This window comes from Arvicola amphibius, chromosome 2, assembly GCF_903992535.2.
Source record: "Arvicola amphibius chromosome 2, mArvAmp1.2, whole genome shotgun sequence".
NCBI classification, from domain to species: domain Eukaryota; kingdom Metazoa; phylum Chordata; class Mammalia; order Rodentia; family Cricetidae; genus Arvicola; species Arvicola amphibius.
The window spans coordinates 123,352,769-123,496,947 of NC_052048.2; the positions used below are offsets into that span (position 1 = coordinate 123,352,769).

The following is a 144,179-nucleotide window of genomic DNA, read 5'->3' on the forward strand; positions in this document are numbered from 1 at the left end:
TTCTTTCTTTCTTTCTTTCTTTCTTTCTTTCTTTCTTTCTTTCTTTCTTTTTTCTTTTCTTTTCTTTTTTTTTTTGCAATAAAAGGAATAGCAGAGGATGCCCCCTCGACCTAGAGATTTCTCATCACATGATCTGATAATGCCCATGTAATTTTTTAAACATTTATTTAAACCACTCCTACCACCTCAAGACAAAAAGAAAAAAGAAACATATGGAAGATTACATAGTTCTAATGAGAAATAAAAACAAATGTCTCAGAAAAGCTCAATTCAAACCTGTCATGACAGCTGTCTTCTGGATATAAACGGCTGTCAAATTGTGAACTCTTCAGCACACGCCAAAGAGTGCGGCATTTGAACTCAACCTTGAACTCGATGACTAGCTTTTTAACAGGAAGATTTTGAAGCATTTAAACCACCAATGGCAAAGAATAGTAATAATGCATGTATTTCTCCCAGCCCTACCCAAGCTCTGCCCCCTTCTTATGCCCCAACAAGAGGGGCAATGCTGGCAGATAGTCCCAAGATTCAGTAAGACGGCCAACTGTCTGCCCCGAACTCAGTTCCGAGGCTGTGAGTTGAACTCTGTACAAATATTCTTGACGATCCTGGGGACGAATTTGTAGAGGTTGTCAAACTCATCCACAAAGAAGGAGTGGTCCCTGGCAGGGTGAGTGGCAATCACCTCCAGCTCGTCCTGAGCAGCCCACGCAATGCCTATTGCATATGTGATCACCCCTGTGGACACAGGACACAAAGACGGGTGAAACAACATTCTGAGCAAAGGGACAGCAATGACTATTTTCCCCTCTGGATTCCCCAAATCAGAAATATGCCAAAGAAAACAAACGAGAGAACCCCAGTGAAGCTCTGATTTCTAGAAATAAGCTAAGTGTGACTATTCGTTCAACAGCAATGTGAACATCACTCTATACAACAGCAACAAAAGTCATATAGCTGTTGTCTTTAGAGCTTATAGTCTTTTGTCCCTGTTTGAGCATAGGGCCTTTTGCAGATCTAATGAGGAAATAAGTGGCAATGGGGTCATGCTGGAAGAGAATGCGCTCCTAATTCAATACCACTAGGTCCTTAAAGGAGGAGGGAGAGATGGAGACCGACACAGATAGTGAGTGTCAATAGACAGAGGTCAGACTGAGCAACCCAAAAGACTGAGAAAGGGTAAGGATGATGCTACCAAGAGTCTCAGAGAGCATGCTCTTCCTGATGACCTGATACCGGGCATCTCAGCTACAGAATGGAGCAAAGAGAAATGACTGCTTCGCTACAGGTTTGCGCTGGTTCCCGTTTTTCTTCTCTCTATTGTCTAGGATGCAAGGAGCCAGCTGTGGGTTTTATAGTGTTGTCAAAGAGCAGCAAGAACAGTTTTGCTGTTTGTTGGCCTTTGACTAAAGACAGAAAGACTTTATGCAGTCAAAACTACAGTGGCATTTCAGATGTATTTTAATAAATAAAGTTTTCATGAAGATCAGGGAATAAACAGCCCCACTGGTCAGCCTTATACACCAGGAAGCAGTACACACACCTTTAATCCCAGCAGCCACACTAGTTGCCACAGAAACTGGGCGGTGCATGCCTTTAATACCAGTGGTGCATGCCTTTAATCCCAGAACTAGAGAGGAATATAAAATGGGAGGAGACAGCTCTCAACCTCAGTCTCATTCTGAGATTCCAGGAGGCAGGATCACCATTTTCAGACTGAGGTCGAGGTAAAAGCCAGCGGCTGGCTATTTTGCTTTTCCGACCTTCAGGCTGAGCCCCAATTTCTCTGAGCTTTTATTAATTGTGCTTCCAACAAACTATACAACAGCAATAGAAGCTGGGCTTTCTAGACCCAGGGCCACTGTTTTGGGGGAAATTTCCACCAGCAACACGGTCAGATGGTCACCCTGGCTGGACTTGGTACTCCAGGGGACATAGTCCTTATTGCATTTTCATATTGAATCTCAGAGTTGAGCACTAAGACAGGAAACCATGTCATTAAAGCCCTTAACAGAGGTCTGTAACTCCAGTTCTGGAGTATATAGCGCCATCTTCTGGTCTCCAAGGGCACGGCACGCACATGGTGTACAGACACACATGCAGACAAAACATCCATTCATATAAAATAATACATAAATAATTTATAAAAGTATATAGAATATTCTAGAAGGCAACTCAATTACACATAGGTGTAGAACAACAAAGCCAACCGTGGTACAGAGTTCTGTGCCCTTGCTTAGGTCTCTAGCGATTGCTAACCACTCACTCCGTTTCCTTTGTTTTGTCTGTTAGTGTTTTGAGACAAGGTTTCACTATGCAGCCTTGACTGGTTCAGAACTTGCAATGCAGGCTAGGCTGGCCTTGACTCACAGAGGTCTGCCTCTGGAGTGCTGGGATGTGTGAGCCACCATGTCTGGCTCTTGGTTTACCTCCATTACTTGAGGCTTCATTCAAGCCTACTCTAATTTCACAGCATCTCTCAGAACAAGAACGTTATGTCCATGGACTGTGCAGGAGATGTTTCCATGCAATTGATTCTTGTAAATTTTATAAGAGATTTTGTTCATCTGCCATGTTTTTAAAACCTTTTTTGGCTTCTTAAGGTTTTAAATTATTTGTTTTTTTTTTATTAGTGTGGGTATGCATGGGCACACATGTGACCCAGCTCATGTGTGTGCCACACCCTGAGCATGTGGGCGAAGGAGTCAGTTCTCTCCTTCCACCTTTATATAGGTTTGGGGGATCGAATGCATGACCAGGCTTGCACTGTAAGTGTTTTTACCCACTGAGCCTCACGAAATTTTTAATATATTTTGAATCAAGATTTCCCCCAAAGGACCAAGATCTGGTTAACTGTCATTGCCAAAATAGTATTTTGCCTCTAGGTATGGTAGCATGTCCTAATAATTTTAGCACTTGGGAGGCTGAGATAGGAGGATTTTGTGTTTGAGGCCAGCCTGAATATATATATATATATATATATATATATATATATATATATATATATATATATATATCTCCCAGAAAAAAATCAAAGCAAAAATGAATAGCAACCTGCAACATTACATTTCTTTAAAAGCATCATTATTCTGTAAAATGTACAAACATGATTTGGAGTTAATAAAGTTAGAAGTTTGTAATCTTTCAGAGAACAGAATCAAATCCTGCCCCTCCTCCCTGCTGCTTTATGCCCATGTAGAAGGAGTTTTAGGCCACAGGATATAAAAGAAAGGGTTACTATTCCATTGCCTGCAGGCTTTGGGTTTTCAAGGATACTTGAGGAACCAATAGGCTGACTGCATTTGAGTCTGTGTCCCCCCCCCCTTCTCAGAGATGCCTACACTGTTCTCTCCCTAACACTCTCCTCATGATCATGAACATTTACATAAATAAATAAATAAATAAATAAATAAATAAATAAATAAATAAATGTTTGTGTACACATGCATGTGAAGTGACCATAGAGATCGGAAGAAGGTGTCAAATACCCTTCAACTGGAATTTCAGGTGGGTGTGGGCCACCATGTGGTGCTGGGAACTGAGACCGGGTCCTCTGCAAGAGCAGCAAAAGCTAACCACTGGGCTGCCTCTCCAGCTCCCTGTTCACATTTCCTTAAGCCATAGACAGAGCCAATGCATAAAAAGACAGTTCCTCCCTGTGCATCAAGGACACTGGTCCTCTACCCCTCCAGAAACGCTGCTGCGCCCACGCTTATAGCAGGGGTGCTCACCCTTCCGGTAGGCAGCCATGGCCGGGATCCGCACATCATCGTAGGACCTGCCGTCAGTGATAAGGATCATTATCTTCCTCTTGTTGGGTTTGGACTTCTTGAAGAGTTGTTCGAGGGCATACTGGATGGCAGCCCCTGTGCTGGTGCCCCCACTCCAGTACCCCACACTCTTGATGGCACTGAGGATGTCGTTTTTGCTGCTATACTTGTCGAACCCAAATTCCAGCCGCTGCTCGTAGGTGTACTGCACGGCCCCAATGCGCGTGTCGGTGTCTGAAATCTCAAACTCCTTGCTGAGGTTGGCCACGAACTGCAGAACAGTTCGGAAGTTGCTGGTCCCCACGCTACTCGAGCCATCAATGACAAAGCCGATGTCGGCAGAGTTTAAACAGGTCTTGCTGCAGGCCAGGCGGTCTGTATCACAGATCCGCTTCACCAGGGGCTGCACGGTCTTGTGAAGGCTGAGCCAGCTCTGCACGTTGAAGGAGTAGAAGCCATTCGTTCTGCACACCGCCTGGAAGGCAGAAAGGAAAGATGTGGTCCAGGTCAGGGGTCAAGTCCTTCAGCCTGCCACCATTAATCTTCACTACCAGGCAGGTTTTACAGTCATACTTCCCATGTTTGACTTTAGAGTACACTTTATTCCAGTTTTCTGTCTGAGTACTACTGAGGTCAAGACCCCTCCAGTAACATCTGGGCTCACTCCAGTCCTTTTTGCTGGGTCCTTACCTTAGTGGAAAACGGTGGGATGAGCAAACTCATAGGGAGATGTGCATTGTTGACTTTAGATTCATATTTATGCCTCTGCTGGCTCCTCAACTCATTTGTACTGGAAACCAGCCAGAAGTGGGGTGTTTATGGGTACCAGCCATCACAGGGGAGGACTAAAGAAAGCTTTTGTTCTGATACACAAACAGAGATGTTCCCAGCCCTGTACCCCGAGGGAGGGGATTCACAGTTGCTAAGTGGCCACATGGGTTGGAGTCACATGACACTCCTACAGTGTGGGACGATGTGGGACCCCCTCATCATGAAACAAAGAGCCAGCTGTGCAGGGACATCCTTGAGTCCCTGAGATTGGAGCATCGGTTTTATCTGTCATTAAACTCAATCTCTGCCTGCCACACAACCCTGCCTCCAGGCAGATGAGTGTTTATTTGTCTGTGCCCAAGCGTATTCCTGAAAAAAAATGGAAGGGAACGGCAAATAAAGCCTGAGCTGGGTAGTGGAGTCCATCTGGACTGAACCTCCACCTGGCGATAGATGAAGAAAATGACTGAGCCCCACATTGGAGCACCGGACTGAGCTCCCAAGGTCCTGATGAAGAGCAGAAGGAGAGAGAACATGAGAAAGAAAGTCAGGACCATGAGGGGTGCATTCACCCATGGAGATGGTGGGACAGAACTAACAGGAGATCACCAACTCCAGCTGGAAAGGGACTGATGGAACATGAGACTAAACTGGACTCTCTGAATGTGGCCGACGGTGGAGGCTGACTGAGAAGCCAAGGACAATGGCGCTATGATTCTTCTGCATGGACGGGCTCTGTGGGAGCCTTCTCAGCTTGGTTGATCACCTTCCTGGACCTGGGGGGAGTTGGGAGGACCTTGGTCTTAACATAGAGTAGGGAACCTTGATGGCTCCTTGGCCTGGAGAGGGAGGGAGGGAGGGTATGGGTGGAGGGGAGAGGAGGGAAGGGGGAGGAGAAGGAGAGGAGATGGAAATTTTAAAATATAAAAACAAACAAACAAAAAAAAAAAACAAAAAAAGAGCCTGAGCTGGTTGGTTAGTATGTTCTTAGAAATGACGAGGCTTGTGTCCTGAGAGTGGTCATCAATCCTCGAGCCTACAGACCTCTGGGGATCTGGCGGGGTCCGACGTCATGACTACAAATGAACTGGTATTAATGACAGAATTATTTTAAGCAAGAAATAACTAAAAGTTTTCCTAGAAAATATTTTCTTATTGTTGTATAAAAACAGAAATGGGGTTCATGAAACTTTCCACAGGCTAGGCACATGAATGCTGGGACAGAGCCGAGGGCTGGCTCGCGTGTGGAGAGGAGGAATCCCACGAGACAGCCGGTGGGAAATCATGGCAGGAGACAATGGTGGTGCTGGCTGTGGAGGGGAAAGGTTTTAGCGGGGACACAGTGTGTATATGTGGAGGTCACAGCAGGCATGGCCAGGAAGGGAGGTTGGGGCATTATTCCAGGGCACCTCAGCAGCAATAAGTGATGGCGAAAGACTCGGAGCAAGGACCCCAGACAGGCAAGATGTTTCGGAGTAAACTGGGGAAACTCAAAAGGGGAATGGACCAGTGATGCGGTGTTATCTGAGGCTTGGGAGCTGGTTTAGGACTGGAAATAGCAGAGGGTGAGAGCTGTGGTGTGGGTATCAAGGCGTAATTCTGGGATGCCAAGGCCCTGGAGCAACTGTGGGGCCACCCAAGAGAATCACAGGAACATGACCATTCTAATCTGGGAAGTGTAGACATCCTTTGCTTTCTTTATCCGATGGATTCGGTTGTACTATCAAGCTTGCGCTTGCGTGTGTACGTGCGCGCGTGTGTGCGCGTGGGCATGTGAAGTCTACCTGGCGGTCTGGTTGGGCTCCCCCGGCACCGTGAGAGGAGCAAGGGGACGTTTTAAGTGAGACCCTGAGGACGTTGCTCTTGACCTCTGCTCGCAAGCTTCTGAGTACGCAGTGTGAGTAAATGTTGGCTTTGAAAAGACAATTCCCGTTCCTCTGTGGGACGTCCCACTCCTTACTCATGGGTTTCATGCCCATTTGAAGGCTCTAGCAAACAGTTCTGAGGTCATCAGAGCTTTTCAGAGTGCAGAGGCTCCTGCCCTTGAGTGGGCCCCGGGGCAGTTTTGTACCTTGCTGGCAAAGTTGGGCTCCGTCACATAGTGCTTCTCCCTTTCCGCAGCCCCCTCGACAGTGATGAAGAAGATATTGATCCCGGACTCTCTCGCAACTCGCGATTCCTCTTCCACTTTGTCTGTGGGCCAGCCGTCCACCATGACCACAGCCACATTGGGAGCGCTGCCCCTGTTCCCATTTGCTTTGGAAAAGAAGTTCTTGGTTACAGAGGAGATGGCTCGGCCTGGAAAAAAAAGGAAAATTTGTGCTTGGAGTGATTGTGGTAACTACAAAAATAGGAACAGAGCACAGCAGCACAAAGAGGGCTAGGAGACAAGCTCACTCCCGCTTCAGCTGTTTGTCTTTTCTTCTTCCTCCTTTCTGTCTGTCTGTCTATCATCTATCTATCTATCTATCTATCTATCTATCTATCTATCTATCATCTATCTATCTATGTATGTGAGACAGGATTTCTCTGAGTAGCCCTATCTGTCCTAGAACTCTCTCTGTAGACCAGGCTGGCCTTGAACTCACAGAGATCCTCCTGTCCTGCCTCTCGAATTCTGGGATTAAAGACATATGCCACTACCGTCTGGCTGTTTCTTCTTTTTATACATTAAAAAGGAAATCAGTTTATTTTTAGGTGTCCTGTGCAGCAGCAGGTCAGCTCCTTCCCAATGTTGTACAGTTTCTCCTTAGCTTCACTTCAAAACCCAGAGCTTCTAACTGTCTCCCGTTAGAAAAGAGAAAGTTTTAGGGTCTAGCAAGCGGGGGGGAGGGGGGGGGGGCAGACTTCCATGAGGTCAAAGGGCCCCTTTTCTGCCTTGGAGGAATAACAGTATTAGACTCTTACAGGCCCCTAAATAGTCCCTGTTGTGAATGAGAACACGGGGTGGGAGGGGTCAATTTGGAGTGACATTAGCCTCATCCTGGCCTCTTCAGCTGAGTGCCACAATCGTGAGGAGTGATGGAGTCTGTGGCATGCTTTTCTCATGTGTGTATTTCACACTGGGCCATTTTCAACTAATCCAACCCACTTTCCCTGCTTTCCAGAATTTTCCTAGTTTTATCATGGAAAGCCATAGGTCCTTCTGTGTATATTGATTGATACGGCTGGCTGATTTTGAGTTAACGAGGCTGCACATAGCATATAGCATAGCTCTCAACTTAGATCCTATGAATTGTCTGTGTGTGTGTTCCCCAAAGGGAGTCTTTGTGTGTATGAATATATAAAAGGCCACAGTTGCTAGGAGATTCCCAAACGGGTTCTCGTTTCAGTAACAGTCGCCTTGTTTAGACTCTAGAGTCAACACAGTTGTACTCGGTGCTCTCCTGGGTTTGCTCAGCATCCTGGCTCCCCTAGATTAAAGTCTTACCTGTCAATTGAAAGCAACAGGTGGTTGCATCCCAAACTGCTGGAGAAATGCCTTAGACTACCCTTGTGAACTGGCTGCAGAGACCCGCCATAAAGGAAAGCCATGGCTTTTGAGAATTTGAGGTGTAAAGTGCCCAAGAGTCCCTTCCAGCATAATATTAAGCACCCATAGCCAAGTGCATGAGTTGTAAGATGCCATAAGATCTCTGACTCAATCCAGTCTTAAATATGGTGGCCTAAGTGGACCAGTGCTCAACACACATTCTCTCCATCTAGAAACGAGAGGCTGAAACCTGAAAACTACATTACCCATAGTCCCTTGGGCCTGTACTTCTGGCTTCATCTTAGTTCCCCAAGTTGATTCCCTTGAAGGAGGTTTAGGAAATGAAAGGGAGGCAGAGGCTGTGACTTGGGGAAATTGTGGTATATTTGGCTTCTTGGTGCTGTGTTTGGTTGGCAGCTTTGATGGTGTTGAGGAGGGAGGGTGGAACTTGCTTGTATGTGTGTGTGTGCATGTGTGTGTGTGTGTGTGTGTGTGTGTGTGTGTATGTGAATGGGGAGTGTAGGGTATGGTACTAGTGCTGTGAGCTGTGCATACAGCTCCCTCGTCATGGCTGCATTCTGGTTGCAGCAGGTTCATGAAAAGTCCTTGTTGTCAGAATTTGAGAACAGCTTTCCCAACACTGGAAGAAGGAGTGGCTCCCTTACTGTCCCTTGCTCTGCACAGCACCTTGAGAAGTCATTCCCAATGCCTGAACTACACTGTGCCTCTTCAGCCCTTCCTATGCTCCTCTATGAACCAACCCCTACGGGCCTCAGTCATTCCTGGATTTCTGGATGATGCAGAGGCAGACTAAGAACATAATGCTCTCTGCAAATGTCTACCACTGGGTTAGGACGCCTCTGTGACATCATCAGGAATTGAGAGCCTTGCTAGGTTTTCTCATTGGAATTTTGATTGTATAAGCAATAAGTTGAACACAAATATGCAGTCTCCTCTGTCAGGCTTATGATGCAGATAGTGTGGCTCTGCAGACAAGGGTTCAGTGACCCAGCTAGTGGCTTTTTAGCATTGCACTGCTGTGAAGGATTCTGCATATGCCTGGTCACTAGAGAGATATGAGAGGGAGGGAACTCATTATCCAGACTTTATAATTCCGAGGATGCTCTGTGGATGTTAGTTCTGCTTGCTGTTTTTCTCCATGCTCCATAAAGTTATGCCACTGTAGTTGGCATCTGACTTCCCTTGGCCTTAAATGGGTGGAAGTTTCCCTAAAGTAGAACTGGCCTTCCCTGCAGCCTTCGAGGATGGTTGGTGTAAACGCCCCCCCCCCTTCCCCCCAGTCTCCTCTGGTTGAACAGGTACAGTGGAACTTCTGCAGCTGCCCCATGGAGAGCTAGGCTTGGACTTCAAGAGCCATTTGCTCCTCTGAAGGTTCAGATGCCACAGAGAACTCATCTTCAGACACAGGACTTGCCTCTCTTGGCATAGTCACCATTACAACAACTGTGATGGGAACAAGGCCCCTGAAGGAACCTCCCGAGTGGAATAGTGACAGACCTCGTGCTAACTGGTTGGTATTTATAGGCCAATTATGACATGGTCATCACAGCTGTCCTATTAGTCCCGAGAAATGTGGCTGCAAACCAAAGAAGCAAGGGACCCTGAGGCACCAGTGTCTGACCATCCCTGCACCCGAATCCATGGTGACACTTTGGGAAAGATACAGAGGCTGCGTGTCATTTCTTGATGGATTATTCTTTCCCTCCTCCTCCAGTATAGAATATTATAAGACAACCACATAGAAGGCGTACCATGGTAACAAGGTAGAATTACCCAAATCTGGGTCACATACCTACATTAGAAAGGCCTCCTCTCTGGGTAATTTTCTCTATAGCTGTCTTCAGATCTTGAGAATTCATGTGAGTTTTGAGGTTAAACTGGGTAGCGGGGTTGTCTCTAAAGAGAACAAGAAAAAAAAGTTAGCTAGAAAGTTATTCCCTTTGGAAGAAAGCAGAAATCATGGCTGATGCCTTCGTGTACGAATAAAATGGTTGCTGTGGCAAAGCCTGAGGCTGTGTTCATGAAGTGTTCCTCGGCGGACAAGGTGATGATGACACAGGGAGGTGGGGTCCTCCACAGGGATCATAGGGACAGCAGGCAGCTTGGGACAGGGACGGAAGGTTTGAGTTCTGTTTTTGACTGTGCCATGTCATAGCTGTGATATCTTTTTGTTTCTTCTCAGAGCACAGAGGAAAGTCCTCTTTAGTTTATCTCCTCAGTAATGAATTTCCTTTTCTTTAATTGATTTTCTTTGACACCATCTTACATGTACATTTGTACATAATGTATTCTGACCATCTGCCCTCCTCTGCCCCCTCTTATTTTCTTCCTATTCTTCTCGCTTCTACCCACATCCCCTGTCCGATCTTTACTAGTTAATCTCCCAGATTTATGACTTTTGGTTTGGTTTTGTGATCCTTTTGGGCTTAACTAGGGCCACTGTATGACCATTGGATTGAAATGTCTATGAGCCTGGTGGGGTCATCAGGGAGTATACAACTCAAGACAATGATTTCTCCACTCACAAAAATCTTTCAATCTAGCTGTGTAATCTTGAGGAATCAATTAACTTTGGGGCTGGAGGGTTCAGCTTTTTCAGAGGTAAAAGCATCATTTTCAGAGGTAAAAGCATCATCATAACATACCATACGCAACCCCATAACACAACAATCGCATTGCTACTGAAGTCCAGTGGGGTTCCACCATAGGGAGGTAGCAGTGAGCTCTCAGTGTCTCTAGATTGCCCAGATCCTCTGCAATAAGCGTGTCAGACGTTAGACCCTCCATGGGTGACCAGAGACCTGCTAGCCATGCCCTGGGTGCCCCCAATGCTGAAACCAATTAGGAATAGTGGTGCCAGGAAGACCATTGCATCTGTCTCTTCTTGTGACTCCTGCAAGTAGGTGACATGACTGAAATCTCATCAGAAGGTTAATGACATCTCGAGACAGCTGGAGCCGGAAGGAGGAAGGAGATGGAATTGGGACCCTTCTCTAGAGACTAACACACACGTGTGGGAGGGCGATGAGAACAGGCTTGAAACTGTCAAGCAGGGGCTGTGGAGGAGTGCCAGAAGGGTTAAGTTTCTTCCAGGTGTGTGCACACCCTCAGTCAGGGTGCAGCAAGGATGTGAAATGAGATCAGATCTGTGGTGGCCCTGACACTCAACCACAGGCAGGGCAGAACTCCAGGACGGCACCTCCTGTACAGCCACACAAGGCTGCATGCTTCAGAGGAGCCCTCGCTTGGCTCAAGGATGAACTCTCAGTTTTTGAACAGGGGAGCCAGTACTTACAGAACTGGTGCGGGCTGTGGGACCGAGTCCCAAAGAGGTGGGGAATCTTTTAAAAAGCCTTTCCATGGGGCTGGAAAGATGTCTCAGTGGTTAAGAGCACTGCCTACTCTTCCAGAGGTCCTGAGTTCAATTCCCAGCAACCACAAACTAGTTCACAGCCATCTGTAATGAGATCTGGTACCCTCATCTGGCCTGCAATCATACTTGTAGGCAGAACACTATATATACAACAAACAAACAAACAAAAAGCCTTTCCACAAATAACAAGCCCAGCACTGAGCAGCTGCTTGGGTAAAGTGCCTGGAAGTGCCTTCTTGGCTTGTCCTTGAAACCCCAGTGTGGCCCACAGGGAACGAGCCATTAGGACTTCAGACTGGTAGAGGCCTCCTCTCCTTTCTTCCTACTCCTTTACCTTCCCTATTCCCAGCCTTCCTCCACGGCTCAGGCCAATCTCAGCTATGCCCAGAAAGTGTGCTTATCTAAGTGGCTGGTGACAGCAGCCTGAAGGGCCCCCTGTCTTCACAGCCGTCCAGGAAGGGCTGTTTTTGCCTCCAGCTGCTGGCCTCAAGCCCTGTACTTATTCACAAAACCCCCGTGTTCCCATTCCTCACGTCCCAGCAGTTCTTCTGGCCTTAACTTTATTCTTGGTTCTATTATAAAATTCTATTAGCTGTGGTAGTGCCAGCAGTAGCATCTGCCAGAGGGCTCTTTCTTCTGTTCTAACTTGGCCTGGAAGACTGTGCTGTTCAAAAAATCCTCAGGGGCTCTGAATGTAGGGTAAAGAATGTGCTTAGCAGGTGCAAGACCCGGGGTTCGAGCCACAGCATTAGAGTTAGCTCATGCCTGGGTAGCATGTATTAGCTCATGCCTGGGTAGCATGTGTCAGCTTGTGTGTGGGTAGCATGTGTCAGCTCGTGCCTGAGTAGCATGTGTCAGCTCGTGCCTGGGTAGCATGTATTAGCTCTTGCCTGGGTAGCATGTGTCAGCTTGTGTGTGGGTAGCATGTGTTTGCTCGTGCCTGAGTAGCATGTGTCAGCTCGTGCCTGGGTAGCATGTGTTAGCTCGTGCCTGGGTAGCATGTGTCAGCTTGTGCCTGGGTAGCATGTGTTAGCTCGTGCCTGGGTAGCATGTGTCAGCTCGTGCCTAGGTAGCATGTGTTTGCTCGTGCCTGGGTAGTATGTGTTAACTTGTGCCTGGTTAGCATGTGTCAGCTCATGCCTGTGTAGCATGTGTTAGCTCATGCCTTGGTAGCATGTGTCAGCTTGTGCCTGGTTAGCAAGTGCCAGCTCATGCCTGGTTAGCATGTGTCAGCTCGTGCCTGGTTAGCATGTGTTAGGCTCTGGGTTCAATCCCCAACGTTAAGAATGAATGGAGATAAATGAATGAAGAATGAATGAATGAATGAATGAATGAATTAGTGAGTGAATCAAGTTCCTTGCTGTGATTTGGATATTGTTTTAAGTCCACGTGTTGGAAGTTTAGTCCCTGGGAGTGGAAGTGGTAAGAGAGCTGAGGTCACTGGGGGAGCAGCACTGGGAAGGGATGGTGGTGACAATGGTGGGAGCCTTGAGCGTCTGTGAGTCATCGCAAGCGTGAGGCTGACCTGCTCTCTGGCATGCTGACTGGCAATGTGATGCCCCACTGGCATGTACTGCTATAGCCTTCCAAGAGATCCAGAAGACCTGAGTTGATGTTGGTACCCTGCCCTTGAACCCCAGAACTGTGAGATCTTTTTCTCAAAGATGAGCTGTGTTATCAGGCTAAGAAAAATGCCAAATGGTACACCCAGTCAGACCATCTCCTATCTGAATTCTGGCTATTTCCATCCTTTTTGTTTTTTGGGTTATTTTTTGGGGGGTGTCTCTGTGTAACAGCCCTAGGTGTCCTGGAACTAGCTCTTGTAGACCTGGCTGGCCTTGTACTCACAGAGATCTGCCTGCCTCTACCTCCAGAGTGTTGGGATTAAAGGCGTGTGCCACCACCACCTGGCTCCTTTCCATCCTTTCTATTCCCAGCTTTGGCCTTTGATCTTTTTACTGAATGACTAAGATTCTGTTTGGATCTGGACTGTCTCTCAAAGGTTCCTGTGTTGAGATTGACTCTCATTCATGGTGTTGGTGTGGGATTTCCCTCTGTACACTGTGAATATGATTGGTTAATTAATAAAGATAACTGCATTGGCCTGTTGATAGGGCAGAACTTAGCTAGGCAGAGAAACTAAACTGAATGCTGGGAGAAAGAAGGAGGAGTTAGGGAGAAGCTATGTAGCCCTTCTGGAGACAGATGCCCAAAATTTTACCTGGTAAACCACAGCTACATCGTGATACACAGATTAATAGAAATGGGTTAAATTAAAATGTCAGAGTTAGCCAATAAGAAGTAGTGCTATTGGGCCAAGCAGTGTATATTTATATACATATATATTTAAATACTATAGTTTCTGTGTGATTATTTTGGTTCTGGGCAGCCGGGACGAACAAGCAGTGTCCCCCCCCCCCCCCGCCCCTTGCCAACATGGTGTTATGAGGAGGTAGTGAAAATATGAGGTGGGAGGAGCTAGGCTACTGGGGGGCGTGCCTTTGAAGCAAGTGTGACACTAGAATGTCACACTAAAGTAGCTAAAAATGTGGAACGTTTTCTCATGGGTCTGTGATGTGACTTAAATTTCCTTGACTTTTGGTCTCACAGCAATGCATGAGCCTGCTGTTTCTCTCCTCTGTGGTGGAGTCACACTGCTATACAGCACTATGGCAGCTCTAATTGTTGACTTGTACTGCTATAGCCTTCCAAGAGATCCAGCAGACCTGAGTTGATGCTGGTGCCCTGCCCTTGAACCCCAGAACTGTGAGATCTTTTTCTCAAAGATGAGCTGTGTTATCAGGCTAAGAAAAATGCCAAATGGTACACCCAGTCAGACCATCTCCTATCTGAATTCTGGCTATTTCCATCCTTTTTGTCTTTTGGGTTATTTTTTGGACAACCTGGAAAGAGAACCTCGGTGAAGGACTGTCTAGATCATCTTGGTTACGGGCATGTCTGTTTGGTATTATTCTGGCTGCTTTAGTTGGTGAGGGAAGGCACAGCCTAAAAGTGGACGGCACCATTCCCTGATTTGGAGCGCTGGACCATGTAAGAGTAGGGAAGGTTAGCTGAGTAGGAGGCGTTCATTCATCTGTTCTCTCTCCCTGAATTCTCGCCTTGACTTCTCCTCAATATTGTGCTAAACCCACCCTGCACCTGCCGGCATTCCGTCATACATATACACATCATACGCAAATGCGTCTTCAGAGGCATGTACTCCAGCCAGTCATACACTTGATAAAAGGCGCTTTTCATTTTATTTAATATCATTTCTTTAAAAATATTGCCTCGTTAACTAGACTGTGGAGTCCTGAGGAGGAGAAACTCTATTGCATACATTTGTTATCTTAGTGGATTAAAAGGCTGGACTGGAGACCTCTGAAACCCTTCCCAACGGCTGAATCAATGATAATTATGATTATGGGCAAAGGCATGGAACTCGTCCATTAAGGGTTTCCCAGAAAAATGTAATCAAATCACTTAGCTGAAACTTACATGAATAATCTTTTCCAATGGCACAGGGCAGACAAGTTTAGTACATGGTAAATATGCTTACAAAATTTCATTCTGAGTGCATTAGGGGGAGGGGTGTGTTGTTAACCTGCAAGCTATGGCTACACTTAGGACAATGCATAGGAGGGTGTAGTGTATTTATCCCTTTCCAGGGTGCATGGGTTGTCTGCCTGACACGGTCACCGGTTATTCTTAGACGGGGCTCCCAGGGTTTCGATGCTGCTTTTCTGGAGTAGTTAATGTGTTGGGGGCATGGTCTTCAGAGTGGTGGTGTTGACATGTCAGGTTCTGCAGGATAGGTAGGTGGCCCACTCGACCCTAGCAGAGGGTAATTAAGTGGTGGGAGAAGCATCTTTGGAAGGAATTAACGTGGGCCTTTAGGGACTGGATCAGTTCCCACAAGAATGGGTTGTTATGAGGATCCTGACACCTCCCCATAGTTCTTCAAAATTTGTCCCATTTGTACCTCTGCCCTCCTGCTGCAGGAAATCCTTCAGCCAGTAGCCTTTAGGTTACCCGCCCACTTGGGCGTGGCCTCTTATACTATAAAAGCCGATGTAAAGTGCGTGCTCTCTCTCTTCCGGCTGCTGGATTCAGTTACTTTTCTACGTTCCAGTAGAGGACTGTGATCTGCGAGTCTACCCCTAAATAAATAACCCTTTATTGTACTCAGTTCTGAGCTAGCGTGGGATTTCTTTTTAGTGTCGGTCATCACCATCCTTTCTGCAACTCCTGCCCTGAGTTAACACCCTCCATGAGCTCCACATTGAAGTTAGGCAAAAGCTAGTGATACATTCAAACCCCTGGAAATGTGAGCTAAATAAAATTATCTTCCTTATAAGTTAACAACCATCGGGTACTTTGTAATAGAAACAGAAACAGGAGCAGACAGAATCCATTTAAATAAAGTTTAAAAGATAATGCCCCTAATAGTTTTGTGTAGGCAATCTTTGAATTTCTAATTTTATTACAAGTTCTCATTAAACGAAGCCACATTTTCTGGCTCAGAAAATTAGAGATTTACTTTCAAAATGAGAGAAAAATAATAAAATTTGTACTTTAAGGGCAAAACATGTAATTGTTCTACATTTGGAAGAACTAGGCTTAATGCAAAATGAGTGATTCAGAGCTAGCAAGGTTGCTGTGCATAGAAGGGGTTAATTTGCAAGCCTGCAAATGGCTCCTGGGAGAGGGTTTGGGAGCAAGAACACCTGTCAGAGGTGAGAAGAGGTGGTTTCTGAAGGATTTGGGTCAGGGGCAGGTAGGTTTATAACAGATTGTCCACATCTCCTTGGTGGTAAAACTCACTAAGGGCTTTTGTTAAACCATGTTGGTTACTTGATATCTTCCAGAAGAAAATCAAACATTGGCCTGGGAGTTTCTATAATAAAGAATCTATTGATTCCTTCTCAAGGAGATTTAGGAAGCCCTGGAGTTTGGAGGATTTTTGCCAATGCCCTAACCCTGCTGTTCTGTTGGTGTCTCAGAGTCTACTGGTCTACCTCCCGATACTTTCAACAAATGGATGAGCCTCTCAAAATAATGTTATGCCAGTAGAGAAATATTAGCTAATCACATTTCCTTCAGCAAGAATCTTTGAAAATGGTTTTCTCTAATCAGGCAGTGTCTGAAGTTTACTATACAATAATCTATATTTAGTCATCTAATTTTCATTGTGGGTTGAAATGGACAGGGTGTGAACTTGGCCACTGAAAGGACGCATGCCTACGAGATCAGGAGGAGGTCCTAGGGAACATGCTGGTGGCTGCAGGGGACGTGGCAGATTTGCCCCTTGAGGGCTCTTATTGAAAATGATGCTGGCTCCAGCCTCTCAACAGCTCTGGGCTTCAATGGAGCGGCTTCTGCCAGCCTGGCTGGAAGTGGCCCGCTCCAACCTGCTGAGGGACTTCGTGCAACAAACCTTACAAGTGGTCACTGGTTTTTTAATTTCCTAGCAGCAGAAGAGGGGAAATAGGCTCTTCCAGAATTGAACTTTTAGATGAGTTTTTATGTAATTAATAGCAGTAATTCCCAAAGAGTAGCAAATAGACCTGTCTCGACCACTTTCTGCTGGAGGAAATGGGACATTCCAATTAATGACCCTGGAGTCCCTACAGAAGCAACCGGCACACGAGATGTTAGTCTGTAACCACACTGGGGGGCCTCTCTCGGTGAGTGGTGGGATGTTGAGGCAGCTAAAACAAGCTCTTGTCACATTGAGTCATGTTAAAAATGCAGATCTGCTGCTGGAAAACCAGCATAAGGTCTGAGGTCATGCATTTCTAACCTCCTAGGGCAGTGGATGCCAGCCTTCCTAATGCTGTGACCCTTTACTCTGGTTCATCATGTGGTGGTGGCCCTCAATCGTAAAATTATTTTATCTCTACTTCATAGCTGTAATTTTGCTACTGTTATGAGTTGACCGACAGGCTGAGAACTGTCCTGTGATGCTGTGGTGATGCCGTGGATCTTTCTTCACGTAGCAGCGTCTTAGTGAATGATTTAAAATTCCAGACGATCCTCAACGAGGTTTCCAGAGGCAAGGAAGGGAGGAGAATAAATAAGTCTACATAACGGGAATTGCAGCAGCTATGTCTCAGTGGTTGAGAGTGTGTATTGATCTTGCAGAGGTCCCAAGTTCGGTTCCAGTGTTCATGCCCAGCAGCTCATAACCATCTGTAACTCCAGCTCCATGAGGATCTGACACCCTCTGCTCTCCATGGATAACTGTCCTCACGCACCCCCACATAAACACACGCACACACATAGTTAGAAATAAAGCTAAGTCTTCAAAGGAAGAAATCTAGAAAGGGAAGAGAAAGTCTGAGAGGGGCATAGTACGGAGCTCCACAGCCCTGTCTAGGTCACTGAGAAGGAGGCATGAGCCGCACATGAGGGCAACATAGGCCCATGGGAATAGTCATGCCTTCTCTCTGCAGGTGTATGAAGAACTACTGAGAAGCTGGGGATCCAGGGTTCCACATGCAGGAAGTGGTTCACTGAACTGATGTTTGATTTGGGCATCAGGAGTTTTAAGGACTCCCTAAATGGTTCTGATGTGCGCACCAAGATGGTTGTCTGCTTTCAGGAGGAAGGGTGATCTGAGAGGATCCCCCACAAGCCCAGCCAATGTGAGATAGGACTTCATGGGTAATCACTGGTGAAGCCAAGTGTGTTTGTTTTGTACGTACCTCAAGAGAACCACACAGGAAGGTATATTAGGATTAGCTAAAGGAACAGAATTGATTGGGTGAATGTATATTATATATACTCTAGTATATATGCTATATAATCATTTTATATCATATATATCCTATAAACTATATTGTAAACTAAATATAGTATATATACGAAACCATATATATTTTTTCAAGACAGAGTTTCTCAGTCTGGAACTCACTCTGTAGACCAGGCTGGCTTTAAACTCATAGAGATCCACCTGCCTCTGCCTCCCGAGTGCTAGGATTGAAGGCGTGTGCCACCACTGCCCAGCCACTATATATATATTTATACTACATAAATATATATAGTATATGTATATACTATATAAGGGCCAGTCTAATAAATCCCCTTTTAATATATAATATAAAATATATGAAAATAATATACAAAACAAGGTACATGTATATAGTATATAATATATGCTATACAGTATTCAATTATATAATTATATACGATTATGTTATATACAATTATCATATACTATTATTATACACCATAACACATGATATAATGATACATATACAATATATTGCATATACTATATATTATATATCATGTGCCATACATTATATATCATGTATTGCACACACACAGAGATGTATGGGATTTATCAGACTGGCTCAGGTAGTCCACAATGGCTGTCTCTAAACCACATTAGGACTACTGAAACACTCAGCCTCATGGACCCAACAAACATCAGATTCTCAGTCTTTCCATCTTCAGACAGCCTCCTCTGCCCTCAAAGCAGCAATAGGCATCTCTGCTCTTCCAGGCCGTGTCCTTTCGGTGGACAACAGCTGGAAAGGCTTCTGGCTTTCACAGACTTGTTAGTAGACAGGCCAGCAAGGTGACCATCTCTGATCGTGTCAGCGGGGTCCTTTTGGTTTACACACTTCAGACATTTGCATGTGGACAGCGGTGAGGGCCTTTATTCTGCGGCAGGTGCGATGCAGTCTTTGCTTCCTCCCTGCATTCTGACTGTCCACAGATAGGTGGCGCCACTGATCCACAGACGGCTCCAGCTTGCCTGCTGCTTCACTGTCTGTGACTGGACGTCTCCAAGGCGGCACGATGATAAAGGAGGTGTGGCCCACTTCACACCCCATCAAAGTGGTGACTGCCGTAAACCTCAGGGCAAAGGCACATTTATTTTTAAATGAAGAAAACTAGCGTTTTGCTGTATTCCAAAGCCATTTTTTTTTTCTATTTTGAGGCACTAGTGTTGGCAATGAAGTCCTAGTGAACATGCATAATTCCTTTCCATTGACGGGACTGAAATGAACAATTATCAGAAGTCTAGGGATCGGGTAGCTCCCTGTGGATGTAAACTGAGCTACAAAGCAGGCTTCCTGCTGTTTGCAGTCACCCTGCCTGTTGGGTTTCATCTATAGCAATTAGCTCTGACGGGGCTTTCCTCGGCTAGTGCGCCCCTTGGTATTAAGTTCAATCACATTTCTGTCAAGTTGTATAATTTTAATTTTAGAATGCACGTGCAAGTCAGGGCCTTGACCCTTGACCTTGGGTTCCAGCACTGAGTCTCTGCCTTTGGGCTGGTGGGAAGCATCAGTCATGAATAGTTTCCCTGGTGGATGAGCAAGTCTCCCTTTGAAGTCTATTTTGTTTGACATTTGGAGGATTATCCCGTCTGATATTTGCCCTCTTCCCATGGTTGCGCATTTAGTGGGTGTTCTTAGGAAAGCCATGTGGGATTTCTGAGTCTGCATCAAATGCCACCTGTCCTAGTGGAGGCCTGGGAGGATGACTGTGGGAGGAATGTCATGGTTGCTGACAGGATGTCACAGTCGTGGGTTATGAACTCTGCAGGCAGAGAAGAGGGAAGAGAGAACATGCTAGTGCGGTGGAGGGCCAGACCTTCTGTCAGCTGGGACCACAGGAAAGAAGGCGGCCAGTGCCAGGTGAAACAGTGGAGAAGCAGAAAGCGAGAGGCTGGGAGAGGGTGCTGCTCTCCAAGAGGAGAATGTACTGAGAGAGAGAGAGAGAGAGAGAGAGAGAGAGAGAGAGAGAGAGAGAGAGAGAGAGAGAGAGAGAGAGAGAGAGAGGAGGGGTGGAGGGAGAGGGAAGGAGAGAGCAGAGCAAAAGCAGTTACGTGTCAGTTTTGTGAGCGCACCACAACCAATGGTTCACTTCGCTAGGGCTACCTGTGGGTCTGCTCTTGGTCCCCAAGGAAACTTTCAGTTAGGACTCCCAAGGAATCAAACATGTTGCGTTTCACAGATTTATACATTCAGGGCTTTTACTTCTTATACTTCCCCTTACTACTTGGCATAAGTCTTTGAAGTTCTTAATTTAATTTTTTGCAGAGTCTAAATCTAAAAGTCTGAATTCTGAGTCCACTGTCCTGAGGAACTCCTCCAAGGGAGCTGCGTGGAGCGGCAACAGTGGACATGGAGGTGGGAGCCTGAGAGGTGGAGACACTGTCACTCGGTTTCCTCAGGTCCTTCTCAACCTCCACCCCCTCCTCTGCAGCTGTTCTTGACGGGGTAGGCATTTCTTAGGGAAAGCCTGGAGATCTCAAGGCACTATGGCAAGGCAAAACCAGGAGCCTTTAGGCTCCATGATTCCAAGATAAAGGGATGATTTTAGCTGTGTGTGAGCAGAGAGTGGGGCAGTTACTTTTACCTGAGGGATCCATAGTAAAACACATGGCAAATGTCTGGGTGTGCTTTGACAGGGCGTGTTCCCAGAGAACGGTTTGTGGGGATGAACTGACTTAGGGAGACCCAGCCAGGGTGTGTTATTGGTTGGGCAGGATGGGATTGGGATGGAATGAAAAAGCAGAGAAAGAGGTGGCAGGATTTCTGGATATTTAGTAAAGATGCTCGCTGTGCAACCTAGGATTTGGTCCCTAGGGCCACGTCGGAAGAATCGAAGACCAACTCTTGCAAGCTGTCTTTTGACTTCCACCCACGTGCCGCAGCATGTGTGTGCCTGCATCTTCTTTCTCTCTTTCACACACACAAATCACAAATAAATAAAGTCTTCGAGCAGGAGGGGCTGATGTCTACTCTTTCATGAGGTGCATTTTTTCTGCTGTTGCTATTGTCTGTGGATGCCAGCTTCTTCCATGTTTGCCTGTGGACTCGGACCAGCAGCTCTCTGGGAGGCTCAAGCGTTTGGCCTCGATGGAGTCTCTATCATTGGTTTCTCTTGCTCTCAGGCTGCAGCTTCTTGACTGGAGCAGTAACCAAATTCTTTGGCTCTTCAGCATGCAGACAGCTTCTGTGGGACTATCTAGGCTCTAATTGTGTAAGCCAATCAAATAAACCGAGTCAGACAATCCTATTTCCTGCTGGTTCTGTTCCTCACACAGAAGGCAATTGGATCTGGTGAGAATCCCCAGGCTGTGAGTGGAATCAGATTCCCCAGTGGACGAGCTTTTCCCTTTTCAAAGTCACCCCCCCCCAGTCTGTCCAGTCTCCTAGCCACTCCCTTTCTCTGTCTGCACTAACGCTACTTAGTGATGAAGAATTGAAGAGATATGGGAGGTGGGATCATTGTGCACCTGCAATCAAGAGCAATTTCAGCTGGATAACGTGACCCCTTCAACCCTGTCAGGACGCCCTCCATTTTATTTGCTTGCTCTCAGTCCACAGCAGTTGTACAGCCCTGGCAGCCCTTCATTTCATCATGGATCACAGCTAATAGGGTCTCGGGACTGCAAGCAAGAAGCAGCAGCTTGCTGGCCCGCTAGCCCAGCGTTCATTTATTGGCTATCTTCTGAGGCAGCCGTTGAATTATACAATGCTAGGGCTGGCAGAGCCCTAATAAATCATCCGCTGACCCCATATTTTACAGGTGTCGGCATTTACGCGGAGAGGTTAAGTGCTTGCGTAAGGTCCTCCAGCGAGGCTAAGGTCAGAATTCAGATCCCCTGTCAGCCAGCTCACCATGCTCTCCTCCGCACCCTGCTATGGGCAAGGCGAAGATGACAGATTAGTTTATATGGGCATTAAAATGGAAAGATAGACACACATTTGCCCTAAATGCTTTAAATTAAATAATAAGCACCCCAGATGGAGAAAAGGCAGGCACCGGGCAGTGTTTAGAGAGTGAAATTGGAAAGCAAGAATATAAACGCTTTCTTCCAAATGATGATCGTGTTCGGGAAACACAGGAGAACGTTGCGGGAGGGGCTGTGTTTCTTTGCTTTGTGTTACTATATCATAGTGCTACAGACTGGGTGTCTTATTAGGAAAATAATTTTATTTCTTGTGTTTCTGAAAGACCCCATTTAGTGTTCTGCCCTCCCATAGCAGACGGTGCGAGGCAGGAGCAAGGGCATGGAGGGCCAGAGGCATTTTCATAACAAAACCACCTTCTTGATAATTAATGTGGTCCCTTGATTATGATGCGAGTCCATTGCTAAGCACCCTGGCTGTCCCCACCTCCCACCACTTTGGCTCTGAGAGTGAAGCTGCCAACTCATAACTCTGGGGCCACATTCGCGCCTCAGCAGGGGGAAGGAACTTTTATGGATTTTGCTTCACTGCTACATTTATTATTTAATTCTCCTTTTTATCAACACACAGCATCTGGGGCCATTCTTCTTTTTTTTCCCTTGACCTACTCGTATCACACCGGAAACCCAGGTACGCCCAGCTTTTGTACCCAGCTATTGTTGACGCAAGACAACACAGCAAGCTTTGACTCCTCCCGTAAAACTGACTAGACCATCTGGCACTAAATACTGGTATTGGCTCTTCGTAGGAAGGCTGGCCCTGCGCTTGCTGTCTTCAAAAGTAACATAGGAGAGAAAATGGGGTGATGTTTTGAGAACAAGAGAACAATAACCAAAAAGCCACTTTTTTTGTTTTGCTGTTGTTGGTTTTTTTCCCCCTGATTTCAAGTCAAAACCTCACAAGGTGACAGGACACTGATTGTTGACTTAGCAGCAACTGATTATCTCTGACTGATCCGACTTGCAGGTGCCAGTTAGCCAAGCTCCTAACTTCTCCCTGACAGAAACAGAAGACGGGAATAAATGTATTAGACTTGAGTTCTAAAAATGTACTTGTTATAAGTTATTTGGAAAAGATAGAATTTTCACTTATTTTTCTAGTAACTCAGAGAAGAACCTGCTAACACCTCCATATGATGTCCGTAACTAATGTGCTGCCCCAGGTCACCCCTGGGCTGCTTGCCAGCTAGGGAACGTATGGAGATATTGGAATGTTGGAATGCTCATAATTTTCAGAAGGAATGGCCACGCAGTCAGCGGAGCTTTGAAGCAAGAAAGCTGAACTCTGTGTTTCTTTTCAGTTCTGAGGGCGAGACAATAGGCATGTGTGAAAGAAGTGCCTCATGGGTATGCAAAGCCCCTGTGGATAGCATGATCATGACCTTGCCCCTCATAGCTGTGTGAAATGTGCTTACAAATAGGAAATTTATGCCTGCTTTTTCTTTTGATGATGATCAGCCATATATCTGTAATCTGTTGTAAGGAGGACCCCATCCATACCTAAACTAAGATTGAGCTATTATTCCAAATTCAGAGAAAAGAAGGTTGAGTTTGAAATGTTGCTATGGCCCCTTAAATCTTACCCTTAACGAAATAATTAGACGGATGGGGCCAGTAGTCTCAGCGTTCAAGACTGGTGGAGCCCCTCTCTCTACTACGGAACTCTCTGTCCCCCGGTGGACAGTGTAGCAGCCCACGGTTGCTGGTGTCTTACCTTCAGGTAAGTGTCGCCTAGGTCGCAGCCCCTCAGACAAAGGTTTTCACAGTCAGGGCTAAAAGGGTACTGAGATTTCGTTGTCTAGAGATAGAGAGACTGGTGGTAGTGTAACTAGATTATTTGTTACTTGCACCCAACACTCTTGATTCCTACAAATAGTACTCTCTACGTCAACTATGAGTGCAAATGGCATTTACTCCCAAGCATGTACTACTAGCCTTTTCTTCCCTTTGGGAAAGCTCATATTTCATCAATGGCGGATGGATCGCTTCCGTTGTTGGTTTTTAAATTACATTTGCATTAGCGAAGAGAATGAATGAGAGCTTCAGGACACAGTGATAATTGTGGTTGAAGTTAGCTGTGCAGTGCCACCAGAGAACCGGGCTCAGAGCATTAGCTGCACTTACCCGTACTGAACAACACCCACGAGAGGACCAGCAGGGCCAACGTCAAGAGCCTGGACAACGTCCGCTAAGAACTGCTTCTGGATCTGGAAGCGGCGCTTGCCGATATTGGTGCTCCCATCAATTAAGAATGCCAAGTCAACTCTGCAGTCTGCGGGATGGAAAAAGATGCTGTGATTCTGTTTGGGTCTGAGGGCTTCTATCTAGGCATTTTCGCTCTGTGTATTCCCACCCAAGGCTTGCGGGGCTCCCTTCTAGGCATCTTGTGGCTTTTGTTCACTACAAGCGCAGAGAATCCACTGAGGAGAAAGTGAAAAGAGGTAGAAGAGGTGCCAACTCCATTTCCCGAGGACCAGGGTCCTGGATCTTGTTCTTGTGTCTGCACCTGCTTTAAAATTCTACGGCTCAGTCACCACTGTAGACTTCAGAAGCCAGTAACACCCAACGTTACTTGGGAAGAACCTCAAGATGGATTCTCAGGCTCAGACCACTGAAGTGCAAATGCCCAGAAGCCATGGGAAAGGCTCAGTGGGTAAGGGCGTTGCTGAGCATGCATGAAGAACTGAGTTGGGATCCCCAGCATCCAATCAAAAGCTGGATGTGGCTGTGTATATGTGGATGTGGCCTGTGCTGCATGGGATAGAGCTAGGAGGATCCTGGAGCCTGCCAGGCAGCCATTCTAGGCAAAACAGCAATCCCTAGGCTCAGTGAGAGACCCTGTCTTCCTCTCTAAGGGAACGAGGTGGAGAACAACAGAGCAGGTACATGGCATCATGCACATGGGTGAGGGTGCCTACACATACATGTGTGCTTAATCCCCCATCCCTCACGTGCATGCCCACACAAGCAAGGAAGTACAGACTCGGAGATGTGAGAATTTGCCATGACCAAGTGTCAAGAACTTGTGGTCTTTTATTCTCACCCTTTGTCAAAATATGTGGGGTGTGAAAGAACCCACAAGGCAAGAATGGAAGGGTGGGGCAGGAATTATAGAATTAGAAATAGATAGAATGTTTCTCACTTCTCTAGAAGAAACAGTGGAAGAAATTATCCACATACATTTGTAAAACAGTTTTATGACTTTGTTGAATCCCTCCCCGTTTCTATTGTGAAAGAGTGGGGTAGATGTTCAGGGATAGAATGTCTGACCTTCTCAAATTAACCAGTGTTCCCTTGTCCCCTGGGGTTGGGGTCTAAGAAAAACAGAGTTTGCCTGAATCCCCAGGCACAATAAAACTGTATATACATTTTGTTTCCATATATATATACATATATATGTATATATATATGAATGATACATGATACATATATTCGAAGTATTTATGTTATACATATTCACTGTTATCAATTAAATTATAGTTTATATAAACTTATAATTATGAATTAAATTATATATAATATATTATGAATATATAATATGCATTAAACCATATACATTCATATGTAAAGCAAATATATAGCTTAATTCATAGTTACCAACACCAAGAGACTAATAATAACTAATAACAAAGCAAAATAATTACAAGAATATACTATATTCAAAATTTAGGATTATTTATTTCTGGAACTTTCTATTTAATATCTTCAGATCGCGGCTGACGACGGCTAATCGAAACTGCGGAAAAGGAAGACGTGCTGTTTAAGATGGTTGTGAGAAAGGCGGCAGGGATGATGGGGCTGTAGGCTAGTTTCAGCTTCCAGTGCTAATCGGGCTAACAAACCACTATTTGTTACCCTCTGCCGTGGTGCTGACCCAGTATGATAAAACTAACAGTTCATTGCTGAGCTGAGGACCTTATTGGGAATCCATATAGACTTAAGATTAATAAAAAATGAGGAATGAATTATTGAATGATTGCATTTGGGGAGACAAGAGTATTTTTGAGAAAACACTTTTACAGAGAACCTGAAGAATAAAGAATTTTGATCTGGAGCATCGGAGAACACCTGAGGGCCAGCACCCCCTTGTGGTTGGGGGAGAAACTGCGCAGACAAGCCTGCTTGTTTCTAAAGGCCGCCGTGTTCTCTTTAAGGGACGCATGGTTTCTTTGGGGCTGGCGTTGCTTGCCCTCCACTAACAAAGGCGCCATAGACAAGAAGAGACTGTTGAAAATACCAAGTGCTTGTGAGCTAACAAAGTTGGAGGCAACACTGAATAGAAATAGTGATGAGTGAAGATGCAGAATTGGTGGATGGAGAAAAGTTGAATTGGAGAACGCGCTGAAGTAGCTGCTGAAACCAGAGGAGGTCTTGAGGCGACCAGAGGGATGCTTGTCTCCCTCTGCTCCATCTATCTGTGTAGCAAATCTCAGCCTTTTGCCCCAAGTGCCTTCTAGTCTTCCCTATCCAGCTGGCTTTCTCCCAAGTTGCCTATATTCCAAGCAAAACCCTGAGATAAAGATGGAAGGAAACAAAGAAATCCAACCAAATGTGGTTTAAAGACTTCGCTAAAGACAGGGGTGAAACAGAAGACAGGCTGAATTGCTATAATGTCACTCCCAAATGGCCAACGGGTGTTTTTCTAGGTCTTGCCTTGCAATGTGAATTACTGCCAGCAGGTGGCAGTGATGTTCTTCAGGGCTTTCGGTCCACTAACACAGTTTTCAGGAAACACGGATGGACTCCTGGGATCCACTCAGAGGTACAGAATCCGTTTTGCCTTTAAAGAGGACCCTCGAGTTTGAGAAGCACTCCAGAACAAAGGTTTTCCTCCAAGACACCAGCAGATTAGTTCAATATCGCCTTTTAAGATAGAGGAAAACCGATTCTAGGAAGGAATAACGGGGTTTCCCCGGTTCACTTATTTTCAACGAAAACAGTACACGGATTTGGTAGCATCTGTTTGGTTCCTCAAGGACAGTTCTTACTCATTTCTTACATCTTGAACTATGTTCAGGAACAGCATGTTCATTTTTACAGCAAGCAATTTGCCCACTTAGATCTCTTGGACCTCTGGCCTGACTGCTGCTGGCTGATGCAGATGTCACCTATGTTAGGTCTCCCAGGATTTTTTTAATTATTTAATCCTCTCTGGGACCAAACACAAGGCCTTACTGTACATCCTAGGAAATCACTCTATTACTGAAGCAAAAGCCCCTGCCTCCAAACTCACAGGATGTCTTAGTGGCTACTCTTCTACCTCAAGGTATATGCAGGATAAGACCCAGCAGGCTTCTTCTATGGAAACGACAGCATGCTGATGTGAAGATGACATCAGTACTAACGGGTAGAGTCGTGTAACGAGGTGCTCAGCATTAGGGTCTTATCTATGGTCACAGGCAAGGTTCAGGGTGAGGGAGGAAGGTCAGATGTAGTGTGTACGGGAATTAATTTTTCTTAATTCTGCAGTACAGTTCTGCGTGGTACAATTCTATAGATGAACTCATGTTTGGTGCTATACAATACGTATACTATAAGGTCCATATTTTGTAACTTTGGATAATATCAGAGCCACGCACAAGTCACAGGTGCTTATGCAGTTCCCACAAAACCGTCTGCGAGCCACAAGTAGCTTTGGCTCAGGATTCAGTAGGCTTGGCGTGCGGGCTCTGCCTCTACATTTGTTCCAAGTTCCCACGGCAACTTGCTGATACTCTTGGTCCTCTGACCTTACTGCAGTAGCAAGTCTAGTAAGAGACTGATGCAATAGGCAGTAGGCAAGAGATGGGCATCGTTAGTCTAAAACATACCACGGGCATTTCTTACAGCAGAGTTGGGACAGATGCTGTGGCAACCACTTAAGGGGATTTACAAGTGCTTTCTTTTGCTGTGTTGGAAGATAGGACCCTCCCTGTGTTTCTTCTTTCCTTAGCCCCTCCTTTGTGGTATTCCTGGGTGTCTTCTCCCCTGCCTAGTGTCGTTCATCATATCTGGGTCCTCTTTAGTTCATCTACATCACATTTATTGCCCCACAGTGTAGTCCTTGCTTTGAGTCAGAGTTAATCTCCCAGCTCTGAACTTTTTAAAAAAAATTCTGAAGCATTTTAATATCCACTTAACATTCCTTTTCTTTTCAATGTGATGAAGAATGACACACGCTGTCACCTGTATCCAACTAGGAATCTCTGACTGAGGCTGTCCCTTCCCACCTAAGCCTCAGATCTTGCTATTGGACTGAATCTCTCACAGCAAATGACAGACAGACAGTCTCCTGTCCCCAAACCTGCTTCCCCCTGCGTTCTTCAACACAGTGCCATCTATCCAGATGCACGAGTCTCTTTTTAAATTTAAATAACATCTATGTGTTTACTTAGTGTGGGAGGCAGGGGGAGGGGAGCACACACACAACTGTTGGGAGTTGCCTTTTGCTTTCCACCGTGGATAGAGCCCAGGTCATTAGGCTTAGCAGAAGGTGCCTTTACCAGCTAAGTTGCCTGCAGATGCCATTTCTAACCGTCTTACCCCACTCCAGCCCTCGAGTCCTGCTGATGTCATTTTTAACTGTCTTACTCCACTTCAGTCCTATAGATTCTTCCTTTCCTATATCTCTTGTATCTGCCTATTTCTCTCATTTCTGGTTCTAGCTCCAAGCTCTAGCTTCCCTTACCTCCGCGATACCCCTACCCCTGCCGACCAGCCTGGCAATTCTTTTCATCCGCCTCGCTCCCCAACCCCTTCCCATTCTTCACCCTGTTGCCATAGTGACATTAGAAAGGACTCAGTCCTCTTCCCCCTCATGCAGATACTTTAAATCCTTCAGAAGCTCTCCATTCTCTTTAGAACAGCGACAGAAGATAGGGGATAAATAGATCTGTGGTAGGAGAGAAGTCGGTCCCAGTGGAAGGGAGTAGGTAGGGGAGAGAGCGCTAATCAGATGCTAAAACCATCCGGCTTCCTAGCTGCCAGCTAACTCACTTGGATCTCCCTGGGGCGCTGGCTCCGAAGACTGTGTGCTGAGCTCTTCCTTGGGCACAGATCCTGGAAAGAGAAGTTAAAGTTGTTGTGACTTCCAAGTATAGGAACACCTGGCCTTACCCCAGAGAAGGGGACAGAGTGAACATTCATAGCAGCCTTGGCTCATAGCAACCTCTTTTCCCTCCTGGCCCCATCCTGGGAAAAGTAAGTCCCGACAGCCTGCTGAAGAGTATTCTGTTGGACGCTCAGAGGACCTTGATCTGCTCTCGTTTGAACTCGTTCTATCTAAGTCCTGGTTTATTTATGTGAAAACATCACAGGCATGCCGGGGTACATTATTATCTCTAAAATTCTGAAACCGTGGAGGTCAGGAAATGAGTTTGACTCGTTCAGACCCCTACTACGCTCAGCGCATGTAGGTCCTTGGCCAAATTTTGGTGATACAGGCGCTAAGCAAAGGTGAGTTAGACAGTGCAGGGCGATCTAGAAAAGGTAGTGTGTGCCAGAGCGGAGCACAACTGGAATGGAAGAGCGGAGCAGACAGGGCTCGCCCCTAGCCCTCTAAGGCTAGGGCCAGAGGTACAGGATGCTTGGAAAGGCCATGTGGACGTGGGGCTTCAGCTGGGCAGGGTGGGCTGTCTGCTGAGGGCTATGGACGCAGAGCGCGACGATAAGCCACGGACACAGTCAGTGTGCATTCTGTTGGGACAGCTGCGACCACTGGGTTTCTCAGAGGCAGTGAATACGTGCAGGAAGCACGTCTCCCTGTTTTCAGCATGCCTGGCAGTTCTGGAAATTTCTGGCAGTGGAGGCAGGTGTGAGGTTCTGTCCTCCTTGCTTTTGTTGCTGTAGTGAGAATCCTCCTCCTCCTCCTCTTCCTCCTCCTCCTTTTTTTTCAGTTTGCAAAGCACATGACTTCATCTTCCCCCCAAAGGTCAGCCAGCTTGCCCCACTTCCTCACACCATTGGAAAGTTTGTTTCGGGTGCTCAAAAGTGTTTCTCAGCCAGAAGCCTCCCAGGGACACATCTCAAATATCTACATTGTGTGGGGAGTGGAGGAGGAGCAAGTTCAGAGGCTTGACCTTTCTAACCCTGTCTCCCCTTGCCAGAAAAATCTTGCTTCCTCCCAAGAACAGGAACGCTTTGTTAGAGGGTCAAGCATTTAATGTGGTAAACATACATCACATACACACACACACACACACACACACACACACACACACACACACACACATCCACTGATGAGAATGAAAAACCTCAGATCATTTTCTTTTAACTTTTTTGTTTGTTTGTTTGTTTGTTTTGTAGACAAGGTCCCACTACGGAGCCTTGGCTGGCCTGGAGCTCACTATGTAGACCATCCTGGCCTCAGACTCACAAGAGATTCACCTGCCTCAGCCTCCTGAGCACTGGGACTGAAGGTGTGCACCACCACCAGGCAGCCCTCCTGAACACCACTTTCAAAGGAGACTGAGTTAGGGAACGACTGTGCACGCTGCCGGAAGAAATGAGGGTCTAAACCCATCTCACTGGGAGCTCATTTCCGCCAGCCTTTGCCTTCCTGTTTCCTCTCTCCCCTTTGAAGAACCAGTGTGGCCCCGCGCATCCCTTGGAAAGTCTGAATGGGCCCAAACCAGGACCTGAAGGTCCCAGGAGGAAGCTTTGAAACAGCCAGGCCACCTGAGCCACCAATCGGACTGTTAGGCCATCCTCATTCTCCAGGGCTGAGCATCTCCATCTGGACAGGCTCGAGAGGCCAAATGGATACTTTCCTGAATCTAAAACGATTGGCCCAGGCTTCCACAGGTCCGTCTCCCCTGAATTTCCAGAAAAAGAAATAAAGTTATTAGAACTGATCCAGGATACGGTCTCAAGGGAAGTGCCAGGATGTTCAGTCTCCCAGGCGGAGAGTCCAACCGTGGAAGACGGGATCAGGATTTTGGAGGAAGCAGTATGAAATCCTTGTGGTGTTCCTTCTACGCGGAGCTCTTAAAACCAAAGATGTGTGCTTCATCCCCTCTCCACCGAGGGACACAGGACTAAAAGGAATCCCCAACTCCCCAAAAGCTCATCCAGTCAAAAACACCCCAACATCTTTCTGTATAGTCCCTGCTGCGTTAGTGGCCAGTTGGTGCTTCGATACTTCTAGATATACCGAGAACATGGAATGGCTTTCTTTGTTAGGCATCTGAAGTATTCTGAGTTAAAACTTTTCCCCACGTTTCCAGTCATCTATCCATCTTTCCACCCACTGATTCACCCATACTTATTAATCATTCAATATGAACCCAATACCATTCAAATTACACCTGTTCCACCTGCTTGGCTTATTTTCCAAACTGGCCTCCTCTGCCAGTTTCTGAGTTTCCTCTCCTTTCACGTCTCAGTCAGAGCAAAGAAACATGGTGCTTGGGTTCTAGTGCACGAACACGCTGTGAAGTAGAAAGGGTGGTGGAGAGGGGGGGATTTTTATCCAATACGCTCTGTTCTTATTTGGGAAATCTGTAAGGTTAGGAGGGGCACAGACACAGTGCAGGCATGTTGGGAAGCCTCACAACACAAAAATGGATTATTTCTCTATCTGCCCCCTGCCCCAGCCTCATGCCCTTCCCAGAGGTCTTGAGGGCACAAGCAGTTTTTGTCCTCTAAAGGCTGTCTCTTTTGCTGAGGTTGGACCTACTAAGTCACTCAAGCAATGTGGTATCATTTTCATGTAACGAGGCCAGGGAATTTTTAAAACAAGTTAAACTTTTGTGTATGTCCTTGAGTGGTAAGACCTAGGTTAACCTGGTGCAGGCATCACTGGTTCTGAGTGAGTCAGAAGCACCCTCTCCGAGCTTTAGCTAGGTTGGGTGGGGTTGCTGCCACCACCAAGACCGTCATAACGATCTTTAAATAGCTACTCTACCCTTATTACTCCAGTGCCACCTTCTGGTTAAAATCAGCACTGCACTACTTTCCTTTCTAAAAAGATACTGGTCGCTTCTCTGTCCCCCCCCCCCCAAGTTCTTACAATGCCATTTTATTTTAAGTATTAAAATTTCCCTCAGCATGAGAGCTAGAATGCTGAATATATTATGGCTTTTGTGACCCCAGGTTCTTAATTTTGTCCCTAAAGCCTGTCCATCAATGCCACTCTAGTCTTGCTTGGGACAAATCTGAACAAAATTCCCATTCATTTAATAGCCAGGGCCTGAAAAATATTTGGACAGCTGAGACTTGGTGTGCTTTGGACTTGGCGGTAGTGAGAAGTAAATGTGTCAAAGGACATTTGTGTTCAGGTGTCAGAAAGGGACAGGGTGGCCCAGGAAGAAAGAAGTCAGAAGACCATCCCTCAGAGGCTTCCAAGAAGAGACAGGGCATGCCCCACTCACTGTGTCCACAGTTCACCTACAGCCTTCTCCTGTGACGTCATGAGGAATTATCCTGGACTGACTCCCACAGGAGTCCCTTTGAAGAGTGGAAGGCTCTCAACAAAGCATACAGTCTCTCTGAAGAGTGTAAGGTTCTCCACAAAATGGGAAATTATTTTGATGACAGTATTTGGTTGGCCATCCCACAGAGTTAGATCTAAGGGAAGTATTCTATTCTGAGTGAATTCCAGTAGGAAGAACACTCAGGAACTGTTCATATTTACCCAGAGTTTGCTCAATGGTAGTCAGAACCACTTAGAAAGTACTAGTTAATATTGAGCCTAAATTAGGTACACCTATGACCCCATTTTGCACATGAGAAAACTGGAACACACACACACACACACACACACAAGTTTGCCTTGGTTGAACTTTGAGCCCCGGTCAGTAGGCTCCTGAGACTGAGTTTTAATCTTTCTTTATACACTCATCTATCTATCCATCCATCCATCCATCCATCCAACTATACATATATCTATCTATCTATCTATCTATCTATCTATCTATCTATCTATCTATCTATCTATCTATTAATCCATCCACCCACCCATCCATCCATTCAACCTTCCACACATCAATCTATCCATCCATCCATCCACCCACCCATCCATCCATCCAACTATCCAAACATCCATAGACCAGTCCATCTATCCATCCATCCATCCATCCATCCATCCACCCACCCATCCATCCATACAACTATCCAAACATCCATAGATCAGTCCATCTATCCATCCATCCATCCATCCACCCAACTATACATCTATCTATCTATCTATCTATCTATCTATCTATCTATCTATCTATCTATCTATCCATCCACCCACCCATCCATTCAACCTTCCACACATCAACCCATTCATCAATCCATCCATCCATCCATCCATCCATCCATCCATCCATCCATCCATCTATCCAAACATCCATAGATCAGTCCATCCATCCATCCATCCATCCATCCATCCATCCATTCATCCACCCACCCATCCATCCATCTATCCAAACATCCACACATCAGTCCACGCATCCATCCATCCATCCATGCATCCATCCATGCATCCATGCATGCATCCATCCATCCATCCAAACATCCACACATCTGATTGCACCACAGAAAAGCTTGGCCCGGCACTGTCATTTGTAAATCCTGCTAATGCGGTTAAGTCATCAAAAAGACCAGGGATAATGATCCTGCTTCTTCGACTCAATGTGGTACTGAGACAGCTTTCAGAGCCTGCTGTTCCCCTGAACATCTGGAAGCCACTAGCGTAGCACCGGAGAGGGAGCTGGAACTTATAGCCATCAGATCTATAAAGCTTTATGGGCCCAAAGCCCAGGTGGCCTGACAGTCCCCAAGTTCCTCCCTCCATTTGAGGAGGAAGTAGAATTTTGGCTGTGAGCAGGCCCCCAGAGCTGGGCAATGCTAGAGGCCTCCTGTCCCCTTTCCTGGTTGTGTGTCCCTAGGGCAAGAGGGCGGCACACTTTCCTCAGGCTTTCTCTTGCTGAACCCACACAGGAAGAGAACAGAGGCCAGCAGCTGTGCCCAAGGCCTTGGCATGCCAGCAGCCTGTTGCAAAGGCACTTTTAGAAACCACTGGGGACATTTGCTAGCCCTGGGCATGAGTTCATGCCAACAAGGCATCCATGGTCCCAGGTTTACAAACGGGATGCCCTCCAATACACACTGAGAGATATTTATTTGGGATCTAGAAACCTTTTTTTTTTTTCATGGAAACACTAATTCCGTGCTTGGGTTTCCAGGCCAGAGAAGCTTATTTGACTCAAACAGAGCCTAAGAAGCCACACTTGATATTCTTACCTGGGTACACATATTCAAGTATGCATAGTCAGGACTCAGGTGACCTGCTTATTCTAGAAGCAACAGAACAGAAGATGCAAGGGACTTGAGTAGTTACAGGCTCAGTAGGACAGGAGTCAGCTGTGAGGCAGAGCTTGCCCTGTTGGGGCCAGCACTATTTTCAAATGAGCAGCGATTCCCAGACACAAGCGTTGTGTTCTGTTCCGGGTGCAATGTTCCACCATGCACTGCCAAGTGACAGAAGGACCCGCTGCAGGAATGGGAGAAATGAATCCCGGAGACAATGAGACGTTAGGTTGAGGTTTGTAGACTTGAAAGTGTCTCTCGAGTTGAAGCTCACTCTGCTCTGGTTACTGAGGACCTCAGAAAGCTTTTGTTTGGGTAGAGAATCATTTGGAAGGGCCTTAGAGCAGATGCATTTCATGCAACTTGTTGTAAATCCAGGATCTAACAGTTTTAGGGCTGAGAAACAGGACAGCTTGCCTGACAAGTGTGAGCCCACTGGAAGTGAGGGGTGGTGGAGACTACCAACCCCAGGTGTATTCACCTGCCTTTATTCGGCATGCCCCCTGCCACCCTACCCCCCGACTCCCATAGGATCTTTTCTGAGATTTCGTGGCTATCCATTTCTGTGAATCTTTCCCAGGCAAGGACATGCTGAGAGTTCTTTCAGGGGAGGGGCGGTTTGAGTGACTCAGGCCAGTTGAGGGAATGATAGCGTTCAAGCTTCCTTTCTGTTGCTAAGCTACAATACTCTGACCAAAAGCAACTCTTGGGAGGAAAGAATTCGCTTATCTTACACTTTCTAGCTATAGACTGTCATAGGGGGAAGTCAGGGTAGAAACTCAAGTGGGAACTTGAAGGCAGAAACCTTGGAAGAATGGTGCTTGCTGGCTTGCTTCTAGCTTCCTTCCGCTTAGCTAGCTGCCCTATAGCTCAGGACTACAAGCCTAGGGAACAGTGCTGCCCATGGTAGGCAGGGACCTCCTACATCAATTAAAAATCAAGACACTCCTCTACAGACGAGCTCACAGGTCATCTGCTCCGGGCACTCCTCCAGTTGAGGGGCTCAGGTGAGTCCAGGCTGGGTCAAGCTGGCAGTTAAAGCTAAGGAGGGTAACAGGTGAGAGGAAAAGAGGTGCAGAAATGGACAGAACGTAGGCTTAAAAGAAAGCTAAAAATGTGAAAGAGACAGGAGAGGAAGTAGAAACCCATGGAACAAAAGAACTGGAAGATGGTTTGGTTAGAAAAGAGGAACGATACCAGATATGTTCAGTAGGACAGAACCTCAGATCAACCCAAAGGTGGTCAGACAGTAAAAAGGGGACGGGAGCCATTGACTGGGAACGTGGCCTTGTTGCCACCACCCCCAATGCGCTGCTGATTCATATGGTACATCTCTGTATTTACAGTTTATCCCAGAGGCCATTCTGAGATTGCATAGGTGGGGACTCTCTGGAGGGGCATAAGATAGTACAAGTCCTTGGGTCTCCAACTTGATAAAAGCCCCCTTTTTGTCTTGTTGAGAGCAGACAAAACAAAGCTATTTCTTGAAGGTCGAAATGACTTGGTATGCCAAACTCTGCTGACCCAGCATTGAAATGGAGAAACCAAGGGTGACCATGGAAGTGCATTCCTAGGATGCATAACTAGAGGCAGCAAGCAGCTTGCCTAGGCTGACCCCTGCTCCTGTAGGCTTCTAGGCATCTTTGGGGACCTATGGGCATTCTACAGGCTCAGCAGATCTACACGCAACCAGCAGCTACTTTCTTCTTTTATTTTGTCCCCTGCTGAGAGTGGCTCTGGTTCAGTTGCTATGATCTGGGTGTGGGGCCCACAGATGTGAGCCTGTCCCACCTAGGGTAAAGGGCAGAGAGTTCTGAGTGTGTTTTTGCTCTTTCAAAGTTGTTGACAACAGGTGTGGCCACAGACAAGCAATCCTGACCTAGGGTCTGGTTAATCAGTATTTGGTGTATAGAGGTAGATCGGCTCCACCTTGCTATTCCTCCTCCTTCAAAGGAGATTGACAGGGTTCTAGGGAGTAGCTGCCTGCAGAATTCTGGGTCTATTCCTTATATCTTGCTAATGAAGTCTGTTGCCTCCCCACTCCCCTTTCGGAGTGAAGTGTTTAAGTGTGTGGAGAATTCACGGTGGCTCAGTATTCACTGAATTTCCCTCCCAACGCTGTCCTGTGTTTCTGCCTTTTATTTCTCTCATATCTCTGTTACTTTTGCTTAATAATCCTAATCCTCACGCTCCCACCCTGGAGCATGCAAATTTCTTTGAGGCTGAACCTCTGCATCTGTGCTTGGCTCCACCATGAAGGGTGGGGACTACAGAGGAGGCAGAAATTTTGGCCACGGGAACAAGAGGAGAAAATGCCCCATGGCTTGGTCAGTTCTGGCTCTGAAGCCAAGACTACAGAGCATACATTGGCAAAGGTGTCTTTGTGCAGTTTACGGAAACCCAGTTCATCCTGATGGGGGGTGGGAGGGATGGGGACTAGATCTTACTCTCTTGTCATGTATCAAACAAAACAGAAGCTGTGGGGCTGACAAAGCGGTTTAATGGTTAGGAGCGCCCATTGTTCTTGAAGAGGAACAGGGTAGGGGTGATTCCATTCAGCTTCTGTGGCAGCATCAAGTCAGCAAAGTCAGCGAAGAGACAGAAGCCCGGATGTTGCAATTCAGAAGCGCATTCCTGGGAGAGAATGCATTTCTCTCCCCGCAAGGACAACACATGTCTCGAAGCAAGAGGCGCTCTGCCCTTTCTTGGGAGATGATAAAGATTTCCCTTGATCTTTGGAATGAGTTTCCCTAAGCAGGAACTCCAGAGAGTATCTGTTTTCAGGCTTCTGAGAGCCTCGTTACTGAATCCTTAGGAATCCCTATCTAAACCTGTACAAAATCGCCTCTGGGAAAGGAAGACCACGCAAAGGCCTGAGTTACTAGCCGTCTTCCTTACTTCCCGTGCAGGTTTCCTCACAGGTTTGGACCTGAGGGCCGGGCATTTTGTTGGGCCAACTGGTTTAAGGCTCTACTTGCTCCAAATCGAAACGGGGAGGACTTGGGCAGTTAGAACCACGCGGAGTAGCAATGAAGACGACGGTGAAGCTCTCCCCTGGACAGGAGCCAGGACTGTGTGGGCTGCTCGTGTAGGCGGTGGGGGACCACAGACCTGAAATCGCAGCTGGACTGGTCAGAGCATGAACAGGAGCCTAGCTGTTCTCATTCTTTCCGTGAGTCAACCTAGCAAGCCTGGACCAAGGTCAGAACCAAGGCAAGGCCCCAGCGCTGTCTGAACCTGCCCTGGAGGAGGCATTGGAATGCAAAATAAATAAATAAATAAATAAATAAATAAATAAATAATAAATAAATAGATCGATAGTTAGGTAGACAGGTAAATAAATAAATGAATAAATAAACAGATAAAGTAGACTGAATTTAGAATGGTGGCTGGACATTCCAAACACTAAATATCCTTGCATTTTATGACTGGCAAAATAAATCCCTCATTCCGAAGGGCCATATTTCTTAAATTTCCTTGTTCTAAAACATAATTCCTCTCAACCGTGCCACTTGTGGGGTGGTTAAAGTAATCCTTCAACAGAAATGTCACCTAGCGTTTAGCAATTTGCCTAAGTTGCGTAAACATGAAGTCGGTACAAACAGCTTTGGCTTTCAGTCGTTTTTTAGAAGCATCCAAAGGGCTAGCCTCGATGACTCCGGGAGAGAGTCACACGGAGCTCAGCGTTCATAGCTTCCTGGGCAGTTTCTCTGAAGGAAGGCTTTCTGGCGAGAGGGGAGCCAGAGAGGTTTGCAAAGAGAAACACAGAGCTCCCTTGGTGACGACAGGTAAAGTTACTGAGGGAAAGAACCACGTTTCATAGGAGGTAATAAGAAGATTCTAGTTTCTTTTAGGTCTAGCCACGGTGGACTTTTTTCTCCTTTTGCTTTTGCTTTGGTTGTGTGACGGAAGCTCAAGGCAGTTTATTATCTGCACGATCCCTAAAAGTGACACAGGCTCTTTGTAAAGAAGTCTTCTCTATATACTGTGCGTGGCGAGGAGCTATCATGTGCTGTTTATCCAGGAGTGGCTGCTCTCTGGGTTTGGTATGTAGAAACACATCCCTCGTTCTGCACACATGTTCTCAAGTACAACACACAAGTGCAGCGCCAGGCCGGGACCCCGTTATAGCTCACTGCTTTGACTGAGCGATCTCCCACAGTCCAGTCTTCTCACGCCAGCCAGTGCCCATGCATATCGGCTTTTCAGTTATTTACTTTTATTAATTTTTATTCATTATGGCATTTTATATATACACAGCATTATATATGTTCCTATTTATTTCCATCCTCCCCATTGTCTTTCCCCAGGCCTCCTTCCCCTCTTGGGGGTGCCTTTCCTGTGTTGTACTCCCAAATAATCCTCTCCATTTTCAGGTCACACATATTCCACCACCCTCATACCCTCTTTCTTCTGTTCTCCTCCACTTTGTTCTTTTAGACCTCTTCTCTCTTAGTCCCTGTTCTACTTGCCCCCCCTCTCTCCACCCCACCCCCACATCTATATTTCACATGTGAGAGAAAACACGGGATGTTTGTCTCTTGCACTCTGCCTTAGCTTAAAGTAGTGATCTCTACTTCCCTCCATTTTTTTTTTTAAAAACGCCATAGCTGCATTTTCTTTACGGCTGAGTAGGAAGCATTCCACTGTGTGCGTGCAGCGCATTTGAGCTGCTGTGTGGCGACTTTACCATACTTCTAATGGCGGGTGAGTAAATCTTCATTTCCCATCACGTGAACACGTCCCACGACCTTTGTTCCCACGCTTGGATAACACTTTCCTTACAACTCTTTCTTGGTGAGTTCTGTCATTTCTCCACAGTTTTGCCCAAACTGTGTATTTCAGTTTGCAGTATGAATTGTGTTTGTTGGGTTTGGGTTTGGTTTTTCAAGACTGAGTTTCTCTGCATAGCCCTGCCTGTCCTGGAACTCACTCTGTGTCTAAGGGAGTGTGCTGGTAGATATTAGTCACCTCTTGCCCCAGTTCCTCCATCTTCTCCCAGTCCTTGTCCAGGACTGGAAGGCAAATGAATGGCCCTGCCATTTTTGTGTCTTGTCACTAGGCGGCGCTCTTCTACCCCTCTGGTCTATCTGTACTGTACATACATTTAACGCTACACAAGCTGTGGCCACTAAAATGCTTCTCAAAGTGAACCTGACTGGGAAGACAACGCTGCAAGCTGCCACTCTACCTGCTACAATGGAGAGAGCCCAGCTGAGCCAGCTGGACCTGTGGCTTGTCTAGCTTTGTAGAACTCTCATCTAAGAATAGCTATGGATCTGGCTCTCTGGGTGGCTTTCTCTGGTGCTGGGTGTGCCTCTCCCATGAAGACAGCCTTATTCTTGTCCCGTGAGAGAAATCCCTGTGCCCCTGGGTCTTGGCTCATTACTCCTAACTCTGGTTTGGTCTTTCCTGATGTCTTGTTTTGTATATTCATGGGTCAGTGAATGGGCCATGATGTGTGTTCGGCACCCGCTTCCTGGGAGTCCTCCCATGCCTAAGCTTGCTTTCATGCGCTGAGAGCGCTCTCGTCTCTTCTGCATCTAAATACATACATAGTTTGTTGTTAGCCTCCCTCTAAGGCAGTGGTTCTCAACCTGTGGGTCGCAACACCCCTGGGGTGGCATACCAGATGCTTGCAATATGATTCCTAACAGTAGCAAAATTGCAATTATGATGTGGCAATGAAATAATTTTATGATTGGGGGTCGCCCCAACATGAGGAATTCTGTTTAAGGGTTGAGAACCACCTAGAGTCTAAGGGGTTGTGTCCTGCCTGAGAGGATGCCTTAGTCTTCAGTGCAGGATGAAGATGACTAACTGTCTGGCCTCAAACACAGGCAGTCCCTATTCCGGCTCCACGTATGCCAGGTGTCCTGCGCGGAAGGGACTGGTTGTGGATCTTTGTGCATTGGGGTGGGATGATCACTGCTATATCCTAGAATGTTATCCAATGACGCATAGTAGACATTCAACAGATATTTCTTAAAAGAATTAGGCTTTGCTTGAACGCCCAGGCACAGCCACTTCTATCAGCTCTCCGTTTAAGTCACACACATACAATAACAAGTGATCTATCTGTCAACACTGTGAGCCGTGTTTTCTTGTTGTTGGCAGAGTATTTCAGCCTGTTTAAACTTAAAAGTAGTTCTTTGTTTACTAAAAATGATTTCATGTAGTTGGGTTAAAATATCATAGCAAATATGCACAGCTATGCTTCAAGAAAGGCACCCATGATGTTGGGAATGGAGCCTGGGGGCATCACTGGCTTACACCGCTAGCCTACTTTATTATATAATCTTATATTAAGTATATTTTATAAAAGGACACAAAGCGGTCTAAATTACTATTAATGGTTATGCTCATAGGCCATCTTCCTGGAGGTCTTATGGAGCAATAGCAAGGGCATGGGCTTCAATCCCTTGATGTTATATGTGTATCACTTAGAGAACTATAGACTCAAATTACAAAGTAACAGTCTCACGCTGAAATAAATTTTTTAAAGAGGGTCATTCATAAAAGTAGATAATGTTTGTCTGGGACAGTGGTTCTCAACCTTCCTAATGCTGCAACCCTTTAATACAGTTCCTCATGGTGTGCTGACCCTCAATTGCAACATTTTTGTTGCTACTTCATAACTGTAGCTTTGCTACTGTTACAAACAGTAATGCAAACATCTGTGCTTTCCCATGGTCTTAGGTGACTCACATGAAAGGGTCATTTGGCTCCCAAAGGGGTCACAACCCATAGGTGGAGAACTGCTGACCAAAAGTCTAAGACCAAAGGGGTAGTGCCTCAGGTTCAGGTTCATAGGAATGGAGTTTTTTTGGGAGCAATGAAAACGTTCTAGAATGTGATTGTCGTGATGGCCATATAACTATGTATATACTATGACCCCGTGAATAAGAGCTTTAGATGGTGGATTGTATGAGATGTGAAGGGTGTCTCAATACAGCTGTTATTTTAAATGGACATCCAAAGCTGCTTTTTTTTTTTTTAACGCATGCAGAACGGCTTTGGCTGGGCCCTGCAGTGGTTAAGAACTCCTTCTCTCCCTACCTGGGCTCCCGTCTTAGCATCTATGGCGCCTGCTGCACAGAGGCTTCTCTCTCCCCAGGGATGCACCCAGCAGTGTGTGAGCTGTGTGGAAGCGGGTGCTGTGTGAGTAAGAAACGGGAATAGTGATGGGCTGGGAAGCTGCTGTCCAAAGCCCCTGTCCCAAAGCCAGGAATAGCAAAGCTTTGCCAGGTTGGGAGTCACTACTTCAGGTCTTTTGAGGAGTTTTCAGCCAAATTGGCATCAAGATTCCCAAGCTGCCCGGAGCAGCCAAGTAAACAAGCCACAAGTCACTGTTGTCTGTTACATAAGAACGGGAGCCCTCTGGGAGAGACGACAGCTGATTCAGGCACTCGAGTGTATTTGAAAGAATGAAGAGCTTGGGATGGAATAAAGAAAAAGCCCTGGTTCCGGGGACTCCTATGAACCCTGGTTACCCAGCACCACAGGCTGCTTCTCTCTTGTTGCTGCTAGGTATCATTGATTTGTGTTACTACTAGTGCAATTAAACAAGACTAGGATGGGGTGCGGAGCGTGTCTGACTTATTTCCAAACTTGCAAAATTATTTTTTTATGATTCTCTGATTTGGGATCTTTAGGTCACAACTTCTCCCATGAGGCACCTATAAAATAGACCATTTACAGTGGGGTCAGTGCCAAGAATATGATAAAGCGTGTGGTATGCTCGGCCCAGGGAGTGCATGGGTGCTGGGCAGCCTGAGGGTTACCATTAGTTACTGACAATGTTAGGAAAGTCCAGAAGCCTCCGATCTTGCCACTTCATGGCTCAGATTTTTACTGATGTGTTTGCTGATGGCAGGAATTCCAGGTGTTGGCACTCAGATTCCTGCTCTGCCTGCTCACCGGTGTGACCTAGGACTTGTTCCTGCTCCCCTTATTCCTTAGTTTACTCACCGCAACAATGGAGTTGCTCAAGTTAGAAGTCATATAGATCTGCCTGGCAGAGCTGCTAGGATCTAGTGAGCTAATCTGTGTCAGTTGATTAGAAAAGGGCCTAGTGCCTTGGAAGTGTACATTCTCCTGCAGGAAATAAAAGGATGAGGAGACAGGTGGCTGGGGAGGGTCCTGCGCATGGCAATAATGACTGACAATTAGGGGAGAGGCTGAAAACGGGGCCTGGGAACTTCCTCCAAGCAGGAAAATGTGTCACCAGACAGGAACTATTCAGATAAACCTTCCAAGATAATAGCGATCCTGTTGCACAATTTCCCATCCCCCCCCCACTCCCACTTTGTCAGGAAACTATTTGATCTGACACAGGTGCTCTTTATCTCAGGGTGGTGAAGATAGATGCCAGTGTAGAAACTCGAGATTGAATTATGTGACAAGCAAGCACATCAGCTATCTGGCTTCCTAGAGGGATTCTTTTGGTTTTATTCCTAATATCTAAAGACTTCTGGGGTGTGGGCCATTTATTCTTCACAGAAACCAACAAAATCCAGCAATGCGATAATGTTGAGAATTAAATCTCCTGTCTTTTTCAGCTGAGCTTTTGGGGGAGCCTTGATCTTATAAAAAAATAATGCTTCGCATACTGTCCTATCTTTGTGGGTATGGCAACAGTAGTCGTGTTTTGAGCCTGAAAGATACAGCCTGCCTCCCACACCTGTGATGGTCTCACTGGCTCCCTAATCCCTAGCTGAAAAGGCCAGGGCTGGCCACTGCACACCAGGTTCCAACCGAGTTGCTCCACTCGGGATATACTGCCTGCCCTTGTAGCGCACAACAATCCATGACCCACCTACTCACCCATCTCCTGGCTCCTGTGTCCCACGGGTTGGGGTCTGGGGCTGCTGGTTACATATTCTGTGAATGGCTTTGATGTGGCTCTGTAGAAGGCCTCAGCTACTGTGATAGCTAGAGTCTGTGTCGGGGTGACAGGTTGTGTGGTTGTCCCTATAATAGACGGGTTCTCATAGGCTTTTGTGGCCTCACCTGTAAGAAAATAGAATTGCATTGGTGCCTACAAAATAGCCTGAAGGATTTAGAAGCCTGTAGGATTTAGGACCAGAAGTCAAATAAATGTTTACTGAACACCACTGGCTTTTAGAAGAGACCCGTACTAGTTATAGTGGAAGGTGGGATCTAGAGAAATTTTAGAGCAACAAGCCAACAAGCAACCAAAGATTAAACAACACACTTGAGTGACAGTTCAAAACCATAGCGATATAGGAAAGACAGAACATGATTAGTTGCTAAATTACTTTGCCAGGCACCGTAAGGAATGGTTTGTCTTGGTTCTTTCTTCTTCCTAACCTCCATTTTTCTTTTTCTCTTCTTCCATTTCTATGGCTTTGCCATCTCAATTGCAATTGGCCTATGGATACATGGTACTTCCAGGGCCTCCGCTATGGCTCACTCTTAGGGAACGCATTTCGGTTTAAGGTGGTTCACAACCAGTCAGCTGACTCCACTTGGCCCCAGACATCTTACCAATAACTGGGATAATGGAGGTAAGTAAATAACAGGGGTCACATGAAGATTTTGGTTGTTTCACATGTTCTTATCCTTTGACAATTTCTTATGTGTATATACTGACTCTTGGGCATTTCCACTTCCCATTACCATCTCCCATCACCTCAAACCCCTTTCTTCCCAACAAGGTCCCTCCAACTTGATGTTTTGAATTTGTTTCACTGAGTTTAATTTGGGTTGCATGTATGAGTATGAGTCGAGGTTATTCCTTTAAGATTTTATTTTTATTCTTAGTCATGTATTTATGTGTGTGTCTGTGTCTATGTGTGGGCTTATGCATTTGAGCGTGGTGTCAGTGAAGGTCACCAGAGGGAGTCAGATCCCTTTGAGCTGGAGTTACAGGTGATGGAGTACGCTCATTGGTTAATAAAGAAACTGCCTTGGCTTTTTGATAGGGCAGGATTTGAATAGGTGGAGTAGATAGAACAGAATGCGGGGAAGAAGGGAAGTTAGTCAAATCGCCATGCCTCTCCTCCCTGAGACAGATGCCATGGAGCCAGCCACCAGGTCAGACATTCTGAATCTTTCCTGGTGAGCCCCCACCTTGTGGTGCTACACAGGTTATCAGAAATGGGTTAATCAAAATGTGAGAATTAGCCAATAAGAGGCTGAAACTAATGGGCCAGGCAGTGTTTAAATGAATACAATTTGTGTGTTTTTATTTTGGGGCATAAGCTAGCCAGATAGCCAGGAGCCAGGCAGCAGGAACGCAGCCCACCACTCCTCACTACATACAGGTAGTAATGAATTGCCCTACATGGGTGCTGGGAATTGAACCCCAGTCCTCTGCAAAAGCACAAGTGCTTTTAACCACTGAACCATCATCTCTCAAGCCCAAGTGGGAAGTCATTTCCAGAAGCATGGAGAGCTGATACAAGGTTCCAATTGCTTCTTGCAAAGCAAGTCTAAGTTTGTTAAAGCTCTAATTGCTCAGAATATCAATGAAAGTTTAGGGAAAGGAGGCTACTCCACACAAGTTGGGGACTATCGTGGGAACCTTGAGCCAGGACTGTAGAGAGACCTAAGAGCCCCCCCCCCACCCCCAGCCCCTTTGCCGGCCCCTCGGCCCTAGGTCTATTGCCTTTGGCTACTGAGCACCCATTGGAGTATTAATTCTCTAACTGGGAATCTTGTGTTCTGGTGTGGTGGCTTAAAGCAACAGAGATTCCTTTGCTTATGCTTCTAGAAGCCAGGATTCCAAAACAAGGACTACGAGTCAGATTTAAGGGATCAGCACAACTGAGCCTCCTCAAGGAAGCCCGAGGATTGAATGTGTTTCTCGCATCAGTCAAGTTCATCTGGATTGGTCTGTGGCTGTCTCTAAAGTTAGCATCCTTGTTTGGTTTCTCTGCCTTGTCTTCATATAACCTCCTTTCATCAGGGTGTGATGTAATTTTCCTCTGCTTTCTCTTTGTGGAGATGTATGTGGTTGTATTTCAGGCCCGCACAGATAATCCATGATAAATATCCAATGTCAAGACCCTTCACCATACTGGCAAAAAGTGCTCCTCTCCCTATAAGGGCGCACTTGGCTTACAGTGATTGGGATATTTAGTATCTTTCTGAGGGGAACTTTTCAGCCCACCGTAGAACCCTGGCTCTAGTATTCATTGTGATTAGGGTTGATGCATTTAGGCACCTGGAAAAGCAGGCCAAGGGGGTAACATGTGAGGTTAAAAGATGCCTCTTCCTCTTCCCAATTTGCTCTTTGATATGGTAGAGCACTATGCATGTCCGGCATCCTTGGAGAACAGTGTTAGAGCTACAGGCCCTGCAGACCAACATTTGGTGGGTGTTCAGACACACTGCCCTACACTGGCACCTGTTCCCTTACACATCCTGACACTGTCACCTTCCGGGGTGAATCACACCACTAATTTGGGAGGGCGGACCAGATGAAAACCAAATCCAGCCCCGGGGTTTGATCCAACCATCCCATCTGCTCTTGTAGACGGGTGGCAGATTCCTCATTTTCATTAACCCTGTTGCTTGCCAATAGTTAGCCATCTTTAAATCGGTCATAAGACCAGGCCAGACGATGGTTAAAGAGCCATGGATGACTTCCGGGTTTCAGCCAGCATCTGCACCACCCGGGGGCAAAGCCAAACCTGCCCAAGCCCAATGTATGACATTTTCTTTCCTTTAAAGGACAGCCATTCATAATAAGTCCTAGAGAAGCGTTTCATTTCTCAAGAGGGATCCTCTGCCATATGCTGTTGCTGGAAGGCTTTGGCGCCTCCTGAGGGAGGTGTGGGCCCAGGATGGCTTTGCTTCATCGGGGGGAGGGGGGCATTGAGTAGAACTGCTTCTGATTTCAGTGAACAAGATCAGGATCCAATGATTCATGTCAAAAGACATATAAATAAACAGGCAGTATATATATATATATATATATATATATATATATATATATATATTTACTCTCAAATAAATTAATTCAGCCATAATGCAGCAAATAAAGCTTTGGCTAGAACATCTTCCCATCATAGGCTTATTCTAGTTTGAAAATCACAATTATCCCTTCCAGTTGGCCAGATCCTAGGCTCCCGATTACCCCAGCTATCTCCGTTTGTCAATATTCCTTTTTAAGAGAGCTAGAGATTAAACGACATGAGGTCAGTGGGTTACTTGGCAGGACCCAGCTGCTTTCAAACACTTGATCAATTTACCCAAGAGTGAAAAAAAAAAGAGATACTCTTCGTCCTATGTGGACCGCGTTACTCATTCCTTGTCGCAGCTGAGAACCATCTTTACCATGAAGGAAGAAAATGCCACTCTTTCGGCCCTAACTTCTCCCAGGCCCTTACTGAATTATACTCTGGGTTCATTTTGAACAACTGGACACAACACCCAGCCAGTTTCAGTGACAGTGTTGTCAGATGGATGGAAATGTAGTCTCCTTCCAAAGGGTCTCACAGACGTGCCTCGGGCTCTCAGTATGTTGCTGATTTGGGTATGGCCACCTTCTCCACAGCTGCAGACAGAGCCCCAGAGCCCCCTGCACTGGCAGGTCAATGGAGTTGAGCAGAGGGAGGGTTACAGATGCCGCCACCTGGAACTGTTTCCCCGAGAGGCTGATTCACTGGATCTCAGATGGGCCATGGAACTTTGAACTAAGAACTGCAGCCCGGGCCAGATTGGGCTCCTAGCCCCACTGTGGCCAGCTTTGGTTCTGAAGCTATCTGAACCTGTCCTTTCTGAGTGGGGCCTGTCATGCCTATATGGCAGGGCTCCTGCCATAATTTGGGTGAAGTGTATAAGTCACCCAGACTGTGCTTGGCACATGTAAAATCCAATAAATGGTAGGAGCTGACATTTCATACTACGTTATGCTTCCCCTCTGCAGGGGACAGCAGTGTGCCTTGGGGGCTGTGACAAGGACAGAAGCCAAGATGCCTACAGGTCTGAGTGCTGGGGAAGATTTGGTTTTCTCAGCACTAACTCATTCTGAGCTTCGGGTCTGCACACCAGGGCAGGAGATCTAAGACCCACTGGTCAACCACTAGCTGTTGGCACCATGGAGGCTTTTTTAAAATAAGCATTCCCAGTGAAGAGGAGTGTTCCGGCGCCACGCGTGGAGGCAGAGGCAAGGTTAGAACTCAAGCGTGGTTGGACCTAAACTCACGCTCTTTGCCCACTAACAGGGAAGGAAGTAGAAGTCTGGCCTTGGTCGCCAAAGCTTACTGTCAGGAGGGACAACAGGTGACAGCAGGTGACAACAGGGCGGATACAGTCAGGGGACGCCTGGGAGGTGATGCCATAAAGCGTAGGGTCTCCTTCCAAGGCAGGGTTTAGTCACCGCCAAAGGGAGGTGAGAGAGTGGTGTCCTGTCCCTCTTTCTCAGTAACAGATTTCCTCAGCCTTCTTAGGCCATGACACCAAGAATGCGCCTCCCCAGTTTTTTTGAGGCATTTCTACAAATCAACACTTAGGTGTTTTTATCCAGCCCAGAGCAAATGGAGGAGGCCTCCGAGTAGCAGCTGCCCACTTTAGGGTGGCTAACTGCCTGGGAGAGGCAGCCTTTACATCGCCAGGGAATATCTGTCCCCAGTGGGAGCCCTGCAAGGCAAATCAGATACTTTCCAGGATGCAAGTGAGATAACTGGCCACTGAAGATGCTGGCTATGCTTTGGGGGGGATCATCCTAGCCAGATTTACCTATTAACTCATTCTTTTAAGAGCCTAGTAAGCATTTTATGCAGTGTGCGGAGACCTGAGCCATAGTTAACCCTGCATCTACCTCTTTTCTGCTTTGTCCAGTTCCTGAAGGAATTTGGTCACGTAGGAAGAGTAGCAATGAGACCGCTCTTTCATGATTATCCCTGCGATTTTTTTAATTAGTAAGAACTCACTCCATGCGGGCATGTCCTTTCAAAGAGACAGAGCGAGACCCCAAGCCTCCGTTTGATACTGGCACACTCGTCATTGACCCAGGATGCACTCAGTGGTGAGGGCACGGGTGACTGAAGAAATGCAACTCTTTGAGATGCTGTTAAGCATGGACAATCTGGAAATAAGGGACAGATAATAACACCTGCTGATACGCTACAGAAGCTTGAGGTGATGTGGTAATGGGCACAAGTGACATCCATGATGGTCGTGCTTTACTGGTGGGACTCTTGGGTACGCCACAGATTTAAATAGAAGTAGGAGGGGGATGTCCCATGGCCCACTTGCACTACTTCAAACTGCCACGAAGGCATAAAGGCAAGTGTGTGGTCAGTGTGGCCCTGGCTGGTGTAGCTAAGGGGGGCTTTGGACAGACCTCTGCCTGGGGCTTTCAGCTCTAATGGATTTCTAAACCTCAAGGCTTACCTGAACCTTCTTCCTGCTCTCTGCCACATCTGTTTCCTGATTTAGCATGATGCAATCTATCAGCCTCTAAGGAACCAGTTACTATCATAGCCTTGGGAAAATTGCTAAACCCTTCTTTGGTCAGCTTTATCTGAAGCAGGGGAAGATAGGGGCGCTCTCTGCCTCAGGCAGTTGTAACCCAGGGCTCTGGCTCAGAGAGAGGACTTGGCTGTTAGGTGTGATAACCAGATGGCTGTGCAGGGACCCTTCTTGTTTTTTCAGGTTATGACTGAGGGTTGAAGCCAGAAGGACCTGAATACTCCTTTCTATAACAAAATATTCGTCCCTGAGCTTCTCAAATCTGTGTTAATCCCAGGTTAATCTGTGTGGTCACTAGACCCAAGTCTCCCTGAGCAGTGAGGGAGAGCAAGGACCAACAAAAGGGAGGGACTGGCAGCCACACTGTGCACTGTGTGAGGGGTCTTCAGGTGAGAGTTCCTTCCTTCCTTCCTGCTGCCTTTCCAAGCCTAAAGAAGAAGCTGCCGGTGGATGGCTTGTCCACGTCCTGCCAGCCTTTCTGAGGCAGAATCTTCACACGCACATCCTGGACCCCTTGCAGAGTTTTGCAGAGACACTAGGGGAGTATTCTGGGAGGCTAGAAGCACAGAGTATAAATAGAGAGGGTCTTGGCATGTGTACTGCACAGTTCGGGCATTACTTGGCACTGGCTACTCTCTCTACCCTTGAGATCTCTAAGGTTATCGGTGCCATTAGCACATCCCTGGCCAAAGGCGCTCAACAGCTCCAGAGAAGGGAAAGGAAGGTGACCTCACTTCAGAGCAACTCAGGCCCCAGGGCAGTCTACAGAGAAGCCCAGAGTTCTGAGCGCAGGGGCTGCTGGTTCCTGGGATGGTATGTTAGGAATGGAGGAAAAGGGTAGGGACTGGACAAGAGTAGACTAGATAAAACAGAACCCAGCTATCTGCACACTTCACCTCTTTGGAAATCACCAGACTGCAGAGGCTGCAGACCCAGATGAAACAGAAACTATTAGGAGGCTCCTGCCACTCTCCTTCCTGTGTCCTCTCCAGAGGAAGACAGGACATATCTCAGATCCCCTCCTTAAGGTATCACCCCACCGTGGTGAACAGGGATGGTTGTGTTCTTGCAACTCATATGCGTCTTGATTGCTTCAGCGATTAAAAGGTCACAGAAGGTGTAGGAGAGGCCGTGACAAGATGAAAGGCAGGCAGCTCCCAATGTGTCTGCGAAGGCTCCTGATACCAGGAGTCTGTACCCGTGGAGGCTAGCAGGAGAAGATCTAGCACAGTGATTGAGAGAGAGGTGTTTGGAGCCAGGCTATCTGAGAGTTTGACTCCCAACTTTGCTCATTCCTTACTATTGGTCAATGAAAATCTACCCAGCTTTTCCGAGCTGTGTTTTCTGCAAACTGTGCATTAGGGCTAAGAACAGGGCATATTGGTAGCAACGTGGGCTGACTAAAAGTTACCAGGGGAAGGTCTTGTCACAGTGCCTTGCGCACAGCAAATATTCAAGAAATGCTAGCTCTTAAAATTCCAGAGCCATGTCCTCCCTACATCCACCAGTAGAATGAGCCAGATCCATCCACCCGCCTTCTTTCTGGAATGCCAGATCCTGTGAGAAAGCCCCTGCCTAAGTGACAAGTCCACGCGCCTCCCACGCCAGCACCACGGAGGGCGCAGGTCTGATTTAGTGCAGAAACCCAGAAAAGGGATTCCTTAGTTTCTGCCATTCCTGTGGAGGCTTGCTCAGGTGAGCCCCGCAGAAGTGCCCTGTGTCCTGATTCAGATCCACCGCTTGTTTGCCTGCTGCTAGTGAGCGGGTCCCATCATTCTCGCTCCTTCCCTTTGCTTTATAGCCAAGCAGAGGCAGCCTCTTCCCTTTTAGTTGCCAGGAAACATTTCTAGGCATAAGATCACATCATCATCTAAAGTAACAGTAATGACATCCAGGACAGTCATTCTGAATGAAAATGACACAGATAAAGAGACATGCTCCAGTCGTGAAAATAACAAAAACCCCTCACTCCCAAACCACAGCTCTCTGATCCTGTTGGTTTTGGTGCCATGTTCCTGGCATTGGTGAAAGCATCTCCAGGGTCAGCGGGGCTTAGCTGGGTAAGATGGTAATTCCCACACCATCTCCTAAAGCACACCATGGCACATTCATGTACTCAGGCACCGTGGGTGAAACAACACGTGACCACTTGCCTGCTTTGCCAGCTGGGGTTTTGGATGACGAGTATGTAAGAGTCGACGGGTAGGTTACACCCTTTTGGGGTTTACTCTCTGCAAAAGAAAAGAAAGAGAAATTTATTTCCGGGGCTGGTTTCTAGATCTTTCCGTGACGATAAATGGATTATCTCTTTCCAATTTGTCTCTCTTGAGCTCAGCAGCATCTGTTGCCCTTGCACCCAGTTGTTGATTCCAAACGGAAAGTCAAGTGGCATTTTGTTCTCCCACAGAGCATTTGTTTTATTAATAACGGAATGGAAGTCATAAAATCTCCATGACTCAGAGCTGCTTAACATTAGCAATTTCTTATTTTTCTCCCGAAGATGTGACATGTAAGCTAACACGTTTTCATCCACGGGGCTTTGGATATTAAGTTACAACAGGAGATGGATGTCCACATAGTCTTCTTTAAGGTCTCGGACTGGCCCTCTGTGGATGGATGGTCACCTCCTGCTTTCACAGGTCCTGGGGGACCCATTGAATTCCCGGGCATCACGGACACCGAGAGCAGCTGTGTATAGGCCCTCCTTGACAACAACCATTGATGGCCACTTGGGGAGAGACGTCAGGTACAAGGCAAGGAGAAAGAGCAGTCTTGTCTGACAAGCACACAACAGAAGCAGGAAAGGAAAGACACTGGGCCATCAGAGCTGGACCAGCAATGATCTGGTAGAGAAGTAAGCAGTCATCAAGCCTGGACGACTGGAATGGGCCCAGAGCCCATTTCCTGTGGAGTCATCTCATTTCCAAGAGATGCCAGACAGTGGGCTCTGTTCTACAATTAAATGGAAAGTGCCAACAGAATTCAGACAGTCTCCCCCACACCTTACAAGTTCATTTGTCTCTGCATAACTGTTAAGGTCCCAGGCCATAAGCAGTGTCTCATGTAGTTATGACATGAGGAAATACCTTTGAAGATTTATTTTATTTGTGTGTGTGTGTGTGTGTGTGTGTGTGTGTGTGTGTGTGCATGCCCGTGTGCGTGTGCATGCTGAGGCCTGAAAAAGGTTTTGGATCTCCTGGAACTGAAGCCACCATAGGCATTTATGAGGCCTTCAGTGTAGGTGTGGGGATCCAAATGCCAGTTCTTTGCAAGAGCGTTAAGGGCTCTTAACCACTGATTCATTTCTCTAGCTCCGTGCAGGAATATCTTAAGGTTTAGGGCCTTGCTACCTATCATTGTCTTCAGTGGGGGGTGGGGTGGTGAACACTTGCTGTCATATTTATATGAAAGCATTAATCTCTCAGTGGTAAGGGGTAGTGTCATTATGGGGAGTGGAGTGAATTAGGTCAGAACACGGCCCAGGAATGTGCCAAGCATCCCATTGACCCAAGAACTGTGAGGTCTCGGAAAGTGCCTGAGCCTAAGAAAACTGGCTTTCTATTTATATTTTACTTTTTCATATCATTTTTATTTTTATGGTCCTGGGGATCAAACCCAGGGCCCTTCGTGTGCTTAGGTAAGTGTTCTACCACCGAACCATACCCCAGCCCTTAGTTTTACTTTTAATTAGCTGCTATAATCTTCAAGACTGGATTTTTTTTCATTAAGAAAATATAAATAATGACACAACCCCTAAAAAGTTACAGGGATGCATTGAAAAATGAAATTCGAAAGTGTTTGGAGCCGCATATGCTCACAAAGAGGCAAAACTTTATTCAGACATTACCTGTAAGTTCCACGCAAAGGCAAACAATCTGGCTCACGGGTGCCTCTTACTTCATCGTATTAAAACTGCCCGGGAGCAGAAGGGGTCATTTCCAAGCCCTCAGCCATGTCCGGGCCTGCTCTGAGCAGACCCTGGTTGAGGCTGCTTCAGACCTCCTGAGGGCCTCCTGGCTATGGGCCACAATGAGTTCACACATAGAGAGGCCTAGGTAGAGAGAGGCCTCTACCTTCTTACTCTTCTTCTTATGATTAAAACTGAGTTGTTCTTAGTGTTTCTGTTCAGAAGACAAGAGAGCATCAGCTCAGCTGTCTGAAATGTGGATCAAAGTACCTACCGAGGGCAGTGGTTAGGGGACCTATGCTGGCCTTGCAAAAGCTGGCACCGTCCGGGGATTATGAGGACCTAAACCGCACACCCTATCTCTCCCCCACAGCTCCCAGATCCCCAAGGCAGATTAATTAAAGAAGCACAGTGACCTATAAAAATTAAAAATAAAAATCCAGAGAAAGGTTACACCTGACCCTTCTGAAGAGGGCTCTGCCACGACTGGCCGTGAACTTGCGATTCACAGGGTGTCCTTAGCAATAGCCTGACAAGACAGTGACCTCCCTAACATCTTTTTTGAAGAGGTCTCCTGGTCACTGTGTAAGCACACGCTTATGATCTTTGGCCACAGTCGTTTTCTGTTAAATGTCACAAGGTGGAATGAGGGAGATGGAAGATGAGATTTATATGGAATAAACTTGTTAAACTGATTTTATTGCGAAAACAAAAAGCCAACAACAACCACCACAAACATCGGTAACACTCAATGCTTCTCCTTTCTAGGAATGTCCTGGACGGCAGGCTGAGTTGTTAGCCTGAATTCTCTCGCTTAGGCGGGCGTTGCTTGGTGCATTCCTATGTGGGGGTTATAGTTCTCTCTTCTCAAGGAGATAGTGACACTGTGTTTGGTCTCTGCCCTGAGTTCTTAGTTATAACTTACTCTGTGGCTGATGGCCTTCCATGATTTGATAAAGAAACCAGGCTCATCTGTATAACTTAACAGGCTCGGGGAAACAGGGGTTGCCCATTTGGAGGAGAATCCTAAAAGGTCTGGGCTTTCTTTTGTCACAATTCTGATGGATGGAGGAAATAAGGGCTGGGACCTGGGGTGCCTAATGGGGATCAGAAAACCACCTTGTCTGGAAGAGCCATGGTATAATGAGACATTTCTCTTTCCATGGGGGAATTTCTCCTTAGGATAATTCCATCACATTCAATCTTGCTGGAGGCCAGGCAGCTTTGAATTAGAATCTAGGTTTAAATTCCTATGGAGCTTCCTAAGAGAAAACAAGGAGGCCGGGTCTTGTGCAAAGAGAGGGTAAGGTGAGCATAGGGTGTTATCTTCTGCTCCAAATCAAATGTGACAGGGCACCAGAACGTGCAGCTTTTACTGGCCAATCTCAGGGGATGTGAGACACAACAATATAATGAAGGTTTGTTGGGTGTGGTGGGTAATAACATATTATATTTAAAAGAGAAAGAGTGAGTCCACAGTCTACATTAAACACAACAGTGCAAGGGTTTAAGGGGAACGCTACTGTGGAAGGAATGACCCAACTAGGAAACATCGTAGTTCTGCAGCTACAGCCTGTCCTGTTTGCGTAGCATCTGAATTTGTGATTCAACTCATCTGCAATTAAAATACTTGGAAACAATTTGCAGCTGTGCTGAACTGCAGGTGGTTGTTTTGTGTCATCCTTTCCTAAACAATAGAGTGGACTAGCTACAGTGCACAGCAACCACATTGTTAGGTGTGGAAGGAATCCGGAGGCTGCACAGCGACGCCAAGAGATAGCCATAGGTTATGCCCAGACCTTTGTACAGAGGGCGCTTGAGCAGCTTGTAGATTTTGGTACCCCGAGGGGATACTGGAGAACCACTGACTAATGTCTTAATTATGAAGCCAGGATGGGCAAGGAGTGTAAAAACTGCTGAGTAAACATTACTGGGGAATAATTTCCTCAAGCTCTTGAAGTATCACCCTGCTTCCTAACTAATTACACACATCATGGCCCTGGAGACGTATATTATACTAGGCAAGCAATCAAACTTGGTATCAGTAACAATGAAAGAAGCTGGCAGTATAACTCTTTGATATGGCCATTGTACTGTGACACCATGAAGATTTGATGATATAACCTATCCTCAAAATATTTGGGGGGCTGGCATGATGGCTCAGTGATTAAGAGCATTTGCTCCTCTTGCAGAGGATCTGGGTTCGGTTCTTAGTACCCGCATGATGGCTCATAACTAGCTGTAACTCCATTTCCAGAAGTTCTGATATTCTTTTCTGGCCTCTGTGGGCAGCAGGCACACACATGGTGCACATATATACATGCAGGCAAAACACTCATATATATAAAGCATAAATATACTGTTAGAAATGTCTATTGAAATTGAATCCAATCACACACACACACACACACACACATACACACACACACAAACAAAAACAAAGACAAAAAAGCGACTGGCCCCATTTTGGGTCCATCCTGTAGGACATACTCCTAGACAACTGGTCTAGACTTCACAGATGTCTTTATTATTCATGATGACAAGATGTGATGTGCGTGGGGGAATTGAAAGAGAACAAAGAGATTTGACAACTAAATGCTAGGTCTAATCTTTGATCATGTTACAGATCACAGAAAGGGAATAAATGATTCTGAGGACGATTTTGAGCACGTGAATAAGAAGTCTTCACCAGTCAGTGGTGCATCAATGTTCCTTTGCAGATGTGGTACCACGATGGTTGCTCAGAAAGCCTTTGCACTGCTAGAGTTGCGTATACGGAGCCGCACTTGGAGATAAAATGTCAAGGACACTCACAACATTTTCCAGAAAACTTATCTTTAAATGGTAGATATGCAAGTAGGCAAAACAAAAAAAGTTAACCATTAAAGAATCTGGGTGAAAGAAAGATGGGCAGTCATTGCGCTCCCTTTCAGTTTTCTGTTAGTTTATTTTCAAAATAAAAGACTGGCTCGAAGGAATAACAAAGATAGGAGAAGCCGTTCATGATGGCTAGGAGAGAGCTGGTTGCCTTTTCACTGTGAAGCTACACTCCAGGAGTGTTGAGAGGGAGGAGGAGAGTCAGAATTTATTATCTGTAAGACTTCCATGACGCTAGAAAGTTGAGCTGCATAGTGAAGCAATTAATTGAACAAAAATTCAAAATAATCTAAAATAAAACTGTGACTCGCTCTTTCTCTCCCATGCTGCCACCTCTCCATCTCCCAGAGAGCTCAAGGAAGAATTTCTAGATATGGGGTTCATTTGGCCCACCTGAAGGACTAGTTTTTTTCTTTAAATAACTCAACTTAATAAATGTGATTCACTTTATGTGAAGTGGGCTTGGATTTGTGGACAGCTATGACGTAGCTAAGATGAGCAACTGCTGCATTATTTCCAGGTTTGACTTTGCAATGATTTATCATGTAAGTATGAATACATAATTATTTCATAATTCTTGTTTTTAGAATGAATGTTTCCTATATTTCTAAAATGAGGTGGGCTATAAGCAAAAACTAAAAAGGAGCTGAAAGACTGCATTTCGTCCTGGTGCCCCAGATTTCGTCAGATGCCTGTATCCTGTCTTCAGGGTGGGACCATACCTGAGATGACGAAGGATTCTCTCCATCTGGGCAGCGATAAAGACTGAACACCATGGGCATAGCTTCCTTTGTACCAGGACTGCCCTGCAACTTTCCGAACAAGTATTTTGCCTCCTGAATTATCCAGCACACCACTATGAAAAGAAAAAAAAAACTTACACATAAGAAGGTACAGAAATACTGCCTGTTAACAGCACAGCAGCCAGTCTCTGTCTTTGCTCCCACGCACGAAAGGTTAAGGGAAAGTTTGCTTCAGCTTGCAGCCCAATTACCAAGATGGTGTTTCCACGCCTGGCCTGGGCACCTGATCTCCAGGTCAAATGTCCTCACCCTCTTGGCTCTTATGACACAGTTCTCTTGTTCCCTAGCTTTCCCATTCTTTCTCTTTGGTTGTGTATTTTCAGTCTTGTCGTCTTAAATTTTTCTTTTAACCTAATTAATTACTTTTTTTTTCTTTTTAGACAAGGTTTTGCTAGGTAAATCTGGCTCACTATGCAGACCAGGTTGACCTCAAACTCAGAGATTTGCCTGCCTCTGCCTCCTGATTGCTGAGATTGAAGGTCTGTGCTAATTCACTTAGCCCTTCTCTTTCCCTGCTCCCTAGTTTTTAATCCTATGGAGCTTCCTTAGAGAGATTCTCTGTTTGTGGAAAACAAAGCTAACAGCATCTCAAATTCCCTTAAGAATTCATCCTCCCAATGGATGATGATGCCTCTTTCTGAAGAGTTTTTCTACTCTCTCAGACTTGGTCCAAGGAAACCACTCCTTCCCTCCTTCCCTCCGTCTCTCTCTCCCTCCTTCCTTTCTCTACTTCTTTGGAGACAAGGTTTCCCTATGTGTCCCAGGCTAGCTTCAAAGTTCATTGTGTAGACCAAGCAGACGTTAAAGTCCCAACCTTCTTGCCTCACCATGCCTGGCTTTCTAGTGACTTTCTGTATTCTTCTTGACTCTGTATTTGCAGGTCTCACTTTGTTGCTCAGGTTGGCTTTGGCTCCTGAACTCAAGTAATTCACCTGCCGCAGACCCCCGAGGACCTGGGACTATGACAGGTGCTACCACATCAAGCTTCCCCCTTGTTCTTTGAAGTAAGACTTTGTGCCGGACTGTTTCTCATTTGACTTTGACATATCCCAGAACGAGTTCAGTCACTTGAAGGAGCAGGATAAAATTATTAATGGTACATGGTTCTTTGAGGGGAAAGGGGAGGAAGAAGGAGAAGAGGAGAAAGAGGGAGGAAGGAGGTAGAAGAAGAGGAAAAAATGAGGAGAAAGAAGGAAAGTAACGGATCTCCCAGGGCTGATAATTGTTCCTTGATTTGTAGGATTTTTACCAGGTTTTATGCCCTGATGTGTAGGGACTGGCATAGCCATCTGCGAGGCAGGAGGCCTACCTCAGGTCCTAACCAGCACCTTTGCAATGTGATTACCTTGCTCTGGAGTCTACCATAGCTCCTCTGGGTATCTGCAAGTTATGGCATATGAATCAAAAGTAGCAGGATTTGCTCCCGTCAACACAGACCCTTCCCTCCAGGAATAAGGTTGCCATTTCCTGTCCTCCCCACTCCACAGTGACTCAACCACTTTCAACACTCCAATTCCCTGTGGCCCTGAAGAAAGCGATAATAGCACTCGACATGTAAAACCCTTAATGGCTCTAAAATCATCTCACACTTGTCTCACTGCCCTTCCCAGCAAACTTCAGAGTCCTGGGGCGGAGGGAACCCTGTTATTTCCTGTTCCATAGAAGCAGGCTGCTCCAATGAATGAGTCACTAAAGGTTTTGTAATCAGCGCATTACAAGAGGGATTTGAAAGCGGGCAGGTCTCGCTGATCTCAAACCCTAAGTTTGTCCCTGTTGGTTGTGGTACGTCTTAGGGTTCAGGAGCACAGACACCTCTGCTTCTAATTCCTTGTTACTTCCTCTAGCCTTTACTGCTCTACCATGGAGTCTGGCTAGCCTCTGCTTGCTGACGCTCTCGCCATCCCATTCACATGGCTTACACTGTGCTGCCGCCTTCACTGGGTCCCCTCATTGCCCATGCCCTTCCTCACAGAGAGCCTGACGCCATCTTGCTTCTGTTGCCATCTTAGACTTTTGTGCTCATAACAAACTTGGTGATTTACCATCACCTCTAAAGATTTCTGGAATTAAGCTTGCTTCTTAAACAAGTGAAAAATAATGAAAAACAAATTTACAAATTATTCTTATGTGTATAAAGATGTTTCGCTTGCATGTATGTATACCACATACCTGCCTGACGCTCACAGAGGCCAAAAAGAGGGCATCAGATACCCTGGAACTGAAGTTACAGGTGTTTGTGAGCCATGCGCTCCTAACCCTTGTTTAGCTGCTGGGAATCAAGCTAGGGTCCTTTGGAAGAGCAGCAAGTACTCAACCGCTGAACTCTCTCTCTCCAGCCCCTGGGAAAAATCCCTGTGGGAAGGATAACATTTTATTTTTCTATGTAAAAAAATGTATCAGTGGTTTGGGGCAGGAAGTTCTTACACCAGCTCTGGGGAACAAGTTGTTAAGCTTTTAGGATTTCGCGACCAAGTTAACTTGACATTGGGGGTTTGAGACCAGCCATCCTAAGAGCAGTCTAGTGAGATCTGTCTGCCTTCTGATGCCTTACTGGAGAATGGGCTGTTAAACATTTATCACCAGCTCACCAGACCTCAGCTCTGCCCAGACATGTGCTTGGCCTTGCCGTTAACCTCAGCTCTGCACAGTTGTGTGCACGGCCTTGACATTCACCTCAGCTCTGCACAGCCGTGTGCCTGGCTTTGACATGCACCTCAGCTCTGCCCAGACATGTGCTTGGCCTTGCCATTCACCTTAACTATGTACAGTTGTGTGCACGGCCTTGACATTCACCTCCTTCCTGACCCTGGTGCCTGAGGTCTGAGATAAACTGAGGCCCGTTCATCAGATAGAAGAGGGAGGATAGACCACTGAATGAAGTGTTGAGTGGGCACTGTACTGAGGATAGGCACACACTCAGAAATCTTCAGGAAGAGGCCTTGCATGGGGAAAATGTTCTCCCCATTGCTCTGTCTCAGGAAGAGCTCTCTTTACCTCTGCCCCTTTACATACATGGGTTAGAACCTGCTAGATGACTCAGTGGGTTTGAAGGTGCTTGCTAGCTGTGAGGAACTCTTTATCCCTTCCCTTCCCTTCCCTTCCCTTCCCTTCCCTTCCCTTCCCTTCCCTTCCCTTCCCTTCCCTTCCCTTCTCTTCCTTCTTTTAAAAAATAATTTATTTAACTTTATTTTATGTGCATTGGTGTAAAGGTATCATATAAGACCCCCTTAAACTGGAGTTACAGACAGGTGTGAGCTGTCATGTGGGTGCTGGGAAGTGAAACCAGAATCTCTGGAAGAATAGCCAGTGCTCTTAACCACTGAGCCATCTCTCCAGTCCCCTCTTGCTTCTTTCTTTCCTTTCTTCCCTCTGTTCTTCCTTCCCTTTCTCCCTCCCTTTCTTCCTTCCTCCCTCCTTCCTACCTTCCCTCCCTCCAGTTCTCTCTCTCTCTCTCTCTCTCTCTCTTTCTCTCTCTGTCTCTCTCAAATCAAAGATAGCCCAGCAAGACTCATGTTTCATGAGCCTTATCTGTCCCCTTGGTGGGAATTAGCCTGTTGTGTCAGGGTGTCAGGGTGAAGTCACACGCGGCCAGTTGGCTGAGTTGCAGTCACAACCCAAGTCAATGACTCCATAAAACGGTCCCTGAGCCACGTGGGCCCTGGTATGTAGCTAGCCCATTTCGGCTTCTGGTTCATCCTTTTTACAGTAAGAATTGACTTGCTGTGACACTGTCACATAGTTTGTGCATTCCTTTGCATGGCATTGGTGTCATTGCTAACACCAGCCTAGCCTGATGACCCAAGATAGAACCCAGAGCCCATGTAAGAAAAAGTTGCATGAAGCAGTGTGCATTTGTAGGACTTCTGTGGAGAGATTGGAGGTGAAGACTGTAGAGGAGACTTCAGAGTAGCTCATGCGCCATCTAGCCTGAATTATGCAGGATGGCAGAAACAAGAGACCCGCTTCAGTAAGGTGGAAGAACAGAGCTCCCCCAAATTGTCTTCTGGGCTCCACGCACAGGACATGCCATGTGTGTGCCTCCCCCATGAATGAATGAGTGAGTGAGTAAGTGAATGAATGAATGAATAGATAGATAAATAAATAAATAAATAAATAATAAAGGGTCCGTTTGAGATGAGCCTGAGCCCAGATATGATGCTTTAATGTGACCAATATACCTTTGTTTTGAAAGAATAAAATAAGCCACTTGTGAGAAAATGGTTGTTCACGATACGATGTATGAATATCAAATCCTTTAATCAAAGCTAACTTGGGTTTCTGAGGCCAGGTCTGTTCTTGGCTGCCTCCTGTTCTGCCTGTGGGAGGGAGACTCTGGCAGGGGAGGAACTGAGCTTCCCTAGAGCACACTCCCTGAGTGGTATGTCTCAAATCTGGCTTCCTGAAAAACAGATTCTCTCTGTTTGTGGAAAACAAAGCTAATAGCATCTGAATTCCTGTTAGTCACTGAAGACTTCTGTTCATCCTCCCAATGGGCAGTGATACCTAAACTTCTGCTACTCTCTCAGACATGGGTCCAAGGAAACTGCAGTGACTTTCGGTTGCTCACAAACAAGCTGCGAGTCTTGTTCTGATCTCATCTGTATTCTTTTCGCTGATTTCTTATGCCCTGCTCTGTACGCTGGGCTTGCAGAGCCCTGCTCCTCCAAACACTTCTCGGTTTCCTCCTTAGGCATTCCTCACAAAGCCTTCTCTGACTATGACTCCTGCAGAGTATACATAGGGCCTCCCTCCCTCACTCACTCCATACACTGGGTGATGCTGGGTCCTGTGGTTCTTATGACGCTCTGGGCTGGAAGTCAGGGACACAGGGACTCTGCTATTCTCTTGCAGCTAGTTAGCAATGACATTAACTTCGCTGTGCCCAAGTTCCTCTTCTGACAAATGGGTGCTAGTATCGAACTGAAATGAAGCTGGAAGGAAAGAGGACCAGGGAAAGGTTACTCGTCATTTAGACGACATCTTTGGTAAGGCCAAATTTACTATATGGTTCTGTTTTGCTTAAAAACAAACAAAAAGCAAAACAAAAAAAGATAAGGGTAAGAGGAAGCCAGAATGTGAAAAAGAAAAAGAAGTCAAAAGAAAGGGAAGGAAGGAAGTGAGGTATCAGCCATTCAGAGCCCAGCAGGAAAGCAAGCAAACAAACAAACAAAAAACCCCTCAAGGCAGGCTCAGCTTCTGTAGCAAATGTCATTGTCGACACAGATACCACAGTGTCTGTGCAGGTATAGACCTTAGAATACTATTGATGCTGGTGGTGTGTGATGGGTGTGCAAATGTATGTAAGAATGCACACAAGCATTCATGTGTGTGTATCAGCATAGGATGCATGAACAAATGTGTGCAGAAATGAATATTATATGAAATACTGGGGGGCATGTATTTGTGTGTTTGTGTGCTTTTATGCGTGTTTATTCCTATATAAGCTTGTTTCCTGCACGAACTTCATTTCTAGAGGGATGCAAACTATTTTCATTACATCTTCTTGAACTAAGTTAGCATTGCTTTTCTGTAATATTCTACAGCTTATCTTCAATGGAGGATTTGTAGTCCTGTTTCCATCTAAACCTTCTTTCCTCCCATTGCTATGTGCAGAGGATAAGCACATCTAGTATGGTCTCCTGGTAATTCTCAAACTGTATCTTATGTGCAGTCTTTTGATGTTTGTTTTGTTTGCTTACTCCAAATCTCATATGGACTAACTAGCTGCCATCAAAGGAGATTCTTAGATCATTCAGCAGAACAACCAATTAGTGTTTGTGCAAATCAAGAAAAGAAAAAAAAAAAGGAAACCAGAAGCCCGAATGATTCAGACGTTATCTAGCATCCAGGCCTTGCATGCAAGGCTGTGCCAGCAGCAGTGAGCAGCTGGGTGGGTCTGGCTTACAATCCCTTACTCTGATGCTCAAGGATGTAGCCTTAGGAGATCCACGCGGGCTGTATTCATCTGATATGTCTTTTCGTGTGGTTTTGATTTTGGAGATAGGGTCTCACGTAGCTCAGGCTGGCCTTAGAGTCTGTGCAACACAGCAGAAAATAACCTGTCCTCCTGATTCTCCAGCCTCACACTCCCAAATGCTGAATTACAGGTGTGCACAGCCACACCTGGCCCTGTCTTTATCTTGAAGATATCCTAACAGCAGCAGACAGAGGGGAATTGCTCTGAAGAGTGTGCAAGTTAGGTTAGCTGGGCAAAGTGTTCGCCATGTGCGGGCTCACTTGATCACCAACGATATTAGACAAACACACATTTCACTGTGTTTGGCTCCCGACATAGGAAAAAGAGGTCTATGGAGTCTGTGAAGGTCACTTTGCCTTTCTTCATTTAAGCTGTGACTGAGTTCAAAGCATGCCATGCCTCTTGTTGTCCCTCAATCCCAAAGTGCTGCTGGACAAATGGAACCACCTGTCACCCTCCTCTGTCCCCAGTCTGTCATCATAGCTCTGGTAGCTTTTCCCCCAAATTCCTGGTCATGCCCCCCCCCATTTCTTTGCACATTGCAGGCAGGAGAAACTGTTATTCAGGGTCAAGAGCTTTCTTTTCTTTGCCATGGTTGTGGAAGAATGCAATTCTTTCTTCCTCACCAAAGGGGGAGGAATACAGTGTTCTATCTGCTTCTATAGCTTATCTCTGTCATCCGCATTCAATTCTCCTTTATCCCCTAATATTTAGCTCCTTATCCACATGTCCATATATTATTGACAGGATTCAGAATACGGTTTTTTTATTTTTGGTCGTGGATATATGCGTAAAAATACACTTAGCAGTGACAGTATAGACTCCGATGTGACGTTCCACAGCTTCTGTTCCAAATGACTGTCCTAACTGTATACATGTTGACTGAATCGTGAAGTTTTGGGGTCTGGTTAATTATGGTGCATGATTTTGTTTTCATTTGCATTTTTTAAAATAAATTATGAAATTTAAAATTAAAGAAAGGCAGGGGAATCAGTCAAATTCTGTAAGAGATGCAGGACCATGCATGGCTTCTCGGACAAATTTCCAAACGGAATGCGGGAGGCTCGTCCAGTTTTGTACATTTTTGCTTGCTAATGACAGCAACCCTGCACCAGAGGGTCCCCGCTAGCTCTTTGATCACGGATTGTTGAGTAGGTCGCAGTCACTCACCTGTGAACCGCGGCGCCACACACGCTGGAGTAAGACGCGTATATGCCAGTCCCATAAACGCGGTATTGGGGGTCCTGGCATCCTGCTGGGCATCTCACTATGAACTCAGAATTGATGATCTTTCCAGCTTTGACATCACAGTTGATCTGCGGTACAGCTGGGAACACAAAATGAGGTCAAAATTACCCCCTTGCTGTGTCAGCTTTTATACAAGGTAACATGTTAGGTCGTAAGTATTCGTTTACTTAGTCTGTGAAAGCCCGAGTCTGAATTGACCCTATATCCATCCCTTCCATATGATGAGGGTAAAGACATAGCGAGGATGTTCCTCAGACCAAAAGAATGATGGCATTCATTGTATTTAATTATGCTAAAAGAAAAAAATAATAAAGGCCAGCTCCTATTCTGGTTTGGACAACCAGTTAACTGAAAATAATTTGGAGAAAAGAGCCACCTCCAGCCATTAGAATGTGATCTGGAATCAATGGAAGGAGGGAACGACTGGTTTTCTCGATGTGCTGTGATTTTCCCAGAGAGAGAAAACTCCTAAAGGAGGCAGGAAAGACATTCCGGGAGACAAACAAGAGGAGTGGGGGTTATAGAGCCAAAGATAACGGAGATAGGGTGGCCTGAGCAGCCAAGAGGGAGAGAAGTAGCTAGGCTGGGTCAGACTCAGAGGATCTGTGAGCCATGTGGAAAGACATGGAAGTTGTTTAGACAGGGAAAGCTATGGTCAAAGGGACCTTTTTGTATGGGTCCTGGAGAATCTCCTTGGCCTAGATGTTGGCTTGCTATAGGACCCATCTTTTGCCTCCAGCAGAGTGAATTCAATCTGGTCTCCTGTGCCTTCCTCTTCATCACAGCTTTAGGAAGGCCTTCTGGATTGGAAAGTTTACTTGAGGATACGCACAAAATGTTTTGCTGGCTATGTCTGAAAAAGGGTTGGATGCTTCTCTGCAAAGATTTTTTTCCCTCAAAATAGAAAGGTCCCCCCAAGTCACAGCTTTGTAAATTGTGGGTTATACAGGTCTGTGAGTTCAAGACCAGCCTGGTCTACACAGTGAGAACTTTTCTAAAAAAAAAAAAAAGAAAGAAAGAAAGAAAAAAGAAAAGAAAACGAAAGAGAGAAAGAACATGAAGTTGGATGGCGGTGGAGAAAGAACATGATAGAATTTTATTTTGTTGTTGAGTGACTGCACACATCCGTGTGTGTATGTGTGTGTGTGTGTGTGTGTGTGTGTGTATGTGAACACATTCTCAGACGTCCGAGGAGGCAGGTGAAGGTACTGGATCCCTTGCAGTTGGAGTTCCAGGGTGTTAGAGCAGTGTGAGGGCTGGGAACTCAGGTCCACAGGATGGAGCAGCAAGGGCTCGCGGAGGCCAACCCATCTCTCTGAGTCCCTATGCGACATGTCTACATGAAGCTGAGCTCTCCCTGTGGGTGACTACGGAGTTCAAATGTTGATCAGCTTCGCGAAGTATTAAAGATTCCCTACAGTATTCAATATTTAGATAAGCTTTAGTTCTTTCACTGTAAAAGCAAACAAGCATATCCATCTCATTAACACACAAACTTGCTTTTCTCATTAATAAACTATAATTTTATGATTATCGATAAGTATTTTATTTATGTATCTTTTTATACACCTGCATACTCAGGTGACATGAAGATTTCTGACCCCAAATGGGTTGTGAGTCGGAAGTTGAAGAAGTTTGCCCTGAAGGTCTGCTGTGGTTCTGCGCACCTTTAATCCCAGCATTCAGGAGGCAGAGGCACGTGATCTTTAGGACCAGCTTGTTCTCCACAGCGGCTTCTAGGCTAGTCATGGCTACATAGTGCGACAGTCACCACAAACAAACACACCTGCTCCAGGTGACTCTACCGGTAAGAATGCCTTTAGTTCTGGGTCTTGTTTTTAGAAGAGATTCCAAACGTGATTCTAAACCATACACACAGCCCAGTAGGGGCATGCTCACACGGGGGTGCTGGAAGACATTACATGGAAGTCAGGATTGACAGAAAAGGGCCTTTGAGGAGGAAGAACTCAGAGGTAAGGGGTCGTTTGCCTCTCCTAGCAGCGCTGTTGTGAGCTGTGACACCCGAGGGGGGCTGCACTGGGAAAGTAAACTTGCCATAGAGGTAAATTTGCCAAGAACTTTCTAGGAACCAATGCTACCCTGGTAGGAATGGGCCGTCCCAGGAGACGATGAAGGGGTCTTTGGTGGAAGCCTGCACACAGAGCAGTTGTAAGGGGTTTCTATCCTGGGTAGGAGGTGGAAATTAAACCCCTCCCAGCGCTAAGAGCCTGTGGTTACACTCAGAGATCCAGGAGCTCTGCCAGGCCACCCACCCTCTGAGTTACGGAGATGCTCTCAGAGTTGTTAATGCTTTCCAGCTGTACCCCAAAGCGCATGCTCCTCCCCCTCCTTAACCCTAGTAGTACCGAATGAGCAGTTACATTTCATTCAAGTTGGAGGGAGATCGGAAGTTGAACTCCTCCTCCCCCCTGAGCCCCCGTCCCGCCAGCTTTGCCACTCCGGTCTGAGCCAGCATGGGGCTCCTCCTGGGAGCCAGGGTTGAGCTTGATCACAGGCTTAAGCAATTTGTGGTCTACGTTAAGAACGGCAGCTCCGTGCTTAAAACATTTAGTCGCATCCTCCCCACCGAAGTTACTTCTTTTTAACCTTCTGTTCTTTTAAACTTTGATACGAAAGTCTGTGTCTACTACTTTGAGTCTTAGAGTATACATTTGTTTTTTAAAGACAATTTGAGGACAGAAGATGCTACTGTTCTCTCTCCACCGATTAACTAGTTGCTTGGTCCCTGGGTTTAACTGGTGCCCTCAACTCCCATTTCCTCCACAGATTGCTCTTAAATGTGTCTTCTTTGGATGAGAAGAAAACAACAGACTCCTGGGTCTTAGTTATCTGAAAGAGGAGATAACAAACCCTGTGGATTGGGATTATATTCTGATTACACTTTAACACTCTGAGATTTTGGATCTTCTGGAAGGCTAACCAAATCTTTTGGAGTGGAATAAGTGAAGCCAGATCTGGAAATGTATTGAATGAATACTCAGGGTATTTAAACAGGGCATGCTGTAGGATTATCCATGAAATCCATGCCTAGAAAAACAGATGGAAATGCCCCATTAATGCGTCAAGCTAATAATTTTTTTCCTTTTTTCTTTGAGGAACATTTTTGGTGTTGCACTCCCTTCCTCCCTCCCTCCCTGCCTCCCCCTCCCCCCGCCTCTCTCCCCTTCAGAAGCTTAGGAGATATTTCAAACACAATATATTGTCTGTCCCCAGACTGATTTGCAAAGTTGAGTGTCTGAAATAACTTTGTCCCAGGGGATGAAAAAAATGAAGGGCAGATGCCCACAGAACTTTGGAAAAACAAGGAGAGATGGCGAAAGGTCAAATCACTGGTAAACTTAAACAGAAAATTAAGCCAGAGAAAGTGAACTAATTGCATTTTGCAGAGTAATTGCCAAGATCTTGGAAAGTGTAGTCAGTGACCAGCTAGGAAAAAACAAGGCATTTTGTATTTTTCTGACAGCAGCTCTTTGAGTATATGAAAATAATTTTTGTAAATTTTTCATGTTATTTCCCCAGTTGCTTGTGAAGAGATCTGTTTTCTTGCAATGAATCTTATCTGTCTCTACTTGGCGACAGATGAAATACACCATACACGATACACCATTTACATTCATTTTTATACTTTCCTATTCTTAGTTCTGGGTTTTATCCACAAAACACATGAAACAGGCTTCTTTAAAGAGAAGAATAAGCAAGACAGACCCGGCAGCATCCTGCTCAGGAGTGAGGGAACATCAGATCCAGGTGAAAGCTGTCTCTGTCGCTATCCCCAGGCACACACACATAAGTTCGATAAAGATTTCTTCCCAAGAACATTCAAAGAAAGCAAGACAAAGCCGCTCCCATCTTGCTGGTGCGGGGGTGGGGGTGGGGGAAGCCATGGAGACACAGGGGAGACGTCGCCGAAACCCAGGGCAGTTTGGGCCCGGCTATAAGCTCTGCTTTTGTCTTCACCTTTCCCGGCTCTTTCTGACGGGTCCTAAGGCTACTTTGCTTCCTATAGCCACCACCACATTCATACTATAGCATCTCGGTGGCAGCCGAGAAGTCCTTCCACGTATAGCAACGAGAACAGAAGATCGCTTGTAAACCAAACGGATCGAGCAATCAGGTTCCCGTGTATGTCACCTGTATTATCATAGATGTCCCATTTCAGAACAGAGAACTGATGGTCTGAGGCAATATTTTAATGTACGATTATGACTTTAAAGGAGGAAGCCAGGAATTGTGGCACACATCTGTAATCCCAACACTCAGAAGCGGGGATAGGTAGATCACAGTGAGAGACCATACACAGTGAGATCCTGTCTCAAAAGCAAAACAAAATAAAGCAAAAATGAGAGAGAGAGAGAGAGAGAGAGAGAGAGAGAGAGAGAGAGAGAGAGAGAGAGAGAGAGAGAAAGAGAGCGCTCCAAGCTTTCATGCTGTGTGGCCTCCTGTCTGAGCTAATAATGGTGGGTTTTGGCAAGGGTAGTAACCAATAAGACAGGGTTCTGGCAGGTCAAATCAGACCGTACATAGACTTCTTATTTTACTGTTCATCTTTTCCGTGATCCCAGAAAAACCACATTACTTCTGGGATGAAATTCCTTATTAATTAGGGAAAGCCTTTGTAGGCTTGCTCCGTGGCTGCTAATGAGGAAGAATTACCACATAGACGAGCTCCTGTGTAAAAAGTTTTCATATTAAGCTTCATTTTATTGGGCTGTGGTATTCAAGTAGTTTAAAATTTGTACTTTAAAGAAAATTACACGGAGAGTTATTAGTTTAATGAAATAAAAAGAACATCGACTTGAAGACAAGCATGTCCTTCTTGGCCCTGACCTTCCATGAGTAGGTCACGTGCACTCTTTATTTGGGGTGACTTTGAAAATTATTCTTTTCAATTTTCTTAAACAGTTTTTTTTAGTTATATTGAATTTGCTCAAAAATTATCAGTAGCTTTTTTCTGCCTTTAAGAAAAGTTTAAAGCTCATTGAGCCCTTGTCCCAATCCCTTCTAAAGGATTTCTGGTCTTCCTAATACTATATTTCACTTTCCTAAGTGAAACAGGGCATGGACCACTGCCCACACCTTAACTCCATCCCCCTGCTCCATCTGTTTAACCGCTACTAGGGTTTTTCAAGGTCTTAGCTCCAGTTGGATCATCATTCATCTAGAGCGTAAACATCAAGAGGGCAAGAACTTTTTTGGCAGGGGGAGTCTATTTTGTTCACTGGTGTTCAGTGGGATAGTGAATGAATGAAGCAATCCATTTGAACATCCTGTTCTTTTTTTTGAACTTCCGATTCTGTGATTTCTCTATATAGCAACACCGGCTCAGGGCACATTTCATGTCTGGACTGCTAACATAATTGCCTACTTCCTGGCCTTTTCTGGGCTAGCCCCACCCTTTGTTCCAATCTTTTCTTCATGAACAGCATGGTGAGTCTTTGAAAACATATATATATATATTCGGATTTTTGTCATTCTCCTGCTCAGTATTCTGGGTGGCTTTCTCCTGTCCTCAGGCTCATGTCCAGCCTCCTTGGCTGCAAGGGTCTGAAGGGTTCGATCCCTGGGCTTCCACTTAATTTCTTACCACAGTTACATGGATGGTGACAAGGTTACAGTCAGCAAAGATCTAGGAGAACAAAGCACCAGGGTTAAGATTTTGATGTAGGAACAGTCTCTGTGGTTTGGAGAACATGTCAAAGCCTGTGGGCTTGGAGCAGAGTGATTGAGAAGACGTCAGCAGGGACCAAAGCACATGGAACTTGACAAGTTCAAAGCCTGCCATGGGAGTCTTCATCAGAACTCTTTCTAGGACTGTGGAATTCTCTTTTCAGTGGGAAAATAATGTCTTGAAAAGTTCGTTGAACCATTGAAGTCTTATGGGAAGGGGGTGTACTGTTCTGATGAGGAAGAGGGATGCTGTGGGGTGGTTTGTGGGGTGAGCATCCGAGCACAGAACATGAGAGGGACAGAGGGGCAGGAAGTAAAGTCCTGGAAGATCTTCCTCCATGAGGAGGAGCCCATCACTGGCCCTTGAAAATCTTTAGTAATGGGTCCGAATATGACAGAGTGTCACTTCTAGGATTGTTCCTTTCTGTAGGCAGTAGTAGTACTGTGTCACAGGGGAAACAGAACAGGAGGGTCACAAGAAGATAGGAATGGCTAGACAGAGACATTCATGAGGGCATAAGCCTCAGCTTCTGCAGAAACCACTGGAAGAATTCCAGACTGTTTTTAAAAAATGGGTACAGCATTGCCTTTTTTCCCCAGTGTCTGAGGGATAATAGAGACCCAGATAATATCTAATGATGTCACTCCAAACCTTGAAATTACAGCTTCTCAATGGTAGGGCTGGATCTGAATCCAGTAATTCCACTGTACACTCAACTGAGCTGGGATTTAACTGTGAGTGTGCAGCATGGGAGACCCGTGGTCAGAAAAGATTTGTCGAGAAGAATCTACTTAAGAGGCGCTCGGAAGAGAGACGGACATGCAATAGAAATCAGTAGAAAGAGATTTGAATAAAAAGCTCCTGTATTTTTTGTTTGTTTTAAAAATACAGTCTCATTGTGTAAACTAGGCTGGCCTAGAACTCAGAGGGCTTCCCGCCTCTGCCTCCCAAGTACTTAGATTAGAGGTGTGTGCCACCATATTCAACAAAAGGTACTCCTATCAATACACAATGACATGCTCAAGCTCTAAGCCCTTTAAAAAGTGTATAACTTTCCTCATCATTGCTTCCTGCCAGGTTGAGAAAATGCCTTTATCCACGTGGAAGGATGGATGGAAGGATGGGTTGCAGGAAGGATGGATGGAAAGACAATGAGTAAGGACAATGTGTGACAAGATATCTATAATTTACCTGTGGCACTACAGCTTTGGGGTGTCTGTCAATGTTTATGACTCACCCTTCCGGTCCTAAGGTCAAGATTCTGTTCGTTCCCCCTGGCTGTTGCCCTTTTATAACTGAAATTAAAATAAGTCGTTGCTTCTCTAGTCTAATCTTCCAGAGCCTTTCTGAATTTAAACATCACAGACAGATACTACTGGGTGAATGCAGAATATGTATAGTAAATATGTTGTATATATTTGTGTGTGTATGCATACACAGACATACACATACTTCTGTATGCTCCCCCTAGATACATGCAAGGCAACTCACTAGAGCAATTTTCTTCGCGTTGTCTTCCTGTTATTTCCGAGAGCCAGGTATGACAGAGTTTGTACTCCACTGAAAATCTGCCACACAGAGTGTCAGCTTTCTTTCTCACCTGCCTATCCCAAGGACATCTAGAAATACAATTTGCCTTCCTCATAATCTGAGGAAAGGCACACACAGCCGGTGTAGGCGGGTCTTCTTTCTATGTGTTGCTTTCATTGGTCAAATAAAGAAACTGCCTAGGCCTTTGATAGGGCAAAACTTAGATAGGCGGCGAAAAGAGAATTGAATGCTGGGAGAAAGAAGGCAGGCAGAGAGCCACCTTCCATGAAGCTGCCAAGTCAGACATGCTGAATCTTTCCCAGTAAGCCATGAGCTTGTAGTGACATACAGATTATTAGAAATGGGTTGAATCAAGATGGGAGAGTTAGCCAATAAGAGGCCAGAACTAATGAGCCAAGCAGTGTTTAAATGAATACAGTTTCCGTGTAATTATTTCGGGCATAAGCTAGCTGGGTGGCCGGGATGACAAGCAGCCCGCCGCTCCTCCTCATTATAAGGCACAACCATCTCTGCAGAGAATAACCAACACTGGCACCAGGAGCCTCAGGAAGGAGCAGATACTGAAGATTAACTACAAGTTGATAGATGTGAATCTGCCTACGGAGCTACGGAACGACGCGCCTCTTCTATGCAGTCCTCTACCCGAGGAGCTGTTTATCCTCGCCAGTATTCAACGCACTCAATAACCAAGACCCACAACAATGACTTCTTCATCCTCTAAGCACTGTGTCTGGAGAGCATCCATCCTCTCAAGGCTGCTTTTCCACACCCCGTTACAAGGTAATAGTACTAACTGATGGGCGTGAATGTCTAAACTAAAGACTGTACGCTTCACCCCAAGTTAAGCCTGTTTCAGCAGACCCCTGGGCAATGAAACTACTCAGAATGAGGCTCCTGCACCTGTGGAGAACATTTTCTTCCCTTTGCTGACTGCTGTCTCCACTCTGTAGATTTCCTGCTCAGGGATCCCTCAGGAGTATCTGTCCTCCAGCCACACACACAAAAGAAGAAAAGACAACTTGAGGCAGCGCCTGCCTGATGGGCTTTGACCTACTTCCTACTTTCACCCCCCAGACTCCCCTACACCTAGAGCCTCCCTGCCGTTCCACTGTCTCCTGACCTTACCCCACCTTTGCTCCCCACGAAATCGATTCAGTGGAGGTAGACAGCTTCGCGGCCTACTTCTGCCTGTAAAACTCTTGGTTTTCACGTCTTGTTTGGAATCTTCTTTTGTGAAAGCACCACGAGCACTATTGTAGACTCCTTGTTTGTTATTCTCATGTAACCTTTACCGCATTTTATTTTATAGTGATTTTTGTTGTCCATTGTTCTGCGTATCCAACTAGCAATTACCTAATGAGGACTAATTATATATTCTTGGTACTTGGGAACTTTTTTGGGAAGGCAGACTAGATTAAAATGCTTAAAATAATATGTGGTAGGACTCAGAGGGTGTATGACACACGCAGGAGGCATCCAACCTAGTTATAAGCGTGTGCTGGAGGAAGGCACTGGGGCCAGGAAAGCCTTTTCTCATACTTTTTGGGGACAAGAAGGACTATTATCATCTTGTCTAGTATAAGATTGGATGCTTGCTGAAGTCTGAGCTTTCTAAATAGACAGCCAGTGATGTTGACCATAGTGGCTATCACCTGGGCAATACTATTGTCCCTCTTGACACTGCTCTGCCCAAGCTAGTCATTTCTAGAGATTTTCTGGGGCTCCCCTGTGTGTGAAAAAGTCTACTGATGAGATTTTACAACTTAAAAGCTATTCTGCATCCAGCACAGACACTCTGCCAAGTAGAGATTGTTCTAGAGTCTTTGGTGGCCATAATTTATGTGGAAACATAAGATGAGTTTATTACAGTATGGGCTGAAATGCCTATGAGTTAAAACGTAGGCTTGTTTCAGTTGCATAACCTACACATAAATGAAGTTAGGGTCACAATCCACAGCCATTCTGTCATTATGCGGAGCCTTCGACAATCAAGAGAAATGGAGCAGCATTTGGGCAATTTGTTAAAAACTGCTTGAGCAAGCTTATGCTGACTGAACCTACCACGAAGCTGCCTCTGGGCAGGGTTAGATTTATAGCTTCAAAAATGTACTGAGAAAATGAGAGCCTTGAAAAAAAGTCACCTCTAAGAAGAAAGTGTTAAAACTCCCATTAGTACAGCAGGGTCAACTTTACCTTGGACTGCATACAGAAAGTTAATTTATTAAGTCACCAACATGCTAATTCTCTCTATATGGAATTTTTCCTTTCTAGTATTCTAAGACAGTGGCCAAACTTTTGTGTGCTCTTACCCCTGGCATCAAGGTTGCAGCACAGGGGACAGAGTGGCCCAAAGATAACCTTCCCCCTGTGTTTTGGGAATTACTTTCTCTAAGTCCCCCTTACTTGAAGGAATTGGCTTTTTCCTGCTCAAAAGCCATGAAGAGAAAACAACAAACAAATAGCACTCCAAGTTGGGTGCATAGGAGTGGGTCAGTAGGCTTCTGTCGGGGAAAAGTTCCTCTTCTTTTGCAGCTTTTGGGAGAGCATTGTCTCAGAGCAGCAAGTGTGTGATGCATGTCTCCTAGGGAAAAGCCCTAAGCACAAAGTTTCCTCATCTCCCAGCAGCTGGTGTTCAGGAAACAATGGAGTTGCCCACCTTCTGTGGAAGACAGACTTGGGCTCTAAGTCACATGAACAATCTCCCGGAATCTTTCAGACAACACCCAAATGTTTTAGGGGCTGCAGCAGCTGGGTGTGTGTGGGGGAACCACTGTAAGTAAGGAATTTGAATTCCCAGCTCCCTCTTTACCTCCATGACTGCCAGTTTGGAGTTAGAGTTGATTTGATTTAGAAAATCAAGTAAAAAGTCAAACTCAGTGGGATTAAAAAAGTGTTTATATACCGAATGCAGTTATTCATATGAAAGCAAAGCATTGACTTGGAATGAATGGTCACCTATAAGCCTGAGGAGGGTCTGTGGCATGGCTGTTCCTTATTCCATCCCCACGTCCCTCTCTGCGGTGCCTTCATATCAGATTCTCTTCAGCACACGCTTAGTATTGTGTTCTAAATCCAAAGGGTACCCAGCAAAGTTCAGTCAGCTCCATAGAGATAACTGGAGACCATGGGTTGACCAAAGAGGTGGAAAGAAGGTAAAGAGGATGAGAAGGAAAGGAAATGGAAAACCAAGGGTGTTAGGAAGAGAGAAGAGCTCCCTACTGAAGATGGCGTCACCCCTATGAGTAGGCAGAATAGACAGATATACTGCTATGCCAGCATTCTCAGGTCAAACCAGAGGAACCAGCAGAGGCTCTTCTCCTTCCTGTGCCCTCCCTACATCTCTTCTGCCTCACTTTGCTTCCCACTTTGTCAGTGCTGGCTCCTCCATCCCTCTTACACTGCCAAGGGACACTTCCTTCTGTTCCCACTTCCTGCGCCATGCCTTACTCCACCTAGCTAGAGTTTAAAGGCTGGCTTTGACAACCAGTGGCAGTCCTTAGCACTTGAGCCTCCAGGAGTCTCGGATAACATCTGATGTGCTGGAAGGTTCTGAGAATTGTCAGATGAACAACGCTAACAAATTGTCTCCCCATCACTACTTCATCTCTGCGGGTTGTGAAGACTTTTGATCTTAAAAAAAAAGTCACTGGTGGAACATGAAAGCTTCCAGAAGAGAGGAGAGCAGAGGGAACTACGAAGGATCTCTCTAGATGATTCTCACATCATGTCTACAGCCAGCATCGGTCTTGTCTCAGGCTTTTATCATGTACTCTCAATGTTATGAAGCATGTCAGAAATCCCTTGCTCATCAGACAATAGATGGCTGCAGTTCCCCTGTAAGTTCTAACTCAGTAAGACTATGGCTGGTCTGGGAACTTTGAGAATCTCATCTGCTCTCCCACTGGGCCCTACATAGTTTGTTCAAGGACCTGCTTCTATTGCTTTGCATCTAAAATCCAAAACCCTATAAGATAGATTCTAAGATCTCAACTGTAAACATAAGATGGCCAAGATTTCTTTGTTTAGTGACAAGGAAGACCTTTACCTCCCTTCTCTTTGAGAGTATGAATGTATTATATGTCAGTAAAATAAGCCATTGTAGGTCAATTCTTGCCCTATATTTCAGCCAAGGGGAAAGGCTGATCTTCTGAATTCATAGTTCAAGGCCTCCTTAGGTACTGGGACCCTTCAACACCTGTAGAATGAGCTCTACATAGAAGTACACAGAAGACAGGCAGAGCTTCATCTATTAACCTCTCCAAGAAATGTGGGAACATGGAACTGTCTTCTATTACCTCATCTACATCCATGTATTTCTATTCAGGCTTTATAGATACATTCATGCTGCCTACCCGTGTGCACATGGACACATCATGTCTGTTCACTGACTAGCGGTGTTCTGTCTTCTCTCTTCATATCCTGGTATTTAAGGTTATTAGAGTGGTAGGCATGGCGGTTTCATCTTCTTAATGCAAACATCTTTACTCTTGTCTCCTCGGAGAATGACACTGCCCTGATTAGGTCAGTCCCCAACCAGTTTAGAAGGATGTAATTCAGTTCTCTCTTTCTCAGGATGGGATCAGGAGGGAGATGAAGGGAGACTGAGGGAGGGGTAGGAGGGAGATGCATGGGGATGTACAGAGACAGGCAAAGGTTCTGGCCCTTTGATTTGGTTCTTGTGACCTTCCCATCTGGGCACCAGTCCCGGGGAACTCCAGCTGTGCTTCCTACCTTGGTTTCTGTGAGTTACTCCAGGTCCCGTCCAAATCCTCTTTTTTACTTAAACAAATTGAGCTTGGATTTCAGCTAATTGCAAACAAAACAACCTGTTCTGAGCCACTCCCTGCTGCCTCCCACGGCCTCATGATGAAGTCCAGATTCCCACACAGGTGTGAAACCCTTCACCACACAGAACAGCTAACTCCCTACCATTGCCCCAGACTCCTTCTGTGTATTTCAGCCAAGCTGAAACTTTCTTTTTTAATTTTTTTGGAGGTTGAGGTGGGGATTGGAACAGAATCTTGTTTTGTAGACCAGGTTAGGATTGAACTCATGATCCTTCAACCTCAATTTCCCAAGGACTGAGATTATAAGCATGTATCGCCATGTCTGACCTATTTTTTAAACTTTTCATCTTCAGGACTTGAACATCTCCCCTGACCCTTACTCGATCATTTGTAATGCCACTCCCTCATCTGCTTTATCAGAGTTGGCACACAATTCCTCCACACATAGTCTCATAGTACTGGTTAGTCCTTTACATGGTATAGACTTCTGTATTGCTCCTCTTCCTTCCTGACTGGTGTGTGAGCTCAGGGAAAAGTGTGTCTTAATTCAGTTGTATCTGGGTGTCTACCACCAGGCCTGGTGCTGAGCTGGCCTCTGGTAAATCCTTGCTGAATGCCTGAACGCTGTGCCTTCCCTGCCATAAGTTGCCTAGTCCAGCTGCAGACAACAATCGGAAGAATGAAAATTACTCTGGCCTCAAGCTATAGACTATAATTTGCAAATACTCCTGAGGTCAAGAATCAGATACGTCCCTGGCTTGGGACTATTCTATTACATTTATCGTGTCTTTTCCCTCCCTTATTTAATGATTGTGCTAGAGTTTCTAATTAGAGAAAAGACTCCAGGCATTTATTGATTCAAATGTGCTGCATCACAAGGGAGCTTTGGAGAACAAAACTAGAATTTAGCATATCAGAAATTCAATCCATCTGAGAGCTCTCCAAGGGGTTTGCCCTTGGGTTACTTAACACAGACTTTCATAGTCACTGAGAACTGTTGTCATGGTAATCATGGAACTTTTCATGATTTTTATATCAGAGTTAATGAAGATACTGGAAATAACCCAAAGGAATCCATACTTGGGTGTGCATTTGTCTCTCTATTAACCCAATCGTTGTTTTGAACACACATCTGCCCCAGTGCTAGCCCTCTTGGCTCTTGGTCCTGATGGGATAAATACACAACTGCTTCTTTTTGAGTATTTCCACCTAAGAGTCTATGGACGGCTGCCCTTTCGGTCTCATTCCAGCAGGAAGTCCCACATGGTAGCTTTTAAGAAAACGAAGAAAAAGGGGGTGGTTGTATGAAACAAATTTCTTTCTTTTATTTCAAATTATCCATGCTGCTGATTTCAAGACACTTAAATTTAATGCCTGTAAAGAAAGCCTTTGCTGTGGGAAGCACAGAACACTGACTTTGTCTGAAGTCTTTATTTTACAGTTGCCTATAAACCTCCATCACGCCTTCACTTCTGGATCCAGAAATCCCAGCGCACTCAGAGTGCACAATTTCCATCTGTGTCTTGTTCTGCTGGTCGGTTCCCATCATTCTCTCTGTCCTTCCTCCCCAGTGAGAAGATCCCTTACTCTCAGTGAACCATGTGTTTGCGGCAATCAAGACATTTCCGTCTATTTGTTACTTACCGAAATGGTATTTAAGTAGAGATGTTATGTTAGTTATTATTATTATTTTTGTGAGCTAGTATCTGCTTTTTTCATTTGTTTGTTATTGATTGGAAAGAATGGGCATGAGGTGGCCATTTTGGACAGTTAGGAGCCATGTCAAAAATGGTATACATACAATCTAACGACCTGGAGCTTCATTAAATTACAGCTTGATTTGCTTAAGGGAGAGGGATTTTGGTCTCGCGAGAGTAGTAGTTAGTTTGGATTTTTTTTTGGTCAACTTATCTTAACCAACAATGAAATTTATTTTTCCTTTTTGTTGTTTGCATGTGGTATCTGCCAGGTACTTCTGTGATTTACCTCCTTAACCCAGAGTTCAGTGGGAGTGGAAAATGTCCCAATGTTGTGGCCTGTGCAGCCTGCTGAGTTCTTTCTGATAGAGTCACAATCCTGATTTTCAGCATAGCAAAGAATTTCAGGAGCAGTCGCCGTGAAGCAAGCTGGGGTTTGCTCAGAAGACAGTGCACGCCCAAGGGGTGGGTAAGATTCCTCAGGACAGGGTCCCAGTGGCGTGCCTTAAAGGAGCTGGTTGCAGTTATGATCCTCTGTCTTTTGAAGTTAGATTGTTTTAAATATGTAATTTACAAACAAGTTCAAAGATTAAACAAAGCCCCAAAAGTAAGTTAAAAGAACCATGAATTCGTTTGCTTATTTCTCTTACCTTCAACAATTTCCTTTTGCAAATGAAATTTTATATTTTGGGGGGTGGGTGAGATGCATATTGTTTAGGATTATGGATGAGGGTGCTTAGGGGATTAAACTTGAAGGTGCTGTAGGTTTTAGCCTTAAGCTGTTTAAATACCTGTTTGAAATAGTTTTTGGAAAAAGGAGCATTGTCCCTCTGTAAGTAATTCACCACCCACACTCTCCCCATGAGTGAAGGTTTGCAGTTTCAGAGGGAACCATCCCATAATAGTGGGAAGGAAGAACAGTGAGGTGACTGCTTACATTGTGTCTGTAGTCAGGAAGTGACTAGTTACATTGTGTCTGTAGTTAGGAAGTGACTACATTGTGTCTGTAGTCAGGAGGTGACTGGTTACATTGTGTCTGTACTCAGGAGGTGACTGGTTACATTGTATCTGTACTCAGGAGGTGACTGGTTACATTGTATCTGTACTCAGGAAGCTGTGAACAGACAGGCTGTGGTGCCAGACTCTCTCTCTCTCCCTCTGTCTCCCACTCTCTCTCCTCCTCCCTCCCTCCCTCCCTCCCTCCCTCCCTCCCTCCCTCCCTCCGTCCCTCCCTATCTATCATAAATAAAACCTCAAGGTTTTTCGAAAGTGGCTTACTTTCCTTGAGAGGTCTTATCTCCTAAGGATTCCCGAACCTTCCAAAATAGCACCAACACCGAGTACAAAATATCCAAACAGCCAACCTAGGGGAGATATTTCACATTCAAACCAGTACATTCTTCCCCTTGACCTCCTACACTGGTGGCCATCTCATAATACAAAGTATAATTATTCCAAATTTTAAGGTCCTTATATTCTTTAATACTTTCAACACTGTCCAACAGTTCAATTACTTCGGAGACCAAGGACATCTCTTAGCTGTGAGCCATTGTAGTCAAAATCAAGTTCTATGCTTTTAGCATATAATGGCTGGGAGTATGCTTTCCCATCCCCAAAGGGAGGAATGGAGGAGGCGTGGCAAGGAATAGATAAGACCAAGTTGACAACTCCACATTGAGTCTGTGTTACTAGTGATGAAATCATCTGGGCTCCAAAATACTTAGGGAGCCTCTCTCCAGTTCTGCTGCCTGCAGCACACGTAGCCTCTCTTTGAGCCAATCTCACTCCATTCTTGCAGCTTTCCTTGACAGATATTCCATGACCTTGGGATCTCCAACATCTGGGGTCTTCGCTGCCACTCGGGGATCACATGCCAACTTCATGCGATGGCTTTTTAGGGCTGCCCTGTAGGGACCACAACCCAGCCACACATTGCCTGACCCTGGAGCTCCCATGGTACAGCCCTCTTGCTGCCGACACTCTGGCATTTCACTTCCCCGCAAAACCAGCACCAGGGGAACAATGATGCTGAGTTCAACTCCAGCCATCTCTCTCACAGCTGTGTGCCTTGCTGGCTCTATTTGAGAAGACACTTTCCTAAGCAGGGAAGCCCCTCAGAGGCACCTCAGTAGGTCTAGTCTTTTCCGACGAATTTTCATTTTCACGAGCTGAAGATTTTGTGGCATCTTGCCCTTGGCACACCTTCCCTGTCCCCCCCAGGGCAGAGCAGGAGGGTTCCGTTTCATAGTGTTTATCGCCTAACGCAGCTGCCTCTCTGCAACTTCCAGTTCACTCCAGCTCTTCTTATCGAACTGCGCAGCTTTCAGGTCCTTCTGCTTCCCTTGTTGCGCTCACTACAGACTGGGTAAGAGCAGTGAGCAGTGAGCCCAATACCACCTGAAATACTGTCTTGTCTTGAAATTTCTCCAGCCCAAACTGGGTTCATCACTTTCAAATTTGGTCTCACTCAAGTTCTTCAAATGCATGAACGAACTCTAATTCTGTTCTCCGCTGAGTATCTTATTTCCTTCTGAAACCTCGAGAGTTGGGTCTCCACTGTGTTTATTTCTCTCAGCATTGTTGTCTTGCAAAGAGCCCTCAGAAAGGCCTGTTAGTTCCGCTTACAGCATGATAGTGCTTCTCTGGCTCATGGCATCAAACTCTTCCACATTCCTGCTACAAACCACAAGCTCAGGTTTATCAAAGCAATGACAGTAGGAGCATCAGGTTGCTGGCCACACTGCATCCACACACAGAAAGCAGAGTTCTGTGGCAATCTTCCCGATGGTTTGGTTCTGTTAGTTGTGTTGAAATTGCAGCCAGTGAGAAATGTAACCAGATCCGCGTTGGGTGTGAGTATGAGGGAACGCTTCCTTTTTCTTGTCTTAATTTCCCTGGTCTTGCTTCTCTTGTAGGCAAGCTGGTAGACAGGAAGCTTCGATGGACTTTTGCACCAGCCCTCCTGAGTCTTCGGTCATGGGGAATCGAGACACCAGCCATACAAAGTCAGAGTTGCGTGGTCTTATGTGTGAATTTTGAGTTTTCCTGTTGCAGTGGAACCACATTGGTTTTACTTGAAAATCAGGATTTATAGCAATTTTTTGGGGGGGGAAGGATGAGGTAGATAATGAATAAGACATCTCTCCATTTAAATGTAAAGCAACTGACATAGAAAGAAAAACTCTGGCCAAGGGCAAACATTGCCATTCACAGATGCTAATGCAATGGTTCTCAAACCTGTGGGTCACAACCTCTTTGGGGGTCAAATAACCCTTTCATGGGGGGTCATGGATCAGATACCCCACATACCAGATATTTACATTACGATTCATAACAGTAGCAAATTACAGTTATGAAGTAGCAATGAAATAATTTTATGATTGGAGGTCAGCACACCACGAGGAACTGTATTAAAGGGTGGCAGCGTTAGGAAGGTTGAGAACCACTGCTGTAATGTAAGTGAGCCTACTCTCCACATGGGACACACAGCCTGTGCCAGAAAGGGACTCTGATTTTACTCACCGAATTTGGGCTTCTTGATCTTCTTTGCCATGGCTTTATTTGAATGTATTCCAGTTACCAGCAAAACTACACGAGGAAAATAAAGACAAAATGAACCTAATTAGTGTCATTTCCCCTGAGCACTGTTTTCTTTATGGTCTCCCATATTTGCAAGGCACTGAGGCATTTTCACTGATGAAATGAATCTTTTCTTATATTAGGAGAAGTAAGAGATCCAGTTGGTAGAGTGTCTTAGTCCTGTTGAAAGGCCTTTCTGGAAAACCTCCTTGGTATCTGCCGTGTCTGTCGCCTTTTCATTTCAACACACCAGGTCTGCCGCTCCTTTTCCAAAGAAGAGGGTGTGTATGGGGCCTGGTCCCAGGAACGAAAGCTGGGTGTAGGATGAGCACCCACCCTTTTCCTGCGACCTTTCCTCAGGTCCACAATGGGCTTCCAATTGTCCAGTTTGTCATGTCCATAGAACTACACACTCAGAGCAGAGCATGTGTGTGGATGCATCTGTGTGCGTGTGTGTGCATAGCTTGTGTGTGTGTGTGTGTGTGTGTGTGTGTGCGTATGTAAGAATGACTACAGGAAGGCTTAATGGAGATCTATAAACAGCCTTAGCAGAGGATGTATTGAAAGGGAGACACTGGAGAAGGAACAGGAAGGAGGGAGAAGGAGAGACTATCAGAGATCTGAGGATGGACCCTGGTGTTGTGATCCAGCAACTCTGGTCCTGCACTTGCCTCAGAATCAGAACCAGAGCCTCAAACAGCAGCATTTAGACATTGCCTGACTTCATGGGTTCAGTAACTGGTGAAGCAGGGGACCGAAGAACTTAAAGCCATATTTCCTGGCTCTTTTTCAAGTATACAGAATAAACCTGAGCCTTTAACTTTAAAAAATACTGATAAATAAAAAATAATGTTGACTTTTTTATTGCAAAAGTGATGCATGATCCTTCTAGAAAAACACAACAAGCAATAAAGAAGAAATGGATGAACTCAGAAGTTTGTTTTTTGTATACATGCATTTTTGCATACATTTATATAAGTACTTAAAACATTTGATCATGCTCATACCATTTACAAATTATTTCAACATATGTATACATATATGCACACACCATGAACACACACATATACACACATTTTCTTTGTCATTAAATGTTCTTCCCACAATCTTTTTGGTTGTTTGTTTTGTTTTTCAAGTCAGGGTTTCTCTGTAGCTTGGAGCCTGTCCTGGAATGAGGTCTTGTAGACCAGGCTGACCTCATACTCACAGTGATCCACCTGCCTCTGCCTCCCAAGTGCTGGGATTAAAAGCGTATGCCACCACCACCTGTCTCCCACAATCATTTTAACTGTCTGCAGAGTATTGCATTATATGCATGTATTGCAACTTAACTGATACTCCATTTAATGAAAATAGCTTCATCTTTGCATAGAGCTCTCATTATTTCATTAAAAGAAATTTCTAAATAGAATTTTTGTTTGAAATTTACATCCACTTAAAATTTTGGTATATACTATAACAATTTTACATAGTATTTTTTTTTATTAGCGATGTATGAAAACACCCACTTCTCTATTTCTACAAGTCCACTTAGTATTGTAACCAGAATAGAGTTCCTTGCTTTCAAAAATGCCATTAAGTCTTCCACACTTCTTCCTTCACCAGGCAGACATTCATCTCACCAGGCACCCCATCTCCCCAGGCACCCCCATCTCCCCAGGCACCCCCATCTCACCAGGCATCCCCATCTCACCAGGCACCCCCATCTCCCCAGGCACCTCATCTCCCCAGGCACCCCCATCTCCCCAGGCACACCCATCTCACCAGGCACCCCCATCTCACCAGGCACCCCCATCTCCCCAGGCACCCCTTCATCTCACCAGGCACCCCCATCTCCCCAGGCACCCCCATCTCCCCAGGCACCCCCATCTCACCAGGCACCCCCATCTCCCCAGGCACCCCCATCTCCCCAGGCACCCCCATTTCACCAGGCACCCCATCTCACCAGGCACCCCCATCTCCCCAGGCACCCCCATCTCCCCAGGCACCCCATCTCCCCAGGCACCCCCATCTCCCCAGGCACCCCCATTTCACCAGGCACCCCATCTCACCAGGCACCCCCATCTCCCCAGGCACCCCCATCTCCCCAGGCACCCCATCTCACCAGGCACCCCCATCTCACCAGGCACCCCCATCTCACCAGGCACCCCATCTCACCAGGCACCCCATCTCACCAGGCACCCCCATCTCCCCAGGCACCCCATTTCACCAGGCACCCCATCTCCCCAGGCACCCCCATCTCCCCAGGTACCCCATCTCCCCAGGTACCCCCATCTCCCCAGGCACCCCATCTCCCCAGGTACCCCCATCTCCCCAGGCACCCCATCTCACCAGGCACCCCCATCTCCCCAGGCACCCCCATCTCCCCAGGCACCCCCATCTCCCCAGGCACCCCCATCTCCCCAGGCACCCCTATCTCTCCAGGTACCCCCATCTCACCAGGCACCCCCATCTTCCAAGGCACCCCCATCTCCCCAGGCACCCCATCTCCCCAGGCACCCCCATCTCCCCAGGCACCCCATCTCCCCAGGCACCCCCATCTCACCTACTCCAGGGAGGTATGCTTTTAGGTCGCCCTCACCCTCACTGTAGCTACATTTGGAGACGACTTGCTTTCTGGATAGAGTTGGGGCTCTGGAGGTGAGCACGGAAAAACACAACAATCTAAGCAGGCACTTGAATCCAGACTGGGGACACACACCTGTTATATCAGCACTCAGGAGGCTGAGGCAGGAGGATAACAAGTTCAAGACTACATAGTGAGGCTCTGTCTAAAAAAACACACAAGATAATCCCCCCTCTCCCCCTCTCTCCCTCTCTGCCTCTCTCTCTCTTTCTTTCCCTCTCCCTCCCCTCTCAATAGAGAAAGATATATTCAATTTAGGTACAAGTGGACACTTATTGGCAGCTAGTTTTGAAAAAAAGGGTAGTAACATCACCAAGTGCTTGAGAAAATTATACAGTCGCTGCTACAGTATGATTGTGCCCCCTTAAAACTGTTACATTGAAATCTTAACCCTTAAGGGGATGGTATTAAAAGCAAAGCCTCTGGGAGGGGATGGAGATGGAGATAGCCCTGTCATGAATGAATGGGGCCACAGAGATGGCTCCATGAGTAAAACACCTAAGTTTTAATGTACAGAACCCAAGTAAAGCTAGGCACAGTAACTTCAATCTGCAGTCCCATGGGCCCTTGTTGCCATGGTGAGATGGGAGGAGTCAGAAGACTCTCCCAGAAGCTCCGTGTCCAACTAGCCTGTAGTGTGTATGCAACAGCAAGCAGCCAACAGACCCTGTCTCAAACAAAACCCATCTTCAAAGTTGTGTCTGGACCTCTACAAGTACACTGTGGCATGCCTGCACTCGCTCACACACAAGTCACACATACATACACGTGTATCGTACACACGGGAAATAAAAATGTAAAAGGAACGGAATTAAGGCCTTTACAAAAGCGGTCTCAGCTGTTTAGATCCACCTGTCATATAAAGGGGTGTCAACTGCTGGTGTCTTTACCTTCCCAGCTTCCAGAAACTTGACAGATTAGCGTCCAGCTTTTGTAGGCTACCACTCTATGACAGTTGGCTACAGCAGCTTGAACTCGCTAAGACACTGTAACCTGTGCCTATGCCACAGCTCCCACATTAGCCTGCGATTGGCTCTTAGGGCTAGCTGAAGTGTGGCAGTTGCCTGTTTGGCCATACAGGAGCAGAGATATGCAGGAGACCTGAATGAGAAAAGCAGAAAAGGCAGCCGAGAAACATGAAGGCTGCCATTTTTGAGGTGTTATTTACTTCTGGGGGTTGGGTGTGTGCGAGTTTCCTGGCGGTCTGATTTTTATAGTTGCCTGTGTATCATTTAGTTCTGCATAAAGGTCCCTCTTTCATCTTCATGCAGAAAGAAACAGCCAGAATCTGGGAACATTTTGTAAAGGATGTACTAAGCACATAAACAAAAACAAAGAAGTAAACAAATAAATAGTGGAGTTGAAGGCATGAGTGAAATAAATTTGAGGGTTAATTTTTGGGAAAGCTAAATATTAGCCATGTGGTCCTGTGGCTCACTGGGAGTCTTGGTGTCATTAGGACCATAAATATTTCATCAAGACCACCCCAATACTTGTTTAGTTACCCAAGACCCAAGAATGAGTGAGCACATGCATGGTTGTTCCGGTTTACCAACAGTGGGTAACAAAGCTCTTACTGTCCCGTGCACACAAGCCTTTCCCTGCCTTCCCCTCAGTATATGGGCTTGTTAATGAAAGCACCTTAGAATCCCGACCTCCAGGGAGGAGGGCTGTTCAGTACAGCCCGTACATGCTCCATCTCTAGGGCCACGTTTCCTTTCCTATTTGCAAACTATCTCTTGCTATGTTTTAAGTAGCACGCTGGGAGATGACTTGGACCATCTGCACAAACATACAGACCTGAGTTTGGGTCTTGAGCATCCGTGTAAAAGACTGGCACAGGGGTTTGTATCTCTAGCACCAGCACTTGGAGGCGGAGACTGAAAGATCTTTGGAGCTCATTGGCTAGCACCTAACCAATCACAGAGCTACAAATTCAGTGAGCCACCCTGTCTCAAAAAAATAAAATAGGTGGAGGGCCATAGAGGGAAGGCTAGCACCCTCTGACATCCACACAAGCCTATGTAAAGAAACAGACAGATCTGCAAGCCAAGTCTTTTCAAATAGTAGTTTTAGTTACCTACCCACTGAGACCATTCCTGTCTACAAACCCGGAGGAAATTGAGGCAAGAATAAAAAGTCTGAAGCAACCACAAAGCGATGCCCCTCAGTGTTCTGTTTTTGGAAATCCTAAACCTGTTTGTCTTTCTTTTAGTAGCTCTTGAAATGTCAAGGAAGCTAAATATTAAAATTATGTTTTCTAATTTAAAAAGTTCTGCTACTTCCTGCTCTTGCTTCCTCACCGGTATGAGAGCAAATTAACCAAAATTAAGGCACCAGAGGAACAATTGTTTTAAAACTCGATTTAAAAAAAACTGATCGTACCAATAATTTATAATAGAGAAAACACAACAGGCTAAACTGGAAACAACAGAATTTCATCAAGGGTTTAAAATTCAGGCTAAAAGAAGATGAGAGGCTGCTTTTCTGTGTCATGTCCCTGTGCACAGAACACAAAATTACACTTAATCCTGGCGGGGAACTGGGGTTAGCGAATTCCTGTGCTCTGTTGGTGCGGGTGGAACCATACAGGAAAGCAATTTGATAATAGGTTTCAAGAGCCTTGGAAATTATCTCCTCTGACATAGAAACTGCCCTCTTGGGACTGTATCTCAAGTTATCTTCTTTGATACAGACAGAGATTTATGTAAAGATTCTCATTAGAGCATTTCTAATGGCTATCTGGAAAGAACAGAATGTTGGAAACGTCCCAACAATTGGGAATGTGTAAGCATTCCTTATAAATGATGTACAGGAGGTGACTAAATCAGCTGTGACGAGCTCAGCTCGAATGTGAGCAATGATTTTGACAGTTAAAATAGAGGCAGAGGAAAAAGACCTGGAACAATATGCCAAAATGGTAATATCGATGAAATCATGATTTATATATTTATATGTGTATTCTATGTTCTGCATGTCTCCCTACTGTATCATATCACTTGCATGTACAAACATAAATTTCATACTACATGTGTCTCTTTTACAATTAAAAACAGACTTTATCATTAAATTATTTTTAATTTGATCATATTATAGTCATATGGACTTATAATGAAAGTTCATTCTAAAGTTATTGGCATAATTAGTCTGCCTCAGTGTTTTCTAGTAAGTGATGAATTATAATCTAATTTCCCGGGAAGACATAAAATGTCAGGCTAACTCATCAATAAGCAAGTCAGGAAGCACCTAGGTGCCTGGAACGTTCACAGAAATGCCTTATTTTTGCATAGAAACAACTCATTTTTTTTTTGCACAGAAATTTCTTGTTAGATCTTTTAGGCTCTCTATCCAGTTAGTGTCCACAGTACCTTTCTGAAACTTTATCTACAAAAGAGACCATCTTAAAGTCATTCAAGTTCCCTAATGTTTGACTTGTGATATATTTACTCAGTGGAACCTTAGGGTGCATGAAATAAGTCAGAGTTTCACAGCAAACACAGGGACTTTATTTTCTATAATTTTGTGCAAATATCAAGACAGGCTTCAAATCACGTAATGGTACACTTAGGGGGACCTTTGGAATGCATCTCCTGCCCTTTGTTTTAGGGAATGAAACCCAGGTCAAAGTTAACACCTTGGCTAAATCTGAGGCTGGAACCAAAAAGCAGGTGTGGCAGCAAGAGTCTTAGTCTTTTGACTTAATTTGCCCCCCCCACCCAGTAGAAATGTTGGCTTTACTTGGAGCTCCTAAGACAATGAGTAGCACACAATCTGTAGCACACTTAAGGATATCTAAAAGGAAGATGGGCTGGAGAGATGGCTCAGTGGTTAAGAGCACTTACTGCCCTTCCTGAGGACCTGAGTTCGATTCCCTGCACCCACATCAGACAGCTTACAACAACCCCTGTAACCTCAGCTTCAGGGGGACCTGGCACCTCTCTGGGTACTTGAATTCATGTGCATATACCTCCACACAGATCTCTCACAAACAGTACACATAGTAAAAGTAGTAAAAATAAATCTTAAAAAAGGAAACGCCACTCTAACACTCATTAACTGGTGTTAATTTTGGGAGTTTGGTAGTATTGTTGGGTGGCTCTGATGCCTTCAAAATTCAGCAACCCTGAGGACAATCCTTTGCTGGATCACTATGATGCTGAATGGCTATGGTATTGTGGAGCACCAGGGGAAGACTGCTCCCGTCTCGAGGATGATTGCTTGAGGCAGAATGCCGAAAGGGCAAAGGTAAAGCAGCTCTAACAGGAATAAAGATGGGCCACCAAGAGAATAAAGAAGAGGATAAATAGGCCACCGAGGTAGACGATGCCATCTTATTGAGACCGGGTTTTTGCGGTGAAACTTCTTGGAGGACCAAATGAGGATTTTGAGTGTGGGAGTGAGGGTCAGCAAATTCCAAGAACGGGACAGCATCTTCAAAGGCCTGGGGGTGAGAAATGCTGCCGTCTTCCAGGAAGTACAAGAAAAGGCTGTGGTGAGAGATGGAAGCAGGAAGGACCACAAGGGCCTCATCCTCAAAACCTTCGAGAACCAGGATTCCATGCTGCAGGGAAAGGAGAAACGCTAAGGAGCTTAAGTCAAGAGAATGGTCCAGGGAAATGGACCTCCACAGCCATGTGTGGCGGCTCACACCTCTAGTCCCCCGAGTGGCCATGAGACCCTGTCTCAAAGCAAAGCAAATGAACGAGAAGGAATAGGCGTCATGGAGACCTTCAGGGCATGGTGGAAAGTGAAGAAGGACTAAGGGTTTGGGGGTGGGAGGCTGTCCTGATACCCAGTTAGGGGTGAAGTGGAGGAGGTCAGAGTGATAGGAAGACATAGGAAATGACCCTGACCAGTGAGCAGAGGAAGGAGATGCTGCGGATGAAGACACCTGAAGACTCAGGGGAGATCAGGGGCAGTAATGTCCTTCACTTTTTTCAATAATGGACGTATTTACTATTCCCTCCCCTGGTTCTAGTAAATCATGACTAATAAAAATTGTAGTATTCAACGACTCACTCAATCTGATGCATTGATCTTTGTGTGCTTTGTAAAATGATTAGTCATGCTAATTGGCATATCTATCACTTCATTTACATACCCATTTCTTCTTTCTTTTTCTTTTTTTTTTTTAAATTTTTACTGTGAGAATGTTTCAGATCTATTCTTCTGGTAACAATACAGTACCAAGAACTGGTCACTATGGCATGCATAAAAACATCCCAGAATTTACCAGTCTCACCAGGAATGACACTGCCTCGTGGCTTCTATTCCCCTGACCCAGGCAGCCATTCTCGACTCTCTTGTCCTTTGACTTTTTAGGTTTTCTATGAGAGTTCATATAACATCATTTCTCTGTCTCTTTGTCTATGTCTCTCTCTCTGCATGTGCCCATGTACGCCTGTTTTCATGTGTGGGGATGCACATGTATGTGCATGTGCTGGTATGTATACATGTATGTGGAGGTTTGAAGTTTATGTTAGGTGTCTTCCTTGATCTCCACTTTTAAAAAATTACAGATATTTCTCTCTCTCTCTCTCTCTCTCCTCTCTCTCTCTCTCTCTCTCTCTCTCCTCTCTCTCTCTGTGTGTGTGTGTGTGTGTGTGTACAGGGAAAGGTGCACTTGCACACAACTTATCCCTATGTGGAGCTCAAAGGAGAATTTGTGTGAGTGGATTCTCTACTTCTGGCTTGTGGGTCCTGGGGATTGAGTATTACCCATTGCAAAAAGGTTTCCTGAAAAAGGTTGAGAACAGCTTAAGTCTATGATTATAAACATAAATCATCATCTTTTAACTAACTAACAGTGGTAAGTTCTACACTAGGGCCTATGACCTCTTCAGCCATGGACTTTTGACCAGGTTAACAGCACCAGACATGAATGCCAATCAGAGAGAAGATGATTACCCCATGACAGTATACACTCTTACACCAGTGTGTAATCTTGTCTTGCATGTTGGCGGTGTAGTATCATGATACAGTGTTGGGTAAGACTATGACATTTTTCTTCCCCAAACTGGCATAATATCTCTGGCACTATGAAAGCTAGCCAGCACGGAGGAAGTGTCCAGGTTGTTTAGAGATTATTTTCTCTGTCCTGCAGCCAAAGTGTAGGCTGCGGAGACATTACCCTAAATGAAAGAAGCCAGATGTAGAAAGAAGACATCTGGGCTGGGAAGATGGGTTAGTGGTAAAGCATTTTCCACATAGGCACCATGTCTGGAGTTCAGATCCCCACATTCTACCAAAAAACTGGGCAAGTGTGGTGCTGCCTGTAACCCCATCACTGGGCAGACAACAACAGAGGATCCTCTGGGCAAACTGTCTAGGTAGATTAGCTGAATCAGGGAGTGCTGGGCTCAGCAAGAGATTCTGCCTGAATAGAAAAAGGAGAGAAGGCTGGAGAGATGACTCAGAGGGTGAAGGAGCCAGCTGACAAACCTGTGCTGGAATTTTAGCTGGCTTGACCTTGTTCAGGTCTTGTGCACATAACCAGAGTGGCTGTGGGTTTGATAACATGCCCAGAAAGACAGCTTTTCATAGCACCTGCTCACTGTCTGGCTCCTGTTTTCTCCCCACCTGCTCTCCTTTAATGTTCCCATGCATCCATCAGTGGACACATGGGCCGAGTTCATGCTTGGGCTCTTCTGAACAGTGCAGTCATAAACACAGAAGTGCAAATGTCCTGGAGCACGCTGATTCTGTTTCTTTTGGATATGTACCCAGAAGAAAAGTTGTAAAATCACAGGGTAGTTTTATTTTTAATTTTTGAGGAACCTCCATACCACTTTTTATAATGAATGCCATCATGAGCGTACTATTTTATATACCCGCCAAAGGGATCCGTATTGACTCAGGATGCTCCAAGACCAAGCTCTCAGCACAAAGGAAATGCATTTGCCCCAGAGAGACAAAGGCAAGGAATAAGAGACAAAGACAAGATATAGAAGATGAGGGAGAAGGGGAAGCCAACAAAGAAGGGAGGAAGGTCCTTAGCAGTGTAATACACACACACACACACACACACACACACCTCTCAGATAACAAAGGACTGCCTCTTTTTCAGATGTTCAACTCATGAGATTGCACCCATCTGATAAAGGCCATTCAAAATATATAAAGTGATATTTCATGGTGGCTTTGATTTGTATTTACCTAATGATTAGTGATGCTCAACTTTCAACAAAATATATACATCTATCTGCTAGCTATTTGTCTATGCCCTTCTAAGAAATATCTGTTTTGGTCTATCTTTAAAATTAGATAATTTTCTTGCTATTTACATTTTGAGATCCTCTGTAATATTAATATTAACCTGTCATTAGATATAAGGCCTGCAAATATTCTTTCTCACCCCACAGGCTGTCTCTGCACTCTATTGATTACTCCCCGTGCTGTGCAGAAGTTGTTTGAGGTGACCTCATATGTCAGTTTTGCTTCTGTTGCCTGAGCTTTTAGGGTCATGTCTAACAAAGTGTGTGGTTTTTTTTGCCTGAACCAATTTCAAGATGATTTTTCTAGGCTTGTTTTCAAGATCGCCCCAGTTTCAAGTCTTATTTCAAGACTTTTTTACTTTTGGTTGATTTTAAGAATTCGATCAGAGCTCAGTATCTAATTCCATTCTTCTGTACACGAATACCATATTTTTCCAGGGCAGTGCATTTAGGAGATTATCCTTTTCCTGTTATCTTTGCTAAAGATGAACTGACTGTAAGTTTATTCCTGGGTTGTCTTTACTTCCCGTTATTGTTTTTCTAGTACCATGCTGCCTGGATTGGCATATCCAGTGTGGTTTGACTATAAGATGTCCCTGGTAGGCTGATGTGTTTAGACACCTGGTTCCTAGCTAGCAGTGCTGTTTTGGAAGGTGGAGAACCTTTGGGTGTTGGGGGCTGTTTGGAAGAAGTGAATCACTTGAATGAGCCTTGAATTTTTTTTAGTCAGCCCCACTTTTGACTACCTTCTGCTTCCGGACTGAGCTCACACTGTAATTAGCCCCATCAAACTCCTGCTGCCATAATTCCTTGCTCTGACGGAGTATATCCCTTGAATTTTAGCCAAAGTAAACCCTTGTTCCTTTAAGTTGCTTCATTTCAGGTACTTGGTTACAGCACCAAGAAAAACAGTCAATATAGTAACTTTGAAAACTACATTAAAATAAGTTTTCAAAATGCTTTCAACTTTATTTAGTTCAGCTCAGGAGAGGAAAAGTAGAAAACATGGTATTTGGCGGCCAAAGATAGTTCCTTTAAAATTACAAACAAAGAAACAGTAATTGTTAAAGAAATGAGAATTGCATGGAGGGCTGCCAGTGTTTTCACGAGCCCTGGGCACCCAGATATTCAGAAGTCACCGGAGCCATGGTCTAAGAGGTTCTGGCTGCGGCTTGAGCTGGCCCAGGAGTTGAGCATTTTAGCATTCATTGTATGGGTGTTCCTCATTTTATAGACACGCAAAATGTGAGACTCACAGGGCCATGGAGGCGGCCACCACAGTTTTTGAGACAAGCCTAGGAGGTCAGGCAATGTGTAGACAGGTTGGATATTCTGCAGGGACCTTAGCAAGTGAAACACAAAGCTCGAGCCGAGTTTCTGGGATTTTGGAACTGCCAAGAACATGGGATACCCGCTAAGGAAAGTGGCAGGCACCCGTAGAGATGTCCAAAAAGAAGCCACAAGTGTCAGACCATAGCTGCAGCCATGCGTAGGACTGCTGGAGTCCAGCTACCTGGGCACCAGGGGTTTGGCACAGACTGCCTAGTTTCTGCTTGCATGACGGATTTCAGCCTCCATTTGGCCCCTCCTTTCCCACCTATATTCCATCTGTCCATTTTGGAATGGGCATGCTTATGATCTATCACTATATATTGGATGACCATGACTTTCTGATATTCCAGAACCTCATAATTAATAGTTTGCTTTGTGCCTCAGAAGAGACCTTGAACTTCAGACTTACAGGGTTGAGACTGTTAAGGCTTCAGGGACTCTTTAACTTGGATTAAATAGAGTTTATATTATGAGATGACCATGAGCTTTGGAGGCAAGGGCAAAATATATTTCCAATCTGAAATGTCCCCCAAAGGTTCCTGCTTTGACTGATTGTTCCCAGTTGGTGGGGTTATGTAGGAGGCTCAGTACCTTTGGAGGGTCAGACTTAGCTGATGGAATTAGGGTACAGGTCACTTAGGTTGACTTTGGAAGGTTGTGCCTGGCCCTTTGTTCTGTTGCTCTGTCTGCCTCCTGGTTTACTGTGACCCACAGAGCCCCTACCACAAGTTCTGCAGTGAACCGAACAGCCCAGTCCCACCAGGCTCTTCTTGACATTATGGTCTGAAACCCCAACCCTGCATAATCTTTTCCTCCTGTTATGTTGTTCTGTCACAACAATACAAAGGCAGCAAAATTCTGTACATTTATTGAATTTCTTTACTACTTCTAAAGGGTTGTTGGTGGATGTTTTCTACATGTTATGTGTCCTATTCTCGTAGACATTTTTTTGAGTTTTTTCAAATTTAACTAGTATTTTCAAATTAAATCTTAATTTTAATATTGTGGGTGTATTGGGGAGATGTTGAGCGCAGGTGTCTCTATAAGCCAGAGGCATCAGATTCGCCCAGAGCTAGAGTTACAATGGGTTGGTAACTGCCCAGTGTAGGTGCCAGGTCACCTGTAGGAACAATACATGCTCTTAATCACCAAGCCACCGCTCGAGCCCAGTGACTTATTTTTTAACATTTTCCTTACCTAACTGATCTGACTAGGAATTTCAGTACAAGAATAGACATATTTATCTTACTCATCATCATAGAGGAAGGACTTTGTGCTTTCAGTGTGGGATTGTCATATGTGGCTTTCACGGTGCAGTGTGGGATTGTCAGTGTGGTTTCTATGGTGTAGTGTGGGATTGTCAATGTGGCTTCCATGGTGTAGTATGGGATTGTCATATGTGGTTTCTATGATGCAGTGTGGGATTGTCATATCTAGCTTCCATTGTGCTGAGATACAGGGTGTCCTTTTTCTGCTTTCATTGTATGAGCATCCTTGTGAGGAAAAGGGCAGACCATGAGAGGCAGGGAGCAGAGTAGCTAAGTCTCCCTTCTTGGGTCTGTGGTACATAAAAAAAGGCAGGGTGTAAGGTTTGTTTCATTTTGTTTTAGGAAATTCTTCTTATTCTCACCTCCATTTTTTCCCCTAGGAGAATTTTATTGGACTTTTGAATAAGGTTTATTTTCTACGAAGAATGACCACCCCATCACACTTCTGCTGAGACCAGCACATGGTCACCCCTTTGCTGATTCTGTGGCCCCAATGCAGCTTGTCCTGCACTTCTTGTCTGCCATGCTGAAACCCGACCTACCCAACAGCACCGCATAGAAATCCAGGCTGGAGATCCCAATGTAGGTCATAGCTGAGGTCCAGATCACCATGTTCCTGAATCCCCAAACCAAAATTCCAGGATCTGAGAAGTGATTTTCCCATAACCTATACTGTCACACCCTTAAATCTTTCTCCAGGATTTCTTCTGCCTTGGCTCCACAGACTGTGCAGGGAGCAGCAATCTTTTTTATTTCCCCGGATGCTGAAAGACCTGACAGGGTATCGAGCTTTGAGAAATGCAGGTCTCGGGCCTGTGAGCTGCTCCAACCCTTGGCTGCCCTGCTCTCCCCGATGCAGGTATTGAGGCAGAGCCTGAGGTTGCGAGGTTCCTGCATGTGGTTCTCCTTTTCACTTTGACCTTGTAGCGCGACAGAGAACAGGAGAGAGCTCACCTCCACTTCTTTAACGTTAAAAACTTGTTAACCTGTAGCCCAAAGTAATGAGGAAGTGAAAGACTGTGCCCCCATGGTGCATGCTTTCTTTACTACTAAAGCAGACCAGGCATATGAAATAATTGTATTGATGAAGCAGCCTAGGGCAGGAAAAGCCTAATGGAGCCGAATTTCACTTGGCTCGAGCTATTCCCAATCCCTCTTCTCATCATGGCCTTAGCAAGCTGGGACTCCACCTGCACTAAGCAATGCATACACCCGCTCTAAACAGTGTAATTAATCCTCTCAACACCCTTTTGGTAACCCTCCTTTGGGGTGATTTTCCATTCAAGAATGTCCTATAACATTCGGTAGTTAAAGACAGAAGACTGGTCCAGCCTGAACTGGTCAGTTTTGGGTGCATGCAGAGTAAGCCAAACTATGTCTTCTGCATGAACTCTTACAGACAACCCCATATTTATCATCGCAGGCCCCTGCATAACTGGGTGTTTATATGATTAGTATCAGGCAGTTATGATACAGCACACACAGGTAAAGAAGGGCTCATGAGAGGCTGGAGTGATGGATCAGAGGTTGAGAGTTCAGTTCCCGGAATCCACAAAGAGCATAGCCCCCTGTAGCTCCTGCTCTAGGGAGACTGACTTAATTTCTAGACTATGTGGGTGCTTGCATTCATGTGTGTATGTGTTCACACACGTTCATACTGCAGAAAGTCAAAAAATAATAAATCTTTTCAAAGAGAAGACTGTATGCCCACTCAAGTAAATATAAATCACCCACAGAACACCCCTTAGCAACCAACTCCTCCTTGTCATAGACCCCATAAGAGAAATCCCAGATGCCCAAGGCATTAACCAGACACCGTTCAGTGTTTTGACTCAAGGAGCCGTCTGCTCTCTTGTGGAGTGTTTGCTCTGTTTGGTCACATTGCTTCTGAACGAAATTTTTTTTGCCACTTTGCTTCCTATATGTGCTTCCTAAATTCTTAACAAGATGCCAGGAGACTGGAAATATCCAGTCCAGACCATGACCTCTTTGTAACAGTGGTCATGTTGGGTAGTTGATTCTTGCCCAATCAGATGAGAACGTCAGTAGTTGGGGAGAGAGTTCCTGGATGGGTACCCAGAAGCCTATTTAATCTTCCCTCCAACATGTGACAGAAACAGCATATGGCAGCACCGGGCATGAGCAATGACCTACTAATGTTCCTCTCTGAGAAAGGAACAAATGGTTTGGTGAGAAATGGACCTAACACCCTGCAAACGTTTGACAGAGTTGGGTGGTCCCGGACTCGGTTACATCATTTATAGAGAGAACAGCTGGCTTTAAGGCAGTGGTTCTCAACATGAGTCATGACACCCAGGGCTGAATGACCATTCCACAGGGATCACATATCAGCTATCCTGCACATTAGATATTTGCATTATGATTTGTAACAGAAATAAACTTATAGTTATGAAGTAGCAATGAAATAATTTTCAGGTTAGGGGTCACCACAGCATGAGGAACTGTATTAAAGATTCACAGCAGTAGAAGGGTGGAGAACCATTGCTCTAAGAGTGGCTGCTGACATCAACAAACTGATGGTGCCTCAGAACTAGAACACATGTCCTCTCTCTGACTCCAGCCCAGTGATCATCCAGTGATCATGATGAAAGTTCTTTGCTTTTCAAACTATGTCACCTTTTTCTTTCAGTCCTCAACTGTGTCCAGGCAACTCCCTCTGAACAGGCTTAAACATGTTCATTCTGTAATGCACTAAACTTCATCCCTTCCCCCGAACAATTTGTGCACTGAAGTCTGAATCCCCAGTTTCTCAGAATATGACCTGATCTGAAAATAGGTGAACGGCACAGATAATTGGGTGAATGGGATGAGGTCATACTGGAGTTCTTGATCCAATAAAACTGATGTCATTACAAAAAGGGAAAAGACAGGCTCAGGCAGGCACACAGGGGGCACCAGGTGAAGATGATGGGAACCAGAGTGTTGTACCCATAAACCAGGAACATCAGAGATTTCCAGAAAGCATCCAGAAGTTAGGGAAGAGGCCTGGGGAAGACTTTTCCCTCAGTACCGGCTTAAGGAACCATCCTCACTCACACACTGATTTTGGATTTCAAGACTCCAGGGTCAGAAGGCAACACATTTCTGTTGCTCTAGGATACCCAGCTTGTGATAAAGCCCCAACAAGTTAATACAGACTATCTATATGGACTTCGTGCCCCTCTGTTTCAGCATAGCATGCAGAGTTACGTCAGCTGGAAAGTCCCCAGACAGTCTGTACTAAGAACAGAATACTCCTCCTGGCTTAGTTCTAAACCCACCAGCAGTGTCTGGAGCCCAGTAGGTCTGCTGTTCCTCAAAGACATCCAAACTGTATTCTTGGAAAATAAGAGAGGCCTCAAATATTTCATCTTTAAAGTATGAGAACTTAACTGCCTAAGTAAAACCATTGTCTTAGAAATATTCCTCTTCTTTTTTGAGAAATTAAGAAACAGAGGGATCTTAAATTCAGGAAACATGTGTTTGTTTACAGAAAACATGGAGATACGTGTGTATAGTAAATGTAGCATGTAAACCACATATATGATATAAAAATTTGCTTTAGATGAACACACACAGAGGCATCTTGAATTTGATCTATTCTTAACATTCCCCCTTAAACTTCTGTTATCATTCATGTGTTCTGTCTTGGCTTAAAACCTTTCTTGGCCGGGCGGTGGTGGCGCACGTCTTTAATCCCAGCACTCAGGAGGCAGAGGCAGGCGGATCTCTGTGAGTTCGAGGCCAGCCTGGTCTACAAGAGCTAGGTCCAGGACAGGCTCTAAAAAAGCTGCAGAGAAACCCTGTCTCGAAAAACCAAAAAAAAAAAAAAAAAAAAAAAAACCTTTCTTGGCCAGATTTAAAGAGCATCCAGATCCACACAGACTAGTACTCACCGAGCAAGACTTCAATAACAGATGCCTTCATAGTGGGAACAACGATGCCCATAAATATCAAAATGGCACCCTGGAGAGAAAGAAGGATATAATCAACCTTCAGCCAGGAGTTCTGAATCGGACACCTGAAGTATGTGGGGACATTCTGCATCATTTTGCATTGCCCTCTGGAGTCAGGATTCAGAGCCTTGGCTTTCTATATGAAGATGCATAGATGGAGCGGGATAGCTGCACTGGTACCCAGAGAGTCCATTCTCAGTTAGAAAACCCTTTCCAGTTATTTGCCTCTGATTTTCTAGAGATGCGGTCTTAGGACTGACAAACAACCTCTCGATTTTGAGACTGTGTCCCAGTTGGACTCAGATTTGGCCAACAGCCATATTTAGGGTATCAAGGGAAGAATTTAAGTTTACAAATAAAGCAACCTTTCAATAAATATGAAATTCCTATAATGTGGCTCTTCTTAAAGAGAACGGTGATAAAACTGTATTAAAATTCAGTTCTCACACTTGCATTGCTGGTAGGAATGCAAACTGGTATAGTCCCTTTGAGTGTCAGTGCGGTGATGTCTCAGAAAATTAGGAAACAACCTTCCTCAAGACCCAGAAATACCACTTTTGGATATATATCCAAAGGATGCTCAATCATGCCACAAGGACATGTGCTCAACTATGTTCATAGTAGCATTGTTTGTCATAACCAGAACCTGGAAACAACTTAAATGCCCTTGACTCAAGAATGGATAAGGAAAATGTGGTCCATTTACACAATGGAGTACTGCACAGCAGAAAAAAATAACGACATCTTGAAATTTGGAGGCAAATGGATAGAACTAGAAAACATCATTTTGAGTGAGGTAACCCAGACCCAGAAAGACAATTATCACATATACTCACTCACAAGTGGCTTTTAGAAATAAAGCAAAGGAAACCAGCCTACAAATCACAATCAGAGGATCTAGACAACTAAGAGAGACTTACATGAATCTAATCTACAGGGGAAGTAGAAAAGACAAAATCTCCTGAGTAAACTGGGAGCATGGGGACCTTGGGAGAGGGTTGAAAGGGAGAGAAGAGGCAGGGAGGGGAGCAGAGAAAAATGTAGAGCTCAATACAAATCAATAAAAAGAGCCAGTTCTCACTCTTAAAATGCATAGTTTAACAGAGGTGGAAAAACATATGTGAAAGCAAATAACCATGGCATCAGAGAGCATGAGAAAGCCAAAGGCCTCATGAGGAAGTAGAAGAGGTGTTTACAGAGCAGTGGGCCTCTGACCTTGCTTCATACTGGTATCACTGGCAGTTTAAAGACTATCATTGCCCAGATCACCTGAATCAGAGTCTGTTGGGGATAGAGTCTGCACAGATGGAGCTGCAGAGATGGAGCTGCACAGATGGAGCTGCACAGGTGGAGCTGCATAGATGGATCTACACAGATGGAGCTGCACAGGTAGAGCTGCACAGATGGAGCTGCACAGGTGGAGCTGCACAGATGGAGCTGTACAGGTGGAGCTGCACAGATGGAGCTGCACAGGTGGAGCTGCACAGGTGGAGCTGCACAGGTGGAGCTGCATAGGTGGAGCTGCATAGGTGGAGCTGCACAGGTGGAGCTGCACAGGTGGAGCTGCACAGGTGGAGCTGCACAGATGGAGCTGCATAGATGGAGCTGCACAGATGTGCCACTCTGTTGTGGCCTGGGAGTTTGTTGGTAAATCTACTTTCTGGGAGGGAAAGTTTTAAAACTCCTCTGATAGTGCAACATGCAACCAAGCTCAAGAAGCAGTTGTTGAGCAGGGCTGCTCTTCACAGCGCACACTAATCTCTCTGGTATCTTGTTAAAATGTTGAGTTTTAGTCCACCTGTTCTGGGCCTAGGAACAGGCACATTAAAGGAAGAAAGGAGAGTTTACAAATATACTGCCCTGAATGTACCCAATCTCATCTGATCTAGGAAGCAAAGCAGGGTCTGTCCTGTTCAGTGCCTGGATGGGAGAAAGGAAGGGGATTATGCCATTTGTGAGAATAAGGAAAAGCTTCATAGTTCTGGGAGCAGCTGGGCCACCTGACTGGAATAAATAGTTTCAAAACAGAAATAGGAAAAAGAAACACTCAATATAAGAACAGCATAAACAGAGTTTTAGGAGCTGGGAAGCACAGCGGGCGTGAGAAGTTGTTCTCTGTAAAGACTACACCTCCGTTCTCTTAAAGATGTAAGGTGACCTCGAAGGTTCACCAATATTACGATTCCCTGCCCTTATTCAATACTTCATTCTGTTTTGAATCCTTATGACAAGTCAGCATGGTGAGTTTGAAGGTCGTCATTGAATAGATAAAGAAACAAAGACTTAAGAAGTTCCAAATTACGTCTACAGGGCCATGAGAGGACGAGAGTGGAACACACGGAGGAGTAGGAGGGTGGCATCTGCCTTCGGTTCACTCAATAGAAAAGAATATGGCAGCGAACCCAGACATAAAATTGGCCTGCATTTTGTTAGCATTATCACCTAAAAAGTTTGAACAGTATCACTGGTAACAAATCACTCCTTCTCTCTGGGCAAGCAGCATCCCCCATGCAACAGAGCTGCCTGAAGTCGGCACTCACCTCTCTATAGTCTGCTGCGGCCCAGGAGTTTGCTGGTAAATCTGCTTACTGGGAAGGAAAAGGCCCTGAGTTGCACAGTATGCCAGTTTCTATGATATGGATGCTCACAGAATCTTATTTTTAAGCCACAAGAGTGATGTTCCTAGGTGGGAAATGTCTATGCTTATATTCAATATTTAGATATGGATCTGTGAAGGGTTAGCACAAAGTGCTTCTCAGTTATGAAAGAAATGTCAATACAATTGCCAATGGATTTAAAACGGTTTGATGTGTGAAAGAATTGCCCTAAACAATTCTGTTAGCTACAAAGAGTGACAGCCTCACAGTCTGGCATCGCTTTGTTCATTGGGTGCAACAATTGTGATGGATTAGGTTTCTCAAGGGAAGTAGTTGACCACCAGTTAACAGTAGAGCAACGGTCTTTAATTTCAGAGTAAGACATACAATCTGCTTGCTAACTGAATTCTGAAATGGCTGTAATATATTTTGGAACTAGTGCAGTAAGTAATTTTTACTAATGTGAGACACTGCTGAACACTAGGCATGGGTTCAACCCTAAATTGCGGGCGTTCTTATGAGACAGGTGCAGGATGCGAAGTGTCCCTCCTGGCTGCCTATGGCCAGCACTACCGTTACTGCTCAGTGTTGGAGGCTCATCCTTCCTGCTCTCTCACGCTCCACATCTCTATCCGCTAGGCCCGCTGGCTCGACATTTACTACATCCAGAATCAGCCAATTATTGTCTCCGCCAGTGCACCTGGTCTAGGCCACACCCTAGTCCATCCAGATTACTTTAGTTAGCCTTCTCGGCAGGTTAACTGGCATGACCCTTGTTGACCCAGACTGGTCTGTGGCATCCCTCTGCACAGACCTGAACAGTGTCTCCCAACCATCCTAAGAAGGAAAGCCAAAGTCTTCCCGGAGGCTCACGGTCCTGATGGATGTTTCCACTTTTCCTCCACCTGATCTCATTTTTTCCCTTAATTTCTCATTATTCTTCCCCTCACTTAATCAGTCCAGGGCACTCTGGGCTCTCGACTGTTGCTAGAACATGACTTTCACCTCATGGTGCGTTTACTGTCCCACTAATTGTTTGCTCTTCCCCACCATGAGCAATCTTTCTCCAAAATCTTTGTTTGAGTGTTGCCTTTTTAAGGGACATTATGCTATTGTCCTATTTAAAGTCATAATCTCCCTTTCTATCCACTGCTAAGCCCTCTTCTTACCTTGCTATATTTTTTCCTGGTTACTTATCATTTTTGACATACTCTCTAATTTACTTATTTTATTTATCCACTGTTGGGTTCCTTCAACAGAATGCTAACTCCATGAGGATGAGACTTTTTATCTGAGTTTATAGATGCTCAGCAAATACATGTTATATAAATATGTGGGTACCAAGGACTGTTTCCTTTTCCCAGAAAAGAAAACAAAGAAACAAAACAAAGGGAAGACAATCCGAATATATACCAAACCCAGCAAACGATACATTTTTCATGGTAGTCTACACACAAACCCAAGGGGGAAACTGGAGAGCAGAGAGGAATGCTTCCAGCCATGTCCTACAGCTGCAGAAGTCATGAAGGACATACATGACCTTCACATGTGGGGCTGCATGGATAGCCACCAACCACATCCAAGAAATGACCTCTCTAATCCTAATGACGACATTACTCAAATATGACTCATGAGCAATAGAACCATCCAGAAACTCTGGTCTTCTGAAGAGTGTGTTGACGATTCTTCCTCACCCCTGAGCCTTCCTTCCTTGCTTGGCCTGTTTTTTTTTTCACACTCTTAAATGTTAATGTGTTTTTTTTAAATGAGAGGGAAAGCATTAAAGCCTTTCTCTCTCTGGTACCCCAGAGTCCAGGACTGAAGCCTGCTCAGGTTCTGCAGAAGGGAAGGCAGCCAGTACCATGAAGTCACGGGGAGGGTACTCAGCAACCTGGGAACCTTAACTCCCCCTGTGCTCTTAGGAGTGTGGACAAAAATTGAGGAAGAGTTTCCAAAAGAATGCTACTTGTGCATAAATTATGAATTGTGCTGTGAGCTATAATTTAAAAGTTCCCCAATCTGGAGTTCTGCTGAGGGAGATAAAGCCTGGGTTGTGAAAGAAAAATATGCACCAGTGTGAGTAGATTAGCACAGCCAACTCAATTAGATATCAGTGCCTGGAGCTAGAAAAGGAGAAATCTGTAATAAATAATACTAGCACCTTGTTCTAATTTCATCTCTCTGGCTGTGAGAAAACACTCTGACCCAAAACAGCTTAGGGAACAACGAATTGATCTCAGCTTACAGGTCAGAATCCATCATCATGGGAAGTCAGAGCAGGAACTAAGGCAGAAAGAGGAATGTTGCTTTCTGGGTTGCATACAGCCCAGAACCACCTGCCCAGGGAATGGTGCTGCCCACAATGGGATGGGCTCCCCTATGTTTTTAACAATCAAAACAATCCCCCGCAGACATGCCCATAGGCCAATCTGAACTGGGCGATACCTCTGAGATTTTATTTTTAAGACTTTCCAAGTTGACAGTTAAGGTTAACTAGTCATACCTTATATTTTCTTTGCAGTCCTTAAGAAACTTCAGTGTGTTTCTAAAATAGGAGCTCCCTATGCTGCTTTCATATTCCTCTCCCTCCTTCTTCTCTTCCTTTCCTCTCAAATCCAACTCACAATGCAGCTGAGAGTGTCCTTGAATTCTCTGCCACCACAACAGGTTTCTGTGGTACTGAGGATCGAAACCAGGGTTTTGTGCGTTGGACAAATACTTTACAAGCTGAACTCCATCTCCATCCCCTCCCTTTGTCACTCTTGATCATTTGCTTCCTAAGTCCTGGAGGGAGTTGTCAATGAGAGCCCCAATCTGCGTTTGCTGAGAAAATGCGTAAGGCTTGTTTTTACAAGTGACCTTAGTTAGAAAGTGGGGGCTGACCTAGTAGTTCCCACTTTAGAGAGAAGGAGTCTGAGGTCTACATTGGGCGGGAGAATTCTTTAAGGTCACATACTCAAAGTCAGGCCCAGTTTTATGGCTCTTGTTTCTGTGTATTGTTTACTCCTTGGTATGCATAAAATGTATTTTATTGAGACTTAAAAACAAAAGCCAGATTGACTTTACCTGAGATCTATTTGCTAGTGTGCTTGATGCTCACAGGTAAAGAGGGTAAGCTACTTAAGTCAAAGACGTCAGAGAGGAATATTGTTCGGTAAGGTGGAAAGAGACTGATAGGACAAATAGAAGGAAAACATCTCACGCGGCCCGTGCAGAATGCATCATAATCATGCAGAATGCATCATAATCGTGCAGAATGCATCATAATCATGCAGAATGCATCATAATCGTGCAGAATGCATCATAATCGTGCAGAATGCATCATAATCGTGCAGAATACATTATAATCTCCTCGTTCAAGGTTTCCCTGAGTGCAGAAACTGACAAAACCAGAAATTAGTAAGGTAAATAAAAATAAAACAGTGATCAACTCCTCCAGTTTGGGAGAGGGCACTTAGGTACTGTCTTATCATCACGTGTGTGTGTGTGTGTGTGTGTGTGTGTGTATGTGTGTGTATGTATGTGTGTATGTGTGTGTATGTGTATGTATGTGTGTATGTGTGTGTGTATGTGTGTGTATGTGTGTGTATGTGTGTATGTGTGTGTATGTGTATGTATGTGTGTATGTGTGTGTGTATGTGTGTGTATGTGTGTGTATGTGTGTGTATGTGTGTGTATGTGTGTATGTATGTGTGTATGTGTGTGCATGTGTGTGTATGTGTATGTGTGTGTATGTATGTGTGTATGTGTGTGTATGTATGTGTGTGTATGTGTGTGTATGTGTGTGTATGTGTGTGTGTGTATGTGTGTTACATATACCATATCACCAACATTTCACTAGCAGATTAAATAGTCTCACAATAACTAGAGACCAAGCTGAAGCCACAGGTTGTCATGAGATGTGACCTCTGGGGAGGAGCTACCACTTCCCATGATGTCCAGCATCTGACGAGGAGCAGCCACAACCTCTGACCTGCTTGCCCGTGCCCTCCCTGCACCTCACTCCCCGTGCCGTCCAATTAGGAAGGAGCAGCTTTCTGAAGCATGGGTCTGCAAGCACATTCACCTGCCAGACTCTTCACAGCCCACTCAGTCTCTAAAGAGAAAGCCTAAATTCCTTGGGGAGTCACGAGAGACTCTGAAGATGTGATCCAGGTGACCCTGCAACACCATCAAACTGAAATCCTCTTTCAGAACTCTCTCCTCTGCCTCCAGCACCTGTGGATTTCCGATATTTGTTTGTGTACGTTAGCACCATGGCTCACTCATATGACTCCCTGGAACACCTCACCACCTTCGCCAGTCCCCCATAAACCTAGCCCTATGTGCTAAGCAGGGAGAGACAAAAAGCATGTTCCTGTATCAAGTTGCTGGGAGCCTTCCAGAGGGAAACTGATGTGTGCTTAGTCATAGCTAATGTTTATGGGAGCACATGCTAAGTGTGGATGATACTTTAACTCGTTTGTCTTTACAACAGCCTGGGAAGGCCCCGGAAGCACACAGGAGTCAGTGACTTCGCCCAAGGTGACAAGGCTGACAGGAAGAGGAGCGAAACTCCCAGATCAAAGGCCCTGCCTTCTGTACTGCCATTACCTGGAGTCTCTGGAGGAGACAGCAGTGCCCGTGGGTCAGTCAGTAAAGGGCGCAGAGAGAAACCACTCTGGAGACGGTTCCAGGGAACAGCCTCCGCTTTATTGCGTGTGAGTAGCCACTTGTACAGTGGAAGCCTCGCTCGGATTGGATAGTGAGGGCTTGCACCGCCAGGGTCTTTCTGTGGAAGAAGCACACTGAAGGAGAGGGAAGACTCCTCTGCAGGCCAGCTACCACCTTCTCACGATACTTCAGAATTCAGCGTTCCCACTTCAGGAGCACGGTGGGCCAGGCTTCTTATTGAGAAGCTCAGTGTGCCAAGAAGGCTGGACACTAAGTTGTGCCTGCTCTTTCTCCTATACGCCTCTGACCACCTCTGCATTCTGACTCAGTTGGTCTAAGCTGGTATCATACTGTTTGAATGCACTCACATGGATTTCACTGGGCAGTGAGCCTATCTAATCTTGGAGCTACCAGCAACGAAAAATTGAGTGGATGGCATATGGCTCGCATGTGGGGACTGGGAGAAGCTTGAACAACTTAGCTGAACTTCAGGGAGCTACTCAGCCAGGCATGGAAGAGGAATGAGGTTATTATAGAGGGAGAAAGGGGCTGCATAAGCCTTGAATGTCATGCCTAAAGAATGCGAGATCATTCCTGTAGGCAACAGGGAGACATGGAAGGCTTAAGAATGATTTTTTTTTGCATTCATCATTTTTAATAAGCCCCTTGGAGGTCCACTTGAGCCACCCACTTGGAAAAAAATCTGCCCCATTGGACATATTGAGGTGATATAATGGTGGCGTCTGTCTGATCTAGGGGTGGTGTGGAGAAGCACCCGACCATGCTTGGTTCATGAAGCGGAGGGAGCCAGCATCCATCTGGAAACATTTAACAGCTGTGGAGAGTTTGAATATTACTTCCTCTATGCTGCAATTCCCAGGGGACAGAGGTCTCTGTGTGGAGAGAGGCCACATCTGCGGTCTTCTGCCTGCCTGGAAATCCTTAGCCACTCGCCACTGATGAACGTGAGATGATCAGAAAAGAGAGGAAAAGGAGATTGGTACTCGGAGGGTCCTTTGCAAGGTGGAGGTGGCCTCAATGTGGACGGTGACCTTTGCACAGATTATAGATCTGGGGGCTTGGTCTCGACGGCTGTAGTCACTTTAGCTTTATACCAACAGACCCCATGAGGGGCTACCAAAGTCTTCCAATTTGAAGGGCTAGAAGATTCCATGTCGCATAACTTCATCTCATGCACTGATGGAGGAGGGTCATCTGTCTATGTGTTACTTTCATTGGTTAATAAAGAAACTGCCTTGGCCCTTTAATATGACAGAAAATTAGGTAGGCAGAGTAGACAGAACAGAATTTTGGGAGAAAGAAAGCAGAGTCAGGCAGACGCTTACGCCATTCCTTTCCTCTCTGAGGCGGACACAGGTTAAGATCTCTCCTGGTAAGCCACCACCTTGTGGTGCTACACAGATTACTAAATATGGGTTAAAGCAAGATGTGAGAATTAGCCAATAAGAGGCTGAAACTAATGGGCCAGGCAGTGTTTAAATGAATACAGTTTCTGTGTAATTATTTCAGGTAAAGCTAGCCGGGTGGCGGGAAGTGGCCTGCCGCTCCCATCACTACAATACACATATATACTTTTAAAATGGTGTAAAATGACCTTCAGGCTATGTATGCAAGATGTGCACCAAACATGTGAGTCTTGAGTTTGGACTTGGGTCCTATCCTCGGGATATCTCATTTTATAAATGAAAATAGCTCAAAACTCCCGAACAAAGTCCCAGATTCAATATGGCTCTGGTCCCAGGCGTTTCAGCTAAGGAACACTCACACTGTAGTAATTACTACTTTAGGTGGGTTATACCCTGAAAAATGGGCAGAAATTAAACATTTTAATCTTATGGTTTGGGAATAATAGTTGCCTCTCTCAGTGGAAATTTGGAAATGAAGAAGGGGGCAGAAAGTTCCAGATCTATTAGCAGTTATGTTGTGACCATGAGAAAAAAAGACTTCTGGAAAAGTTAGCAAAAGAAGCCATTGGGCAGCCTTGGGTATTTCTGGGCATCCTCAGGTATTACAGAGAAATAAACCGGAAGCTTGGAGCCCGAGCCCAACTCTTTTTGTTTTGTTTTGTTTGATTGGTTTTTTTTTTCAAGACAGGGTTTCTCTGTCTGGAATTGGCTCTTGTAGACCAGGCTGGCCTTGAACACACAGAGATCCACCTGCCTCTGCCTCCCAAGTGCTGGGACTAAAGGCGTGGGCCACCACCGCTGGGCCCCCGGGGCCCAACTCTGGATCATCTGTTATATGAGATAATAAATCTCCCATTCAGTTCAGTTACAACTGAGGGGTTATTTCTATCTCTGTAATTATCAGTCCCTATTCTTATCCTTGACTTTAATTAGAGAAGACTAACACCGCCTGTCATACCACAGAGTCCAGTGTTTTCTCAATAAACCATGTAGTGTTTCTCTCTGGGACCCCCAAAAATTCCTTTAAGAGGCAAAATAGGCACTAAAATGTTTAGAATTTAGAGCAGTGGAGCTCACGTGTCCACTGTCACATGTGATACAGTACAAGTCCTCCTCTTGTGCTGACTGCATCTATGTATGTGTTGGGGTGTGTATGTATGTGTGGGCATGTGCAGACCAGAAGACAATCTCAGATGTCACCTTTCAGTCACTGTCCTTCCTCCTCGTTTTCTGAGACATGGCCTAGACCTTATTGCATAGGGTAGGCTGGGTGGCCAGTGACCTCATGGATTCTTGTGTTTCTGACTGCCTGGTGCTGGGATTACAGGCGTGTGCCGCTGTGCTCCGCTTTTAAAGTGGGTTCTGGGGCTGGGATGGAGGTCTTCCTTCATGCTTGTACATCACTTTACTGAGAAGGCCAACTCCCCAGTTTAGTACACGTTGTATTAATTATATCATACTTCTCATACAGCCACCATTGTACAGTTCAAACTATGCCATAACTTATTAGCTAATTATTATGAGGGGAAATTTCGACTCTTCTTTTTTTCTGAGACAGGGTTTCTCTGTGTATCCCCGGCTGTACTGGAACTTGCTTTGTAGATCAGGTTAGCCTCAAACTCACAGAGACCTGCCTGCCTCTGCCTCCCTGGTGCTGGGATTAAAGGCGTGCACCACCACCCAGCTAAATTTCCACTCTTACTGGTGCACTGTTCACTTTCAAAGTCCAATGACATCATCTATAGCTTCAATCTTGTAAGATCAAGGATGTCAGCAGCTCAAACACAGTCAACGAGAACATTCACTTGCATTTCGGTGACTCAGCTGGTCAACGCCTATAATCTAGCAAGAAAAGACACCTTAGACCCTTGGAAATCTTCCTGGGCCCCAAGAATTGAGACTTTGAGAGCCTTGACGTGTGGGATTGCTGAACTGCAGACCTCGTGGGGCCCTGCATAAAAAAAATGACAAAACAAGACTTGATGAGGGGGGTGACAGTGGGCACTGACTCGGGCAGGGGAGGGGGAGGCAGGGAGCTGTGCCCTCATTTCTGGCCACTTCCCAGGTCCCATTTCCATCAGAGAGAGATCCAGCTGGACTCGGCTCTTGGGCATGACATACATATTTCTGGACACTTTTGCTCCAGCCAGTTTTGAGTTAGTTTCTGTTTCTGGCTTGGATTAAAACCTTTCCTCGTGTTTATTTTTTAGTTAGGTCTCGTTTCCCCGAAGTGATGGCTAGTGGAATAAAAAGGCTTCAGATGAGAAGGATGCACGCAATTCTCTGTTGGCTTCAGAGCAGGGGCTTCCTAGAGAGGCTGCATGGAACCCTGAAGCCAGGGTCTGGAAAGATGCACGGTGTAGGGACACAATGAGTTCTGGAAATGGGCAACCCCAAATCACTGCTACATAGCCGTGGAGTTTCCCTGGATCATGATAGTACTGCACCAGCAGGAGACGTTTACAACTTTGAAGACTTTGGTTGCTACAATTGGGCTAGGTGGAAATACCCTTGTTTTTTTGGCATCTCATGGCTGGCAGCTAGTTAAATAGCTAAAACACCCCACAATGACCAAGCCAGCCTCCCACAAATAAAGAGTCAATATTGTCTAATCTCTGTGACTCGCAGTTTCTCCTGATGTTTATGAAAATGTTGCGTGAGCTGATATTACCACCCGGGGATTCCACTTAAGTCTCACATACACATGGATGGATAAGGTGGGAACTCCTTATGCATGCAGTCTTTTCTTAAGGGCTGGTTTTCAAAAGAACCTGTGAGTGTTTGTGTGGAGGGTGTGGCACCTGAAGGGAGGTGTCTGTCCTCTGATGTCTTTAGGATCTGTAGTCCCAGGCGCTTATGAGCTGTTTGGCTCAGGGACTAGGAATTGGACTCAGGTCTTCTGGAAGAATAGTAGGAGCTTTTAACCACAGGGCCATCTCCTCAGTCTGCGGAGCAATCTTGATCACTGAGAAAAATCCCACCACAGAGGTACCCATCCATGGTCATTGGGTTGGATTAAACAGCTCATGTATGTTTCAATGACAGACACGTACATGTCTTTGCCACTCATCTATGTGGCGGTTTTTTACATTTCAGAAACCCCTAAAGGGAAAGCCGGTTTTGGTATGTGTTTGAGACGATCATTTTGTACCTCGTTAAGAACCTGCCATATGGCAATGCTTACCACATCCACAAAGGCTCCCACCAATAGTGACTTCTTGGGAAACTGCAAATAGCAATTACATTCCTGAAGTGGTAGTTTAGATCTCACATTGCCAGTGGGGGGAAGATACGCTGGTTAGCAGGCATGCACCAATGAGCTCTACAGAACGCCTCCCAAGAGCCATTCAAAATCTGGGGAAGGAAATAAGACCCTCTAAAATGAGGTGGGCCAAGAGGGTACGTCGTGGTTACCCCGGAAACCAAGAAAGGCTTAGAAAGAATCGCATGCAGCTCTCTTAAACATGAACTTCTCCCATCAGAGATGGCTTTACCTAATGCGTTTGACACCACATTAGCTCTGCCTCCTATCTGTGAATTCTCTCTTGGACTTTTGCGGTTAGTGACTGTCAAGGGCTATCTACTGTGAATTGAGCGCCGAGTATCTGTTTCGATTCAACTGGGATCCCTGGAGCCTTCCCTGGCGTGAACACTCTGTGCTTTCTCATGTGGCCCTAGTTCTGAGGCGCAGAAAACATGTCCAGTTCTGGGTCGGCCTTCCAGCTGAGGTGGGACTAGGAGGGTGTGTTTGTGTGACCCATGCTTTCCCGACTGCCTCTTGGTAAAGAATGGGTTCGTCTCAGATGACAGGGCTTCAGCTCTCCCAGAGCAGAGTCAAGGCACATTCTTGAATCCCATTGAGGAGAGGCTTGTGGAAACTGGAGGGTGTGGAGGAGTGACTGTGGCTGAACAATTAAGGGCTGTGGAGGATTAAACTCTGGAAATTGCCAGGGACAAACAGAAAGAGCTCGTTTAGAAGCAAGATACTAAATTCTCTAAGGGAAACCACCCAGCCTCATACCAGACTGTTCTTAGCCCTTAAAGAGCTCTTATCCTCACCCACATGCCTCTCCTTATAATTTTTTGTTATGTCGCACGAGTTTTGTCCCTTTATTCCTCTTCGCGGAATGATTTATTTATTCATTTGTTTATTTTTATTATTATTTTTTATTGAGATAGGGCAGTAGCTCTCACTCTTCCTAATGCTGTGACCTTTAATACGGTTCCTCGTGTTGTGCTGATCCCCAACCATAAAATTACATTTGTTGCTACTTCATAACTGTAATTTTGCTATTGTTATGAATAATAATGTAAATATTTGATATGCAGGATATCTGATATGCAAACCCTGTAAAAGCATCATTCGACTCCCAAAGGGATTGTGACCCACAGATTGATAATGTCTTACTAGGTTGCCCAGGACAGCCGCAAGCTCTGGGCTGAACTGATCCTCCTGCATCAGCCTCCTTGATTAGCTAGAACTATAGGCTTGCAACAGTGAGTCTGGCTTTTCACAGAGAGTTCTAGAAGTTTAAGGAATACCCAGTAACAACTGTCCTTCCAGAGCTCACTCCGTGCTATACACCACACTCACGGGGACTTACTTCTCATGGTAATATTCTAAAGAAAATACTCGTTTGCTTTTCAGAGAACTGAAATGTAGAGAATGTGATTAAATTGTTCAAGGTTATTGAGGATTGCGCAACTATCCCAGAACTTGAATGTCAGAGCCCAAACCCTGCAGGCCTTCAGAGGCTCATGTCCCGTGACTCGCGACAAGATCCCCACTTCCCTTTCACACGACACATGTGTCAGACGTGTTTAAAATACTTGCTTGACAATAGTTAAATTTCAGGCTGCAAAGCATACGTGCTGAATAATAAAACTTGTTATAATTAGAAAGAATCACACTGGGGTCTGAACTCAGTGTTCTCTTCCTCACAAGGGCTAGAAGGACACACAGGCATCATTTTAAAATCCAACCAGGCTTGTTATCCCCACATAAAAAGATACTTGAGTATATCATAGTTGACTATGATGGGATATCAAAATGAGAAACTCTCGGACTCAGGATTCCATGACAGCATCTGACTGTTCTCATGTCCCAAGGTAGTCTCCTTATACTGTTCCCTAAAGTGGTGTGGGAAGGAGGAGCTGCATGCTCCCTTCATACATCTGGAAGGGGCTGGAGGGGAGCAAAATGCCAAAACAGTTTCCTACAGAAATTCTTGCCTCCAGTCTCTGAGTGCTTCTCTTGGCTTCCCTGTCCTTTGGCATGGCCCAGACTGTGGGGACAGCGGAGGAGGGAACAAGCTTGGGTTCCAGTTTCTGCGCCTCTTTGGAAACCCATCTTAGGTTCCCAGGGACATCACCGGGAAGTTGTTGTCCTTCAGGCTCGGGACACAACGTACTTGATTTTAACTTATGATCAACTTGTCTATCAACACAGGGAAGAATGCACAACCACCAAGACTCCCTGTGAGCTGGACATCATGACATCTGGCACATGCCTACAATCTCAGCATTCAGAGGCAGAAGCAGAAGGACTTTCGCCAGTCTACGGCCAGCTTGGTCTACACAGCAAGTTCCAGGCCAGTTAAAACGACATAGTAAGACACTGTGTTCAAACCAGCCCACCAAGCCGACAAACAAACAAAAACAAAATTAAAGTCAAGCAAACAGACTCCCTCTGTGAAACAGTGTTCTTAAGGTGGGCGGGTCACTGGATGCTGCGGAATCGGGATCATGGAAGGCAGAAGAAACTGTACAGAAAGCACCAGCCTTTCAGGGACTGAGGGGGAACTGCAAATCCCAAGCCAGAGCACCTACAACCATCTGACTGTAGGTAAGAGATCCCCAGTAAAATGAGGGCATCTCTAAAAAACCCATAGCTGTCTTTTGGGACCTAAAATAGTTGTTAAATCCTTCGTAGCTTGGGGAATCTGGACACCAGCCTGTAAGAGTACCAGCCTACCAACTAACTGTAAATGGCTGTTACTGGCCAATGGGAAAAGGATAACACAGCAAAAGTGAGTATTTGGTTAGCGCCCACATGGATGTGAGGTGTAGCGTATACACTTGCAATGCCATTTTTCAGTGCTGCCGAGTATTGTAAACATTCCAATGAACCCCACATGATTAAGTTAAAACTTGACCAAGGTGATTGATAACCTCTGGGGCACAGCTTGAAATAATAAAGGACCCAATCAGATTTTATTGAGAGCAGAGGCAAGATCTATTCCGAGCGTGAGCTCACAGTGTGGGTATCTGTGGAATATCGAAGGGCACTAGGATGGCACCTTCTCTCTGCTTACTTACAAGGCACCCGCAATGTCTCCTGTCCCCACTCAGCTCCAAACACCACCCTGGCCTACCAAACATGGACCCACTCACCCACTCGGGACCCACCCAAGACCTGCTCAGTCATGCTGCCATGACTCTTATACCCATCTGGCAGTTTGAAATGCTCTCCCCAGAGATTTCATGGCACTTCCCATTATTCTCATGAATAGGCAGGCGTGCACAGTGGAGGCGGCCCAGGAAATAGTAGTGATTGCTGTTGTCGAACATTGTTATCTCGGCCTTCCTGAGTGGCTCGTTCCTGTTCGAATACAGATTTCCTCAGAGTATTGCACAAGCAGGGCTGGTCTGGGCAAGCCAGCTTGCACCTTTATGTCTTAAGTGTGTTTTCTCTGGGCCACAAAGAGCCCTGATCCCCTGGAAGTTGTACATACTTCCTCAAGGAATAGAACCCACCCTTTCAAAAACTGAGAAGGAGGAGGAGGAACCGGGGTTTCTTCTTGTGACAGCCTGAGTGGTGATTTCCCACCAAGTTCTGTTGCATAGCTACATGAAACTTTAGCTTTCTTTCAACCAACAGAAAGAATCTGAGATATCATTCCTGAAGTTTTGCCAATGTAAAGAGTGGTTTTCTTTAGTCTGTGCTCTAAGGAGCAGTAATTTCTTCCTTCTATAACAAACTACTAACTTCACCGCAGTGAAGATAAAAGAAATCTTTTGGAGACACAGGCTATGCAGAAGGCTTCCATGTCTCCACCCCGGGACGTGGAAAGCGATTCTTAAATCAGGAGATTGGCCCTTTTGTCTGGGCTGCGACCCTGGGCTGCCTGGAATCCTTGATCCTGTGCCCTGACATTCCATCTGAACTGATTTCCCTAGTGTTCTCAGGTGTCCTGCTCCTGTTCTAAGGCCATCCACCCAGAGGAGTCAGACTCTGGCCTCCAGGCAGGTCTGAGGATTCCTGCAAGGGAGTGCGGGCTTCTTCAGATTGTGCTGCCAGACTCTGGCCACCAGGCAGGTCTGAGGATTCCTGCGGAGGGGTGCTGGCTCCTTCAGATTGTGCTGCCAGGTTCGCTGTGTGGTATTCCATCCCGCCCTGCCCCCACCTTGGCCCTTTTGTCTGGGCTGCGACCCTGGGCTGCCTGGAATCCCTGATCCTGTGCCCTGACATTCCATCTGAACTGGTGAGTGAATGCGGACCCTGGGGCAACCTGCCCTGGAAGAGAGCACAGACCTCCTACCCCCACTTCCCTTTGCAGGCTTGTGTCTCCCAAGCTTTCTCTAGTGTTCTCAGGTGTCCTGCTCCTGCTCTAAGGCCATCCACCCAAAGGGGTCAGACTCTGGCCTCCAGGCAGGTCTGAGGATTCCTGCAGAGGGGTGCTGGCTCCTTCAGATTGTGCTGCCAGGTTCGCTGTGTGGTATTCCATCCCGCCCTGCCCCCACCTTGGCCCTTTTGTCTGGGCTGCGACCCTGGGCTGCCTGGAATCCCTGATCCTGTGCCCTGACATTCCATCTGAACTGGTGAGTGAATGCGGACCCTGGGGCAACCTGCCCTGGAAGAGAGCACAGACCCCCTACTCCCACTTCCCTCTGCAGGCTTGTGTCTCCCAAGCTTTCCCTAGTGTTCTCAGGTGTCCTGCTCCTGTTCTAAGGCCATCCACCCAGAGGAGTCAGACTCTGGCCTCCAGGCAGGTCTGAGGATTCCTGCAAGGGAGTGCGGGCTTCTCCAGATTGTGACGCAAGGAATAGGTCCTCCTCTCCCACTGGGGAGATCCAACCAGTTTCAGTCACAGCAAAGATTGGTCTAGGACACCAAACGCCTCCGGGCTCCTTTTGAAGGAAGAGATGGGCAGGCGCCAATGCAGGAGCTCCTCCAACAACATGAAAGGCAACATGACATCACCACAAGCCAGACATCCCGAAACAACAAGAATTGAACACCCTACCCCAGAAGATATAGAAGAAACCGACCTTAAACAGTACTTTATGAAAATAATAGAGACCTTAAACAGGAGGTAAAAAACTGCCATAAAGAAATGGAGATGACAAACAAAAAGGTAGAGGAAATAAATAAATCTCTCAAAGATACCCAAGAAAAACAAGAAAAACAAGAAAAAGCAATCAAGCAGGTAAGGGAAACAGTACAAGACCTGATAAATGAAATGGAGGTATTGAAGAAAACACAATCTGAGGGACTACTGGAAATGGAAACTCTGAGTAAACGAACAGAAACTTCAGAGACAAGTATTTCCAACCGAATACAAGAGATGGAAGAAAGAATCTCGGACTCTGAAGATACAATAGAGGAAATAAACTCACAGATTAAAGAACTAAACAAATCTAACAAATTCTTAACACAAAATATTCAGGAAATCTGGGACACCATGAAAAGACCAAACCTAAGAATAATTGGGGTAGAAGAAGGAGAAGAATTACAACTCAAAGGCCCAGAAAACATATTCAACAAAATTATAGAAGAAAACTTCCCCAACCTAAAGAAGGATGTTCCTATGAAGGTACAAGAAGCCTACAGAACACCAAATAGACTGGATCAAAAGAAAGCATCCCCACGCCATATAATAATCAAAACACAAAACATACAGAATAAAGAACAGATATTAAGAGCTGCAAAGGAAAAAGGTCAAGTAACATATAAAGGGAAACCTATCAGAATTACACCCGATTTCTCAATGGAAACCATGAAAGCCAGAAGAGCTTGGCTAGATGTGCTACAGACACTAAGGGAACATGGATGCAAGCCTAGACTATTATACCCAGCAAAGCTTGCATTCACCATTGATGGAGAAAACAAGATATTCCAGGACAAAAACAGATTTAAACAATACGCAGCCACAAATCCAGCCTTGCAGAAAGTAATAGAAGGAAAATCACAAACCAAGGAGTCCAACAACGCCCACAATAACGCAGGCATCTAGCGACCCTTCGCCAGCACAACTAGAAGAAGGGAAACACACAAACTCTACTACTAAAAATGACTGAAGTTAACAACCACTGGTCATTAATATCACTTAATATCAATGGACTCAATTCACCTATAAAAAGGCACAGGCTAAGAGACTGGATACGAAAACAGAATCCAACATTTTGCTGTTTACAAGAAACACACCTCAACCACAAAGACAGACACCTACTCAGAGTAAAGGGTTGGGAAAAGGTTTATCAAGCAAATGGCCCTAAGAAACAAGCGGGTGTGGCCATACTAATTTCCAACAAAGTTGACTTCAAACTAAAATCAATCAGAAGAGATGGAAAGGGACACTTTATACTCATAACAGGAAAAATCCATCAGAATGAAGTCTCAATCCTGAATATCTATGCCCCTAATATAAGAGCTCCCACTTATGTAAAAGAAACACTTCTAGATCTCAAGGCAGCCATCAAACCACACACACTAATAGTTGGAGACTTCAACACTCCCCTCTCACCAATGGACAGGTCAATCAGACAGAAACCTAACAGAGAATTGAAAGACTTAATAGAGGTAATGAACCAAATGGACTTAACAGACATCTATAGAACATTCCACCCAAATAGGAAAGAATATACCTTCTTCTCTGCGGCTCATGGAACCTTTTCGAAAATTGACCATATACTTGGTAACAAAGCAAACTTCCACAATTACAAAAAAATATTAGTAACCACCTGTGTCTTATCGGATCACCATGGACTAAAATTAGAATTCAACAACAATGCTACCCCCAGAAAGCCCACAAACTCATGGAAACTGAACAGTCAACTACTGACCCACACCTGGGTCAAGGAAGAAATAAAGAAAGAAATTAAAGTCTTTCTTGAATTTAATGAAAACAAAGACACAACATACTCAAACCTATGGGACACAATGAAAGCAGTGCTAAGAGGAAAGTTCATAGCACTAAGTGCCCACTTAAAGAAAACGGAGAAAGCACTCATTGGTGACTTAACAGCACACCTGAAAGCTCTGGAAAAAAAAGAAGCAGACTCACCTAGGAGGAGTAGAAGACTGGAAATAATCAAATTGAGGGCAGAAATCAACAAAATAGAAACACAGAAAACAATCCAAAGAATCAATGAAACAAGAAGCTGGTTCTTGGAGAAAATCAACAAGATTGACAAACCCTTAGCCAAACTAATCAAACGGCAGAGGGAGAACACGCAAATTAATAAGATCAGAAATGAAAAGGGGGACATAACCACAGACACAGAGCAAATTCAGAGAATCATTAGATCTTACTACAAAAGCCTGTATGCCACAAAATTGGAAAATGTAAAAGAAATGGACAGTTTTTTAGATAAATACCATATACCAAAGTTAAACCAGGACCAGGTAAATGCTCTAAATCGTCCTGTTAGTCGCGAAGAATTAGAAACTGTTATCAGAAACCTCCCTACCAAAAAGAGCCCAGGACCAGATGGTTTCAATGCGGAATTCTACCAGAACTTCCAAGAAGACCTAATACCTATACTCCTTAAGGTATTTCATAATATAGAAACACAAGAGTCACTGCCAAATTCCTTCTATGAAGCCACAGTTACCCTGATACCTAAACCACACAAAGACTCAACCAAGAAAGAGAATTACAGGCCAATCTCACTCATGAACATTGACGCAAAAATTCTCAATAAAATACTGGCAAACCGAATCCAAGAACACATTAGAAAAATTATCCATTACGATCAAGTAGGCTTCATCCCAGAGATGCAGGGCTGGTTCAACATACGAAAATCTATCAATGTAATCCATCATATAAATAAACTGAAGGAAAAAAACCATATGGTCATCTCATTAGATGCTGAAAAAGCATTTGACAAAATTCAGCACCCTTTTATGATAAAGGTCTTGGAGAGATTAGGGATACAAGGGTCATTCCTAAATATAATAAAAGCTTTTTACAGCAAGCCGACAGCTAACATCAAACTAAACGGAGAGAAACTCAAGGCTATCCCACTAAATTCAGGAACACGACAAGGCTGTCCACTCTCTCCTTATCTCTTCAATATAGTGCTTGAAGTTCTAGCAATAGCAATAAGACAACATAAGGGAATCAAGGGGATTCAATTTGGAAAGGAAGAAGTTAAACTTTCATTATTTGCAGATGATATGATAGTATACATAAGCGACCCCAAAAACTCCATCAAAGAACTCTTACAGCTGATAAACTCCTTCAGTAATGTGGCAGGTTACAAGATTAACTCCAAAAAATCAGTCGCCCTCCTATACACAAAGGATAAGGAAGCAGAGAGGGAAATCAAAGAAGTATCACCTTTCACAATAGCCACAAATAGCATAAGATATCTGGGAGTATCTCTAACCAAGGAAGTGAAGGATCTATTTGACAAGAACTTTAAGTCTTTGAAGAAAGAAATTGAAGAGGATACCAGAAAATGGAAGGATCTCCCCTGCTCGTGGATTGGGAGGATCAACATAGTAAAAATGGCAATTCTACCAAAAGCAATCTATAGATTCAATGCAATCCCAATCAAGGTCCCATTAAAATTCTTCACAGAGATAGAGAGGACAATAATCAACTTTATATGGAAAAACAAGAAACCCAGGATAGCCAAAAAAATCTTATACAATAAAGGTTCTTCTGGAGGCATTACCATCCCTGACTTCAAACTCTATTACAAAGCTACAGTATTGAAAACAGCTTGGTATTGGCATAAAAACAGAGAAGTTGACCAATGGAATCGTATAGAAGACCCGGATCTTAAACCACAAACCTATGAACACCTGATTTTTGATAAAGGAGCCAAAAGTACACAATGGAAGAAAGAGGGCATCTTCAACAAATGGTGCTGGCATAACTGGATGTCAACCTGTAGAAGAATGAAAGTAGATCCATATCTATCACTATGCACAAAACTCAAGTCCAAATGGATTAAAGGCCTCAATATTAATTTGAACACATTGAGCTTGATAGAGGAGAAAGTGGGAAGTACTCTACAACAAATGGGCACAGGGAACCATTTCCTACGCATAACCCCAGCTGCACAGACATTAAGGGCAACATTGAATAAATGGGACCTCCTGAAGTTGAGCAGCTTCTGTAAAGCAAAGGACATTGTCACTAAGACACAAAGGCAGCCTACTGACTGGGAAAAGATCTTCACCAACCCTGCAACTGACAAAGGTCTGATCTCTAAAATATATAAGGAACTCAAGAGACTAGACGGTAAAATGCCAATTAACCCAATTAAAAAATGGGGTGCTGAATTGAACAGAGAATTCTCAACAGAAGAAGTTCGAATGGCCAAAAGACACTTAAGGTCATGCTCAACCTCCCTAGCTATCAGGGAAATGCAAATCAAAACAACTTTGAGATATCACCTTACACCTGTCAGACTGGCTAAAATCCAAAACACCAATAATAACCTTTGCTGGAGAGGTTGTGGGGTAAGGGGTACACTCATCCATTGCTGGTGGGAATGCACACTTGTGCAACCACTTTGGAAAGCAGTGTGGTGGTTTCTCAGGAAATTCGGGATCAACCTACCCCAGGACCCAGCAATTCCACTATTGGGAATCTACCCAAGAGATGCCCAATCATACAACAAAAGCATATGCTCATCTATGTTCATAGCAGCATTATTTGTAATAGCCAGATCCTGGAAACAACCTAGATGCCCTTCAGTGGAAGAATGGATGAAGAAACTGTGGAATATATACATGCTAGAATACTACTCAGCGGTAAAAAACAATGACATCTTGAATTTTGCAGGCAAATGGATGGAAATAGAAAACGCTATTCTGAGTGAGGTAACCCAGACCCAAAAAGATGAACATGGGATGTACTCACTCATAATCGGTTTCTAGCCATAATTAAAGGACATCGAGCCTATAAATTTGGGATCCTTGAGAAGATAATAAGAAGGTTAACTCCCAAAAAAAGATATAGTAATCCTCCTGGATATTGGAAGTAGACACGATCGCCAGGCAAAATTGGGAACTTGAGGGTTGGGCAAGACTGGGCCAAGGGAAGATGGGGAGAGAAAAGTGTGAAGGGGAGAACGGGGGGAGCTCGGAGGAATGGGGTGCTTGGGATATAGGAAGGGTGGTTATGGGAGCAGGGAAGCATATATCTTAATTTAAAGAGCTACCTGAGGGTTGTCAAGAGACTTGACCCTAGAGGGGTTCCCAGGTTTCCAGGGAGACGCCCCCAGTTAGTTCCTTGGGCAGCTGAGGAGAGGGAGCCTGAAAAGGCCAGTTCCTATAGCCATACTGATGAATTTCTTGCATATCACCATAGAACCTCCACCTGACAATAGATGAAGAAAATGACAGAGCCCCACATTGGAGCACCGGACTGAGCTCCCAAGGTCCTGATGAGGAGCAGAAGGAGCGAGAACATGAGGGAGAAAGTCAGGAACGAGAGGGGTGCGTTCACTCATGGAGACGGTGGGACAGAACTAATGGGAGATCACCAACTCCAGTTGGAATGGGACTGATGGATCATGCGACCAAACCCGTCTCTCTGAATGTGGCCAACAGCGGGGGCTGACTGAGAAGCAAAGGACAATGGCTCTGGGCTCTGAGTCTTCTGCATGGACGGGCTCTGTGGGAGCCTTCTCAGCTTGGTCGATCACCATCCTGGTCCAAGGGGGAGTTGGGAGGACCCTGATCTTAGCATAGAGTGGGGAACCCTGATGGCTCCTTGGCCTTGAGAGGGAGGGAGGGGAGGTTTGGGTGGAGGGGAGGGGAGGGAAGGGGGAGAAGGAGGGGAGGGAAGGGGGAGGAGGAGGGAAGGAGATGGAAATTTTTTAAATATAAAAAAAAAAATAAACCATGAGGAAAAAAAAAATCAGGAGATTGTTCGAGAACACTCACAACCCAACACACCAATCTCTTCCTGTGATTCTCTTTCCCCTTTATTATTATGGAGAGGACTCAACTGCAACATGGAAAGCCGTTCTCAAAGTGTAGCTTGAAATTTAGGTGTTCGGGATAGCAAAGACTGTTCTGAAAGTAATTTAAACAGTATCCCCAACAAATCAGACCCTGTGTGTTGAGAATGCGAGCCTGGCATTAGGCCTTCTGGATTTGAGCCTGAGATCTTATTATCGAGGACTTCAAACTTTAAGGACTTCTCAGTCTTAGTTTATTTTTTCTGTGTAAGGAGATGGCATCAACCCTTGTCTGCTTATTGTAAGGGTTACGTGAATTAATGGATGAAAGGGTGTTAATACCATTGGGTTTTTGCTGTCATTGTTTTTTTACTTGTTTGTTTGTATATGGTTTTTGCTTTTCCAGGCAGGGTTTTTCTGTGCAACAGTTCTGGCTATCCTGGAACTGCCTCTGTAGACCAGGCTAGCCTTGAACTCAGAGATCGGGCTGCCTCTGGCTCCTGAGTGTTCTCATCGGGTGATGAGTGGTTGTTTTGTCCACACTGCCATTGTAACTATTACCACATCTACAAAATATGGCCACTTATATATTAGTTTAGAACCCAACAGAGCAAGCAGTTGAATCTCTCAATAGGATGCTTCCTGGAGCAAGTTATGGCTTGATTCTTGTGTATTTTGGTGAGGGAAACTGGTGTGGTCTGAATGTTAGCATCTCTCAAAGCTCACATATAATCCCAGCCCCAAAGGCAGTAGTTTGGGGAGTTGGGGCCTTTGGGGACAAGAGACCTTATGAATAGGAGGAAAACCGTCATCAGAAGAGGCACCAGAGGCTGGGATGATGATGCTGTAGGCAAGCATATAGTCGGGTAAGGATTAGGACACAAGTTCAAATCCCTAACCCCCATGGAAAATATTGGGTGTGGTCTCACACATGCCTATTACTTCAGTGTTGTGGGAGGTGGAGACAAGAACATCCCTGGGGCTTGCTGCCTGCTAGCCTAGTTCCAGTGTCAGCCAGAGAACCTGTCTCAAGAGAATGAAGTGGTGAATGACTGAACATGGCACCCAACTCTTCCTTTGCCCTCATCCGTGTGCACACACAGTGAGAGCATGCTGTGTACGAAACAGGAAGTTGGCTCTCACCAGACATGGACTCCATGGGTGCCTCAATCTTGGACATTTCAGCCTCCAGAACTCAAAATAAAATGTTCTGTTTGTAGGCCACTCAGTCTGTGGCATTTCTTACAGCAGCCACAATGGACTAAAAGTGGAGACAGAAGGACTCATGGCTGCCATTTGACTAAGTACTTGGAGGGTCCCAGCACAAGGCTCTGGATATATGTGTCTTCCAAAATTCACAGTTGGAAGTACTAGCACTCAATGTGATGGGATTTCTAAGTGAGACCTTGAGCAGTAAGTCATGAAAGGGAGCCATCATGAATGGCATCCGTGTCTTCGTATACAGAATAAGACTCAAGAGAAAATTCCACTCTCTGCCATTGGAAGACTCAATGAAAAGATGGCTGCTTAGAAAACCCAAAATCACGTCTGTATCATATTCCAGCCTTTGAGTACTTTGATCATGGCCTTTTATTCTCCAGAACTGTGGAAAATTGATGTTTGCTGTTAGTCTATAGTGTTTCTTTATAATACCGCCAATTGACTCGAATCCCTAGAAAGGAAGCAATTCCATATTTTTCCTCCTTTATCCTCTGTTGGAGTTTGTAAGGCCCCTCCACCGATTCTCTTAAAAGTTTTCTACTAGAAGGTTGTGTTACCTGATGAGTCAAATGACCAAGAAACAACTCCTGACAACCCTCAAGAAGAATTGGAAAAAACCTCGAATGAAAAAAATATGAACTAGAAATGGAGCTAATTTTATTTTTATATAAATTCTAAGACCAGAACAAAATATGACTATAAAAATTTCCTCAAGCGGAGTCCAAAGCACATCAGCATTTCTGTGTTGCACGTTTCCGGCTGCAGGCTTGACTCAGGACAGGGTTTGGACATCCCTCGCTTCAGTTCCCCTTTGTCCTCGATGCTCAGCAGTGGATTTTTACCTCGTCACATCTGCTCTGTGTGGAACCTTGCCATTTCCAGGTTGCCATGTGACACAATTTTTATGGATGATTCCATCAAGCATCATATGGTGCCTGTGTTGGATACTCTCCAGGAAGCCCAAACGTTTCTACACATCCCTAAGGACCTCGGGAAGACTTACGAGAAAGCTTCTAGCTGATTAATAACAAATTCTACAGCCAGTATCCACAACTGTTTGTGTTATGGACGAGGTAACCATGGAAGACACAATAAACAAAACAGAAATAGCCCTGCTCCGTGGTGAACATGTGACCGTGGACGTGCTGCCGTGGGAGATTTTCTTTCCTTCAGCTTTTCTACTTGTGGTCTGCAAAATTAGGAGCTCCCCTGGGTGATTTCAGGCTGATGTGTGTGTGTGCGTGTGCGTGTGCATGTGCATGTGTGTGTGTAGTGTTTAATGAAGATTTTACTGTCTAACAACGAGCACAAACAAAAAGTGATTTCTGGTGTCTATTGTGACTGTCTGATTCCTCTCTTGATGCATCTTCTGTAAGAATGGAATCTGTGTGTTATTGCCCAAGTACTTCCCATAGCTCTATAAAGCAGCATTTTCCTTGTGTAGCTTCTCCCTCTCCTGTTCTTCTGGTATTTGGAGGCTCAAGAATTTCCCTGTCTTCAGGCCACCACATACACGTGCGCGCGCGCGCGCACACACACACACACACACACACACACACACACACACAACCACATCTTGAAGCAGAGACAGAGAGCTTTCTCAGTCACCAAAAGTTTCCTCTTTGGCTTATCCTTAGCTGAGTGAGGGACAAGTTTAGACCCTCTGAGTGGCAACTAATTTCTAAAACCTACAAGAACCGCACAGAAATCCGCAAGTCATTTGCTAATCCTGCCCAAAGAGTTAATGTTTAAGAGTTTGAAGACAATCACAAATGACTAGCTCCATTGAAGCTCTGGTTTCTGGTTTAAGTCATCACTTCATGAAAACACTTGCTAACATTTGGATGCCAACAGGGTGAGGTACAGATTAATTCACAGATGAGAACACTGGGACCCATTGCTTATCAAAGTTTGAAGGGTCAGAGCCTGTTGACTGAACAGTCTCCATAGCGCTCCCTAGCATTGCAAAGCCATTTGGCCTCAGTCTTGGTCTTTCATGGCGTCTTTAAACTCTGACATCTAACATTATCTTCACACGAAGACATGAAACTAGTCACGTGTATATGCCAGGGAATGGGAAAAAATTGGACACACAGGTTTACGACTTGGACCATCCTGTCCTAAGTATACTGTGGATATGTGGATAAACACAGACACACACACAGACACATACACACAAACACACATACACACACACATACACACATACTTCCTTTAATTATCTTGTGAATAACAGTTGAATTTCATTTTCATATGTTATTGTCTTAGTAAGGTTCCTATCACTGTGATAAAACACCATGACCAAAAGCAAAGTGTGGAGAAAGCGGATAATTCAATACTGCATCACTGAAGGAGGTCAGGCAGGAGCTGAAGCAAAGACCATGAAGGAATGTCTCTTACTGCCTTGCTCTTCATAGTTTGACCAGCCTGCTCCCTTACACCATCCAGTACCAAGTGCCTGGGGCGGCCCCACCACAGTGGGCTTGGTCCTCCCACTTCAATTGTCAACCAAGAAAATATCCCACAGGTTTGCTCATAAACTAATCTGGTGGGGGGCATTTTCCCAACTGAAGTTTCTTCCTCCCAATTAACTCTAGTTTGGGTCAAGTTGATAGAGCACACACAAATTTTTACTTAGTCATTTAAATACAAATATTTCAAATACAGTTTCTGTAAGTCTGTTTTAATACTTCTTATTTTAATGTATATGGAGTCTGCAGAATGAAACAGACCATCTTATCTCCCTTTTCTGTGTTATAGTTTGTATGAGGAAATGGAGGCATCTATTTTTTAGGTCTCCAGGGTCATTAGATGACCTTCTACTGGCAGACCTCTGCTGTGGGTCTTGTATCCTGTAAAGATTTGTCAGTTGTATTGGTTTAATAAAATGCTGATTGGCCAGTAGCCTGGCAGGAAGTATAGGTGGGGCAACCAGCACAGGAGAATTCTGGGAAGAGGAAAGGCTCAGTCTGCAGTCGTCACCCAGATGCAGAGGAAACAAGATGAGAATGCCTTTCTGATAAAAGGTACCAAGCTACATGGCTAACACAAACAAGAATTATGGGTTAATGTAAGTTATAGGAGTTAATAAAAGCCTGAGCGAATAGGCCAACCAGTTCATAATTAATGTAGACTTCTGTGTGTTTCTTTGGGACTGAATGAGTGTAGGACTGAGTGGGACAGAAACCCCTATCAACAGAACAATGTGTTCTGCCCAGCACCCACTGCTCTAACACGGGTCTCATTTTGGGGAACGGTTTGGGGAGGAGATGCTATGAAGGTACACACCAAGAGGACATTCCTGGTGGATATCAATCAATGACTCTTCCCACAAGAATTTTTCTCTGACTGTATAGAAAAATACCATCCTATAGAAAACACTCATCTTCAAACCCCTGTTGTAGCTGCCAATCAATAATACTAAACCTCATGCTGGCCCTGGGAAGGAGGAGATGCTTGCACTGCCGTTTCTATTTTTCAAAAGAGGGAACAAAAGTCAAGCAGTGTACCACGTCTTTCCCGAGGGAGCACAGAGCTCAGGCAGGGCTGCTAGGGTTATTCAAGACTCCTGGTTTGGCACAGTGGGTCAGACCACACAGCTTTCCTGTGTTCCACGTGTCTTACAGGAATTACAGTGGAGAACAGCACAAGCGGTACTGTTCTTGCGGCACTATTCAAATGATCCGCTGTAGTTTCCCTGAAAGAACCTATTCTCCCCACGATTGGTAACTTGCTGGGAAGATAATTAGATCTGCTGAACAACAGCCACAAACACAATTTCAGCAGAGATGCGGAGCAGGACTTCTCAGCGTTCCTGAGGTATTTCCTTTTCAGCCTTTCTTGTTGCAAGGGAGGTAGCAGGTATATTTAAATGAAGTTGAGCCTGGTAAGCTAGCATATTGCAATAGAAATGCATTCCTTGTAGTCTTAAAAAGTCCTGGTCTAATGATTGTTTTTGATAAAAGAAGATATTTTAATTTAATAAGTAAAAGAAGAACCCTTGCAACTTTTTACAAGTGGGCGCGTGCGCACACACACACACACACACACACACATTCAGCAAAGAAAAAAAAACAACCCAAACAAACAGTGTTTGATCCTTCTTTGCTTCAGGGCATTCCATCGTTCAAGGGACCAGGGAAAAATAACCTCATAACTTTACCACCAAAACGTCCAAATTTATTGAAACACAACGTAATGGTAAATATTGTTTTCTTAGCAGAAACACATTTTTTCCCTAAACAACCACCGTGGCCAAGAATGCCTAGTTTTGTTTTTATAATAAACTCCAAGAAAAGTCTTGAATGCCACCCTTGCTCTGGGGCTAGTTAGAAATGCTGTGGCTTACTTGGAGCAAAGATTCCCGTCTAATTGTTCAGTCCGTTCCCCCGTTTAACCTGCGCTTTGGGCGTTTATTTCATGTTTGTACTGGTTCCACACAATCGTACTTAAAAGAGATTACACATCCTTTCTTCTTATGCAAAGCAGAGCTACCATGGCAAGGCTAACAATGCCAAAGCCTTCTCAGGCTTATCAATGAGAGAAGCATTCAGCCTAAGAAAACCCTGCTATTGTAAACAGTCAAAGATTGCTCATCTAGCCACATTCCAGGAGACCTGCCTCAATGGAGAGTCGACCCTCTCTCGGCAACACTGTGCCCACTCCTCACACGGCTTTTCATGCTTTAAGGAGCTGCTCTATATTCCTTATGGGAAACAAGTTGAGTTTTAAAGAAAGCGGAAAAGAAATAAGTCACTTAAAGTTTCCATACAAGTATCACATTTTAAACTTACTTTAACCATAATTAAGTTGCTTTAGTGACACAGCTAAAACCTCGTTCTAACATTAATACTTTAGCGCTGTTTATTTATAACACACACAATATGGTGATTACAACTAACTAGCATCTACTTCTACTACAATCCTCTTTAAATTGAAATTTACCAGCTGGTTTCGGAATTTATGCTTGTTTATCAATGAAAAGTACTTTTTAATGTTTTTATAACAACGAATGGAAAGCAGCCATATGTACACCTTTAGCCCTCGCCAGACATACCTTGTTTGAAGAAAGCAGTGACTTTTTCCCCCTAAGCTTTCCACCACAGAGAAGGGTTATCCTTTTTTCTTTAAGAGTTTCTGCATTACAAATCCCATCCAAATTATTCTAAAGAAGAAGCAAGGGGAGGTCCAGGAAACTTTCTCTTCTTAGACGAGCAAAGCAAACATTCCCATCTACCTCTGAGCCCTTTGGAAGGCACATTTTGTCACACACACACACACACACACACACACACACACACACACGCCTCTCATACTGGGTTTAGTGCTGAATTAGGCGGTCCTCTTTCAAATTTCCACTCCCACTTGCTGTTTTGAGCAAAGGATTTCTAAATAGTCTTTTCTTACCCAAAGCACACATCCAGTAAATTCTACAATTAGATATTCTGAGACGCGGAAGGGGAGGAGTTAGATAGGAAGTTTTAAAAATGTGTGTTTAAATGTTTAAAACTATCCAAGCAGGGGCAGTTGTTTCTCTCTCTCCCTCTCCCTCTCTCTCTCTCTCTCTCTCTCTCTCTCTCTCTCTCTCTCTCTGTCTCTCTCTCTCTCTGTCTCTCTCTCTCTCTCTCTCTCTCTCTCTCTCTCTCTCTCTCTCTCTCTCTCTCTCTCTCTCTCTCTGCACTAATGAATGTAGCTGAATTGAGTTGTTTGAAGACAGAAAACTGCAACCACCGCCAAGCTTATTCTACTGGCCTCTCTCTTCTGCATAGAGAACACACATTTTCCTTGCTGTGGAAGCTACTGTTTGCTTTGCTTTGTTTCCATCCTTGCCGCTTAGGGTGAGCTCCATGAAATAATTGCAGTGTAGGCTGCTGGTAACAGGACACACGATAATAATAGCAGGAACTCCGACTCATGTTTCACAGGACATAAAACCAAAACAAAACAAAAACCACCTCCCCCCCCCCCCAAAAAAAAACCCCAAAACCCTCTTCTTGGATCTCTTGGCTATCTCCTATCATTGAGGGAAACTGCCCATTTTAGTTACTTGGACATTTGTGACATCAACTGAGCTAAAGGGATTTGGAGCCAAAACACATATAAGCATATCTTAGCATTAAAAAAATAATCCAACCAAAAAGTAAAGTAAGAGCCCACCCGGCAGTGTCCAAGGCTGCTCTGTCTAGCAGTGTGATGTGACATCCTTTTCTCCAGCTGGGTAGAGGGCAGCAAAGAACCATTCCTCCTCCTGCTGGGGAGGACGCACTCTCGCAGCTGGAGAAGAGGACTTCCTCCCATTCCTGCCATGCCCCTGTCCTCATCTGCCTGCACTGGGTGGGGGCACTCTCTTCTCACAACTCCTGCTGTCATGCCAACTGGACTTCCCTTTTTCCTTCCCATTTGTGCCCTGAAATTATTTTTCAATCTTGTTTCTTCTCTCAGCAAATCCTGGTGCCAGCAGGATAACGGAAGATGCTTCCCCTTGGAAGGTGGGCAGTCCTGCTGCCCGTGACAGGGTGGCTTCATCTGAAGCATAGCAAAGTGGAGCTAATAAAAATACGGGAGTGCAGATTTTCTGGCACTTTTCCCTGGGAGTGGTGCTTATCATTTGCATGTAACACGTTCCTTGATACTTAGAAGTGTAAAGGCGTATATAGCATGTAACATGTTCTTAATACTTAGAAGACTTTAAGGGCCGTAATGTCAGCTTCAGCTTACAGATCAGGGACCTCAGCCTCAGAAAGTGTGAGCAGTTTCCCCAAGGTCATTCACATACTGGAACAAGATCTTGTATTTATTATTTAAGGCTTCCTGACTCTCAATCAATGAGACTGTTTTAATGCTTACAACTGCCTTTTCACGACTTTTAAATTTAAATTCTTACGGTGAATAAAGGACAAGTAGAATATAAATGTGTGGGAAAATACGCTAAGAGCTTCTCAGAGATAAAGGAAATTGAAAAATCATTGTGTGGATTGAGAGAACTTTGGGAAATAGAAGCCATGGTTACCCAAAGCTCCAGATGTGAATGGTGCTACCAAATTGTGACCTAAAAATGACAAAAATTTTGTAATAGCAAAATTTATGTAATATAGCTTTACTGAATTAAAAATAACAAAAGGGAGTAATTCCTTTAAAGAGTAATGAAACGTTGTTTGATTTTAATAATATTGACCCCCCCAAAAAATAGGAAACTAGACTTCATGGCAGACATGTTGTGGCCTTGTCAGGCTGCTGATGGCAGGTCAAGGTGGCTACTCTGGACAGAAATCCAAAAGCACACAGTTGAATATATGCACCCTACTGCCCACCATGCACTCTGGTGCATGATGTGGTGAGCTCAGGAACACACGGAGAACTCAGGAAGCAAATGTGAGACGCACAGGGTGAGAGACGAACACCCCATAGAGCTCGTCTTGCACCTCTGTCCCCACAGTCTTCCTTGCGGGACTTTTTGTGGCTCTCATGCTCATTTTCTTCCTGGCTCGTGCAAATATCAGGTGAGTGAGGCCAGTCCTAGCTGTCCTGTTTAAAGTGCCACCCCACCCACTCGGAACATTTCCTTTTCCTCTTCTCTGATTTATTTTTTTTTACAGTATTTATTGATTTCAATAATATTTCCACTTGATTTTGTTTGTGATGAACACTGCACTAGCAGGATAACTATAGACCCGGAATGAAAGACGCTTTATCTGTTTTATGCACATACGCATTCTTGGCTCTTGAATCCAATGCATCCTAGGCACACAGCAAATATGAACTAAATGCAATATTGGGAAAACAAATGGCTACTTATCGTGAGGAGGGTGAAGTATCAGGATCCGTGGAATAATTATCATCCAAGAAAAATTCTGGAGCCTCGTAAACCAGTCCACTCCCCATTCCTGGACATCTGCAACAGCAGCAATGCCGACAACTAAATCAGCTAACTTGGCAACTGTGAGGAAATCCTCACTTGTTTTGTAGAGCCACAGGTTCCTGGTGAAGAGCCTTGAAGTTGCTCCTTGCTTGGCATGGGGTAAAATATATAATTGAGAACGAAATTGTGGGGTTGGATGGGGATGTAATTCAGTTATGGTAGAGCACCTGTCTGGTGTGTACTAAGCCTCAGGGTCCATGTTTAGCACTACACGAACTAGCTGTGGTGGATCAGGTCTGTAGCACCAGCATCAGCATGCGGGGAGGAGGTAGGAGGACCAGAAACTGAAGGACATCTCAGCTGTGTAGTGAGTTCAAGGGCAGCCTGGGCTACAACAGGCTCTTCTGGATGGATGAAAAGGGGGCGGAGAGTAAAACTGGGCTGCATGGTTTCCTCAAGGAAAGTGCTGTTTGTCAGCAATGCCTGGTTGCTTGAAAGCTCATGCTCTTTTGCAAATCGCTTGACACACACTGAAGCTTGGTGTCCTAGACTTATGTTGTACCCAGCACAAAAACTCCAATCTCTCCTTAGAATGTTCCCTGTTGAAACTTTTTATTATTGTCATAAGCAGTGAGCTTGATGGTTCTTGAAAATCCTGTCTCATTTTTCTACATTTTTGCTCCATAGCATATGAGGCGATTTTCACATTGCATAGCCGTTCTTTTATGCAGCTTTTAAAAATGCAGGCTGGCAGTTAAGAGTCTATGTAATGAGGCAGCCTTTTCCGACACTCCTGATACGTTTGCTGTGTGCAGGTAGAAAACACAAGAGTTTTACGAAGAAATGCCTTCATAAAGCAAATGCACTGAAATATCTCGGGTTTTATCGTGCTTGATGCTACATCAATTTTTCATAGAAATTCAACTTGCCTTGAACTCCTCTGTAACAGCTCTGATGCTCGCCCTGTGCAGCTGAACTCACTGCTGGAACCGGATACTAGTTCCGTGTCCCAGAGGCTGCTGAGCAGCGCAGAGCACACACCTTTGCGGCATTGAGGAAAATGGAAAATCCACCAGCCCAATTAGCCTTCGTTAAATTTATATCTCCACGGCTGTCAGAAGCAAAGAGGTTATTATGAGAAGAATTTACCTTTCCAAGAACAGGAGCCAAATGAAGAATGGGGCAACTGACGGGTTTGGGAATAGATGGGCAGAGAATTTTGCCAAGCAACGTAAAACTAAAAGAAAGAGGGTGAGAACATGGCAAAGGGAAAAGTAATTAAATACTAACCATGAGCCACTAATTGTGAGCAAAAGGTTAATTCAGTGAAGGAAAGGAAATGGTTGGGCATTTGAATGCATCTTCTTCTTCAGGTCATTAAAGCCAACTGCAAAAAAAAAGGAAGGTTGAAAGATTACTACTCTCAAATGCTGCCCAGAAGCCAACGAGTTGGACCCACTGTAAATACTGGACAATACTCACAATAATCTAGGATAAACAGACAAAAAAATAAATCCAGATAAGTCACCGTGACTGTCATGGCATATAAAAGAGGTTAAAAGACCTAGTTAGTGACCGATGACAGGAACTGGAGAGTTGCCTGTGCATCCTAGCAATGCGTAGCACTGCTGACCTGGCAGGCTTGCAAGCACAAAAGCACCCCGTGTATAACCAGGGTTCACAATGGGGAGCAGGAGATTATAGGCCTATGGCTCGCCATTGTGCCCAGTGAGCAGTCAAATCTAAAATAAAAGATGGGTTCACAGAGCGTGGTTAACTGGAGCTCTGCTGACATAGGCTGTGTTCTACTCTGCGGTGTGGTTTCTCTCTGTAGGCCTTGGGCCAGCTGGAACATTTCTGCTATATAGTGTCCCCTTCTGCTCTGGGGGCAGCGTATACTAGAGAAGATCTTCTCATAGCAACGATAATGCTACAAGAGGGCAATAAGAAGAAGGTTAGGGTTCTTAGAACTGGCCTGATGGGTCTGACCCACTCTTTCAGCTAAAATTCCATCACGAGGACAAAGCCAAGGGCCTTGTACTAGTTGCCCATGAAGAGGAAATGGCAAAGGCTAGGGCCTGCAGCTCAGTGTTTGAAAATTTAACTAGTTTGTTCTAGGTCCTGAGTTCTAGTCCAGCACTGGTAGAGGAGGAAGGAGAGAGAGGACAGACTTTGGCAAAAGAGTGAATGAAGAGAGGAGGGAAGAATCAGGATCAGTGATTCAACTGGCATGCCATTCATTCACTGTTAAACTTTCTTTGTCCTTGCGCTTATCATATATCTCGTCAACAGCATTCAGTTAGATATTTAATTTTTCCTAGGTTGTCTCTGCATTTAAAAAAAAATTGATTCATTTATATTTATTGTGATCACTGTCATGGCTGGGGTTATTTATGTACCTTATTTGTATCTTTCATTAACTTTCTGTCTTTGCTGACTTGCGTTTTCTGTCCTCTTTTAGATTGATGACATTTTTATTTTCATCCCTTCTTCACCATTGTTTGGGAACTACATATTATGTCACAGAAATGCAAGGGTTTCCCTCTAAATTTCAAACTGTGTCTGTAGATGTCATTTTTTGGTCCAATTTACATCTTATTTTTACTTTCCTTTCCAGCCTGCTGAGACTCTCGGGCCTCTTCTGTCCCCTCTGTCCTATCATTCTGTTGACAAGTTTAGGGCCACTCTTTTTCAACACAAAATGAGACTGCTTTAATTCACTCTTTAAAGGGCTATGCACACCTTTAATTTTAATATTTGGGAAACAGAGACAGGCAGATTTCTGTGAGTCAGAGGACAGCCAGGGATACATGGTGAGACCCTGTCAAAATAGGACCTGTGTAGCAGAGAAGCCTGGAAGAACCCTTCTAACCCGGTGATCACACTTAGACTCGGTGATCACACATAGACTCGGTGATCACACTTAGACTTGGTGATCACACATAGACTCAGTGATCACACTTAGACTCGGTGAGATCACACTTAGACTCGGTGAGATCACACTTAGCAGTCTGAGAAATTAGAGCAGTTGGCAGCGCACACCTAACCGAGGCATAGAGAACACAGCATTCCCTCGGTCACGTCATTGCCCCAAATGGATAAATGGCTTCAATTTTGAGTAAATAGCAGAAAAAATCCAAAGAAAGGAGCCATGCTCAGATTTTCTGGTGAATACCTCTCGAAACTACCAAAGTCATGGAAGGTTAGGACCGATTAGAGAAACTGAGGCACTGTGGCATCTAAGCACAACACAAGCTAAATTCAACCCCGGAGTGGAAAACTGAGCAACAGCAGCAACGAGAAATCAGGGAGATGTAAATGAAGTGTATGGATTTGGGATGGTAGTGCACCAAGGGTAACTTTCCATTTTGATAATATTGCAGCCACAGGACACGGTGATGTTTGAGGGAGCCAGAGAAATAGCAAAAATTTCTCTGAACTATGTTTATAAGGCTTTTTTTCCACATAAATCTGAAATTATTTCAATATAAAAACATATATTAAAAGATGATGTCATGAATGGGAAACTGGATGGGAAATAGAAAATAACTAAGAAATAGCATTCGGTTTGTTTCAGGAGATCTGTATTCATGGCTTTTGGCTCCTGAACACTCAGCTTCTTTATTTACAGAAGGAAAAAATAGCTTGCCCTTTTGAGTGTCAGATGGGATAAAGTTGGCTAAGAAAGGACCCCATTCATCAGGAAGGCTGTGCAAATGATTATTACTAATTACAATTTCATGTGCCTTTTTTATTGGAGATGATCAGAGGTTCTCGAAGTTCGATCTTTTCCTCAGTGTTTCCTGATATGGTGGAGATGAAGTTCAGGGTAAATCCTAAGGTTTTCTAATGGTACCCACTTTCTTGGCTTGTAAGTCTACGTGGATGAGAAGCAATGGGAGCTGCATCCTGGTGGGAGCGACGGCGTGAATGGGTCTGGAGGTAAACAAATCCCCTGTCACTTGCACAAATGAGGGCCTCCAAGTGCTTTTTAAATGGCACAAAAGAGGGCCCAGGTCTCTCTATAGAAGAGATTCAACAAAGCCTACACTCAGCCCAGTCACACACATCAACATATTTCTTATGATGTTTCAGTGTTAATGTTAAAAAGGAAAAAAGAAGGCTACTCTTTGGGGAGAAGTGTACAATAGGTGACATCTGTGTCTGGGCGAAGGTGGCCGGGGGGCAGCAGTGACACTGTAGAGACTCAGAATTCCCATCGGAGTACAATGAATAGGATTTCTGTTTGGAGGGCAAAGCCCCAGAGGAGACGTGACTGAAATTGCAACACAAGCCAAGAAGAGGCTACAAAGAAAAGCGCAATAGGCTTAGCAACATTAGCATTAGAACTGCAATGTGATCCAGAGAGAAAAAGAAATCTGCACAGGCACCATAGAGAAATCAATAGGCAGATGATCAAATTAGAGAACATGCTTGCAATAACTATAAGAAAAGATGAATACACTAACAGTATATATACTTAAAAATCAATGAGAAAACCTAAAATGAACTACCAGGAAGAAAAGAAGCCAATGTATGTGTGGGTGTGCTCACATTGTGCATGATGTGAACAAATACACACATACACACACACACACACAAGCACACACACAAGCATACACGCACACACAATAAGTGGAAAATAAACATGTGGAGAAAAAGCATTTAATCATATGAGAACATTAAAGAAATACAAATTTAAAATGGTATTGAAATGCCATTTCTAGCCTCCCTCTCTGACACTGGTATTTTTAAGGAAAACTTTCAATACCCGGAAGGTGAAGATTAGTATCCCTGGCTATGTGTACTTGCAGCAGACGGTGAAATTACTGCAGCTTCCCTCAAAGTGACTGGGAGAGAAGCATTATGGAGACCACCAACAACAACCAACAACAACAACCAACAACAACCACCACCAACAACAACCAACAACAACAACCACCACCAACAACCACCACCACCAACCACCACCACCACCAACCACCACCACCACCAACCACCACCACCAACAACCAACAACCACCACCACCACCAACAACAACAACCACCACCAACAACAACCAACAACAACAACCAACAACCACAACCACTACCAACAACCACCACCTCCAACCACTACCACCAACCACAAAATAACACGAACCCAAAAGGCCAAAACCAGTTTTTAATTTCTGCCCCTTCGACTGCTTTGTCCTGTGGTAGAACACCTCAGACTGCCTAATCTATAATCTAAAGGAATTTCTCACATGTCCAGAGGTTGGGGGAGGGAGGGAATAGCAAGGCAGTGGCCTCTAACCAGGGTCTCCATGGGCTGTCTTCCTACAGTGTAAGGCAGCAGGCTGAGAGAGGGTGTGAGAAAGCAAGAGACCAGACGAGCAGCCTCAAGTCTGTGCTCTTTTATTTTATTTCATTTGATTTTACTGCGACAGGGCCTTACTTGTGTTGCTCAAACTCCTAAGTTCAAGACAGCCTCCTGCCTCCACTTCTGGAGTAACTAAGATTGCATGTACATGCCACTGCATGGCATTCAAGCCCTGCTCCGTTGACATGAACCCACTCTGGCTCCCCTGTGGTGGTCTAATGACATCACAAAAGTTTCCCCCAAACCCTGTTTCACTGGGGATTTAACTTCCAACACGTGGTTTTCGCGGGACACATTCCAACCATCACGACCCTAGCATACATGTGTAGAGTCCCTGGACTGGAGGTCTCCTGGCTCAAGAGAACTGTGACCCTGGAGACCCTAAGGTTAGGGCAGGGGTGCGTTTCCTCTCACTTGCCATGGGGTGATGACCGCTGTCCTCCTAGTTGCCTTGCACTAAGGTGCTGTGCTGTGTGGCCTAGCCCTGGTCATGACGGACGTGGCTGCAGAGTGAAACCAGTTTCAACAGTCCAAGTGCGGCCACAACTCTCTGGAGCATCTTTGGCTTGTTCTCCCTCTCACCTCGCCAGTCTGCATTGTGGCTTCAATCTACATTTAGAAGCCAGGTACAGTACTAGGCGCATTTCCTGTATAAATTTATTTAATCCTCAAGCCACGCCCCAAAGTGTCAACAATATTACACATGAGAAAACGCGAAGTGATATGCTAATGACAACAGCTAGGAAGACAAAGTTATACGTTTCCCTGAGCTGCCGAGTACACTCTTGGCCACAGGCACGGTCCCAGCAGGTGAAAGACCGTAGTAAGTCAGTGTTTTAGAATCAGGAAGCAGGGTGTCTGTCTATGTGTATTGCTCAATTGATAGAGGGCTGGCCTTGCATACACAAAGCTGGGTTCAAGTCCCAGGACAGAAAACAATAAAATAAAGGACAATAAAAAGAAGATGTCACCCAAGGCCTCTCTTGATTAAATGACGCTAATAAATGGCGTTATCCAGAGCAATGTTTGAGTTCGCTGCATAAATCCTCATTTGAGTAAAGACATGCTAACCAGGTACAAAAAATAATTATGCTCTCTCTCTCTCTCTCTCTCTCTCTCTCTCTCTCTCTCTCTCTCTCTCTCTCTCTCTCTGTCTCTCTCTCTCTCTCCCCTTCCTAATTCACTCCTTTCTTAACCCCCTCATGTTTTTTGCTTGTTTACATTTTGAGATAGGGTCTCACTCTGTAGCTTATAACTCACCATATAGCTCAGGCTGGTTTCAGATTCTCTACAATGTTCTTCCCTCAGCTGCCCAAATGCTGGGATTAGAGGTGAGAGCCATCAGACCCTTCCCCTTCCCACTTATCTCTCATTAAGAATGACAGGCTAATTGAGATAAGATACTTTGCTAGCTGAGAAGCATGGGCGAAGGTATATTTTGGGGTTGGCTTGCTTTTCCTATTTTCCAAGTGCAAAATATCTTATTTTGTGTTTATTGGTGTTTTACCTGCATATACATCCATACTTGGACCGAGGAGGTCAAAAGAGGAGGTTGGTTCTCCGGGAATTGGAATTATGGTCAGTTGTGAGCTGTCACGTGGATGTTGGGAATTGAACCTGGGCCCTCTGCAAGCGTTAGTGCTCCTAACCACTGAGCTATCTCTCCAGCACCTCTAAGTACAAATATTAGTGTCAGCCTAAGAGACAGTTTTCAGCCGCAAGAGTTCTTTTGGAGCCTGATCCACTCTTCCGCCCCGCTCTTAAACCAAAGAAGCTTCAGTCAATTTGTTGGCAAGAAAATCTGTTTTGCTTTAGCATATTTTGTGATGTATTGGTGTTCAAAAATGAGTTAGCATAAGAGATTAATTACAAAGCACTTGAACTAAACGAGCCCTAATTATGATGAGAGCTGATTATAACCACTTCATTAGTATATGAACAAGAAAGCAGGCACTGTGAGAAGATCAAGATGGTCATGGCCACAGGGCAGGCGGTGAAGAGGATGCACACTTCCTGGAAACCCCAAAGTTAGTGATCAGTGTCCAGCTCGAGGGTGCTGTCACCATGCCACACCAATCTCATGGAGCCCGGGAACGAGGAGCACATTCTCTCCATAAGCGTAACTTTGAGAGGTTTCTCAAAATTCAGACGAAGACATCACTGGACTCGGTGAATTTCAGGATATGTATTCAGCGTTTGCTTGCTGACAGTCTTTCACCTTCAAAGATACTCCAGTCTGTTCCTTAATCTTCCCTGAGTGTCTTGCCCCAGCCTTCTTGTTCCCTCAAATAAACATGCTTAAGGACACGGGGTGAAAGAAGAAGGCAGGAGTTCGACCATTAGGGAGGATCTGTCTTGTTTCTGAACATGTCATAATTTCCCTTAACTATTTTTCTCATCACCTCAATAATTCTCCTGTAGATTGAATGTTTTTGTTTTTGTTTTGACTACCCTCAAATGTGTGTATTGGAGCCCTAAGGCCCATGTGATGGCATTTGAAGATGAGCCCTGGGGAGGCAACTACGTTTAGATGAAGTTATAAGGGGTGAGGGGTGAGTTCCCATCACTGGAACTCCAATGTGTGACTACAGAGAGAAAGGACCTTTCACATAGTCTGTAGGCACTTTGACCTTGTTTTTCCCCCTGTTTTCAGAACCGTAAGAATTACATTCCTGTTACTTAAGCACCCATCCCATGGTCTTTGTTATAGCATCCTTAGCTTACTGATACACTCTGCATACACCTCAGAGCAAACATTCTGTGCCCATCTCTGGTGTACATCCACACAGATCAGCAGGACAGGATCAGAGCATTGGGACCTTTCTTGCTTCCATTTCACTATTTTTTATTAAAAGAAGTGCCTGTAGGTGGAGGCAGGGATTGATGTTGTGGGTTTGGGATCAAACTCAGGGACTTATGTGTCTAGTGGGGCATTTTCAAACTGAGCTATTACCATCAAATCCATCCCTCTGCAGCATGCAGCTCACTCAAAGGCTCTCAGGTACAGAGCGGCACATCTATCACCACAATTGGGCCTAGAACACTTCATCCCTCCAGGAAGAGTTCCAACCTCCCTTATCCATCTTTCACTTCTGTCTAACTACCAGCCCATAACCATCCCTGATCAACTTCTTCTCCATAAATTATCCAGTTCTAGCATTTCACAACATCACAGTCAGACACTACATGGCCTTTGTGGCCATCTTCTTTGGGTTAGCAAGGTGTCCTTATGGTTCATCTGTGCTGTAGTGTGGTCTAGTCCTTTATTTCTTTCCACAGCTAAAAAATATTCCATTGCCACAAATTTTTTATCTGGATAGGTGTGGAAATTTCTGATTTATTCTCTTGTTTCCAGGCCTGTCCTTTCAGTTTGTTCTTCTCCATGAATCTAATCTCCTGGATGAGGTTTATCGGTGCTTGGGTGTCTCGTCTGGCCTGCCACTCCTTTCTGCCATCCTGTTGTGCCTCTGGCAAAGTTGGGGGACTGCTGGCTCTGCTTGCTTGTTCCGGATGGCACGGCATCTTCCTATCTGACTAGAACAGTATTCATGTCCTTTATTCTCCTTACTCTTTTGTGACTAATGGACCCAAGGACAGTCCTCCTAGGGCACAAGATGCTTGCTATAATAACAGAGTCTTCATGAACTCTGTAAATCCCAAAGTTAAGTTTTATCCCCCTTTAACTTCAGGCCTCATACAGAGCTTGGAATAAAAGTCAAATAGATGCCTTGATTCAGGGGAGGAGCTTGGGCCTGCCTCAACTTGCTATGCCAGACTTTGTTGACTCCCCAAGGGAGGCCTTATACCCTTTGAGGAGTGGATGGGTGGGCAGGAGGTAGGGGAGACAATAGAAGGGAAGGGAGGGGAAACTGCGGTTGGTGTGTAAAATGAAAAAGAACTCTTTAAATGAAAAAAGAAACGGCCCTTTCCATAATCCCCCCAAAGTTAGATAGATGGTCAGATATAGAAAAAGTCTAATATTTTAGATACTTCTGATAGCCTACAAAATAATAAATAATTTTAAAAACTTCTCAGTACTTAAGTGTAAATGGGTTATTAAACACCAGGCTTATCTAGGATAAACAAAACAAAAAAAACATAAAATCAAATTACCATAAAAACACAGCTATTTTATTGCCTTGTTTAATTTACCGACCAAAAATTCACTGATTACACTATTTTACTTTCGTCTCAATAACTCAAATATCCCAGTAAATAACTGGCTTAAAGAAAAAAATTGCTTTTGTATTTCACCAGACGAAGCTCCTTCCACTCAAACTCGGTGAATTCTGATCATGCAATTCTTGGAACCAAGGCACAGCAAATAGAGTCTGGTGCCAAAGGAATGCTTCGCTGAATATTAAACCTAAGGCACCAAAACAGAGTTTGTCCTTAAGAAGTCGGAGCTTGGCCTATTGACCAATGTCCTTAACTCATTCTGACAGTGAAGCTAGTTCCATGGTTTGTGCTTAATATCATTTGAGGGATTAAAAAAAACCTTGCTTCTTCTTCATAGTTCAGACTCTCTTTAATATCTAGCAGTAGTACTGGAATGCCCTTTGGGAACTCTGACCCGATGACTGGATTGTAAACGTTTATGGCTTTGACCAACAAGCTCATGGGATATGTGAGATTCAGTCAGATCCTATCTTCTACTTGTGGAAGCACAGAAGAAGTCTAAGTAAAGGGGAAGTTTCGAACACCAGGATTTAGCGAAATTTCATGAAACCTACCCAAGTATTCTTCCTCTTTTTCTCCTGTGCCTATCCCCAACTCACTTTGAGACAAGGCCTTATACGTAGTCTCGTTTGGCCTCAAATATGTGACTATCCTCCTACTTCAGCCTCCTGAGTGATGGCTTTGCAGGTGTGCACCACCGCATCGCATACTTGTTTCAAGATCTTATTATGGAGTTTAGTTTGCCCTCAACTCCTACCTCAGCCTCCTGAGTGCTGGGGTTAAAGGTGCAGGACACCGCACGTGTCTTTCTCTTATTTCTGTTTCCTGGGAAATTACTTCAAGTAGCTAGTTAGTTCTTAGAGTTCGAGTTCTGATGAATAAATTACTACATATTTCAACATTGTTCTCATGGGGGAACGTGACCTTTGACTTGGAGCAGCTAAGATGATGGCAAAGTCCACCTGACTAGGCAGGACGTGAGCCCCAACTTCAGTCTCCCCAGCAGCACACAGCTTCAGAGGTGTCTGGTCAGCCTTCTTGACCTTCCCGTGGATATTGTTTTTCTCTAGAACTTCCTAGAAGTCTTATCCCCTGCAGTCACATTTGAACAACTGCCAAAAAACTGAGACAACCCTCGGCTCTCTCAAACGCTTCCTCTGGGCAAACCTGTGGAGAATGAAGGCTCGCAGACAGAGAAGAGATGATGAGTTTCTGTAAGGAACTTTGTTTTCAGAGCCATAACCAAGAGAGGAAACTTGCTTGTTGCCAAATGATTTCTGCCCGGCTGTGAGCCATTAGGCTGCTACAAAATCCTAGTCTCTGTCAAAATCACTGTAGCATTCAACTTCTGAAAATTGTTTCCTACGTACCTTAGCACAAGCAAAGACTGTTCGAGGAAATAATTCCAGTGATGACATAGAACTTATTCTCATATATAAAGCCATGCTAGATAAAGAGACCCATAGTCAGGGAGCTGGGGCATCTATAAGCGTCTTTCAGACTTGTGGTTGATGTTTAAATGTGATTGCGTGGGATGAGTTGTTGAGAAGTCAGAGAGGCAAACGAACATAAGGAGGAAGGCTGATAACGCTGAGCAGAATGCACTGCATCTGGGGACTCGACCTTGCAGCTCCTGCCCTGCCAACTTAGATGACCTAGGAGCAAAGGCCTCTTTCCAAAAATTAAGAAAACCACCATAAGATTAATGATCATGCTTACACAGATGACCTCTTTAAAACCTAATCAAGCCATCAAGAGATATGTGATCCATCCGTGATTTTTGCTTGAGTAAAAGAAAGAAAGAAAATAATGAAATCCAGAGTTCTTCGATGTGTCATCCATGGTATTTCCGTGTCATTGCACAGTTTTTGCAAATAGACATGACTGACATAGGAAAATGCCATCCATAGATAAGAATAGGGCAGCATGTCCAGCAGCAGCAGCAGACTGAATGACAACTCAATTTTGGAATTAGAAGACAAGGACCATAAGATAACTTTAAAAGATGCTAAAACATCTACAGAGCGTGCAGACAGATAACAACAATGTGAAAACTGTAATTCAAAGACCAGGACCAACAGAGGTTCCGGAGATGAGAGAATAATATCTGAAAAAGGAAATCCATTGAACACAATCAGCACGTGCTGGACATGGCAGGTTTATCAGTTGCGGGGGGGGGGGGTGGCATGTCAACAGTAATTGTTGTAGCTGTAGTTGAGAGAACAGACAGGAATATTATTGAAGAGAACATTAGTGACCTCTGGGATAGCATCAAATGACCAGCATGCATAAAAGTAGAGTCTCATACAAAAAAAAGGAAAAATGGTTAAAATATTCCACTTTAAGAAAAATCAAGAAAACAAAAATTCTCAAGCCACAGACCCAGGGATCCTCAGTAGAATAGATATAAAGAAAAATCCATTTAGAAACGTAGTGTCAAGCTGCTTAAAATTCATGCTGAGGGGGAAAATGGGCACCATAAGTAGGAAAACTATGATAAAAATTAACCTTGTCTTGTCATTAGAGACATTGGATGCAAGCAGACCCATAGTAAACATAATGAAATACAGAGTATTTAGGGTCTAAGGTCAACTGGAGTATCTCATTAAACTAAGGCAAAGTGAAAATGAACCCCGATGAGCAACTGAGAAAATATGTCTCAGCAGACAGAAATGTTCAAGAGAGTTCCTCTGACTAAGGTGGAGTAATGCAGCATTGTTTCCTTTCTGTTTTTCTAATTTGTATGTCTGTGGGCATGCACATGGGAGTACAGTTGCCTGCAGGTTCTGCAAAAGAGCGCCAGATCCCCTGGACCTGGAGTTTGGCTGATTGGGATCTGCCTAGATATGGGTGCTGGGATCCAAGCTTAGGCCCCTTAGAGAAGCAATGGGCAGGTGCTTAGCCACTGAGTCATCTCTTCTGCCCAGAGACGTGAATCTTACTTTAAAAGTGTCTCTTATTTTTGAGTGCATGAATGTTTTGCCTACTGGTTTGTATGTGTGCCATGTGCATGCAGTGCCATTAGAGGCCAGAAAAGGATGTTAGATCCCCTAAAATTGGATTTACAGACAATTGTGAGCTGCCATGTGGGTGTGGAACTCTGCAAGGGCAAGAAGATCTCTTAGCTGTTGAGCCATCTCTCCAGCCCTGAGATCGGAATTTTCAGGAAGACATGAGGAACAGAAAAATAACACGTATGTGATTAAAGGTAGCATATGATTCTTTCCCACGAGTTATTTCATAGATGACTGACTGCTAAAGCAAAAATCAAGTATTAAGAAATTTCCATACTGAATAAATAAAACATATTAACAAAGACTAGAGGTCTTTTAAAGTAAACACTCTGGCAGTGATTTTTTTTCTTTTTTTCTAATTTTTTTATTAAAGATTTCCATCTCCTCCCCGTCTTCCTACTCCTTCCCTCCCCTCCCTTCCTCCCATACCCCCTCACCACCCCTCTCCAAGACAAAGAGCCATCAGGGTTCCCTTCACTATGTTAAGTCCAAGGTCCTCTAAGTCCAGGAAGGTGAGCAACCAAACTGACAAGGCTCACAGTGAGCCCGTCCATGCTGTAGAGTTCATGCTCATCACCGTTGTCCTTGGTTTCTCAGTCCTCCTCCACCGTCAGCCACATTCAGAGAGTCCGGTTTGGTCCCCTGTTCCATCAGTCCCATTCCAACTGGACTTGGTGGTCTCCCGTTAGATCTGTCCCACCGTCTCAATGGGTGAACGCACCCCTCATGGTCCTGACTTCCTTGCTCATGATCTCCCTCCTTTTGCTCCTCATCGGGACCTTGGGAGCTCAGTCCGGTGCTCCAGTGTGGGGCTCTGTCATTTTCTCCATCCAACGCCAGGTGAAGGTTCTATGGTGATATGCAAGATATTCATGAGTATGGCAATAGGATCTGGACATTTATGGCTCCCTCTCCTCAGCTGCCCAAGGAACTAGCTGGGGACATCTTCCTGAATACCTGGGAACCCCTCTAGAGTCAAGTCTCTGCCAACCCTAGAATGGCTCCCTTAATTAAGATATATAATTCCTTGTTCCTATATCCATCCTTCCTATATCCCAACCTTCCTATTCCCCCAAGCTCTCCCCATCCTCCACTTCACACTTTTCTCTTCCCACCCCCCATCCCCCCATCCCACCCCACCCCCAAGTTCCCATCTTTTGTCCGGCAATATTGTCTACTTCCAATATCCAGGAGGATAACTATATGTTTTTCTTTGGATTAACCTTCTTATTTAGCTTCTCTAGGATCACGAATTATAGGCTCGATGTCCTTTATTTATGGCTAGAAACCAATTATGAGTGAGCACATCCCATGTTCATCTTTTTGGGTCTGGGTTACCTCACTCAGGATGGTGTTTTCTATTTCCATCCATTTGCATGCAAAATTCAAGATGTCATTGTTTTTTACAGCTGAGTAGTACTCTAATATGTATATATTCCACACTTTCTTCATCCATTCTTCCACTGAAGGGCATCTAGGTTGTTTCCAGGTTCTGGCTATTACAAATAATGCTGCTATAAACATAGTTGAACAAATGCTTTTGTAATATGATTGGGAATCTCTTGGGTAAATTGCCTAGAGTGGTATTGCTGGATCTTGGGGTAGGTTGATCCCGAATTTCCTGAGGAACTGCCACACTGCTTTCCAAAGTGGTTGCACAAGTTTGCATTCCCACCAGCAATGATGAGTGTACCCCTTACTCTACAACCTCTCCAGCAAAGGCTATCATTGGTGTTTTTGATTTTAGCCAATCTGACAGGAGTAAGATGGTTTCTCAACGTTGTTTTGATTTGCATTTCCCTGATTGCTAAGGAGGTTGAGCATGCCCTTAAGTGTCTTTTGGCCATTCGAACTTCTTCTGTTGAGAATTCTCTGTTCAGTTCAGTGCCCCATTTTCTAATTGGGTTAATTAGCATTTTAAAGTCTAGTCTCTTGAGTTCCTTATATATTTTGGAGATCAGACCTTTGTCTGTTGCGGGGTTGGTGAAGATCTTTTCCCAGTCAGTAGGCTACCTTTGTGTCTTACTGACAGTGTCCTTTGCTTTACAGAAGCTGCTCAGCTTCAGGAGGTCCCATTTATTCAATATTGCCCTTAATGTCTGTGCTGCTGGGGTTATACATAGGAAGTGGTCTCCTGTGCCCAAATGTTGTAGAGTACTTCCCACTTTCTCCTCTAACAGGTTCAGTGTGTTCAGATTGATATTGAGGTCTTTAATCCATTTGGACTTGAGTTTTGTTCATGGTGATAGATATGGATCTACTTTCATTCTTCTACACGTTGACATCCAGTTATGCCAGCACCATTTGTTGAAGATGCTTTCTTTCTTCCATTGTGTACTTTTAGCTCCTTTATCGAAAATTAGGTGTTCA

The 144,179-nt window shown here is 45.0% G+C and overlaps 1 protein-coding gene and 1 pseudogene across 1 annotated transcript; both read right to left on the bottom strand.

The window, feature by feature from the left end:
* Positions 1 to 559: 559 nt before the first annotated feature.
* Vit (vitrin) lies at positions 560 to 65,403 on the bottom strand. Its single transcript, XM_042054549.1, has 13 exons — positions 65,256 to 65,403; positions 63,577 to 63,733; positions 56,349 to 56,482; positions 50,996 to 51,073; positions 43,224 to 43,409; positions 37,458 to 37,508; positions 30,734 to 30,739; positions 29,100 to 29,162; positions 24,249 to 24,396; positions 9,827 to 9,930; positions 6,613 to 6,839; positions 3,732 to 4,245; positions 560 to 738 (listed from the first exon to the last, which is right to left on the bottom strand). The coding sequence occupies exons 1-13, from the start codon at positions 65,401 to 65,403 to the stop codon at positions 560 to 562; spliced, it is 1,995 nt and encodes a 664-aa protein (XP_041910483.1).
* A 28,403-nt stretch (positions 65,404 to 93,806) lies between these two features.
* On the bottom strand, positions 93,807 to 94,324 carry LOC119807307 (annotated as a pseudogene).
* Positions 94,325 to 144,179: the final 49,855 nt, after the last annotated feature.

Excerpts from the sequence above, each read along its gene's own strand:
- Vit (XM_042054549.1), bottom strand. The coding sequence starts at position 65,403 with ATGACTAGCCTAGAAGCCGCTGTGGAGAACAAGCTGGTCCTAAAGATC. Across the intron at positions 37,509-43,223 it reads ACACAGGAGCCAGGAGATGG|GTCTGTGGTCCCCCACCGCC; the intron begins GTGAGTAGGTGG and ends CTGCGATTTCAG. Across the intron at positions 9,931-24,248 it reads GTGGGTGTTGTTCAGTACGG|AGACAACCCCGCTACCCAGT; the intron begins GTAAGTGCAGCT and ends TGTTCTCTTTAG.